Source organism: Dasypus novemcinctus (genome assembly GCF_030445035.2).
Source record: "Dasypus novemcinctus isolate mDasNov1 chromosome 12 unlocalized genomic scaffold, mDasNov1.1.hap2 SUPER_12_unloc_2, whole genome shotgun sequence".
Classification (NCBI taxonomy): Eukaryota; Metazoa; Chordata; class Mammalia; order Cingulata; family Dasypodidae; genus Dasypus; species Dasypus novemcinctus.
Window position 1 is genome coordinate 337,095 of NW_026688130.1, and position 144,179 is coordinate 481,273.

At 42.1% G+C, this 144,179-nt stretch overlaps 1 long non-coding RNA gene and 1 pseudogene across 3 annotated transcripts; one reads left to right on the forward strand and one right to left on the reverse strand.

Annotated features, from left to right (window-relative positions):
* The first annotated feature begins 25,400 nt into the window (after positions 1-25,400).
* Positions 25,401-105,604, forward strand: LOC131277410 (uncharacterized). 3 transcript variants are annotated; one of them, XR_009184579.1, is made up of 4 exons: positions 25,401-25,455; positions 31,679-31,774; positions 72,070-72,146; positions 105,550-105,604. It is a non-coding gene; the product is annotated as an uncharacterized lncRNA (long non-coding RNA). The 3 variants fall into 3 exon arrangements; XR_009184580.2 differs by lacking the exons at positions 25,401-25,455; positions 105,550-105,604 and adding exons at positions 31,036-31,239; positions 74,837-74,942; XR_011648143.1 differs by lacking the exon at positions 25,401-25,455 and adding an exon at positions 31,037-31,239.
* A 4,607-nt stretch (positions 105,605-110,211) lies between these two features.
* Positions 110,212-112,023, reverse strand: LOC131277408 (thyroid receptor-interacting protein 11 pseudogene; annotated as a pseudogene).
* Positions 112,024-144,179: the final 32,156 nt, after the last annotated feature.

Below are 144,179 nucleotides of genomic sequence, written 5' to 3' on the forward strand. Positions count from 1 at the left end.
CACAACAAGATGATGCAACAAAAAGAAACACAGATTCCCGTGGGGCTGACAACAACAGAAGCAGACAAAGAAGAACACACAGCAAAACAGACACAGAGGACAACTGGGGTGGGGGAGGGAGGGGAGATAAATAAATAAATAAATAAATAAATAAATAAATAAATAAATAAACCTTTAAAAAAAGAAGACACTAGTCACGAATTCCAAGAAGAGAGCAGAATACAAAGACATGGGACTCTTTCCTCCTCCAGAAAAGTATCTGCAGGACAGGCTGAAACAGACTGGAAAAAGATCTCTAGGCTTTAGGACAGCAGGTGAAGGCTGAACCCCACCCAGAACAGAGACGGACAAAGGAGGGGAATCGCGGCAGAAGAACTGTGACTGGAAAGCAGCAGCTACTGCTCCTGGCACCCTCCCCGACTCTAAGGACTTCACAATACTCAGGCCTCTCAGCCAACTTTAGACAAAGGGGTCTCCAGGGATCCACAGCCCCTGGAAAGCGGACGGAGAGGGACACCATCTAAGGCTGCACATTCTAACCCACAAATCTGGTCTGCTGTGTCCCCACCAGCCTTTCCAGGCCAGGTGGGACCCCTCAATCTCACTCTCTTATAGCCAGGACTGAGTGTGGAGGACTCGCCTCTGCAGCAAAGAGGAGAGAGAGGGACACAGCCTAAGGCTGAAAACTTTGAACCCACAAATTTGGTCTGCGGAGTCCCAGGAGCTCTACCGGGCTGGGCAGTACCAGCCCATTGTTTGCCTTGGGAGCCTGCAAAGGACTAAGGAGATCTGACCCTCTCAATCTCCTACTCTACTAACCTGGAATGACTGTGGAGGACACAGAGGGGAGTGGAACCATTTCCTACCCAGGAAAAGAGAGGGGGTTGCTGGAGAAGTCTGACGAATTCTTTCTGAGAAAGTTTAAATTACAAGGCTCTTCATCTCCAGGCAAGAACCTCTACCACACTGTTCCAGTCTGTGTCACAGCAAAAACGCTCCAGCCAGGCACTGACCTGAAAGGGCTGCCAAAGAGTACCTTCCAGGAGCAGAACTAGGTAGAACACATGAGTAAATTAAAAATAAATTGCAGAGGCTTCTGCTAGCCTATATGGCTTCCCTCCGAAGGCCCCAGGAAGCAAGTCTGCAACCCATTACTGGGCATAGCAGTTTGATATTACTGATGAATTCCAAAAAGAAATATTGGATTAGGCTCATAAATTGGTCTTTTCCTCAGGGTATAGTACATTATCTTGGATTCAGAGGTTTATGTGATTAAATAATGATCAAGGCTTTGATGGGGCCACATCAGCAGGACATTGTATCCCTGCCCTTGGTGGATGGGACTCACAGAGAAAACAACATGACAAAAGAGATGGCTGGAGTTTTTGAGCTGTAGCCCAGGAAGTGAACACACAGGAGATCATCGCCAGAGGAACAGAGAGAGCTCTTTAGACACAGCTGAAGCCCAAGGGAGAGGACAGATATATTTGCCTGATACTCTACAGCTGACTTCGTAGAGAGAGGCAAAGCCTAGAGAGCCTTCTAGTCTAGAGCTGAACTTGTGGTGAACAGACAGGAGCTGGACGTGGAGAGAATTGAACCCCAGGAAGAGAGGAACCCAGGAAGCCTGAACCCTGGCACACATCGGCAGCCATCTTCCTCCAAATTGTGGCAACAGACTTTGGTGAGGGAAGTAACTTGCACTTCAGAGCATGGTAAATAAGCTTCTACCCCAAATAAACACCTTGTATAAAGGCAACAGATTAATGATATTCTGCATCAGCACCCCTTTGGCTGACACTGGGTGCGGAGCCCTGTTTTGAGCAAAGAACAGGGACAAGACAAACCATCCAGGAGGAACACAGAATCAAAGAGCAGCAATAACACACAGCCTCCCACCACCAAAGCCCAACAACAGAGAAAGAAACTGAGCATCTGAGGAAACTGCATCCTAATCAGATGCCTAGCATCAGCAAAAATTTACAAGCCAGACTAAAAAAATGACAGACATGACCCAGGAAAAGGAATATAACAAAGCCTCAAAAGAGACACAGGATTTGAGAAAACTAATTAATGAGATGCATATACACAGTTCCAAAATCAAATTGAAAGAAAAATGAAAGAAAAATATGGCTAAAGAAATGAATGAGATCAAGAAGATACTGAACAAGCACACACAAAAAACGTGAAACCCGAAATAGAAAAGTAACAGAGCTAATGGGAAGGAAAGACACGATAGACATACAGCAAACTCGAAATGAAAGAAGAAAGAATAAGTGATACCAAAGACAGAAGAGCTAAATTACAGAGAGAAAAGACTGGGAAAAAATGAACATGGTTTCAGAGAGGTTGAATGACAACTCAAAAACCAACAACAAACATGTCATAAGATATCCAGAAGGAGAAGACAGGGGAAGGAGGGGAGGGGCTAGTATTTGAGGAAATAATAGTTGAAAATTTCCCAACTCCAGGGAAAGAAATTAACCTACATGTCTAAGAAGCCCACTGTATCCCAATCAGAATAAATCCAAATACACCTATTCCAAGACACATACTACTGAGAAAGTCAAACCTCAGAGATAAAGAGAAAATTCTGAGAGCAGTAAGAGAGAAGAGAACCATTACTTACAAGGGACACCCAGTAAGATTTAGTACAGATTCCTCATGAGAAACCATGGAGGCAAGCAGACTGCACTATGATAAAATTAGGAGACCAAAAGAGAAAAACTGCCAGCCGAGAATTCTGCATTCACCAAAATTGTCCTTCAAATACGAAGGTGGGTATATAATATTCACAAGCCAATACAAATAGAGTTCATAATAAAGAATCCATCTTGCAGGATATATTAAGGGAAGCCTTAGAACCTGAAAGAAAAAGGAGAGTGAAGCTTGGAGGAGAGAATAGGAGAATAGAAGGAGAACCAAAAAAGTAAAAAGACAGACCAAAATGTGATATGACATATGATAACCAAAGAAGAAAATGGAGGAAAGAACTAATGCATTTACAGTAATATCACTGAATATGAATAGATTAAACTGGCCAATTAAGAAATACAGGCTGACAGGATGTATTTAAAAAAAGCATGAGTCAGTCGTATGCTGCGTACCAGAGACCCACCTTAGACCCACGGATACAAACTGCCTGAAAGTGAAAGGCTGGAAAAAGATACTCCATGCAAATAGTAACCAAAAACAAGCAGGCTTAGCTATACTAATATTGGAGAAAACAGACAGTAAGTGCAAAAAGTTAAGAGAGATACAGAAGGCCATTAAATATTAATAAAAGGGACAAGCAACCAGGAAGGTATAACAGACATAAATATCTATGCACCTAACCAAGGTCTCCCAAATACATGGAACAAACTCTGGGAAAATTGAACAGAGAAACAGGCATCTCTACAATAAACAAGTGGAGATTTTAAAACACCTCTCACAACATTAGACAGAACTAGACAGAAGACCAACAAGGAAAGAGAGACCTGAAACAATATGATCAATAAGTTAGACCTAACACACATATACAGAACACAGCATCCAAACTCAGTGCATTAGACATTCTTTGAACATACCCATGCATCCTTCTCAAGACAGACCACATATCAGGGCACAATACAGCACTCAATAAATATAAACATAATCAATTTATACAAAGCATCTTCTCAGATCAGAAGGGAATCAAAATCACAATCAATGACAGAGAGAAAAAGTTAAATTCACAAAAGCCTATATTAAAAAAGAAGAAAGAGCTAAAATCCAAGAATTAACTGAACAACAGAAGAAACAAGAAAAAGAAAAGCAAACCATCCTCAAAACAAGCAGGAGATAAGAAAGATTAGAATAGAATTGAAGGAAATTGAGAAAGAAAAAAAAAAAACAGTCAAAACCAAAAGCCAGTTATTTGAGATGGAGATCAGTAAAATTCACAAACCCCTACCAAGATTAACAACGAAAAAAAAATCCTAATAAATACAATTGGAAATGAAAGAGGGAAGTTATGACTGATCCCACAGAACTCGAAAGGATCATAAGAGGATATTCTGAGAAACTGTCTGCCAACAAACTAAACAACCTAGAGGAAATGAGCAAACGCCAAGAAAAGCACAACCAGCCTACATTAACGCTACAAGAAATACAAGAACTTACCAAACCAATCACATTGAAGGACACTGAAACTGTCTTTAAAAATCACCAACAATGGAAAAATCTAGGACCATGTCACTTCACAGGTGAATTCTACCAAACATTTAAAAAAGAATTAACACCAATCCTGTTTAAACTCTTCCAGAAAGTTGAAAAGGAGGGAAAATAACCCACCATTTTTTAGAAAGCCAACATCACTGTAATACCAAACCCAAATAAAGACACAGTAAAGAAAAGAAATTACCGACCAATCTCTCTAATGAACATTGATGCAAAAATTCTTACCAAAATATTTATAAATCGAATCCAGCACCATATCAAAAGTCCTATACATCACAATCAAGTGGGATTTATTCCTGATGGGCATGCCTGGTTCAATATTCGAACATCAATCGTTGTGATACACAACATTAATAAATGGAAGGAAAAAAAGACACATGATCATCTCAATCAAGGAGAAAAGGCATTCGATTAAAACCAGTATCATTTCTTATAAAAACATTTCAAAACAGAAGAATAGAAGGATTATTCCTGAATATGATAAAAACCACACATGAAAAACCCACACCTGACATCGCACCAACTGGGGAAAGGTTGAAAGCTTTCCCTCTAATACTGGGAACTAAACAAGGATGCCCACCAGCACCATTGTTATTCAGCATTGTAACAGAAGCTCTAGGTAGAGCAATTAGAGAAGAAAAAATAATTGAAGACGTATAAAGAAGAAAGAGGAAGTCACCTTATATTATATTTAGAAAATTCTGAAATGTCTACAACAAAGCTATTTGAGCTAATAAATGAGTTCAGCACAATGGCAGGCAGCAGGATCAACACGGAGAAATTAGTTATATTTTTGTACACTAGTATTCCACATTTTGAGGAGAAAAAAAGGGGAAAATTTCATTTACAATAGCAACAAAAACACTCAATACCTAGTGATCAATTTAACAAAAGACGCACAGGACCTATAGGGAGAAGATTACAAAACAATGCTCAAAGAAATTTGAAAAGACCGAAACAATTGGAAAGACATTCCATGTTTGTGAACTGGAAGACCAAACACCATAAAGATGTGAATCCTACCCAGACTGATTTATAGATTCACTGCAAGACCAAGCAAAATTTCAACAGCCTACTTTAGAGAAACAGAAAAGACAATTACCAAACCACTTGGAAGGGAAGTGCATGTGAATAGCCAAAAGTATTCTAAAAAAGAACAACAACACAGAAGTAATTTCACTGGCTGACCTTGAAACATATTGCAATGCTACGCTGGACAAATTCACATGATACTGCAATAAAAAGAGAAAGAGCGATGAGTGGGATAGAACTGCGAGTACAGGAATTAACCGTCACCTCTATGGTCAAGTGGTTTTTGACAAGCCCTCCAAGCCTGTGTTAATGGGAAAAAAACAAGACTCTTCAGCAAATGCTGCTGGGAGAACAGGTTATCTGTAACCAAAAGAATGAAAGGCAACCCCTATCTCACTCTCTATATAAGAATCAACTCAAGGGAAGCAGATTTGGCTCAACTGATGGAGCATCCACCTACCAGATGGGAGGCCCAGGGTTCAGACCCAGGCTCACCTGACCCATGTGGTGAGCTAGCCAACACGGAGCGCTGATGCACGCAAAGAGTGCCGTGCCCCGCAGGGGTGTGCCCTCCGTAGGGAAACCCCGTGCCCAAGGAGCATGCCCCCACAAGGAGAGCCGCCCTGTGCGAAAAAGTTCAGCCTGCCCAGGAGTGGTGCCATGCACACGGAGAGCTGACACAGCAAGACGACACAACAAAAAGAGACACAGATTCCCGGTTCCAATGACAAGAATGCAAGCAAACTCAGAAGAACACACAATGAATGGACACAGAGAACAGACAATGGGTGTGGGGGGAAGGGAAGGGGAGAGAAGTAAAATTAAAAGCTTTCTAAAAAATTAATAAATAAATAAATGATAATAACACACACAAAAAAGAATCAACTCAAAATGGATACAAAGACCTAAATAGAAAAGCAAGTACCAAAAAACTACTAGAAGAAAACGTAGGGAAGCATCTTAAAAACCTTGTGGTAAGTGGTGGTTTCTTGGACCTTACACCCAAAGCACAAACATCAAAAGAGAAATTACATAAATTGGACCTCCTTAAAACTAAACACTTTTGCACCTCCCAGGACTTTGTCAAAAGGGGGAAAAGGCAGCCAATTCAATGGAAGAAGATACTTAGTAATCACATGTCCCATAAGGGTTTAATATCCCAGATATAGAGAGATGTTTCAACTCAACAATAAAAAGACAAATGACGCAAAAGACATGAATAGACATTTGTTGAAAGAAGAAATACAAATGTCAAAAAGCACATGAAAAAATATTCGACATCATTAATGATTAGGGAAATGCAAATCACGACGAGATATCACTTCACAGCTATCAGAAGGGCCACTATTAAAAAGTCAGAGAACTACAAGTGTTGCGGAGGATGTGGAAAGACAGGAACATTTATTCACTGTTGGTAGGAATGCAGAATGCTACATCCACTGTGCACGACTGTTTGGCAGTTCCTAGAGAAGTGGAATATAGATTCGCCACGTGATCCTGCACCACCACTACTGGGTACATTCCCGGAAGAACTGAGAACAGTGATATCAACAGGAATCTGCACACCTACATTCATAGTGGCGTTATTCACAATTGCCAAAACCTGGAAACAGCCCAGGTTTCCATCAGCCGGTGAACAGATAAACTGTGTTGTATTCACACGATGGAAGATCACGCAATGCTAAGAAGAAATAAAGTCATCAACCACACGACAACGGGAATGCACCTGGAGGACAGGATGGTGAGTGAAGCACATCCCAGGCACCAGCCAATAGATATTCGTATTTTTTTTCCAGTTGTGGCTGTCAGGCACTTGCCCTGATTAAAAAACCGTGATGTATTGACATGACGGAACATTATGCGGGCAGTAAAAAGAAATGACGTCATAAAGCATATGACAACGTGGATGAATCTACAGGACATTATATTGAGGGAAGCCAGCCAGACACAAAAGGACAAATACCATATGAGCAAGTTACCATGAACCAAATATATTGTGTAATATATTGTATGATTGAAAAAAAGTGTATATGTATGCAATATATTTTAGAAATGTATGATTTTATCCAACAGGGTTTTCTTTTTAAAATATTCTTTATATATTCAATTTTTAAATTTAAAAAATGAAGTGAAAAATAAAGTGAGGTTACACTAAAGACTTGAGCATTGGAGACTTTAAACTTTGTTACTTAAGAAAAAGATGTAACAAACAAGAGAGTGTAATCAAACGTTATTTTTCAGCATAGTAAAACCAAGGGTGGAATATGAATATAGATAAAACTGCATATATGACGGTTTTCTTTGAAATTGAACAAATGTATGTTAACACTACGAAATGTTAATATGTTAATATCACTTATGCTATCTGAAAGAAACCTGACACAAACTACAACCTACTGCATGCTTCTATTTATATAAAATGTAAATCAGTCTATAAAGATGAAGTTACATTTGTGGTTATGTAGGCATGGGGAAGGACTGCTAAGGGGTGTGGTTTTTTCTTAAAATACTAAAAATGTTCTAAAAATTTTTATGGTGATGGATGCACAACATTGTGATTATACTAAAAGTCACTGATTATAAACTTTGGATAGATTGTGTGGTATGTGAATATATCTCAATAAAATTCCTAAATACATAAATATAATTGTGCTTCTATTTCCAGCATGGAAATCCGTTAGAGTTTTGAAGAATTTTCTTATTACTTTATTTTTCTTCTTATTGAAATAATGAAAATATTCTGATGCCGACTGAGGTAACGAATGCACATCAATGCAATTACACCAAATACCATGGGTTGTACACTTTGAATCAACTGTATGCTTTCCTTAAAATATCAATAAAACACTGATTTCCTAAAAACCTATACATGGATCAAGAAAATCATTTAAAAAAAAAAAAAACGGGACTGCCAATCCTCATCCAAAGATTTCATTGCTAAGCTTTTCTTATAAAACCTTCCTGGATTTTCCCACTGAGAGCACACTATATCCTTCCTCATCACACTTAGGATCTGCTGAGTGACAGGGCACTAGGAGAACAGCGTGGTCATCTGCATGGAAGTGACAGGGCCCCAGCAGCCCTGCCTGGCTCCCCTTCCAGGAGGCAACCCTGTGAAAACCACCTTCAGAACTGCAGGGGGAAGTGTAGGGGACAAGAGAAGGGGGTGGGGTGAGAACGTCCAGCCATCTGTCCTGAGTGAGAGCAGCGGCTCCACAGCCCTGAGCTGCTTCCCTAGAACGGGACCAACTCTTCTAAGAGGCCGAGAACAGTAAGCACAGAGGTGTCCTCTGCAGCCAGCCTCCTTTAAGGTCAGCTGGGTGACTGCTCTTGGCAGACAAAGCAGGGCGACAATGGTGTCCCCAAGACACCCAGGTCACCCCCCTGCCAAGGAGAGGCTCCTGGGGCTCCTGGAAATGCTCAGCACACCCCTGGGCTCCCTCAGCAGCCTCGGGCACGTGGCCTGACCAGCAGGCACCCTTTCCCAGGCTGTGCAGAGGGTCCTAGCAGCCACCCAAATCCAGTGGCCCACTGGCCAGCTGCCCTTCTCAGGCCCTAGCAAGCTATCACCTTAGCAAGAGCTATCGAACCGTTTCCACCCGGCATTACTCCAGGAAATCACACTTCTAAGAAAACCTGTCACCACTAACACAAGGAAAGAGTGTCCTGGGACCAAGGGGAGCTCTGAGGGAAACCAAGGCTGAGGCTGTCCCGGGCAGTCTGTGGGGGGGAAGGGATGGCGGGGAGCGGGGGAGGGACCCTGAAGGGGAGCAGGGACCTTGGGGGAGGAAGGAAACTTGGGGCATAGAAGAGACAGTAGGGGAGGAAGTGGGGGCCACGGGGGGACAGAAGAAATTGTGGGGAAAGGAAGAGTGGGCAACTTTGTGATCATAGGGGGGACTGGAGGGGGAAGAAGAGACTTTGGAGGGGCAGGGACGGAGGGGGAGGAGGAGGGACCATGGGGGGTACTGTGGGGGGTGATGATGGGGGGAGAGACAAGTGGGGAAGTGACTTTGGGGGAGCAGGAGGAACCATGGGGACCGAGGGACCCTGTGCAGGAGGGAGATTAGGGCAGGGAAAGGGACCTTGCTGAGGCTGGAAGGGCAGTGGGGGTCAGGAGGGATGGGCGGGGGGGGGGAGGACAGGAGGAAGGTTGGGGAGGGCAGGGGCCTTGCAGGGGGAGGGACCGAGGGAGCAGGAGAGACTGTGTGGGAGGAGGGGGGGCTGGAGAAACCTGTGTGGGGGACGGCCAGAGCACAGGAGGGACCAAGAGGGGCAGGAGGGACTGTGAGGGGGCAGTAGGGACCATGAGGGGCAGGAGGGACCAAGGAGGGCAGGAGGGACCAAGGGGGACAGGAGGGACCGTGAGGGGAAGAATGCACCATGGTGGGGAAGACGGGCCGCCCTTCCCGTGAACCCCGGGACCCCTACTCCAACAGGGCCTCGCAGCGCAGGCCTGCCAGGTGGGCCGAGACCCCGACTAAATCTGCCCAGCCCCGACTGCACCCTGTGACCCCACGAAGTGCACCCCGAGCCCCCCCACTGCACCCTGCGACACCCCCGACTGCACCCTGAGACACCCCCCCCATGCACCGCCTCCCCCGCCCCGCGCCGCCCTGAAGCAGCGCCCCCGCCAGGCCCCGCCAGAGCCCCACCAGGCCCTGAGGGCGCGCAGGACCAGGGCCGCACACCACTTCCCGGGACCCGCGCCCCCCACGCGGCCAGAGCGGGGGGCTCCTCGCCCCCTTCTCCGCGCCCCCGGTGGTGCCTGCCCGCCTGCCTTGCCCCGACACCAAATCCATCCCAAACTTACCGCTACCCGAGGTGGGACACGGGCGGGGTCCCTGGGTGCGGGGCCGAGTGCTCCCGCAGCCCCCACGCCCGCCGACCACATGCCCTCCCGCCCTCGTGGTCCCGGGCGGCGTCCCCGGAGCACCCAGCAGGGCCTCCTGCGCCCCACACCACACGCTGCCAGCTCTTCAAGGCGCCACCGGCCGGGGACGGGGCGGGGCTTCAGGGGCGGAGCGTCTGCATCTGCGCCAGCGCCTGGGCCAATGAGCTCCCGCCCCGCTCCGGACACCACGCCCCTACGGGGGCCTGTCCTACCCTTGACGGACAGCCACAGGCACCCAATCACCTACTACCCGGCTTGATCCCCGGACACCTGTGCAAAAATCAAACACGTACAGCAATAATGATCAATATGCGGTGGAAATCAAGAAATAAATCATCATTTATAATAATAATATAAAAACATCACATACTTAGGAATAAATTTAAATAAAGATGTAAATGACAAACACAGAAAACTACACAACACTTTAATCAAAGATGACGTAAATAAATGGAAAAATAGTCCCTGTCCATCAATACGAAGAATAAACGTCATTACGGTGTCTATACTGCCCGAAATAATCTACAGGTTGAATGCAATCCTAATAAAAATCAACACAGCATTTTTTACTGATTTGGAAATACTCCCTATGAGATGTATTTGGAAGGGCAAGGGACCCTGAACAGTCACAGACATATTGAAAAAGGAAAATGAAATCAAGAAAGGGCACTACCTGACATTAAAACATATTACAAACCTACAGTGGTCAAAACTGCATTATACTGTCACAAGGACAGACATACTAACCAATGGAACTGGACTGAGAGTCGGGATATAGATCCTGATGTATAGAGTCACCTGATGTTCGACAGGGCACCAAGCCCAATCAACTGGGAGAGTATGGCCTCGGCAACAAGTGGTCCTTGGAGAACTGCATATCCATACGCAAAGGAATGAGAGATGAACACCTGATATAAAAATCAACATGAGGTGCATCAAAGATCCAAATATAAAAGCCAAGACCATAAAGACCTTGGAAGATAACCTAAGGAAGGATCTACAGGACCTTGTGATAGGAAATGGCTTCATGAACTTCACACTCAAACAGGAACAGAAAAAGAAAAAATAGATGAAAGGGACCTCCTCAAAATTAAAACCTTTTGTACCTCAAAGAAGTTTCTCAAGAAAGTGACAAGGCAGCCTCCCTAATGCAAGGAAATATTTGGTAACCATATACCTGAGGGAGCCTAATATCCAGCATATGGAAAGGAATCCTTTATCACAAAATAAAGAGACAAACAACCCATTTAAAAAATGGGCAAGAGATTTGAACAGACATTTCTCCAAAGAAGAAATACAAATGGCTAAGAAGCACATGAAAAGATCCTCAACATCAATAATTAGAAGGGAAATGCAAATCAAATCTATAATGATGTACCATCTTACACCCATTACACTGGCTACTATTAAAAACGAAAGGATTTCAAGTGTTGGAGAGGATGTGGAGGAAGAGGAACCCTCATTCCCTGCTGGTGGGAATGTAGAATGGCCAGGCATTGTGGAGGACAGATTGGCACTTCCTCCAAAAACTAACTATAGGTCTGCCACATGACCCAGAAATTTCACTACTGAGTATATACCCACAACTGAAAACAAGGATGCAAACAGAACTATGCACACCAATATGCATACTGGCATTATTCACTATTGCCAAACGGAATCACCCCAAATGCCCTTCGACAGATGAAGGGATACACAAAATGTGGTATACACGTACAATGGAATGCTACTCAGCTGTAAGAAGGAATACAGTGCGAACACACGGGTAACAAGGATGAATATTGAGAACCTTCTGTTGAGTGAGCAAGTCACGAGTTTGCGGACAAACATTACGTGACCTCTCAGATATGAGGTAAGCAAATCGAGCCGACTCAGAGAGCTACAGTCTGGAAGACAGGCTTACAGGAAAGAGAAGGTTGTGAGTAAGTACCCACACAGGCAAAATCTATGATAACGTGGAAATGAGTGTTTGCGCAGGGAAGGGATATGGTAGGGGTATAAGATTACCATTGGGTTGAGCAGTGCAAGCGTCACAGGTTCTAGGGTGGGATGTCCATGGAACTCAGGGGAATGTTGGGGGAAGGAGCAGATGAACACTGTGGATTCACAGGTATGTGGTTGAAACTACAGTGTTGAGTAAACACTCTGGCAATACGACAAGGAAGGATTACTAGTTTAAGGGGCTGAATAGGAGGCATCTGGCATAGAATGCACCTGGAGCAGGCTTCTAGGGAGTGTGTGAGTGCTCATCATGTCACAGTGTGTTATATTGCTGAGTGGAGAGCCATACGATGAGTGGGAAGGGGTTGTACCCACTTCCTGGGGAGGCCTGATGTTCTCAAACAGAGGGGAGGGTGTCTCTCGAGAGCATGGGTGACAGACACCTAATGGGGGAGGACAGACTAGCGTGTCAAGCCCTCAGCATTGTTGCAAGTTATAGACGAATCTTGTCCTTCAAGTAGTGAAGCTTCGTTGTCACTGTGGTCTCCGAGGGGAGGGGAACAGGGGAATAGGATAGATGGAAGAGGGAAACTGGGGGGGCAATGGAAGTATTCTCCATGATCGTGAAATTAAGGATACAGGTCACGTTAAATTTCACTAAAAACTTATAAACCTGTACGGTCTGAAATATAAACCAAAATGTAAACTACTGACCATAGTTGGTAGCCATGTTTCAATACTTATGCATCAGTATAGCAAATGTAATATCCACATGTAAAAAGATCATTGGTGGGGAAGGGGTAAAGGGAGGATGTTGGGGTATATGGGAGTCCCTTATGTTCTGTATGTGACTTTAATGCGACCTAAAACTTCTTTGAAGACATAAAGAAGAAAATAAAGAGGTAAGACCCTGAGGTAAAAATGGAAGAGATGGCCTTGACACTGTACAGTCAAGACAACACCTATTACAGTGATGAAAGGAAAAACGTCAAAAAAATTTTTGTAGTATTTTTCCTCTTTCAATACCCCAATTTTTTTAAGTTTTCTTACTTTTTTCTAAACTTATATGTATTTGCATTGTAATGCTTAAACAAATCAGTATTATTTCATTTTCCTCTTAACAAAATCTGGCAATATATTAGGCTTAATTTTTTAAGAAGTTTTGCATAGCAGAGGCGGTCAGCTATGGCAGGGGAGGAGCACTGGTGTGGGTGTCATTGATGGGGATGTATGGGAGGGAGCTCGCCTTGGCAAGCGTATGACTTAGATATGTTTGTATGTTCGTTGAGTATTGTCCTAGTGGGGAGAGTTTCACACTACAACTGAAGGAGGGCTGGGTTCCCATCTGCGGAACTCTGCCACATTCCCCATGGAACAGCAACAATCCCCCAAGTGCAAGGGCAATGACCAGCTAAGAAGGATGGTCCAAGGATGGGCCCTTGATACTGAGGACTATGCTTATGACCCTGTTGCGCTTCAAGTGTCAGCTGGCCTAGTGTTGCAGGGTGCCTAAGAGTTACCTCTGAAATACCTCCACGTTGCTCCAATATGGCCACTCTCTAAATAAACAGTATATAAATGCATTACATTCCCCCAAGCATAGGACATGACTCTCAGGGACGAGGCTCCCTGGCACCCAGGGATTACAACCAAGCACGAGCTGGTGATACAGCTGGAAAAAGACCTTGAATTAAAGGGGAATTGGTAAAAACAAATGAGTTTATATGGCTAAGAGACTTCAAAATGAGTCAGGAGGTCATCAGAGGGATTGTGCTTATGCACTTCTCAGCAGGATCTCATAGACAGCCAAAGATGACACAACACAACCCCAGGTAGTGGTGCTCCCAGGGGCTATGGGGACACCCTCGTCCTATGGTCATGGCAGATACATGCAGGGTTCAGTGCCTTAACGGTAGGCCCTAATTAGCAATTTGTCCTCCTGTGATGGAGTTAGACTCAGATATGACTTTCTACAATGCCTCTTCTGTCCCTTTTTATTGAACTTCTGGTGGATGCTGGGTTTGCTGTATGCCCAGGAGACTTCAATCTCTGGGCTGTCCAGGTTCCACCTGAGCCCTAAGTCTCAGTGGTGTTGCTGCACCACCTACGCTCCACTTCATTGGACTTACCCAGGTCAGCTGAGAGGGAGATGAGGATGGACAACAACCACACCAGGGAACCAAGACAGTCTACGGCTGTGGGCACGAGAGTCACATCCACCAGCCATGTGGGAAAGAAGCCCCTTCTCAATCGAGAGAAGGAGTGAGCATCGCCATCCCAGGGTCCTAATATGGACTAGAGTGGACTTAATGGTATTCTACAACAGAATTATTTTTACTCTAGCAATAGGAGCAATTGTATCATTGATGTGGACACAGTGGCCTCTGGAGTTGCTAAACGCAGGGAAAGGGAAAAGGAGGTGTGATGCAGAGGCATTTTCAGGACTTGGAGATGTGCTGATTGATATTGCAGGGACAGATGCAGGACATGACATATCCTACCAGAATCCACTGGATGGACTGAAGAGAGTTTAAACTACACTGTAAGTAATAGCCCATGCTGTGTAGCGGTGCTTCAAAATGTATTCATCAAATGCAATGCAAGTACCACACTAATGAAAGAAGTTCTTGATGTGGGATAAGTGTGGGGTGCGGGGTGGGGCATCGGGACCTCCTACCGCTTTTAATGTCACATTTTGTGTGATCTACGTATCTTTTGAAAGTAAATAAAAATATATATCTAGGCAAATTATGTTCAGATAGTATTAGTTTTGAAAGGATTGAAAGAAGTCAGTTAAATTAAAAAAAAGATTACCTATATAAAAACAATGAGGGCGGCGGACTTGGCCCAGTGGTTAGGGCGTCTGTCTACCACACGGGAGGTCCGCGATTCAAACCCCGGGCCTCCTTGACCCGTGTGGAGATGGCCCATGTGCAGTGCTGACACGCGCAAGGACCACCATGCTACGCAGGGGTTTCCCCGCATAGGGGAGCCCAACCCGCAAGGAGTACGCCCCGGAAGGAGAGCTGCACAGCGCAAAAGAAAGTGCAGCCTGCCCACGAATGGCACAGCACACACAGAGCACTGACACAACAAGATGATGCAACAAAAAGAAACACAGATTCCCGTGGGGCTGACAACAACAGAAGCAGACAAAGAAGAACACACAGCAAAACAGACACAGAGGACAACTGGGGTGGGGGAGGGAGGGGAGATAAATAAATAAATAAATAAATAAATAAATAAATAAATAAATAAATAAACCTTTAAAAAAAGAAGACACCAGTCACGAATTCCAAGAAGAGAGCAGAATACAAAGACATGGGACTCTTTCCTCCTCCAGAAAAGTATCTGCAGGACAGGCTGAAACAGACTGGAAAAAGATCTCTAGGCTTTAGGACAGCAGGTGAAGGCTGAACCCCACCCAGAACAGAGACGGACAAAGGAGGGGAATCGCGGCAGAAGAACTGTGACTGGAAAGCAGCAGCTACTGCTCCTGGCACCCTCCCCGACTCTAAGGACTTCACAATACTCAGGCCTCTCAGCCAACTTTAGACAAAGGGGTCTCCAGGGATCCACAGCCCCTGGAAAGCGGACGGAGAGGGACACCATCTAAGGCTGCACATTCTAACCCACAAATCTGGTCTGCTGTGTCCCCACCAGCCTTTCCAGGCCAGGTGGGACCCCTCAATCTCACTCTCTTATAGCCAGGACTGAGTGTGGAGGACTCGCCTCTGCAGCAAAGAGGAGAGAGAGGGACACAGCCTAAGGCTGAAAACTTTGAACCCACAAATTTGGTCTGCGGAGTCCCAGGAGCTCTACCGGGCTGGGCAGTACCAGCCCATTGTTTGCCTTGGGAGCCTGCAAAGGACTAAGGAGACCTGACCCTCTCAATCTCCTACTCTACTAACCTGGAATGACTGTGGAGGACACAGAGGGGAGTGGAACCATTTCCTACCCAGGAAAAGAGAGGGGGTTGCTGGAGAAGTCTGACGAATTCTTTCTGAGAAAGTTTAAATTACAAGGCTCTTCATCTCCAGGCAAGAACCTCTACCACACTGTTCCAGTCTGTGTCACAGCAAAAACGCTCCAGCCAGGCACTGACCTGAAAGGGCTGCCAAAGAGTACCTTCCAGGAGCAGAACTAGGTAGAACACATGAGTAAATTAAAAATAAATTGCAGAGGCTTCTGCTAGCCTATATGGCTTCCCTCCGAAGGCCCCAGGAAGCAAGTCTGCAACCCATTACTGGGCATAGCAGTTTGATATTACTGATGAATTCCAAAAAGAAATATTGGATTAGGCTCATAAATTGGTCTTTTCCTCAGGGTATAGTACATTATCTTGGATTCAGAGGTTTATGTGATTAAATAATGATCAAGGCTTTGATGGGGCCACATCAGCAGGATGTTGTATCCCTGCCCCTTGGTGGATGGGACTCACAGAGAAAACAACATGACAAAAGAGATGGCTGGAGTTTTTGAGCTGTAGCCCAGGAAGTGAACACACAGGAGATCATCGCCAGAGGAACAGAGAGAGCTCTTTAGACACAGCTGAAGCCCAAGGGAGAGGACAGATATATTTGCCTGATACTCTACAGCTGACTTCGTAGAGAGAGGCAAAGCCTAGAGAGCCTTCTAGTCTAGAGCTGAACTTGTGGTGAACAGACAGGAGCTGGACGTGGAGAGAAATGAACCCCAGGAAGAGAGGAACCCAGGAAGCCTGAACCCTGGCACACATCGGCAGCCATCTTCCTCCAAATTGTGGCAACAGACTTTGGTGAGGGAAGTAACTTGCACTTCAGAGCGAGGTAAATAAGCTTCTACCCCAAATAAACACCTTGTATAAAGGCAACAGAATAATGATGTTTTGCATCAGCACCCCTTTGGCTGACACTGGGTGCGGAGCCCTGTTTTGAGCAAAGAACAGGGACAAGACAAACCATCCAGGAGGAACACAGAATCAAAGAGCAGCAATAGCACACAGCCTCCCACCACCAAAGCCCAACAAAAAAGAAAGAAACTGAGCATCTTAGTTAACTGCATCCTAATCAGATGCCTAGCATCAGCAAAAATTTACAAGCCAGACTAAAAAAAATGGCAGACATGACCCAGGAAAAGGAATATAACAAAGCCTCAAAAGAGACACAGGATTTGAGAAAACTAATTAATGAGATGCATACACAGTTCCAAAATCAAATTGAAAGAAAAATATTGCTAAAGAAATTAATGAGATCAAGAAGATACTAAACAAGCACACAAAAAAATGTGAAACCCGAAATAGAAAAGTAACGGAGCTAATGGGAAGGAAAGACACAGTAGCAAGATTAAAAACACATTAAAGACATACAGCAAACTCGAAATGAAGGAAGAAAGAATAAGTGATACCAAAGACAGAAGAGCTAAAATTATAGAGAGAAAGGAGTAGGAAAAAATGAACATGGGCTCAGAGAGGTTAAATGACAACTCAAAAACCAACAACAATCATGTCATAAAAGATCTGGAAGGAGAAGAGAGGAGAGTGGGGAGGGGCTAGTATTTGAGGAAATAATAGTTGAAAATTTCCCTACTCCGAGGAAAGATATTAAGCTACATGTCTAAGAGGCCCACTGTATCTCAATCAGAATAAATCCAAATAGACCTATTCCAAGACACATACTACTGAGAAAATCAAACGTCAGAGATAAAGAGAAAATTCTGAGAGCAGTAAGAGAGAAGAGAACCATTACTTACAAGGGACACCCAGTAAGATTTAGTACAGATTCCTCATGAGAAACCATGGAGGCAAGCACACAGCACTATGATAAAATTAGGAGACCAAAAGCGAAAATCTGCCAGCCGAGAATTCTGCATTCACCAAAATTGTCCTTCAAATATGAAGGCAGGTATATAATATTCACAAGCCAATGCAAATATAGTTCATAATAAAGAATCCGTCTTGCAGGATATATTAAGGGAAGGCTTAGAACCTGAAAGAAAAAGGAGAGTGAAGCTTGGAGGAGAGAATAGAAGAATAGAAGGAGAACTAAAAAAGTAAAAAGACAGACCAAAATGTGATATGACATATGATAACCAAAGAAGAAAATGGTGGAAAGAAATAACCCATTTGCAGTAATATCACTGAATAAGAATAGATTAAACTCACCAATTAAGAAATATAGGCTGACAGGATGTATGAAAAAAAAGCATGAGTCAGTCATATGCTGCGTACAAGAGACCCACCTTAGACCCACGGATACAAACTGCCTGAAAGTGAAAGGCTGGAAAAAGATACTCCATGCAAATAGTAACCAAAGACAAGCAGGCTTAGCTATACTAATACTGGAGAAAACTGACTGTAAGTGCAAAAAGTTAAGAGACATACAGAAGGCCATTAAATATTAATAAAAGGGACAAGCAACCAGGAAGGTATAACAGACATAAATATCTACGCACCTAACCAAGGTCTCCCAAATACATGGAACAAACTCTGGGAAAATTGAACAGAGAAACAGGCCTCTCTACAATAATCAGTGGAGACTTTAAAACACCTCTCACAACATTAGATAGAACTAGACAGAAGACCAACAAGGAAATAGAGGCCTGAAACAATCTGATCAGTCAGTTAGACCTAACACAGATATACAGAACACAGCATCCAAACTCCGTGCATTAGATATTCTTTGAACGTACCCCTCCCTGCATCCTTCTCAAGGACAGACCACATATCAGGGCACAATACAGCACTCAATAAATATAAACATCATCAATTTATACAAAGCATCTTCTCAGACCAGAAGGGAATCAAAATCAAAATCAATATCAATGACAGAGAGAAAAAGGTAAATTCACAAATGTATGTAGTCTGAACAACACACTCCTAAGTAATCAGCGGGTCAAATAAGAAATTGCAAGTGAAATCAGTAAAGGTATTCAGACAAATGAAAGCGAGATCACAACTTATCAAAATTTACAGGATACAGGAAATGCAGTCCTGAGAGGGAAATTTAAAGACATAAAAGCCTATATTAAAAAAGAAGAAAGAGCTAAAATCCAAGAATTAACTGAACAACAGAAGAAACAAGAAAAAGAACAGCAAACCATCCTCAAAGCAAGCAGAAGAGATAAGAAAGATTAGAATAGAATTGAAGGAAATTGAGAAAGAAAATAAAAAGAAACAGACAAAACCAAAAGCCAGTTATTTGAGAAGAAGATCGGTAAAATTCACAAACCCCTGCCAAGATTAACAACGAAAAAAAAAGATCCTAATAAATACAATTGGAAATGAAAGAGGGGAAGTTATGACTGATCCCACAGAACTAAAAAGGATCATAAGAGGATATTCTGAGAAACTGTCTGCCAACACACTAAACAACCTAGAGGAAATGAGCAAACGCCAAGAAAAGCACAACCAGCCTACATTAACGCTACAAGAAATACAAGAACTTACCAAACCAATCACATTGAAGGACACTGAAACTGTCTTTAAAAATCACCAACAATGGAAAAATCTAGGACCATGTCACTTCACAGGTGAATTCTACCAAACATTTAAAAAAGAATTAACACCAATCCTGTTTAAACTCTTCCAGAAAGTTGAAAAGGAGGGAAAATAACCCACCATTTTTTAGAAAGCCAACATCACTGTAATACCAAACCCAAATAAAGACACAGTAAAGAAAAGAAATTACCGACCAATCTCTCTAATGAACATTGATGCAAAAATTCTTACCAAAATATTTATAAATCGAATCCAGCACCATATCAAAAGTCCTATACATCACAATCAAGTGGGATTTATTCCTGATGGGCATGCCTGGTTCAATATTCGAACATCAATCGTTGTGATACACAACATTAATAAATGGAAGGAAAAAAAGACACATGATCATCTCAATCAAGGAGAAAAGGCATTCGATTAAAACCAGTATCATTTCTTATAAAAACATTTCAAAACAGAAGAGTAGAAGGATTATTCCTGAATATGATAAAAACCACACATGAAAAACCCACACCTGACATCGCACCAACTGGGGAAAGGTTGAAAGCTTTCCCTCTAATACTGGGAACTAAACAAGGATGCCCACCAGCACCATTGTTATTCAGCATTGTAACAGAAGCTCTAGGTAGAGCAATTAGAGAAGAAAAAATAATTGAAGACGTATAAATAAGAAAAGAGGAAGTCACCTTACATTATGTTTAGAAAATTCTGAAATGTCTACAACAAAGCTATTTGAGCTAATAAATGAGTTCAGCACAATGGCAGGCAGCAGGATCAACACTGAGAAATTAGTCATATTTTTGTACACTAGTATTCCACATTCTGAGGAGAAAAAAAGGGGAAAATTCTATTTACAATAGCAACAAGAAGACTCAAATACCTAGCAATCAATTTAACAAAAGACGTACAGGACCTATAGGGAGAAGATTACAAAACAATGCTCAAAGAAATTTGAAAAGACCGAAAACAATTGGAAAGACATTCCATGTTTGTGAACTGGAAGACCAAACACCATAAAGATGTGAATCCTACCCAAACTGATTTATAGATTCACTGCAAGACCAAGCAAAATTTCAACAGCCTACTTTAGAGAAACAGAAAAGACAATTACCAAACCACTTGGAAGGGAAGTGCATGTGAATAGCCAAAAGTATTCTAAAAAAGAACAACAACACAGAAGTAATTTCACTGGCTGACCTTGAAACATATTACAAAGCTACGCTGGACAAATTCGCATGATACTGCAATAAAAAGATACAGAGGGAGCGATGTGTGGGATAGAACTGCGAGTACAGGAATTAACCGTCACCTCTATGGTCAAGTGGTTTTTGACAAGCCCTCCAAGCCTGTGTTAATGGGGAAAAAACAAGACTCTTCAGCAAATGCTGCTGGGAGAACAGGTTATCTGTAACCAAAAGAATGAAAGGCAACCCCTATCTCACTCTCTATATAAGAATCAACTCAAGGGAAGCAGATGTGGCTCAACTGATGGAGCATCCACCTACCAGATGGGAGGCCCAGGGTTCAGACCCAGGCTCACCTGACCCATGTGGTGAGCTAGCCAACACGGAGCGCTGATGCACGCAAAGAGTGCCGTGCCCCGCAGGGGTGTGCCCTCCATAGGGAAACCCCGTGCCCAAGGAGCACGCCCCCACAAGGAGAGCCGCCCTGTGCGAAAAAGTTCAGCCTGCCCAGGAGTGGTGCCATGCACACGGAGAGCTGACACAGCAAGACGACACAACAAAAAGAGACACAGATTCCCGGTTCCAATGACAAGAATGCAAGCAAACTCAGAAGAACACACAATGAATGGACACAGAGAACAGACAATGGGTGTGGGGGGAAGGGAAGGGAAGAGAAGTATATTTAAAAGCTTTCTAAATATTAATAAATAAATAAATGATAATAACATTAAAAAAAAGAATCAACTCAAAATGGATACAAAGACCTAAATATAAAAGCAAGTACCAATAAACTACTAGAAGAAAATGTAGGGAAGCATCTTAAAAACCTTGTGTTATGTGGTGGTTTCTTGGACCTTACACCCAAAGCACAAACATCAAAAGAGAAATTACATAAATTGGACCTCCTTAAAACTAAACACTTTTGCACCTCCCAGGACTTTGTCAGAAGAAGGAAAAGGCAGCCAATTCAATGGAAGAAAATACTTAGTAATCACATGTCGGATAAGGGTTTAATATCCCAGATATAGAGAGAGATGTTTCAACTCAACAATAAAAAGACAAATGACGCAAAAGACATGAATAGACATTTGTTGAAAGAAGAAATACAAATGTCAAAAAGCACATGAAAAAATATTCAACATCATTAATGATTAGGGAAATGCAAATCACGACGAGATATCATTTCACAGCTATCAGAAAGGCCACTATTAAAAAGTCAGAGAACTACAAGTGTTGCGGAGGATGTGGAAAGACAGGAACATTTATTCACTGTTGGTAGGAATGCAGAATGCTACAGCCACTGTGCAGGACTGTTTGGCAGTTCCTAGAGAAGTGGAATATAGATTCGCCACGTGATCCTGCACCACCACTACTGGGTACATTCCCGGAAGAACTGAGAACAGTGATATCAACAGAAATCTGCACACCTACCTTCATAGCGGCGTTATTCACAATTGCCAAAACCTGGAAACAGCCCAGGTGTCCAACAGCTGATGAACAGATAAACTGTGTTGTATTCACACGACGGAAGATCATGCAGTGCTAAGAAGAAATAAAGTCATCAACCACACGACAACGGGAATGCACCTGGAGGACAGGATGGTGAGTGAAGCACATCCCAGGCACCAGCCAATAGATATTTGTATTTTTTTTCCAGTTGTGGCTGTCAGGCACTTGCCCTGATTAAAAAAACTGTGGTGTATTGACATGACGGAACATTATGCGGGCAGTAAGAAGAAAGGACGTCATAAAGCATATGACAACGTGGATGAATCTGGAGGACGTTATGTTGAGGGAAGCCAGCCAGACACAAAAGGACAAATACCATATGAGCAAGTTACCATTAACCAAATATATTGTGTAATATATTGTATGATTGAAAAAAAGTGTATATGTATGCAATATATTTTAGAAATGTATGATTTTATCCAACAGGGTTTTCTTTTTAAAATATTCTTTATATATTCAATTTTTAAATTTAAAAAATGAAGTGAAAAATAAAGTGAGGTTACACTAAAGACTTGAGCACTGGAGACTTTAAACTTTGTTACTTAAGAAAAAGATGTAACAAACAAGAGAGTGTAATCAAACGTTATTTTTCAGCATAGTAAAACCAAGTGTGAAATATGACTATGGATAAAACTGCAGATATGACTGTTCTCTTTGAAATTGAACAAATGTATGTTAACACTACAAAATGCTAATATTTTATTATCACTTCTGGTATCTGAAAGAAACCTGACAGAAACTACAACCTACTGCATGCTTCTATTTATATAAAATGTAAATCAGTCTATAAAGATGAAGTTACATTTGTGGTTATGTAGGGATGGGGAAGGACTGCTAAGGGGCGTGGTTTTTCCTTAAAGTACTAAAAATGTCCTAAAAATTTTTATGGTGATGAATGCACAACATTGTGATTATAATAAATGTCATTGATTATAAACTTTGGATAAATTGTGTGGTATGTGAATATATCTCAATAAAATTCCTGAATACATAAATTTAATTGTGCTCCTATTTCCAGCATGGAAATCCGTTAGAGTTTTGAAGAATTTTCTTATTAGTTTATTTTTCTTCTTATTGAAATAATGAAAATATTCTGATGCTGACTGAGGTAACGATTCACATCAACGCGATTACACCAAATACCATGGGTTGTACACTTTGAATGAACTGTATGCTTCTCTTAAAACATCAATAAAACACTGATTTCCTAAAAACATATACATGGATCAATAAAATCAATTTATTAAAATAAAAAAGAAAAGAAAAGGACTGCTAATCCTCATCCAAAGATTTCATTGCTAAGCTTTTCTTGTAAAACCTTCCTGGATTTTCCCACTGAGAGCGCATTGTATTCTTCCTCGTCACACTTAGGATCTGCTGAGTGACAGGGCTCTAGGAGAACAGCGTGGTCACCTGCGTGGAAGTGACAGGGCCCCAGCAGCCCTGCCTGGCTCCCCTTCCAGGAGGCAACCCTGTGAAAACCACCTTCAGAAGTGCAGGGACAAGAGAAGGGGGTGGGGTGAGAAGGTCCAGCCATCTGTCCTGAGTGAGAGCAGCGGCTCCACAGCCCTGAGCTGCTTCCCTAGAATGGGACCAACTCTTCTAAGAGGCCCAGAACAGTAAGCACAGAGGAACTGCCAATCTGTCCTCCACAATGCCTGGCCATTGTATATTCCCACGAGCAGGGAATGAGGGTTCCCCTTCCTCCACATCCTCTCCAACACTTGAAGTCCTTTCGTTTTTATAGTAGCCAGTCTAATGGGTGTAAGATGGTATCTCACTATAGATTTGATTTGCATTTCCCTTCTAATTATTGATGTTGAGGATCTTTTCATGTGCTTCTTAGCCATTTGTATTTCTTCTTTGGAAAAATGTCTATTCAAATCTCGTGCCCATTTTTTAAAATGGGTTGTTTGTCTCTTTATTTTGAGATAAAGGATTCCTTTCCATATGCTCGATATTAGGCTCCCTCAGGTATCTGGTTACCAAATATTTCCTTGCATTAGGGAGGCTGTCTTGTCACTTTCTTGAGAAACTTCTTTGAAGTACAAAAGGTTTTAATTTTGAGGAGGTCCCTTTCATCTATTTTTTCTTTTTCTGCTCCTGCTTTGAGTGTGAAGTTCATGAAGCCATTTCCTGTCACAAGGTCTTGTAGATTCTTCCTTAGGGTATATTCCTAAGTCTTGGCTTTTATATTTGGATCTTTGATGCACCTTGTGTTGATTTTTATATCAGGTGTTCATCTGTCATTCCTTTGCATATGGATATGCAGTACTCCAAGGACCATTTGTTGCCGAGGCCATACTCTCCCAGTTGATTGGGCTTGGTGCCCTGTCGAACATCAGGTGACTCTATACATCAGGATCTATATCCTGACTCTCAGTCCAGTTCCATTGGTTAGTATGTCTGTCCTTGTGACAGTACAATGCAGTTTTGACCACTGTAGGTTTGTAGTATGATTTAACGTCAGGTAGTGCCCTTCCTTGATTTCATTTTCCTTTTTCAATATGTCTGTGACTGTTCAGGGTACCTTGCCCTTCCAAATACATTTCACAGGGAGTATTTCCAAATCAGTAAAAAATGCTGTGTTTATTTTTATTAGGATTGCATTCACCCTGTAGATTATTTCGGGCAGTTTAGACACCTTAATGACGTTTATTCTTCCTATTGATGGACAGGGAATATTTTTCCATTTGTTTACGTCTTCTTTGATTAAAGTGTTGTGTAGATTTCTGTGTTTGTCATTTACATCTTTATTTAAATTTATTCCTAAGTATGTGATGTTTTTATATTATTATTATAAATGACGGTTTATTTCTTGATTTCCTCCTTCTATTGGTCATTATTGGTGTAGGTGTTTGGTTTTTGCACAGGTGTCCGGGGATCAAGCCGGGTAGTAGGTGATTGGGTGCCTTTGGCTGTCCATCAAGGGTAGGACAGGCCCCCGTAGGGGCGTGGCGTCCCCGAGCGGGGCGATAGCTCATTGGCTCAAGCTCTGGCGCAGACGCAGACGCTCCGCCCCTGAAGCCCCGCCCCGTCCCGGGCTGGCGGCGCTTTGAAGAGCTGGCGGCGTGTGGGGCGCACGAGGCCCTGCTGGGTGTTGCGGGGGCGCCGCCCGGGAGCCCGAGGGCGGGGGAGCGTGTGGTCCGCGGGCGTGGGGGCTGCGGGAGCTGTCGGCCCTTGCCCAGGGACCCCGCCCGTGTCCCGCCCGGGTAGCGGTAAGTTTGGGAAGGACTTGGCGTCGGGGCGGGGCAGGCGGGCGGGGACCCCCCGGGGCGCGGAGAAGGGGGCGAGGAGCTCCCCGCTGGTGGCGTCGGGGGCGCGGGTCCCGGGAAGTCGTGCGGGGCCCCGGTCCTGCGCGCCCTCAGGGCCTGGTGGGGCCCGGGCGGGGCCTGGCGGAGGCGCTGCAGGCGCTGCTTCCGGGGCGGCGCGGGGCTGGGGGCGGGGGTGCAGTCGAGAGGGCGCGGGGTGCAGTCGGGGTGGGGCGGGGTGCACTCGGGGGGGGGCGCAGGTTGCTGTCGGGGTCCTGGCCGTGCGGGACTCTGGTGCCGGGCCCGCGGCACAGTAAGGTCCCGGGGGTTCACGGGAAGGGTGGCCCGCCCTCATCCCCGCCCCTCCTGCGCCCCCCATGGTCCTGAACACCCCACCGTCCCCCGTGTCCCCCCCCAGGGCCCCTCTGGCCCCTGAATGTTGCCCCCAGGGTTCCTCCAGTCCCACAGCGCCTCCTCCTCCCACTTAGTCCCCCTCTTCCTCACAGTCCCCCTTCCTGCAAGGTCCTACCCCCCCCAACGATCCCTGTCTCCCCCACTCCCGCCTGTCCCCCCCCACTCCCTCCCCCTCACTCTCCCTCCTAACCCCCGCTGTCCCTCTCCACACCAGGTCCCTCCTTGGCTCCCATGGTCCTTCCTGCCCTCACCCCAAAGTCCCTCTTCCCCGTCTACTGTCCCTCCCCCCAAGACCACCCCTCTGTTGTCCCTCCCCGAACAGGCCGTGCAGCCCCCCCTTGGTCCCTGACCCTCCAAAGTCCCCTCCTTTATCCCCCCCATGAACCAGCCCCCATCCATGGTCCCTCCCCCACACAATGTTTTTTGCCCCCCCCCAAGGCTCCTGTCCCCCATGGCTCCTCCTGTCCCCCCACTCTCCTTCCTCCCCCCGCAGTCACTCCTGTCCCCTCCCAGGTCCCTCTTCTTCCCCGCACAGTACCTCCTGTTTCCTGATGGTTCGTCCTGGTGCCCCACGCTCCCTCCATCCTCATGGTTACTCCCACCTCACCAAGGTCCCTCACCCTCAAGGTCTCTCCTGCCCCTTCACAGTCCCTCCTGCACCCCTACCTTCCCTTCTCCCCCACAGTCCCTTCCCCCAAGGTCCCTTTAGCCCCCTGACGGCCTCTACTACCCCCCACGAACCCTCCTGCCCCCCCACAGTATCTCCTCCCCCGCCAAGGTTCCTCCTGTCCCCCCCAGGTCCCTCCTATCCCCATGGTCCCTCCTTCCCGCTTACTGTCCCCCCATTGTCCCTCCCCAAACAGGCCGTCCTGCCCCTCCCATGAATCACCCCCACACACAGTCCATCCTCCCCACAATCCTTCCTACCCCCACATGGCTCCTCCTGCCCCCCCTTCCTGCCTCCCCCATGGCCCCTCCTCTCCAGCCAAGGTCCCTCCTATCCCCCCCATGATCCCTCCTCCCCCACCAAGGTCCCTTCTATCCCCCCATGGTCCCTCTTATTCCTCCATGGTCCCTCCTGCTCCCCCCACGCACCTCCTGGTGTGCCATTCTCCCTCCACTCCCACGGCTCCTCCCTCCTCCCCAGGGTTCTTCCCCACCCCCATGGTCCTCCTTGCCCGCCCCTGCGATCCCTCCTACCACCTCCACACTCCCTCGTGCCCCCCACCGTATCACCTCCCCTCGCGGTCCCTGCCTCTGCCTCCCCACAGTTCCTCCCCCCCACGGTCCCTCCTGCCCTTCCACAGTTCCTCCTCCTCTCCTACGGTCCCTCCTCCCCGTGATTGTCCCCCCACCCACTGTGTCCCCCCCAAAGTCCATCCTCCTCCATGTTCCCTCCTTCCCATGATCCTCCCCAACCCTGGTCCCCCCACATGGTCCCTCCTGTCCCCCCACCATCTTCCCTTCCTCCAACTTTCCTTCCAGCACTCCCACGGTCCTCCTGTCACCCCACAGTTCCTCCTGTCCCCCCAAAGTCCCTCTTTCTCTCTCCCCCCATGATTCCCCGCCCTCAGTGTCCCCTCAAAGTTTGTCCTCCTCATTGATCCCTCCCACCTATGGTCTTCCCTGCCCATGGTCCCCTCCAAGGTCCTTTCTCCCCCCACTGTCCCAGCTGCCCACCCCCACATTCCCTCCTTCCCCCTCAGTCCCTCCTGCCTCCCCTTGGTCTCTCCTGCCCCCCACAGCCCTTCCTGCCCCCCATGATCCCTCCTGCACCCCTGTGGTCCCCCCTCCCCTACATGGTCCCTTCTCCCTCTCCACAGTTCCCCCTCCCTCCCTGCACTGCCCAGGGTCCCCCATGGTCCACCCCTTGGCCCTGCCCTGCACCCTCCTGGCCCTCCCAGGTCCCTGGGTGCTTCCCCTTTCAGCGCCCCCTTGCCAAGGCCCTACACTTTAGATGGCCCCTGGAGCCAGGTGGAGGCTGCTTCTCCCTCTTCTCCTCCCACCTGGAAAGGCCAGGCTCAGGGACTGGCCTGCAGCAGTGGCTCTTCCAGGGGTCACTGCTGAGGGGGAATTGGGGGCTCCTGGGGAAGGGCTCCTGGGAGGCCCAGGGGGAGCGTGAGTGACCCCCGGTGCCTGCAGGGAGCACAGTGAGTGGGGCCCTCGTGGGAGGGGCCTCTGGGTGCAGGTTTGTGCCCGGCCTGGGAGCTTTGCAGGGACCACCACAGTTTGCGTCTAAAAGTGTGTATCTGGCCCCAGAGGTCTGCAGGTGTGGTTCCTCCTGCTCTCAGGCATTTGTGTTCTTTGGGTCACAACCCTGGTGAGTTTCTTGAGCCTTTCCTTGTCTGTGTGTCCTGTTTAACTGCTTTCTGCTTTCTGGATTCCACAGGGCAGGTGAGGGCTGGGTTCTAGGGCCCACACCGCTGTGTCCCCTTCTGGCTGTGGCTGCACTGGAGCCCCTGGACAGCCTCAGGCTTGGCTTTCCTCAGGGCTCCCCTTGGTCCCAGGACACTCTTTCCTTTTGGTAGTGGTGACAAGTTTTCTTAGAAGTGTGGTTTCCTGGAGTAACGCTGAGTTCGTGAGCTCTTTCTAAGGTGATAGCTTGCTAGGGCCGGAGGAGGGCAGCTGGCCAGTGGGGGCCACTGGATTTGGGTGCCTGCTAGGACCCTCTGCACAGCCTGGGAAAGGGCGCCTGCTGGTCAGGCCGCCTGCCCGAGGCTGCTGTGGGAGCCCAGGGGTGTGCTGAGCATTTCCAGGAGCTCCAGGAGCCTCTCCTTGGCGGGGGGGGGGGGGGATGACCTGGGTGCCTTGGGGACACCATTGTCGCCCTGCTTTGTCTGCCAGGAGCAGTCAGCCAGCTGGCCTTAAAGGAGCCTGGCTGCAGAGGACGCCTCTGTGCTTACTGTTCTCGGCCTCTTAGAAGAGTTGGGCCCATTCTAGGGAAGCAGCTCAGGGCTGTGGAGCCGCTGCTCTCACTCAGGACAGATGGCTGGACCTTCTCAGCCCACCCCCTTCTCTTGTCCCCTGCACTTCCCCCTGCACTTCTGAAGGTGGTTTTCACAGGGTTGCCTCCTGGAAGGGGAGCCAGGCAGGGCTGCTGGGGCCCTGTCACTTCCATGCAGATGACCAGGCTGTTCTCCTAGTGCCCTGTCACTCAGCAGATGCTAAGTGTGACGAGGAAGAATACAGTGCTACTCTCAGTGGTTTTATAAGAAAACCGTAGCAATGAAATCTTTAGATGAGGATTAGCAGTCCTTTTTGTTTTTTTTTAACAAATTAATTTTATTTATACATGTATGTTTTTAACAATTCAGTTTTATTGATATTAATAAAGCATAGAATTCATTCAGAGTGTACAATGCATGGTATTTAGTATAATCACATGGATGTGCATTCATTGCCTCTGTCATCATTAGAATATTTTCGTTATTTCAGTAGTAAGAAATATAAACTAATGAGAAAATTCTTCACACCTCTCTATCTGTTTCCCTGCTGGATATAGCTTCCATTTTTGGCTGCTCTAGCACAATTATTTATGTATTAAGCAGTTTTATTGAGATATATTCACATACAAATATAAACCATCCAAAGTGTGTAATCAGTGGCTTTTAGTATAATCACATGGATGTGCATTCATTGCCTCTGTCATCATTAGAATATTTTCGTTATTTCAGTAGTAAGAAATATAAACTAATGAGAAAATTCTTCACACCTCTCTATCTGTTTCCCTGCTGGATATAGCTTCCATTTTTGGCTGCTCTAGCACAATTATTTATGTATTAAGCAGTTTTATTGAGATATATTCACATACAAATATAAACCATCCAAAGTGTGTAATCAGTGGCTTTTAGTATAATCACAGTGTTGTGCATTCATCATTATAAATTTTTTTAGAATCTTTTTCAGTACTTTAAAAAGAAAAACCTCAAGCCCATGATATATTAATATTTTGTAGTGTTAACATACATTTGTTCATTTTCAAACATTACAGTGATATATGCAGTTTTATCCACATTCATATTTCACACGTGATTTTTACTATGCTAAAAAATAACCTCTTGGTTACTCTATCTCTATTTTGTTACCTCTTTTTCTTGAGCAACAGATCACAGTTTAAAGTCCCCAAACTCAACTCTTCAGTGTAACCTCATCTATTTTCTTTTTCTTTTGTGCATTTAATAATTGAATATATAAACAACTTAAAGAGAAGAAAACACTTGAGTAAAAACAATACAATTATAAATTGAATATATTGGGTATATGATAAATTTTTTCCAATCATACATTCTATTACACGATAGATTTGGTTCATAGTAACACAACCATTTAGTATTTGATCTTTTGTGTCTGGCTTGCTTCCCTCAACATAATGTCTCCTAGATTCATCCATGGTGTCATGGGCTTTATGACTTCATTTCTTTTTACTGCTGCGTAATGTTCCTTCATGTGAATACACCGCAGTACGTTTATCCATTCATCAACGGATGGACACATGGGGTGTTCCCAACTTTCGGCAATAGCGAATGATACTGCTTTGAACATGGGTGTGCTGATGTCCGTTTGTGTCCCTGCTATCAGGGCTGTATACCCAGTAGTGATATTGCAGTGTCATGTGGCAAGTTTATCTTTAACTTCTTTAGTAACTGCCAAACAGTCCTCCACAGGGGCTGTACCACTCTGCTTTCCCACCCACAGTGAGTTAATGTTCCTGTCTCTCCACGTCCTCTCCAGCACTGTGGTTCTCTGTCTGTGGCAGGATCACGGGAGTGGGATGTCAGGGACGGGATAACATGGGAGGAAGCCCACCTCGCGTCCATATAAGGCACATAAATGTACGTTCGTGGGGCATCGCCACGGTGGATGGAGATTCAGACAGTAACCGAAGGAATGTCAAATTCCCATCCTGGGGAGCTCTGCCACATTCTCTAAGACGTCAGCAAGAATCCCCCTAGTACAGGGCCAATGACTAGTGGAGGAGGGTGGTCTACTGATGGACACTTGATTTCGATGACTGTGTGTGCTTATGAACTTTCACACTTGAAATTGAAACTTGGCCTTCTATTATAGGGTGCCTAAGATTTGCCTCGTGGAGCCTCCTTGTTCCTCAAATGTGGCCTCTCTCTAAGCCAAACTTAGCCTATAAATACATTATCTGTCCCCCAGTGTGGGACATGACTCCAGGGTATGAGACTCCCTGGCACGGAGGGATTACTGCCAAGCACTAACTAGCAATGCAACTGGAAAAAGACCTTGACCAAAATGAGGAAACAATAAAGACAAATCAATTATGCGGCTAAGAGACTTCAAAGGGAGGTGAGCCCAGAGGTCATCCCAGAGGTAATGCTTCTGCATGTCCCAGCAGGGTCTCTTTCACTGCCAGAGTCTATACTACCCCATGTAGCTGGTCTCCTGAGTGTTCCAGAAGCATCCAGACACTTGAGTCAGGGCAGACAGCTCAGGAGTTTGGTGCCTGTCCAGTGGTCCCTACTTTGGAATTTATGGTCCCCTAGAGTGACTGAATTGGGCTCAGTTGTTGTTTCCCCACACATGGCTCTTCTGACCTTCTATTTATATCTGTAATTGGCACTGAAGTTAGTCCTGTAGAGGCCTGCGTGTCCTCCAGGTAGGTTGTAGACAGGCCTGGTGGGCTGCTTCCAAGGGCAGCGTGGTGGGGAGGTGCCTGAGATTAGATAGGTAGAGGTGCGGATCTATTTATGAATGCACCGCCTTTTGTTATCCATGCTCCAGCTCATAGATGTGTATTTTTTTTTTCCAGTTTTGGCTGCCGTACACTTGCTCTAGGAATTATTGAACGGAAACAATTTCATTTGTTTTGGAAAGACTTTTTGGAGCGGAGTCAGGATGAATTATGGTAAGTTTACATTTTTAAGAAACTGACAAAATGTTTCCCAAAGTGGCAGCACCATTTTGCATTGTCACCAGAAATGTGTGAGGGCTCCAGTTTTTCCACCTTTTCTTTAATGGTTGGTATTATGTCTCTTGATTTTAACCATTTTATTATGTATAGCAGATTTTAGCATGTATTTCCCTAGTGATGAAAAGAATCATACGTTTCTTCTTTGGTAAATGTGTATTCTCATATTTCTCCCATTTTTAAGTGCTGTTTTGTTGCACCATAACCTGAAATCTGCCCACTTCCCTAGCAACAGCTAACAGCACAAAACCACAAGTCCGCCCACAAGTTTCTGCCAATCCCCTGCCGCCCCGTAGCCCTCCCTCCTCCTGCTCTACCCCGCCCTCCTCATTCTCTATATAACCCACTGCACTTCCTTAATAAAACGGACTTGCGCACAGACCTGGTCTCCACGGCATTCTTCCTCCCCTCGCCGTGCATCCTCCACGCCTGAGAGCCCCTCTGATGCTGTCTGCCCTAGCATCAGACGCCACTGCGGTCTAGTCTGACCCCTCCAAACCCCCCTGTCAGCATCGGGGTGCAAGCCGCCCCAGCCGCACTATTTGCCTTTTTTTTAAAAAAGCATACAGTTCATCCACAGTGCGCAGTCAGTGGTATTTGGCACAATCGCAAAGTCGTGGGTTGATCACCTCAGTCATCATTAGAGCATTTTCATTATTTCAATAATAATAATAAATGAAAAAACAACTAATTAAAAACATCACCTCTTGATCTCTCTTTGCTTCCCCTGCTGTCCGCAGATCCCATTTCTAGGTATTTTTGCACAAATACTTTTTTTTTCCTGCATAAATTGATTTATATTTACATTTTGTATAAATGGAAACATACATTATGTTACACAATGCAATTAGGTGAGAGTAGTGCAAGCCTCCTGTATTTGTCCCGTTGTGTCTGGCTTGCTTCACTCACCATCCTGTCCTCCAGTTCATCCATGTTGTCATCGGGTTCACGACTTGACTTCTTCACACCCCGGCACGATGTTCCTCCGTGTGAATACAGCACAGTGTGTTTATCCAGTCACCGGCTGATGGACACCCGGGCTGTTTCCGGCTTCTGGCGGTTGGGATAATGCCACTAAGAATGTAGGTGTGCAGGTGTGCAGGACATGTCAGTGCTCTCAGTTCTCCTGGGAATATGCTCAGGAGTGCTGTTGCAGGGTCCCGTGGCAAGTCTATATTCAGCTTCTTTAGGAACTGCCCAACAGTCCCCCACCGCGGCTGTAGCCTTCTGCATTCCCATCAACAGTGAATAAGTGTTCCTGTCTTTCCACATCCTCTCAAACACTTGTAGTCCTCTGACTTTTTCATAGTGGCCATTCTGATAGCCGTGAAATCATATCTCTTTTGATTTGCATTTCTCTAATCATTAATGATGTTGAATATTTTTTCATGTGTTTTTTTGCCTTTTGTATTTCTTCTTTGGACAAATGTCTCTTCATGTCTTTTCCCATTTTGTAATTGGGTCGTTTGTCTTTTTATTGTTGAGTTGTTACATCTCTCTATATATCCTCTATATTAATCCCTAATTCGACATGTGATGTCTAAGTGTTTTCTCCCATTGAATTGGCTGCCTTTTCCCCCTTTTGACAAAGTCCTGGGACGTGCAAAAGTGTTTAATTTTCAGGAGGTCCCATTTATCTAATTTTTCTTTTGTTGTTTGTGCTTTGGGTGTAAGGTCCAAGAAACCACCACATACTACAAGGTCTTTGAGGCATTTCTCTACATTTTCTTCTAGTAGTTTTATGGTACTTGGTTTGTTTTTTTTTTACATAGACAATAAATGTATAATAGTTGTGAACTTAAAAAACAAACATATACCATCTCACTCTACCACCTATAACTTGCACTGTTTTTAAACCTTTTAAACTAATGATTAAAGAACATTGTCAAAATATTACTGCTATACAAAGTATTTTTCCTCTAACCAATCCAATTATTATCTTTATATCATTTATATATGAACATACATAAACAAGTGTATAGTAAAAGTTGTGAACTTACAAAGCAAAGATGCATAACGTCATACAGGGGTCCCAAACATCAACCCTCCACCAAAACCTTGTATTGTCATGACACGTTTGTTGCAAACTGTGAAAGAACACTATCAAAATCTTACTACTAATCATAGTTCTTATCTTAAGTTTGGTGTGTTTTTTGCCCAGACCACCCTATTATTTTTTAAATATGTATATTTTTATGACAAAAGTTGTAAACTTAGAAAACAATTATGCACATGTGCAGAAATCTGATTATTGCCATGTCCATAGCGTACATTTGGCTCACTTTTTCCATACTGCCGCAGTATCAACATAGTACATCTTTTGCATAGATGTAAGAATATTATATTATTACTACTAATCACAGTCCATAGGTCCCTCCAGCTGTATTTTTCCCATGCTTCTCCACATTCCCAACACCCTGCAGTGGTAATATACATTTGTTGCAGCTCACAAGGCACTCTTGCATCTGTACCATCAACCACAATTCTCACCCACCTCTTGGTTTACTGTGCTATCCAGTTCCTAGATTATTCTCAAGCATTCTGTCAGGTGGCATTTACATAACTAGACTATCATTTTCAGTCACATCCCCATTTATAAAGCAGCTGTTACTCACTGTGTGTTACCATCCACTCTATACATTTCCACACTTTTACAGCAAAGCTAAATAAAACTTCTACATACATTAAACATCAATAGTCCACTCAGTTCCTCTCTTTTCTCCTTCAAGAATCCACCAGCTACCACTAGGTCTTGAAGATATTTTCCAATAATTTCTTCTAGAAGTTTTATGGTTCTTGTTTTTATTTTTAGTTTTTTGATCCATTTTGAGTAAATTTTTGGATAAGGTATGAGATAGGTGTCCTCTTTCCTTCTTTAAGCTATAGATGTCCAATTCTTTCAACACCATTTGCTGAATGGATTGTTCTGCCCGAGGTGTGTGATTTGACAGGCTAGTCAACAATCACTTGACCATACCTGTGAGGGTCTGTTTCTGAACCAGAAATTTGGTTCCATTGGTCTATTGTGTCTGTCTTTAGGGCAGTACCATGCTGTTTTTACTACGATAGGTAGGTATTATGATTTAAAGTCTGGAGATGAGGGTTCACTTTTCCTTTTTATGGTGTTTCTGGCTATTCAAGACTCCTTTCCCTTCCATATAAATTGAATGATTGTGTTTTCAATTTTTCCTTTAATGCTGGTGGAATCATTATTGGGATTGCATTAACTCTGTATATCAATTTGAGTAGAACTGATATCTTAATGATATTTAGCCTTCTAATCCATGAGCATGGAGTATGCTTTCAGTTATTTAGGGCTTTTTTGCTTTGTTTTAACTTTGAGTTGCAGTTTTCTGAATACAAGTGCTTTTCATCATTGGCTAAGTTTATTCCTATTTTAGTTTTATCTGTCGTAGATTATTTTCCCTATTTTTTTTGACACTCTTGGTTACTTTTTTTGATATAATCTTCATTTCTAGTCTCTCTTCCAGGCCTCTGTCTCCTGTCTTTCCTTTTGCACACCCTTTAGTATTTCCTGAAATTCTAGTCTCTTGCTTAGACATTCACTCAGTTTCTGTTTATCTGTGAATATTCTAATTTCACCTTCCATTTTGAAAGACAGTCTTGCTGGATATAAGATTCTTGGCTGGAAGTTTTTCTCTTGTAGTATCTTAAATATATCGGACCACTGTCTTCTTGCCTCCGTGGTTTCTGGTGAGAAATTCGTACTTAATCTTATTGACTATCCCTTATATGTTATGCATTGCTTTTCTTTTGCTGCTCTCAGCATTCTCTCCTTGTCTTTGGCCTTTTACATTCTGATGAGTATGTGTCTGAGTTGGTCTATTTGGATTTTTTGGGATGGGAGTATGTTGTACTTCTTGGACAGGGTTACCGATGTTCTTCAATAGGGTTGGGGAATTTTCTACTATTATTTGTTTAAATAGTCCTTCTGCCCCTTTTCCCTTCCCTTCTCCTTCTGGGATACCCATGACACATATGTTTGCATGCCTTTTGCTGTAATTCAGTTCCCTGAGACCTTGTTCAATTTTTTCCATTGTTTTCAACTCTTCTTTTTTATGTTCACTTTCAGAGGCCATATCTTCAAGCTCACCAGTCCTTTCTTCTGCCTCCTCAAACCTGCTATTATATGATTCCAATGTTTTTTTAATGTCACTGATTGCACCTTTCATTCCCAGCAGATCTGGTATTTTTCTGTGTATGCATTCAAAGTCTTCTTTGTGCTCCTCCAATGTCGTCTTAATAGCCTTAATCTCTTTAGCTATCTCATTGAATTTATTAAGGAGATTTGTTGGAACATGTATAATTATTTGTCTCAACTCCTTTATGTCATCTGGAGGCTTATCTTGTTCTTTTAACTGGGCCGTAGCTTCCTGTTTGTTGGTGTGGATTGTAATTTTTTGTTGGTATCTTCACATCTGGCTTCCTAGAGTATTATTCTGGGTGCAGTCTTTCTCTTTAGTTTAGGGCTTCCTATCCTTCCTCCCTTGCTGATTGTGCAGTACGAGCCAAGCATGTAATTGGTGCTGTATGCTATAGAGGGTTAAGTCCCCTTTATTGCGCCAGGGACCAATGAAGCTTCTTCCAACTTTCTCCTTTGCCAGGGGTAGGGACAGAGCCACAGCTATGTGGAATAATCCACGTGCAGGCCTAGACTGTAGTTTCCCAGAGAGACTGATGGAGCCTCACATCCCTTTCTCCCCTTCCTGGGGCAGGGATGGAGCTGCAGGTGTGGGCAGCAGTCTTTGCAGTGCGGGTCCAAGGTGACCGCAGTGGCCCTGGTAGACTTCTGATTTTCAGTCTGTGCCAGCCAAAGTTCCCTGCAGTTACCTGTACAGGCTGGTGCAGGGCTCCTCAGTGTCCTCCCTGCCAGAGGCAGGGCTGAAGCCTAGGCAGGCTGCATCTGCGGGAAAGAAACTGGTTCCTGCCCACACTGAGAGTTTCAATCAGCCCGGCTTCCCTCAGGCTGGGGGTGGAGTCAGAATGGCACCTACTGGCCTGTTTCTGACTTGGGCTGGTTCTCAAACCCCTGTTGCCAGGGTTATCTCTTAGCCAGCCAAGTCCCCCATCAGTAGCTGAAATAGGCAGCCAACTGTCTTCTCCTTCCATGATTCTGGGAAATGGAGCTTCCAATTCCTATCACAGAGCAGCTCCTGGGGCGGCTTGGGCCGCCAGAGTAGGATGATCACCGGCCTCCCTGGCTTTGCCGGTAATTTCCCAGAGAGCTGGCTCAGGTCCCCGCAGCTTCCTCCCTGCTGGCTGTTGGTGGCACTGGGGCCTAGACTGGAGCTGCAATGTGATCTTGGTGGGAAGAAGTCGGTCCCCGCCAGCACTGGGATCCTCAGTCCACCCCGCTTCCTCTCGTGAAAGGTGTGGAGTTAAGATGGCAGCTCCCGGCCTCTTTCTGACTTGGACAGGCTCAAACTTCTTCTCAGGATTATACTGTAGCCCGCTGAATTTCCTCTTCAGCAGCTGAAGTTGGTGCCCATCCATCTCTTCCTCACCGGTTTTGGGAAGTGGAGCTTTGAATCCAGCCTCAGAGCAGCTCCCGAGGTGGCTTGTGCCTCCAGTGGAGGATGGGCACCGGCCTCCAGGGCGTGGAGCCTTTACTTACGAGTCTTCTCTGCAGATAGTCATCTCCTTCCACTCTCCCAAGGATGTTGCAGGAAGCTCTTCTGGCGTCCTGGAGCCCCCAAACGATGCTTCAGCTGGCTCAGAGAGCTCTGGGTGTTTGCTACCTGCCCTGCAGCAGGAGTGGACTGTAGGAGCTCCTTACTCCTCTGCCATCTTCCTGGTTCTCTGGTACTTATTTGATATTTGGGTGTTTGATCCATTTTGAGTTGATTCTTGTATAGAGAGTGAGATAGGGGTCTTCTTTAATTCTTTTGGTTATTTATAACCTGTTCTGTAGGAATTCGTTGAAGAGTTTGTTTTTTTCCCATTAACACAGACTTGGTAGGCTTGTCAAAAACTAGTTAACCATAGAGGTGAGGGTTTATTTCTGTACTCTCAGTCCTTTTCCACTGATTGATGTGTCTCTCTTCATGGGAGTATCATGCTGATTTGTCCACTGTAGCTTTGTAATATGTTTCAAGGTCAGTGAAATTTTTCCTTTGTTGCTCTTCTTTTTTAGAATACTTTTGGCTCCTCGTGTGCACTTTCCCTTCCAAATGATTTGGCAATTGTCTTTCCTATTTCTGTAAAGTAGACTGTTGGGATTCTCAGTGGTATGGCAGTGAATATATCAATCAATCTGGGTACGATTCACCTTTTTATGGTATTTGGTATTCTAGTCCATGAACACGGAATGTCTTTTCAATTGTTTCGGTCTTTTTAAATTTCTTTTAGCATTGTTTTGTAATTTTCTCCTTATAGGTCCTGTGCTGCTTTTGTTAAATCGATTGCTAGGTATTGGAGTCTTTTTGTTGCTATTGTACATGGAATTTCCCCGATTTCCTCCTCAGGTTGTGCAGTGCTAGTGTACCTAAACATTACTGATTTCTCCATGTCGATCTTGCTGCCTGTCACTGTGCTGAACTCAGTTATTAGCTCAAGTAGCTTCGGTGTAGACATTTCAGAATTTCCTAAATATAAGATCATGCCTTCCGAAAACAGAGTTTTCCTTCCTCTTTTCTTATTTGGATGCCTTTATTTTTTCTCTAGCTGCTCTACCTAGAGCTTCTATTGCAATGTGGAAGATCAATGGTGCTAGTGGACATCCTTGTCTTGTTCCCGGTCTCAGAGAAAAAGCTTTCAGCCATTCCCCCTGGGTACGATGTTAGCTGTGGGTTTTTTCTTATGTGCCTGTTACCATATTCAGGAATTTCCCTTCTACTCATCTGTTTTGAAATGTTTTTATAAGAAACAGTGTTGGATTTTGTCAAATGCTTTTTCTGCCTTGATTGAGACGATCATTTGGTTTTATTTCATTCACTTTGTTAATGTGGTGTATTACACTGATTGATTTTCTTATGTTGAACCAGCTTTGCCTACCAGGAATAAATCCCATTTGGTTTTGATAGATAAGTCTTTTGATGTGCTGCTGGATTCGATTTATAAATATTTTGTTGATAATTTTTGCATCGATCTTAATTATATAGATTGGTCTGTAATTTTCTTTTCCTTCCAGTGTCTTTGTTTGCTTTGGTATTACGGTGATATTGGCTTCCTATAATGTGTTGGGTTATTTTCCCTCCTCTTGAATTTTGGGAGGAGTTTAAACAGGATTGGTGTTAATTCTTTTGAAATGTTTGGGAGAATTCACCTGTGAAGCCATATGGTCCTGGAGTTTCCTCTGTTGGAAGATTTTTGAAGACAGATTCAGTGCCTTTAATTGTAATTGGTTTGTTAAGTTCTTATGTTTCTTGTAGTGTCAATGTAGGTTAGGTGCATTTCTAGAACTTTCCCCATTTCATCTAGGTTGTTTAGTTTATTGGCATACAGTTTCTGAGAATATCTTCTTAGGATCCTTTCTAGTTCTTGGGTTGCCCCTTTTCATTTCAAATTGTGTTTATTAGTTTTTTTTTTTTCTTTGTTAATCTTGCTAGGAGTTTGTGAATTTTACTAATCTTCTCAAAGAATCTGCTTTTGGTTTTTATTTTCTCTATTTTTGTTCTTCTCAATTTCATTTATTTCTTCTCTAATTGTTATTATTTCTTCTCTTTGAGGATTGGTTTGCTGTTCTTTTTCTAATTTCTCTTTTTGTTCACTTAATTCTTTGAGTTTAGTTCTTTCTTCTTTTTTAATACAGGCTTTTAGGTGTATAAATTTCCCTCTCAAGACTGCCTTTGCTGTATCCCATAAGTTTTGATAAATTGTGATCTCATTTTCATTTGTCTGATTTCACTTGCAATTTCTTCTTTCACCCACTAATTATCTTGGAGTGTGTTGTTAATCCTCCACACATTTGCCAAGTTCCCTTATTCCTGTCTGTTATTTATTTTGTTTCATTCCCCTATGATCTGAGATGATCCTTTATATAATTTCAATCTTTTTATATTCATTGAGAGCTGTATTATGCCCTACCATGTGGTCTATCCTGGAGAAGGATCCTTGGGCACGCGTAAAGAATGTATATCCCAGTGAATTTGAATGCTGCCTTCTTTCTATGTGTGTTAGGTCTAACTCATTGATCGTATTGTTTCAGTTCCCCATTTCCTTATTGGTCTTCTGTCTAGTTCCATCTAATGATGTGAGAAGTGTTTTGAAGTCACCAATGATTATTGTAGAGATGTCTATTTCTCCCTTCAGTTTTCCCAGTGTTTCTTTCATGTATTTTGGGGACCTTGGTTAGGTGCGTAGATATTTATGCCTGTGACATCTTGCTGGTTGATTGTCCCTTTGTTAGTATTTAATGGCCGTGTGTATCTCTTCTAACTTTTTTGCATTTATAGTCTGTTTTGTCCAATATTAGGATAGCTACCCCTGCTCTTTCTGGGTTACTATTTGGATGGAGTATCTTTTTCCAACCTTTCACTTTCAGGTAGTTTGTATCCCAGCATCTAAGGTGGGTCTCTGTTTTGGCATACAGTGTGTTTACGTATTGCTAGGCTGAGCAGCCTTCGTATAAATTTCCCTTGAAGAGTGACACTGATGGAGCACTGAGGGGAGGGTCTAGGACTCTGGGGTGGCAGACGTAATACCACATTTAGCACATGTGATGAGTGGGAGCTGTGAAGGAAAGAGGCTGACATAATGATTTTATGATATTATATGATTTAATGATTCATTATGACCCCTACCCTCAACACAACCAGTACCGACAGCTGCTTATGAAGAAATGGACGGCTTTCTGGTGCTCTTCCTTTTTTCTCTCTAATAACCTTTTTTTAAAAAACATTTATTTTATTTCTTTCTCTCCCCTTCCCTCCCCCCCCCCATTGTCTCCTGTCTGTGTCCATTCGCTGTGTGTTCTTATGCAGCGGCACTGGCAAACTGCGTCTCTTTTTGTTGCATCATCTTGCTGCGTCAGCTGTCTGTGTGTGTGGTGCCACTTCTTGGTGGGATGCACTTTATTCACGCGGGGTGGCTCTCCTTGCGGGGCACACTCCTTGTGTGTGGGGCACCCCTACATGTGGCCCCCCTGCATGCCACAGCACTCTTTGCACGCGGCGGCACTGTGTGTGGGCCAGCTTACCACACTGCTCAGGATGCTCTGGTGATTGAACCCTGGACTCTCCATATGGTAGACGGATGCTCTGTCAGTTGAGACACGTCTGCTTCTTGCCATTATTTTTTCTTAAAGCCACCAGCAACCTTTACCTTTGACTTTAAATTTAAAAAATTTAAGTTTGATTTAAAAAACATACATTTTTTTTGAGTATATTTTGACATGAAACAGTTATAAAAAATACTCCTTCTAAAAATATAATAAAACCAGTTATATTTAATTTTAATATTATAAAATAAAAAAAGGAACTTATCCATTCACTCATCCCAAGTGATCACTGCAAGTACATTTTCCTTCAGGCTTTGTTTTTATTGGTATTTTACATACATATTATTACAGAATTTTATATAACCTCAGTTTGGGACAAGGTGCCATGGGGTGACCTGGGCCCTGAACAGGCCTCCACTGGGGCAGAGGGCCCTCAGCGCTTGGGCAGCTCCCAGTCGCGCCTGCTGAGTACCCACTAGATAGAAAGCTGGACCAGAGGAGCTCCCCTGCTTGCATGGGGGGGCACCCCAGAGCGTCTCAGTCTTTATTATGAGTTGCATCGTGGCCTCCACAATGACATGTCAGGTCCTGATCTCCTACACTATGGCTGTGAACTCATTTATGAACATGACCTTCAACGATCCCATTCACGGCAGTGAAGCCAGTCTGCATGAGGGTGGACCTTAACCCAATACGACTGGAGTGCTTATAAGTAGAGGAAATTGGAACCCACTCAGCAGTGGGAGACAGAGAAGAGATGGCCAGGTGGTGGAGGCAGGGATGCAGTTGTGCGTTGCTGGCAACCTGCCACCAGAATGCTGTTGACCGTAAAAGTGATCCTGCTGACATGCCGATTTTGGACATCTAGCCTCTCACCCTGCAAGACCATAAATTCCTGTTGTTTAAGGCAGTGAGGCAGTGGTATTTGTTAGAGCAGCCCAGCAAGTGAAGAGTGTTAATGTAACCTTTCCCCTGGAAAGCTTACCCTGAGGCAGTCAAGGCCACCCCAAACTCTCCACCCCTCTCAGTACTTAACTGGTGAAACTCCTTGTTGACCTTAAGGTGATTGGGAGGGCAGGGATCAGTCCTGCAGGACTGATGTTGAACAGTTCCAAGCACACACTTCACCAGAATGCATTGGGAATGGACACGTGGCCTTACAAGCACTAGAGCCCTCTCCTCATCTCTGTTGGCTGAAAGTGACTCTAGTGGCCTGGAGAGTCTGGTACAAGTCCCCAGCTTCCTCCATGTTGGAGTCGTGGCTTGAGCCCAGCCTAGGTCAGCAGTCGCACCTGCATGGAAAGAAGCCTGTCCCTACCTTCACTGTGACTTTAAAGTAGCTCTGCTTCTCTTCCGCTGGAGGCATTGTTTAAATGAAGGCTACCAGTCTCTTTCTGAGTTGTACAGGTCCAATCTTCAGCTGTACTTCATCCAGCCAAATTTACTCATCAGTGACTGAAGTAGGCACCCAATCATTTCTTCCTCCCCTGTTTATTGGAAATGAAGCTTCCAACTCCATCCAGAAAATAGTTCCCAAAGCATCTTGCCCTGCCAGTGGGGAATGGGCACCAGGCTCTGCAGCATGTAGTGCTTTCCTCATGAATCTTCAGTGCAGATATGCAGTCTCCTCCTCCTTTTCTTCCAAGGATCTTGTAGAATGCTCTTCAGGTCTCCTGAGTCCCATAAATAGGTTAAATCACCAGGTAGCTCTGGATGATTCTTAACTGCCCTGAAGGGAACTCCCTACTCTGCCAACATCTTACCCTTCCTACAGTACACGTATTCTCCAGGTTCCCTATTAAGGAAACTAATTAGTACATTTCATGCAACCACTGATTCAGTGATTCCATGAGTGGACATAACTAATAATAGTCTGGTGGAGCATTGGAAACCATCACAATTGCTCTTTTGTCCACAATATTTTCCTCTACCCGAGGATGGAGGGGTCAAGGGAGTTGACTTCTGCCCAGTAGCTTATCAAAAATTGGGAATGAAGCTCACTGAGTGCAGTCCGAAATGGGAGGTGAAACTTCATCATGAGGAGATTGTTGTTTTAGCCTCATCCAAGTTTAGTACTAATTTGGAGCCAGCATTGATTCAAGTATTCAGCTGAGTTTTAGGAGGTTGTCAAGGCTGGAAATACTAGAGCATCTACCCAGGTATTAGGTGCATCCTATTCATCAGACTGTGCAGATTTTTTTGTTTTTTATTTATTCATTCATTTTTACTTTTTAAAAAGATACTTTGATTACATGAATGTTACATAAAATTATAGGGGTTTCTCACATACCCCAGTCACTACACCTCCCACATTTTGGATATTAACAATATCCGTCATTTATGTGGTCTATATCTATCATTGCGATGTCATTCAGGACAATTCCCAAGTCCCAAAATTACCCCGGTATTACTCCTGATTTTCACTCTCCCTTCCCTCAGAACCTCCTGTGACCCCTGCCTCCACATCAGTCATATAAATTCTTACACTGCTAGAATCACAATAAGTCTATAGTAGATTCCCAGTAATTCTATTTTAGTCCATAGTTCACTCCCGAATCCTGAGTATTCTGGGATGGTGATGCCCAATCCACGTCTAATTGAGAGGGAGCTTTGATTCCATAGGGCAGATGTATGGGACTTCCTTGCTTGCAGTTAGTTGTAGACTCTCAGTTCCTTGGGATATTTGTTGTCCATCATCATCTCCTTCTTTGTTGTCCTAGGTGAGTCCAATGAACTAGAGAGTAGGTGTTGCAACTCTGATGAGATTCAGGACCCAGCTGATACAGAGGCACGGAAAGATTGAAGTCTCTTGGACATATGCTATACTAATGATAGGTTCAAATAGAAGGGTCAGAAAAGCCATGTGTAGCGGAACCAAATTCTAGTCCAACTCTTTCACACTGGGGAGCATAAGCTCTAAAGTACGGCCCACTGTCAAGGCAACAAATTCCTCAGGTATCTGCCCCAAATATAGTGTCTGGTAGTATTTACTTTGGCAGTCAATGAGATCCTGCTGAAATTTGCATTAGCATAATCTCTAGAATGACCTTTGACTCACTTTGAAGTCTTTAGCCACATAAACTCATTTTTCTTTAACTTTTCCCCCTTTCGATCATGGTCTTTCTCCAGTTGCATTGCCAGTTGGTGCTTGGTAGTACAGTGCCAGGGATACTCATCCCTGGAGTCATGTCCCATACTGGGGGAAGTTATCTAAGGTGTTTTATTTTTATTTTAACAATTTTTATTTATTTCTCTCCCTTTCCCCCTATCCCCCAGTTGTCTGCTCTCTGTGTCCATTCACTGTGTGTTCTTCGATGTCCAGGCTAAGGGCACTGTCTAAAATCATGGAGATTTTGGTTGGGAGCAATCAAAAAGAGACCTTTCGTAGGATTACAGTAATAAGGGAAAAGGCAGACTCACTAGAAATTTAACAGTCACAAACAAAGAAGGAAACATACATGAAGAGCACTCCATGCAATCCTCAGATATTGTCCTCAAAAATTACCACTGCAGTGGGGCCTGACATCAATTGGATAATATTGTGGAGCATTCTGTGACCCAGAATATTGTTAAAGATGATAGGGGAGCAGATATAGCTCAGAGGTTTGAGCACCTGCTTCCCATGTACGAGGGTCTTGGTTCCTGGGTCTTTTCCCTAGTACCTCCTTCATAAAACAGCAATAAGCTAGAAATTAGTGGAGTCTAACTGCAGCGCAGGAATATGAGCTATCTGATACTGATAGAAGACAAGCTAGCAGCTTAACAGAGAAATCAGGGACAGACACAGTCAAAGAAGATATGGGCTCAAACCACTGTCAGTGGTGGAGTAAGGAGACTCGGGGTGACTGAGTACCTGTAGAAGGCCCCTTAGAAGAAATATAAGGGGCTACATGCTTGAGGGAAACTCACCAGCAAGGTCACTTAGAAAATAAGCATGCAAAGGAGCAAATGCTTGTCTTCAGTGACCTAGGCCTTCAAGGCCACTTAAGAAATAAACAAGCAAACTAGTAAAGAATAGTGACAGCCTTGGGGGGAAAGGCAGGAACAATATAAGAGTTTCCACAATAAATTAAATAAAATGTCTAGATTTCAACAAAATATATGGGCAAGCAAATAAACAAGAAGGTGTAGCTCATACACAGGGAGAAAAAAAGAACAGGCAACAGAAACTGCTATTGAGAAGGCCCAGATTTTGTATTCAGCAGACAAAAAGTTAGAAGAAGCTATTGTAAATGTGTTCCCAGAGGTAAAAGAAGCCATGCTTAAAGAATTAAATGAACTTATGGTATTGATGTCCCATATAACAAAGAAGAATATCAATAAAGAAATAGAAAGTATAAAAAGAACAAATGGAAATTCTGTAGAGCAAAAGTCCAGTAAATATAATAAAGAAGTTTCTTAGAAGTTCTTTTGTTTTCTTTTTGTCTTTATTTTTTTAATGTTACATTCAAAAAATATGAGGTACCCATAAACCATCCACCCTCCTCCCCCCATAACAACAACCTCCTCAATCATCATGAAACATTCATTACATTTGGTGAATACATCTCTGAGCACCCCTGCACCTCATGGTCAATGGTCCACATCATAGCCCACACTCTCCCACAGTCCACCCAGTGTGCCATGGGAGAACATACAATGTCCGGTCAGTGTTCCTGCAGCACCACCCAGTACAACTCCAAGTCCTGGAAACACCCCCACATCACATCTCTTCCTCCCACTCCCTAACCCAGCAGCCACCATGACCACTTTCTCCACACCAATGCCACATTTTCTTCGATTACTAATCACAATAGTTCATGAATAGAGTATCTGTAATTCCACTCTAATCCATACTCTATTCCTCCATCCTGTGGACCTTAGAATGGTTGTGTCCACTTCACATCTATATTAAGAGGGGGCTTAGATTCCGCATGATGCTGGATGCAATTCTGCTTTCGGTTGTAGTCCCTCTTGGCAACCTGGTGTGGTGGTTGACCTTCTTCAACTCCATATTAGCTGAGTGGGGTATATCCAATAAACCAGAGTGTGGGAGTTGCAAGTCTTTTGAGACTCAGGGCCTAACAATCACATGGTCAGTCCAGAGATTCAGGTCCCCTGGGTATACATGAAACGCCAGCACCAACTACAGTTCCGGTAAAAGTAACAGGAGAGCCTTGTGGACAAAGATCACATCTGCATCCAGCTCCATCTATCAGAAACACAAACTCCAAAGTAGGGCCAACTGACATGGCACTGAACTCCATCTGCCATGACCATAGAATCTGTGAGTCTGTGTAGCCCTCAGCAGAACCATTACCCAGGGTTGTATCTACTTTATCTGTCTCTGGGACTCTGTTCAGGTGTGCATAAGGGCAACCGCTCTGATAACCTTCCGGCTCTTTTTGGAGACTCATAGCCATATAAACTCATTTGTCCTTTCCATTTCCCCCTTTTATTCTGGTCAGAAGCATTTTTAACTCCTGGTATTACATGTAGACCGAGATGTTCTCCTGGTCCGAGTTGACCCTTTTATTCAAGGTCATTTTCTAGTTACATCATCAGCTGATATTTGGTAGTAATCCCTTGGCACCGGTGAGGCTCATCCCTGGGAGTCATGTCCCACGCTGGGGGCAAGGCAGCACATTTACATACTGAGTTTGGCTTTGAGACCGGCCACATTTGAGCAACACGGAACCTCTCAGGAGGTAACTCTTAGACACCCTGCAGCTCTAGGCCTTTTTCTTTTTTCAGGTGCACAGGCTCATAATCATAGTCATTAGTATCAAGGGCTCATTTTTGGACCTTCCTTCCTTTTTGGTCTTTGGACTTGCACTTGGGGGATTGTTGCTGTTCCTTTAGGGACCGTGATAGAGCTCCCCTGACTAGGAAGTCAGCACTCCCTCAGTTGTTGCTTTTATTTATTTATTTATTTTAGTTGTTGCTTTTAATTGTAATCACTATGAAAATATTCAAACATTTTTATGTACCCTGGATATATGCCCTGGAGAACTCCCTGCCAACCATGTGTCCCCTGTCAATAACATCCCACACCAGTATTCCTCCCCTGCCATTGTTGAACCTCTCTGTGATCCAAAACTTCTTCAAAAGCGAAGCCCAATATATTGCCAGGTTCCATTAATAGGAAAATGGAATATAGTGATGAGTTTAAAGGTTAGATATAGAATACATATTAATTTAAAAAAATTACGGTAAAAATAAGTTGGGGTATCAAAAAATTTAAAAATGCAAAAGCTTTGTGTTTGATGTTTTGCCTTCCATCACTACAATAAGTGTTGCCCTGTATGCAAATTGGCAAAGCAACTTCTTCCATCTTTTCCTCAGTGTCTACGTCCTATCTTTTTCTTTTTTTTCCTGATTATTAAGCTTATCTTCACAAAAGTTTTGCATCACAGTATTTCATATATACAATATACAGTACTCTCACGTATCCAACATAAAACCCTTTTCCCTTCCACAGCAATAATCTTTTTACATATTCATACTGTTTTTACTGAAATTAATGTACAGATATTGAGACAACAGCTTCCAAAGAAGGTAACATTTGTGTTTACATTGTGGTTTATATTTTAGAGTATGCAGTATTCTAAAGTTTTAGCTAACTTATGTTTTACATTATGATTTACATTTTATCCTATCAGCCCCTATATATTTTTGGTGTAATTTAGCATGTCTTACATCCATCCTTGCATAATCTTGTGGAACACTTCTATTGCCTACACAGGTACATTGGTTCCATCTCTTCAAGACCTCTTCCCCCCTCCCCTTAGGGCCCACAGTGACAGTGAATCTTCATTGCTTGAAGGGCCATGTTCAGAGATACTTTCAAGTAAACTCATGCTCAATTTCAAAAGACAGTTTTTTCAGATATAAGGTCCTTGTCTGGACATTTTTCTCTTGCAGTATCTTAAATATATCATAGCACTGTCTTTTTGTTTCCATGGTTTCTGATGAGAAATTGGCACGTAATCTTATTGGGTGTCCCTTATATGTTATGCATTGCTTTTCTCTTGCTTCTCTTGAAGACAGAGAATTCTTTGTCATTTGTCATTCCGATTAATATGTGTTTTCAGGCTTGGTCTATTCAGATTCAATCAGATGACAGTACATTATGCTTCCTGAACATGGATATCCTTGTCCTTCAGTAGGGTTGGGAAATTTTCTACCATTATTTCTTCCAATATTCCTTGTGCCCCTTTTCCCTTCCCTTCCATTCTCCTGGGACACCCATGACACGTATGTTTGCACATCACTTGTTTTCATTTACTTCCCCAGTACCTTGTCCAAAATTTTCCATGCCTTTTTCCATATGTTTTTTGTATGTTTCCTTTCATAGGGCATTTCTTCAAGCTCACCAGTCCTTTTTTCTGCCTTCTCAAATATGCTCTGATATGACTCAAGTGTATTTTAAATTTCATTTATTGTGCCTTTCATTCCCATAACATCTGCTATTTTTCTATAGATGCTTTCAAATTCTTCTCTGTGTTCATCCAATGTCTTCTTAATATCCTGAATCTCTTTAGCCATCTTATTGAATTTGTTAAGGATATTTGTTGGAACATCTATGATTAGTTGTCTAAACTCCTTTATATCATCTGGAGGTTTATCTAGTTCCTGTAACTGGGCCCTATCTTCCTGTTTCTTGGGATGGATTGCAGTTTTTGCTGGTGTCTTGGCATCTTACGTGATTTATTTATTCTGGTTGCAGTTTCGCTCTTTACTTTAGGGCTTTCTTGCCGTTTCTCCCTTGCTGGTTTGAGTAGGACCCAAGGATGTAGTTGGTGCTGGAAGCTGTGGGGTCTCAAGCTGCCCTCATTACCGCAGGGACTGAAGCTCCTCCCATCTTTCTCCTTTGATTGGGTAGAGATAGTGCCACAGCTGTGTGTAATAATTGAAGGCGTGCAGACCTAGTCTGTGGTCCCCCAGAGAGACTGATAAAGCTTCAATCCCTTTCTCCCCTGCCTGGGGTGGGGATGGAGCTGCAGGTGTGGGTAACAAGCTTTCCTGCGCCTGTGCAAAGTGATAGTAGTTGCCGCGGTAGACTTCCCACGATTCAGGCTGCCAGCTGAATGTACCTGCGGCTACCTGGAGAGGTGGTGCAGGGCTCACCAGCTTCCTCTCTGCTAGAGATGGTGCTGAAGCCTCGGCTAGGGCTGCAGGCCAATCTCACTGAAGAATGCGGTCCCCACCATTACTATGATTTTCAGCCAGCCCAGCTTCCCTCACGCTGGGGCAGAGTCAAAAATGGTGTCTACTGGCCTCGCTCAGATTTGGACGGGTTCAAACTTCAGCTGTTCTTAAGGGTATAGTTTAGGCCATGAAATGTTCAAATTAGTGGCTCAAATCGATGCCAACTATCTCTTCCTTCCCTGTTTTTGGAAATGCAGCTTCCAATTCCAGAATAGCTCCTGAGGCAGCCAGAGTAGGATCATCACTGGCCTCCATGGCATGGCCTGTGTTTCCAGGAGAGGCTGGTGCAGGCCCCCCAGCTTCCTCCCTGCTGGAGGGGGGCTGGGGCTTAGGCTAGAGCTGCAGTCCAGTCTGGATGGAAGGAAGCCTGTCCCTACCACCACTGTGAATTTCCCCTCGTACCAGGGGCAGAGTTAAAATGATGGCTACCAGCCTCTTTCTGACTAGGACAGGTTCAAATTTTAGCCGTTCTAGGGATTATTCTTTAGCCCACTGAATTTACTAATCAGTGGCTGAAGCTGGTGCCCCATCTTTTCTTCCTCCCCCTTTTTTGGGAAGTGGAGCTTCCAATTCTTGCTGCAGAATAGCTCCTGAGACAGCTTGTGCTGCCAGTGGAGGATGGGCGCCCACCTCCAGGACATGGAGAGCTTTACTTAGGAATCTTCTCTGCAGATGGGCAGTGGCCTCCTTCCATGCTTTCAGGGGTGTTGCAGGATGCTCTTCTGGTCTCCCGGAGCCCCCACACGGGTGCTGTAGATAGCTCTATGGGATTACTAGCTGTCCTGCAGCGTGAGCTGACTTTAGCAGCTCCTTACTCTGCCACCGTCTTGCTGGTTGTCCTTGAATTTGAGATGTTTTATATGTAGGTCTAAAGTTTCTTTTTATGTCTTTTCATTGTTTATGTTTCTTTGTTCAGAACTATCTTTTCTTTCCTTCCAAGAGGACTGACCTTTCTCATTGAGCAGACACTTAATAACTGCTTTGGCTAAGAATTCCTCCTGTGGTTCATTTGGGGCCGAATCTGCTGATTGTTTTCTCCCCTGGAGAACAGATCAGGTTTTTCTAGTTCTTTATATGTTATGCTGTATAACATGTGATGATATCCTGATTTCGTGTGCTTGTTATAGAGTTGTTCGACTTCTGAAAGATTGATTTTGCTATTTGGGGCCTCCTGCTATTCCATATGAATGTGAGGATCAACTCTTCCCATTTCTACAAAAAACAAAACAAAACCAGAAAACAGACTGCAGAGATTTTGATAGGCATTGCATTTAATCTGCAGATCACTTGGTGTTAATTCTTTTGGAAATGTTTGGTAGAATTCACCTGTGAAATGACTTGGTCCTGGATTTTTTCATTGTTGGGAGATTTTTAAAGACCGTTTCAGTGTCCTTAAATGAGATTGGTTTGGTAAGTTCTTCTATTTCTTGTAGTGTTAATGGAGGTTAGTTGTGCTTTTCTTGGAGTTTGCTCATTTCATCTAGGTTGTTTATATTGTTGGCATACAGTTTCTGAGAATATCCTCTCATGATCCTTTTTGGTTCTGTGGGATCAGTCATAACTTCCCCTCTTTCATTTCCAATTGTATTTATTAGGTTCTTTTTTTTTCATTGTTAATCTTGGTAGGGGTTTGTGAGTTTTCCTGATCTCCATCTTAAATAACTGGCTTTTGGTTTTGTCTATTTTTTTTTCTTAATTTCCTTCAATTCTTTTCTAATCTTTCTTACCTCTTCTGCTTGCTTTGCGGATGGTTTGCTCTTCTTTTTCTAGTTTCTTCTGTTGTTCAGTTAATTCTTGGATTTCAGCTCTTTCTTCTTTTTTTAATATAGGCTTTCAAGTCTTCAGATTTCCATATCAGGACTGCCTTTCCCATATCCCATAAGTTCTTATAAGTTGTGATCTCGCTTTCATTTGTCTGAATACCTTTACTGATTTCACTTGCAATTTCTTATTTGACCCGCTGATTATTTAGGCCTGTGTTGTTTAGAGTACATACATTTATGTATTTACCATTTTCTCTCTGTCATTGAGTTTGATTTTGACGCTTATGATCTGAGAAGATGCTTTCCATAAATTGATTATGTTTATATTTATTGAGTGCTGTATTGTGCCCTGATATGTGGTCTATCCTTGAGAAGGATGCATGGGTATGTTCAAAGAATGTATAATGCACTGTGTTTGGATGCTGTGTTCTGTATATGTGTGTTAGGTCTAACTTATTGATCATACTGTTTCAGATCTCTATTTCCTTGTTGGTCTTCTCTCTAGTTCTATTTAATGATGTGAGAGATTTATTAAATTCTCCAGTGATTATTGTAGAGATGCCTGTTTCTCTGTTCAATTTTCTGAGAGTTTGTTGCATGTGTTTTGGGGGACCTTGGTTAGGTGCATAGATATTTATGTCTGTTATACCTTCCCGATTGCTTGTCCCTTTTATTAATATTTAATGGCCTTCTGCATCTCTCTTAACTTTTTTGCACTTATAGTCTGTTTTCTCCAATATTAGCGTAGCTAATCCTGCTTGTTTTTGGTTACTATTTGCATGGAGTATCTTTTTCCAACCTTTCACTTTCAGGCAGTTTGTATGCCTGAGTCTAAGGTGGGTCTCTGTTACGCAGCATACGACTGACTCATTTTTTTTTTTAATACATCCTGTCACCCTATATCTCTTAATTGGTGAGTTTAACCTATTCATATTCAGTGATATTACTGTAAGTGCATTATTTCTTTCCACCATTTTCTTCTTTGGTTATCATATGTCATATAACATTTTGGTCTGTCTTTTTAGTTTTTTCATTCTCCTTCTCTTCTTCCCTTCCCTCCTCCAAGCTTCACTCTCCATTTTCTTTCAAGTTCTAAAGCTTCCCTTAATATATCCTGCAAGATGGATTCTTTATTGTGAACTGTATTTTTCTTGGCTTGTGAATATTATATACCCACCTTCATATTTGAAGGACAGTTTTGCTGAATGCAGAATTCTTGGCTGGCAGTTTTTCTCTTTTGGTCTCCTAATTTTATCATAGTGCTGTCTGCTTGCCTCCATGGTTTCTTATGAGGAATCTGTACTAAATCTTACTGGGTGTCCCTTGTAAATAATGGTTCCCTTCTGTCTTACTGCTCTCAGAATTTTCTCTTTATCTCTTACGTTTGACTTTCTCAGTAGTATGTGTCTGGAATAAGTCAATTTGGATTTATTATGATTGAGATACACTGGGGTTCTTAGACATGTAGGTTAATTTCTTTCAACAGAGTTGGGAAAGTTTCAACTAGTATTTTCTCAAATATTCCTTCCCCCCCCCTCCCCTCTCTTCTCCTTCTGGATCTCTTATGAGATGTTTGTTGTTACTTTTTGAGTTGTCATTCAACTTCTCTGAACCCGTGTTCATTTTTCCCCATTCTTTTCTCTCTGCAATTTCAGCTCTTCTGTCTTTTGGTATCACTTATTCTTTCTGGTTTATTTCAAGTTTGCTGTATGTCTTTAATGTGATTTTGATCTTACCTATTGTGTCTTTAATTCCTATTAGCTCTGTGACTTTTCTATTTCGGGTTTCATATTTTCATTTGTGCTTGTTCAGTTTCTTCTTGATCTCGTTCATTTCTTTCACCATATTTTTCTTTCATCTCAATTTGATTTTGGAACTGTGTATGCATCTCATTAATTAGTTTTCTCAAATCCTGTGTTTCTTTTGAGGTTTTATTATATTCCTTTTCCTGGGCCATGTGTTACATTTTTTTTTTGCTGTCTTGTAAATTTTTGCTGATGTTAGGCAACTGATTAGGATGCAGTTTCCTCAGATGCTCAGTTTGTTTCTTTTTGTTGGACTTTGGTGGTGGGAGGCTGTGTGTTATTTCTCCTCTTTGATCCTGTGTTAATCCTGGATTGTTAGTCTTTTCCCTGTTGTTGTTTAAAAACTGGGCTCTGAACCCAGTGTCAGCCAAAGGGGTGCTGGTGCAAAATACCGTAAATCTGTTGGTCTTTATAAAAGCTATTTATTTGGGGTAGAAGTTTATTTACCACACTCTAAAGTGCAAGTTACTTCCCTCACCAAAGTCTGTTGCCACAAGCTGGAGGAAGATCGCTGCCGATGTGTGCCTGGGTTCAGGCTTCCTGGGTTCCTCTCTTCCCGGGGTTCATTTCTCTCCACGTCCAGCCCCTGTGTGTTCACCAGAAGGTCAGCTCTAGACTAGAAGGCTCTCTAGGCTTTGCCTCTCTCTACGAGGTCAGCTGTAGAGTATCAGGCAAACATCTCTGTCCTCTCCCTCGGGCTTCTGCTGTGTCTACGGAGCTCTCTCTGTTCCTCTGGCGATGATCTCCTGTGTGTTCACTTCCTGGGCTCCAGCTCAAAAATTCTAACCATGTCTTTTGTCATGTTGTTTTCTCTGTGAGTCCCACCCACCAAGGGGCAGGGATGCAACGTCCTGCTGATGTGGCCCCATCCAAGTCTTGATCATTATTTAATCATGTAAACTTCTGAATCCTAGATAATGTAATATACCCTGAGGAAAAGACCAATTTATGAGCATAATCCAATATTTCTTTTTGGAATTGATCAGTAATAGCAAACTGCTATAAGCAGAGTCATGTGGGCTTTCTTTTAGTTTTGGACGTCAGGAACTAATGCCAGAGTCTGAAGTTGTGTGCATAGCTAGCTTCCCTAGGCCCTGAGATCTGGAGGCCACCTCATAAAGGTGGATAGTTTGATCTCTCTGTAGACTCAGGTAATTGTAAACACATGCACAGAGGGAGGAACTCCCTTGTGGTTTCTTTTTTTGTTCTTGTGGTGGATGTTTTTCTTTCCTTTTTGTTGTTTTTTTAAAGACTTATTTTCATTGCCTTTTTTCTCTCTATGCCCTCATTGTTTAAACGTGCTGTGTCTGCTCTTATTTCTACAGGAGGCACTGGGAACTGAACTCGGGACCTCTGACGTGAGAGGGATTTGCCTAATCACTTAAGCCACCTCTGTTTCCGGTCTTTGTTGTTTCTGTCATCATAGTTTTCCTCTCGTGTCTCTTGTTGCATTATCTTGTTGTGTCAGCTTGCTGTGGCTGCCCACTGTGCCAGCTTGCTGACGTCTTCAGGAGGCACCGGGAAGCTCTTATCCCTGCTTTGTTGTGTATCTTGTTACGTATTTTCCTCTTGTGTCTCATTGCATCATCTTGTCATGTCAGTTTTCCAAGCCTGCCTTTCATGCAAGCTTCCTGGAACTAAACCAGGAACCTCACATATGGTAGGCAGGAGCTGAATCTCTTGAGGCACATCTGCTTCCCTGCATGGTTTCTAATGTTCCCATGACTGAGTGATGCCTGCAGGTCTGTAGTGCAGAGCTTTGGAGCCACACGCCTGGGGTCACATTAAGGCCCTGCCCCTTGGAGCACTAGAGCCTGAGCAGTCCATCTCACCTGGGGAAATGCACACAGAGACCCCCACAAGCTCACACATAGTCTCACAGTCACACCACAGAGACTCACATGATTCCCTTAAGCCTCCCCACAGCATATCCCGTAACCCTGAAAGCAGACAGATCCATTCCTGGAGACTCTGCAAAGAAGGACAGTTCCTGAATGGGAAGTCTTTCATCATGTCCACATCCTCCTTTGAGGCTGTGACCAGGCTAGGTCTCCAGCCTACAGCTTGCAGGAAGCCCCCTATTTTATCTCAGTTATTCTCAGCATACTTTGATGAGCCAGAATAGCTGCCATTTTCATTTGCTTTCTTTCCTTTTTGAGGTTTTTATTTCTTTATTTAAGAGTATGCACTTTGTCAGTAATACCACAGAAAGAACATTATGTCCTTCTTAGATGCTTCACATTAGGGGGCACCTCATGTCAGTCTGTGTAGTTGCTGATGAAGTGGATTTTGAGCACTTGGTTCAGGTGGAGTGTGCCAAGTTTCTCCATTGCAAACTCACCAATTTTCTTTCTGTAATTTATAAGTCACCTATGGAAAGATTTTTTGAGACAATACATAACTTTGTCTTTATAAACCATTTATTTCAAGGTTTTTACATAAATGATTTCATTAGCTTTCAAGGTCACCTGCAATGGCAGAAAAGAAAACATGAGGAGGAGAGGACCATGTTGTGTTGTATTTGCTCATGGCTTGGTGATTTTAAAACACAGAAGGGAAACAGTGGTAAAGTGAAAGACCCCCTGAGGAAGCAGGGCAGACACCTTAGGGTAGTCTTGATATTAGAACCGTATGAGTTTTACCATCCATGAAAAGTAGATGTATTGGTATATATTTAGGTCTTGCTAAAATTTTATTGGGCTATGTTTGCTAGTTGTTCAACTGCTTCACCCTTTCATTAAATTCATCCTTAGGTATTTTATTTGTTAGAGAGCAAATGAATGGATTTTCTTTAAAAAATTCATATTATTTTCTGCTATATACACAAAACTGGCTTTTGAGTGTATATCTCATACAATGCAAGTTTACTTAATGTCTTTATTTGTTGCAGTAGTGTTGTGGGATTGTGTTTTAAAACACTGTGTCATTTGTGTATGAGGAGAGTTATTTTTTCCATTCCAATTTGGATGATTTTATGTATTTTCTTGCCCATTTTCTCTGGCTGTAACTTCCATTACGATGTTGAATAGCAGTGATGAACGTGAGCTGACAGATCTTGTTCCGGCCCTCATGGGAAGACTTTCAGGCTTTCCCTTTTGAGTATAATGTTAGCAGTGGGTCATGTCGATGCAGCTGTGCACAGAGTGGAATGAGTTCCACCAGTGACCGTCCCCTCAGAGAGCAGCAAAAAGTCCCCAGGATGTGGGGTGCCTGTGAGTGCATTTCTGAAATCCGAGGATATGAGCTAATATTTGAAGAAATCCGTTTTTATGGTTTTGAATTACTTATTTCTTACTAAGGTACATGTGTTCAAGTTTTAATAATAAGATCATGACCATATACCTGGCATGTTTATGTGTTCTTAAACTTTAAAAATTGAGAAAACCCCATTAAATGAATATTTCTTCCTAGAGGTTATTTATAAAATAGTACTTTTAACTTTAACAATGAGAGTATTAACCATTATCCTTGAGGACCATGGGAAACAGAAAGATTATTTTGAACATATTGGTTTATATTCCTGAAGACAGATGTAATGCCATATGGTGGTAATTGTATAGTCCAGATATAAATGATACTGAACCTATGTGATTGTGAATCTAAAGCAATAGACAGTTTTTTAAAATTTGCTGAATATGAACTGCCATTGCTAACACCCAGTATGTTTGAGCAAAAAAAAACGTATGACAAGATTGATACAAAATTGTAGAGAAGGAAAGCCGACTTGACCCAGTGGATAGGGCATCCACCTACCACATGGGAGGTCCATGGTTCAAACCCTGGGCCTCCTGGACCCGTGTGGAGCTGACCCCTGCGCAGTGCTGATGTGCACAAGCAGTGCCATGCCATGCAGGCGTGTCTCCGGCATAGGGGAGCCCCTCACTCAAGGAGTGCACCCTGTAAGGAGAGCTGCCCAGCACGAAAGAAAGTGCAGCCTGCCCAAGAATGGCACCGCCCACATGGAGAGCTGGCACAACAGGATGATGCAACAAAAAGAAACACAGATTCCCGGTGCGGTTGATAAGGATAGAAGCAGTCACAGAAGAACACACAGTGAATGGACACAGAGAGCAGACAGCTGGAAGGGAGGGGAATAAGTAAAAAATAAATCTTAAAAAAAAGCTGAAGAGAAAATTAATAATTGGCCAAATGACTCAAACATAAAGTATAAAGAGAAAAAATTTCATTATAACATAAATAGAAACTAAAAGCTAATGATTATAGGAATACAGTCCATTTACACATAAAACATAAGACATGAAATCCAGTGTAACTCATTTAAATAACTTACAAATAACTGATTTTCAAAATGTGCAAACATGTTTAGAAAATGACTATATTTGGCAATGTGTTAATGTTTCTCTTCAAGAGAGGAGTACATGTAAGAGGAATATTCAGTAGTCAGTGGGAGAAAGAAAATAGGTAACACAAGGTACAATAGAAGTAATGAGAGTGAGGACCCGTTTATAAGAGTGGTAGAAGTACAGAATGCAGAAATACAATGAAGAAAGCTTTCATCCTTTAAAAAATCCTATTAAAAATCTAGAAAGAAAAGTAGACCCATGTGATTAGAAAAGTTGTTTTGAATCTCACTATCATCCATAATTTTAAAAAATTCTATGAATAAAAACAAAAGAATTCATGTTATATTCAAATACGAAAGAAATAAGTGCAGTATATCCCACCACAAACGAATGAAAACTCTTCATCATGACCTACATGATGTACTGAAATATACTTTCTGAAAAGAATATGAAAGGCATTAAGAAAATGAAATAATATATGACAATACATCATAAGTGGAAAAAAAAAACCCCAAAATAAATGAATGAGAAGAAGAAAATAAGAACAATGGGAAAAGAGTTCAAGATTGAAATGTAATCTCCACGAAGTAAGGTGACAAGATAATGCTTAAGTCTAAAGAGAAGGATAAAAAAGTAGAAAGGACTGAAAGTCTTAAATGGAGAATGGTAAACATGAAAAACAAGGCACAGGCTGAGGAATGGTGCAGCTGGTCCAGCGTCTGTTCCCTGGGGTGCCTGAGCCAGGAGGTGGGCGGGGCCATCGCAGTCCCTCGGCCCTGGCTGTCCCTGGGTCTGGGGGGGCCTCATGTGGGTGGTCCTGGAAGCTGCCCCCTCCTCCCATGATGCTCAGCTCCGGGCTGCAGGCCTTGGCAGTTGGTGGTGTCCAGGCTTCAGCGCCAGGCCTTGGGCGACGGCTGTGGCTCCTCAGGTCTAGGCCGCCTTGAGCTCGCACCTGGGAGGATTGTGGTAGGTGTGAGTCCTGTGCACTGAGGGAGCCCCCCTTCATCTGCGCTCCTTGTCCTTTACTCCACTGGGTGTCCCGGCGGCTGGAGTGGGAGGTGGCGCGTGTGTCTGCCGTGGACCCGAGGGGACTCCAGAGCCCGGATTTGTACCTTAACGTGGTGTGTTCCCACCTGTCCAGGGCAGTCCTGGGTTATGTCTGTTGTCCTCCCTTTTCATGTCACCCGTTCCACTAAGGCTATTCTGATGTGACTTTATGTTATATTGTCCCGTTATTAGGTCTGTTATGGAAATTTACTTAAGGAAGTTTGACTTAATGCCTGAATAACTTAGTTATTTGGGTAGAAATTTTAAAATGCGCAAAAAATGGAATGTCCAGTCAACCACAGATATATATGCTTATACCTGGCTGATCTGTTCATGGAAGGAGGTGAGAGAAATTGGTAAGTGGCGTCTGGGAGCAGGGGCTGGATGAGAGAGAGGATTACCTTTAGTTGTGTACTCACTTCAGCATTTGATTTTTTGTTAATATGAGCATGTATTTTTTTCCCACCAAATACAAAATAATAAGAAAGATTGATAATAATAATAAAGATAGGTATGTACTGTCATGTGAATTTTCCTTCCAGGGACCTCTAGTCAGCCGGACATTGCCAGACAATGGGAGAAAATTTGTTTTTATGTTCATGAGACATATTGGTATGCAATTTTCCACTTTAAAAATATCTTTATGTGGTTTTAGGATTAGGGTAATGTTGGCCTCCTAGAGCGAGTTAGGAAATGTTCCCTTTGTTTTCTGAAAGAGATTGTGGAGAACTGTTTTCATTTATCCTTAAATGATTGATAGAATGAATCATCTGAACCTGGTCCTTTCTTTTTTCAAATGTCATAGATTTTTTTATTCAAAATTTTACTGGCTATAGGTCTATTCTGATTATACATTTGTTCTTGTATTAGTTTTGATGATTTGTATCTCTCAAGGAGTTTTGGGCCATTGCATCTAACTTATCAAACTATTGGATGTAGGGATGTTCATAGTCGTCTTTGAATACCCTTTTTTTTTCTCTCCCCTCTCCCCCACCCCCCAGGTGTCTGCTCTCTGTGTCCATTCGCCGTGTGTTCTTCTATGTCCACTTGCATTCTTGTCAGCAGCATCGGGAATCTGTGTCTCTTTTTTGTTGTGTCATCTTGCTGTGTTAGCTCTCCATGTGTGCGGTGCCACTCCTGGGCAGCTCTCCTTACAGGGCACACTCCTTGTGTGTGGGGCTCCCCTACGTGGTGGACAGCCCTGCATGGCACGGCACTCCTTGTGTGCATCAGCACTGCACGTGGGCCAGCTCCCCATGGGTAAGGACCCCCCATGTGGTAGGCAGACGCCCTATCCGTTGGACCAGATCCACTTTCTAGGGTATCCTTTTAATGTCCGTGGAACCAGGAGGGATGACCTCTCTTCCATTCCTGGTATTGGTAATTTGTGTCTTCTCTATTTTATGTTTGGTTAGCGTAGAGGTTTATCAGTTTGATTAATCTTTTCAAAGAAGAAAGTCATGCTTTAGTTGGGCTTAGTTTTCATTTCTATGTGATTAACGTGCAGGAGTGCCCTTGCCAGGCTGTATGATAAGTGTATATTTAGTTTTACAAGGAACTGCTAACTAGTTTTCAGAGCGACTATACCACTTTACATCCCTTCGAGCAATACATGAGAGATCTAGCTTCTCTGCCTTCTAACCAGCATTTGGTATTGTCAGTTTATTTTTGTCTTGATTACATGTGGTTATACCTCATAATGGTGTAGTTTTCATTTTCCTGATTGCCAATTATATTGCGCATCTCTTCATGTACTTATTTTCCATCCATATATCTACTGTGGAGAAATATTTGTTCATATATTTTGTCCTTTCTAATACTAATGTTTTTATGATTGAATTTTGGAAATTCTTTTAATATATTCTAGATATGAGGGTTTTTTTAAATTTCCTAGAACAATGTCCAGGCATTGAAGCCAGGATCTCATAAGTGGGAAGGCAGCCCTCAACCCCTGAGCCAAATTGGCTCCCTTGAGTTGTCTATTTGTTTTTTTGCTGGTTCTCTGTTGTTTGTTTTTTTGTCTTAAGAGGTATCGGCATTGAAACTGTAACCTCCCATATGGGAAACAGGCTTTCTACCGCGTGAGCCACATCCACTCCCAATTTTCTACATACCTGTTTCATATATCAGCTCCAGATTTTCTAGATATCTGTTCTTTCTTTGTCATAGTTAGGGTTGTAAATATTTTTTCTGGTCAGTAGTTTGCCTTTATAGTTTATCTTTTGTGGATCAGTATTTTAAAGTTTGTTGAAGACTGATGTGTCCTCTTTGTTTTTTATGGATCTCATTCAGCGCACTCTCCCTTAGGATTCTGTGTCCATGTTTTCAAATATGAAATGGGTTTGATGATGCCTCAGTATTTCTATTGCCTATCCTGACCACTCCACTGATTCTTCTGCTTCCATGTCAGAATCAAAAAAAAAAATGTTTTTTAATTTACAAAGTAGCTTTAGATGACATATATGTTCCATCAGAAATAGAGGGGACTGACATATACCCCACCCTTCCCCCTAGCACACTTTCCCTCAGGAACAACATCTTTCATTAGTGTGGTCCATTTGTTACACAGCTAGTGCTCTGTCTAATCCACCATGTCTCTTACCTGGAATACTGTGATAGCTCCTACCTGGTCTGCATTTTGGCCTGCTTCCCTCTGTGGCCCATTCTTATCTTGTAGCTAGAGTGATCCTGTGAAAGCCTAAGGCAGGTCTTGTCCCTTGTTACTCTTTACTGAACCCCATATATTCCCAGTTTACAGTAAAATCAAAAGTTCTTATACTGAACTACAAGGACCTCACAATGTGTGCACCAAGTTTTAGGAGCAGTTTTCTTGAGATATATTCACATACCAGACAATCTATGCAAAGTGTCCACAGTGACTTTTAGTATATTCAAAGAGTTGTGCATTCATCACCACAACCAAGTTTAGAACATTATCTCACTCCAGGAAGGAAAGCCCCATACCTCTTAACAGTCACGTCTCAATCCCTCTATTATTCCCCAGCCTTGGCTAACAATTAATCTATTTCCATCTCTATAAATTTCTTTATCCTTACATTTTACAGTAATGAAATAATAGAATATGTAGTACTTCATGTCTGGTTTCTTTCAGTTAGCCTAATGCTTTCTTAAATTTTTGCAATTTTTAAATAATTAGCGAGGTTGTATGTTTATAGTAAAGTCATATGAAAAATACATTGTTCTCATGTATCCCTGTATTGATACTTTGCATTAGTGTGCTACCTTTGTTAGGACTGATGAAGGAAAATAAGATATTACTGATACCTAAATCCATAGTTTACATTAGGTTTTTTTTCCCATATACCATCCTATTATTAACAACATGTCATAGTGTCATATATTTGCTAGGATTCATGAAAGAACAGTCTTGTATTTGTATTGTTAACCCAGTCCATCATCCACAACAGCGTTCAGTAAACAACCCTGTTTTGACTTCTAACTTTCCTTCTAGTAACGCATATTACCTTAAACTCCTCCTCTCAACCATATTCATAAACATAATTCTGCACAGTTAACTACATTTGCAACAATGTGCTACCACCATCACTGTCCATTTCCAAACATTTACAATCACCTGAAATAGAAATTCTGTGCAATTTAAGCATGAGCTCTCCATTCTCTACCCCCATTCTATCCCTTGGTAAAGTAGTCTAGAGTCTAAATGCATGAGTTTGCTTAGTATCATTAGTTGCTATCAGTGAGAGCATACGATGATTTTCCTTTTGTGTCTGGCTTTTTTCACTGAATATAATGTCCTCAGTGTTCATCCATGTTGTCACATGCATCTGGACTTCCTTCTTTCTTATACCTGTATAATATTCTGTCTTACGTATTTACCACATTTTGTTCATCCATTTATGTGTTGGTGGAGTTGTTTTTCTTTTTATCGTAGTTGTTACATATATATATATGTATATATGTTACATATATATAGTTGGATCAATTTCTTCTATCAAGATTGTGTCACTTAGCTACAAGGTTCCAAGTAGTTGGGCCGTTGCCTTTTACAAAGTGGTTTTCTGTGTTCTCCTAACAAGGTAACAATCACTACAACAGTTTGTGCGAATTCCATCAGAACATCACACTGTATTTTAATTACCTGTTTACCAGCCTGCGATTAGTCTGAGAAGTCTGTGGGTGCAGGGACTGGCTCACCTCCCCTTGTAGAATGCCTGGTACACATAGTTACTAGATTATTAGCTAAATGAGTAATGAATAATATTTTTATTTAAATGGTCTAAGTACATTTATCATTAAAAACCTCCAAATTTCCTAGTCTATAGTATGATTTTAAATTCTCAAGTTTAAACAATTACAACAAGGCTTTGTCCCAACTCATTTCTTACAAATTACAACTTTGAGGTATTTTATCATAAAAAGTTGGTAATCATACGCATAAATTGGTATGAAGTTAAAATTCGTCCTACATTTACTTCATTTCTTAGCCTGACCTTGTAGTAAATCTTTAGCTGCATCGATTTTGGCTGCTAAATAAGGAGATCCTCCCTTGCCTGGGTGATGTAAGAGCATAATTCGTCTATGAGCATCCCTTAGTTTTCCTTTATTGGCAGTAGGGCTTCCACCTGGTATGAATGCTGCCTCTGGTTTTGTCATTTTGGGCTGAAACCCACCTCTGTAATAGCCACCACTGAAGGCAGATGTTGGGAGACTTTGAAAAATTCGTTTTACTTGAGGCTCCATATGCTTCATGGCTTGCAAAACCTAACGGCCTGCAAATCCTGCAGCAGCAATGGTCAGTCCAGCTGCTACCGCTGTGCTGGCCTTAGCTGCAGCTTGGCTGTGCTGCCTCCAGCGGGAGCGCGGTTCATCCCAGCCCAGAGGCCGCGGCCACCCACGCCTCTACCAGACAGCGAGGCTCACCCCTCCCGCAGCTACAACCTCGGCAGCCCTTGTTGGAGGATATTTGCTTCTACCTTTTGTCTATTGTGCGGTGACCATTGGTATACAAATACTTGTCTGAATCCCTGCTTTTCCATTTGTTTTGGAAATATATGTAGAAGTGGAATTGCCAGGTCATATGTTAATTCTAAGTCTAACTTTTCAAGTTACTGCCAAACTGTTTTCCACACTGGGTGCATTTTTATATTCCTACCACCCGTGGATAAGGTTTGCTATTTATATACTTCCTCACTAGCACTTGCTCTTTTCCAATTTTTAAAATAATAGCCCTTTGAGTGGATGTGAAGTGATGAGTCATCATGCTTTTCAACTGCCTTTCCCTAATGGCTAATGGACTTGAGCATCTTTCCATATGCGTATTGGCCCTTTGTATATCTTCTTTCTAAGAAATGTCTGTTTAAATATTTGCCGGTTTACGTGTGTTTGTTTGCCATGCCCCCTCCCTTGGAGGTTAGCCAGTGACTCTTCTGCAATTGTCACTGGCTATTTCTTGGTTGTGTAAATTCCCCCTCAGGACTTGGCTGCTTCCTCCGCCTTCTTCTTTTTTTTTAAAGATTTATTTATTTTATTTATTTCTCTCTCCTCCCCCGCCATTGTCTGCTCTATGTGTGTATCTGCTGAGTGTTCCTCTTTGTCCACTTCTGTTGTCAGCGGCACAGGGATCTGTGTTTCTCTTTGTTGCGTCATCTTGTGTCAGCTCTCCGTGTGTGCGGCGCCATTCCTGGGCAGCTGCACTTTCCTTCATGCTGGGCAGCTGCACTTTCCTTCATGCTGGGCAGCTCTCCTTACGGGGCACACTGGTTGCACATGGGGTTCCCCTACACGGGGACACCCCTGTGTCGCAGGGCACCCCTTGCACGCATCACCACTGCGCATGGGCCAGCTCTACGCGGGTCAAGGAGGCCTGGGGTTTCAACCGCGGACCTCCCATGTGGTAGTTGGACGCCCTAACCACTAGGCCAATTCCGCTTCCCATCCTCCTTCTCTTTTGATCCCTATCTCCAGTCTTGTCTCCGCTGACTTAGGTAAATTTTTCTTTTCTCTTTTTGTGGTTGCAGGGCTGGACAGTGATCCTGGGACCTTATTGTGAGAAGCTGGCACTGATTCGCTGAGTCATATACTCAACGCCCTTGAGTTGGTTTATTCACTCGTTTTGCTAGTTTGTTTTTAGGAGCATTTGGCATGAATGTTAACTGTCCTACATGTCTCTAAGGCTCCATTAACTTTAGTTCAATCCTTTTTTCCCCATGTTCCTCATTAACTCATTTTACTCATCTAACTTCCATCTCACTGACTCTTGCCTGTTTTACCTCCATTTTCTTATTGATCGTACCCAGGGAACTTTTGAATTGTGTATTTTCTTTTCATTTTTGTTCATTTATTGAAGTATATCATTCATACCTAAAAATACATAAACTATAAGTTTATAGTAATAGTTGTGAACTTACAAAACAAACATACTTAACGTCATCCAGGGCTCTCATACCTCACCCTCCCACCAATGCCTTACATGGTTGTGAAATATTTTTAACTTGTCATTAAAGAGTATCCTCAAAATATTACTACTAACTAAAGTATCTTATGTTTGGTGTATTTTTCCCCCAACCCACCATAATAGTAGTATTTTGTATGATTCATACGTGAACATAGGTAAACAATGTGTGTAGTAAAAGGTGTGAACTTACAATGTGAACATGCATACAGTCATACAGGGGTCCCATACAGAAATGCTCCTGCAATACCTTGCACTGTTTTGCAACATTTGTTACAAATTATGAAAGAATGTCATCAAAATCTTACTACCAGCGATAGTCCTTATCTTACATTTGTGTGTTTTTCCTCCAATTATGCTATTGTTATTTTTTAAATATATTTTTATGATGGTAGTTATAAACCTACAAACCAATCATGCAGATATGCAGCATTCTGATTCAACACCCCTCTGTCAACACTCCACAACGTGGTAGTATATATGTTACAGGTTATGAGACGATATCATCAGGTTATTACTGCGGCCATAGTTTACAGTTGGCACACTTTTTCCGTCCTCTCACATTATGAACACAGTACATCTTTGGCATTGATTCATGAATATTACATTATTATCATTAACCATAGTCCATAGGTCACTCCCTTTGTGTTTTTCCCATGCTTCTCCACATTCCCACCACCCTGCAATAGTGATCTATATTTGCACTTGATCACAAAGGACACTCTTGCATCTGTATAGTCAACCACATTTCTCATTCTCCTCTGGTTTTACTGTGCTATTCAGTTCCTAGATGATTCTCCAGCTTTCTGTTAATTGACATTTACATCCCTAGAGTACACTTTTCAGCCATATTCCCGTCCATATACCGTCTGTTACTCACTATAATGTGTTACCATCAATTCTGTACATTTCCACACTTTTTACAGTAAGGTTACTTAAAACTTCCACGTACATTAAACATCAGTAGTCCACCTCAGTCCTTCTCTAATCTCCTTTAAGAATCTACGACCCATCACCAGCTCTTGAAGATATTTTCCTACATTTTCTTTTAGAACCTTTATGGTTCTTTCTGTTATGTTTAGGTTTTTGTTCCATTTTGAGTTAATTTTTGTACAAGGTGTGAGGGAGGGGTCTGTAATAGCCAAATGCGTGCTGATGCAAAATAACAGAAATGGTTTGGTGTATTGGTCAGCCAATGGAGTGCTGCTTCAAAAAGCCAGAAATTGGTTGTTTTTTATAAAGGGTATTTATTTGGGGTAGGAGCTTACAGATACCAGGCCATGAAGCATAAGTTACTTCCCTCACCAAAGTCTATTTGGAGAGCAAATGTCTGCCAATGTCTGCTAGGGCTCAGGTTTCCTGGGTTCCTACCTTCATGGGGCTTGCTTTTCTCTGGGTTAAGGTTCCTTTCTTCCTGGGCCTGGCTTCTCTTTCCTCTGTGAGCTTACTTTCCAGGGTTCCAGCTTATGTCTTGACCATCGAACTTCAGCATCAGAAACCCTCGCATCCAAAGCTCCAACTCTGTCCTTTGTTTGGCCTTTTATCTGTTAGTCCCCACCCACCATGGTGTGGGGAATCAATGCCCCAATCAGGTGGCCTAGTCAAAGCCCTAATCATAACTCTGTCATGCCCAGATACAGATCAGATTAGAAGCATACTCCAGTATTTCTGTTTAGAATTCATCAATTATATCAAACTGCCAGAGTAAGTTTCTATAAAGGGTATTTATTTGTGGTAGGAGCTTACGGATACCAGGGCATCAAGCATAAGTTGCTTCCCTCACAAAAGTGTGTTTTCAGTTGTTGGATCAAGACGGCTGCTGACATCTGTGAGGGTTCAGGGTTCCTGAGTTCCTCCCTTATTGGGGCTTGCTTCTCTGACCTCTGTGTGCTTACTTCTTGGGCCTCCAGCATAAGGCTTCAGCATCAAGTTCCATCATCAAAACTCTAACATCAAAACCCCTCAACTCTGTCCTTTGCCATGCCTTTTATCTGTCAATCCCCACCCACCAAGGTCAGGTACTCAGTGCCCAAGTGACATAAGAGGTTTACTTGATTAACTACTCAAGTATACTGAGTGCAGTATAATCTCATATGTCCAGGGGAAAAGACCAGTTTACAAACATCATCCAATATTTCTTTTTAGAATTCATGAATAATTGCAAACTGGGGAAACGGACTTTTGGCCCAGTGGTTAGGGCGTCCGTCTACCATATGGGAGGTCCGCGCTTCAAACCCCGGGCCTCCTTGACCCGTGTGGAGCTGGCCATGCGCAGCGCTGATGCGCGCAAGGAGTGCCATGCCACGCAAGGGTGTCCCCCGCGTGGGGGAGCCCCACGCGCAAGGAGTGCGCCCGTGAGGAGAGCCGCCCAGCGTGAAAAGAGAGAGCAGCCTGCCCAGGAATGGCACCGCCCACACTTCCCGTGCCGCTGACGACAACAGAAGCGGACAAAGAAACAAGACGCAGCAAACAGACACCAAGAACAGACAACCAGGGGAGGGGGTGGGAATTAAATAAATAAATAAATCTTAAAAAATAATAATAATAATTGCAAACTGCTACACCCCACCCTCTAAATTATAAAAAGGCATTACCAATAAAAAAAAATTTAAGTCAGTTACAATGCAAGTAGTAAATCACGTGGCAATCAATATAAAGAAATACAGTTTGTGCTGGGGCAAAGTTTTCTATAGATCTCTGAAACTTACAAAATAATTCATCTAATTCCAATACAGAAATGGACAAAGGGTAAACATTTTCCTTATATTGTAGAGAAACTGGGAGGGAAACATGAGTCATGGGTCCTCAACATTTCAGTAAAGCTGCAGGGCATCCTCCATTCAATTTCAGTCTTAGAGTTATTCTTAAGGTGATGGTTTCTTCTTCTTGGGTCCATGTGTGGAACCGCCCTTTCCACTGAATTGTCCAAAGGTTATTTTCTTGTTTCTACCCTCATCAAGCATCGTGTCGTTGACCAAGCTCCAGATCTCTCCCTCCAGGAATGTTGGGGTGATTGCCACACCTTACCCAATCTTTGGGTTAGAGTCTTCACCCCCCCTAGTAGAGTGATGTGAAAACAACATTCTCCCTAACCTATGGCATACAACCTCAGCTCTCTCAGAGTAGTGACTTGACCACCTGGTCTTCTCTAACCTTTGGGGGAGGGGTCCACCTCTCTCATACCTGTGGAGTGCTGACTTTAACTGCCCTATTCCTTGGGGAATGTGTTCTACCCTCTCTGTACCATGGGGCAGCAAAAGTCTCCCAGAACATTGGTCAGGAACATCCACCCTCTTCAACTGCTAGCAAAATCACCCTTTGTCCATATGGGTGGGGTTCCTCTCTTGTCCCAGGGTGATGTCCTAATTCCAGATCTCTGCTTCCATGACTTTTCTCTTAAAGCTGTTTCTCCTTCAATCTCTCCTTCCCCTGTCCTTTTTATTACAGGCTGAGAGTTGTTTTTTTTTTTTGTTCATACAGCTCTCTCATAAACCTTGTTGTTTTAGCATGTAGGAAGCAGGGGTACATGCCTACAGACAGTAAGTCTTCCCACAAGTCTTTCCTAGATAAGTATATCTTCAATCTTGATTTACCAGTTCCTAGTTTAGTTAAGTCCTCCAGTGGGGCACTTTCATCAGGGATCTTCATCTCCAGAAGCTTGGAAGTTCCGGAATCCGTTTCTGTTTTCTTTATTCCTGACAGTTCAGTCCTCAGCGTATCTCTCTCATCTAGCATTTTGCTGTAAACTGGATGCAGACGCCAAGCTGCGTTCTCCAGCTCCATTTGGAATTTTCTTCAGCTAAATGCCCAGGCTTGCATTTTCAAATTCTGCCTTCCATAAAATACCAGGAGTTAATCTTGCTAAGTGCTCTGCAACTTTAAAACATGGATTGCCTTTCCTCCAGTTTCCAATAATAATTTCATCATTTACTTTTAAGGCATCATCAAAAGTCTCTTTAGCCTCCATATTGCTATCAGTAGTCTCTTCAAGCACTATAGGTCTTTTCTTCCAAATATCTCACAATTCCTTAAAAAAATACCCCTTGCCCTTTTTTAAAACCATTCCAGCATTTTGGTAATTACCAAAGAACTTCCCCACACCTCAGGAACAAATTCTTTATTAGTCAGCCAAGGGGGTGCTGATGCAAAATAGCAGAAATTGGTTAGTTTTTAGAAAGTGTATTTATTTGGGGTAGGAGGTTACAGATAGCAGGCCCTAAAGGTTAAGGTGCTTCCCTCACCAAAGTGTATTTTCACTTGTTTGGAGCAAGGTGGCTGCCGACATCTGCTAGGGCTCAGGCTTCCTGAGTTCCTCCCTTCCTGGGGCTTGCTTCTCTTCCCTCTCTGTGCTTCCTTCTTGTGGCTCCACCTTAAGACTTCAGCATCAAACTCCAGCATCAAAACTGCAACATCAAAAACCCTCAATTCTGTCCTTGCCATACTTTTTATTGGAGAGTCCCATCCCACCATGGGGCTGGTGCTCAAGGCCCTACTGACATAAGTAGGTTAAGTTTACTGAATCAAGTAAACCTGGGAATCCAGTGTAATCTATATACCCAGAGGAAAAGACAAGTTTACAAACATAATCCAATATTTCTTTTTGAAATTTATGAATAATATCAAACTGCAACAGGGTCCTTTTTATTTCTTTTGGGTGTGGCTCTACAGATCTCCCATGTAGATTTATTGAATGGACAGTTGTGCCTGAGCTGGGTGTGTTTGACAGGTTTGTAAAAAATCTCTTGACCCTAGGTGTGGTGGTCTGTTTCTGAAACCATCGTGTTGTTTCCATTGGTCTATGTGTCTTTTTTTATGCCAGCACCATGCTGTTTTTTTTCCCCTGCAGATAGGTAATATGAGTTAAAATCCAGAGTGAGAGTGCATGGAAGTGAGAGTCGTCCAACTTTGCTTATCGTTTTTAAGATGTGATGACTATTCAAGACCCCTCCCCATTTCAAATAAATTTTGTAATCCTGCTTTCCATTTATTTTTTAAATGCTGGTGGAATTTTTATCAGATTGCACTGAATCTGTGTATCGACTAGAGTAGAATTGGCATTTAATAACATTAATGTTCCAGTCTGTGAGCATGGAATGTCCTTCCAATTATTTACATCTTTTTGAAATTAACAGTGAGTTGTAGTTTTCTTTATACACGTGCTTTGCAATGTTGGTTATGTTCATTCCTAAATATTGTGGTTTTATCTATCATCCTTTATTTTCACCACTCTTTTGATACTCTGTTACTTTTACTGATACAATTTCATTTGTAGACTCTCTTCCAAGCCTCTCTCTCTTGTTTGTTTTTGTTTTTTTCCGCAGGAGCACACCCTTTAGTATTTCCTGCAAAGCTAGTCTCTTTGTTATAAACTCTCTCAATTTCTGTTTATCTGTGAATATTTTATATTCATCCCAATTTTGAAATACAGTCTTGCCAGATGTGAAATTCTTATTTTGAAGTTTTTCTCTTACAGTGTCTTACATACATCATTGCACTCTGTTCTTTTCTGCATGGTTTCTGATGAGAAATCTGCATTTAATCTTACTGGATATCCCTCATGTGTCACGCATTGCTTGTCTCTTGCTGCTCTCAAACAGAGCACTGAATGAGAATGATTATAATGGCAATATATATTCTAGTCAAATAGATGGACTTTAAAGAAAAATAGAAATCCTTTGTGCATTTAGAAAAAACCAAGTGGCATAATAGTAAGAACATTAGAATCTCATCAAGGTTTTGAAAACCGTGCATCGTGTGAATGGAAAATGGAGTCATTAATTTTATACCCATGACAACTCATGTCCACGTGTAAAAGGCATGGAAGACCAAGTATTACACTTAGACCATGGGTCATGGGTCATAATGTTCCCTTGTTCCCTTCCATGTGAGTGAGCAGAGTTCAATAAAGGAAGTGTTTAGAAAGACATTGGCCTGAGGACAGATGCTAAGTATTAAATTTACCATTGCTTGTTCAGCTATGACTAAATGAGGGTTCTATGAGAGAGGGAGTGTCCTTGGTGGAAGCCACCAGGAAGACAGACTTCAGATAATCCAGGGAACTCTGTCTCTCTTTAGGGTGCTTATCTGTATATGTGTTTGTTTTATTGATCAATATTAAGAAAAAAACTAGTGAGGGTTAAATATTGTTTAATATAATACCTAATATTAAAAGTAAATCCTTATTCTAAAACTCACTTTAAATCTATTGTAGTAAAAACTTGACTTTCACTGAATTGGTTGATTAGAGAAAGTGTATAAGGGGTCCAGTCCTGAGGCATCTCCATTTGTTTGGTTTTATGTCTTCTTTCAGTCTCCAAACACCAGCTCCTCTGAGGTTCCAGCTAAGACCCTCAGTTCATGCGTGGTCTTTGTAGCTGTCAGTACTAGGATCTGCAACACAAACACTTGTTCTGGAATCTGGGAAGGCAGAGAGAGGAATGGAGGAGGAAGCTGTCCATGTTGACCCTAGAGACACCTGCCAGCCCACTTCTCCAAATTAAGGAGCCATTGGGTGGATGGCCAAGCACCCCAGGGGCTTGTATGGAAAGGGTCTCTGTTCCCTGTGTAGTTCTCAGGACACCCTTTACTTCCTGTGTCTGTTTTCATCAGCTAGTTCTTTTCTTCACTTGCATGGTCACATAAAATATTAATTGCAGCTTCCGTTGTGTTCCCTTCAGTATTCCTGAATTTCCTGAAATGCCAAAAAGAAAGCTAGGAAAGCCGTGGATTCCATGTGCACTTGTTTCCCTTCTTCTCTTCTTCTGATTTCCACATTTCCTCTTCTTTCTCTTCATCTCTTTTTACTTCCCAAATCTCTTTATTTGACCCTAGTACAGGAAAATTTGGAGAATCAGATTTGTTCTGGAACAGTGTTGACAGCTGGGGGAGGGAGGGGGGAAAAGATTTATGCGTGTCCACGTGGCCCAGTGCAGGAAAACCCACAGTGGCCTGAGGAACGTTGTCAGGGAGGGGCATGAGTAGAGCTTGGGGGACAGGGCAGCCGTGTCTGGCTGGAGCTGTGGGTTCTGAGAGGAGCAGGGAGCCCTGGGCCCTGTGGTCCAGAGACGCTGTGGTGGGCCTGGTTCATTCCAGGAGAGCAGGTCAGCAGAGGGGGAGAGCCAGGGTGTGAAACAGGCCAGTCAGTCGCCCCTTCCCCAAGTCCTGCAGAAACCCTGCCAGGCCTTGGGCAGTGCTGAGGGGCAGCTGGACAGCGCTTTCTCTGAAATGGGAGCCAGTTCAGTTTCATTCCTAATCCTGGAATTTTGGATTTGGGTGAAATGTGGAGGCTAGGAAGTGTATTCCAGGATATGCCACCCACTGCCCCTCTCACTCACACCCCCTGCCTTGACCCCACATTCACAAGCACCCCCACAGGCTTGCACATAGACAGTCCCCAGTCCCTGTACCCAGAATCCATGCCAGCTTACGGGACCACCAATGCTTATAAGAACGGTAGTTCTTTACCTGGAATATCAGTTTCTCTAACCAAACCCCAATTCTTGTTTCTTCTAGCATATGGAACCAGAATGATTCTTCAGACAAAGCCAGCAGTCAGTCTCTGATCTTCTTATACAGATTTTTCCTCAAAAGTGAGTGATTCCAGAATATGCACTGTTTTTGCTTGCTTTTAGAGTCATGCCCAATTACAGAAATGAAAACTCTGTATCAGATCATGCTGTGTAGTGTTTGCTCAGGTCCTGTGTTCTCTTGGTGCTTTAGAAGAATAGGTGGGAAATGGTGGTTAAGTCAAAGGCCCCATAAGGAAGTATCGGGACATCTGTGGAAGGGCACAGGCTTTGCTTGGACATACATCCCTCAAGCCCATTTTGCTTTGCAATTACAAAATTCTTAATAGATGGAGGGAAAATTGTTGCTGAGGTAATGACCCCTACCATATAGTTAATAATCTGCTGCTGCCTCTTGAGAATCTCATTTTCAAAAGGGGTCAGTTTGAATAGGACCCCATTCGACACTTTCTTCTCCTACAAACTTGTTAATATCAAATACAGGTATATGCTTAGGTCTCTTTATATGAAATCACTGGAAAGATAAAGAAACAAGGTAAAATTTGTATCGTAAAATGGAATAGCAGCACCACCGCAACATTAGATGGTGCCACCTCATCTTCTTAGTCATTGAGAACCTCAACCATCATTTATTCCTTGGGAGCTGGGAGGACACAGAGTATCTCCGAGCACATTGGCATTTTAACCATGTATTACTTGGAATATTCTGGCTTTGGACAGATGGGTAGAGTGTTTGGAGTTTGTGGATTAACAAGTTCAGTGTGAGCTGCTGGTCTGGCCATCTTTCTTACTATAAGAAGAATAGCAAAGACAGTAGGAGGAAGGAAATGTGAATTAGAGTGCTTGTTTTTGTAGTTAATGGCAACGTAAACTAACTTGTGATAATTAGTGTAGAAATGGAATTAAAATTCAATGAGAACTATACAGCAAGTTGGCGGTGTAAGAAGAAGCTCCTAATGGCAGCTGCTACTACAGGGCAGTTAGCAAACACCCAGAGCTCTCTGGAGCTAGATGAAGCACGTGTTGGAAGGCTCCAGGAGGCCAGAAGAGTATCCTGCATCATCCTTGAAGGAGTGGAAGCAGGAGATGCCCATCTGCAGAGAAGACTCGTAAGTAGAGGCTCCACGCCCAGGAGACCGGGGCCCATCCTCCTCTGGTGGCACAGCCCGCCTGAGGAGCTGTCCCGAGGCTGGAATTGAAAGCACCACTTCCCCAAAATGGGAAAATATCTTCAAGACCTGGTGGAAGGTGGTGGATTCTTAAATGAGATAAGAGAAGGACTGAGTGGAGTACTGATGTTTAATGTATGTAGATGTTTTAATTAGCTTTACTGTAATATTGTGGAAATGTATAGAGTTGATGGTAACACACAGTGAGTAACAGCTAGTTTATAAAATGGGATGTGACTGAAAATGGTAGTCCAATTATGTGGAATTGTGGTTGATGGTACAGATGCACGAGTGTCCTTTGTGAGCTCGAACAAATGTAAGTCAGTACTGCAGGGTTTTGGGAATGTGGAGAAGCATGGGAAAAATACAGCTGCAGTGACCTCTGGACTGTGGCAATAGTATATTATTCTTGAATCTATGCAAAAGATGTACTATGTTGATACTGAGGCAGTATGGAAAATGTGAGGCAAATGTACACTATGGACATGGCAATAATCAGATGATATTATTTTACCTGTAGCAGATGACACAGCACATTGTGGTGTGTTGATGGAGGAGTGTTGTTTGGGAGTTTTGCGCATGTACGTGATTGTTTTATAAGTATAACTTTTGTTATTAAAAATATATATACATATTTAAAAAATGATAGGGTGGGTTGGAGGAAAAACAGACCAAATGCAAGAGAAGAACTATGATTAGTAGTAAGATTTTTGACAGTGTTCTTTCATAGTTTGTAAGAAACGTCTTAAGGTGGAGGGTCGATGTATGGGACCCCTGTAGGATGTTATGCGTGTTTGGTTTGTAGGTTCACAACTTTATCTATATACTTAATTGTTTATGTATGTTCATATATAAATGATATAAAGATGATAATCATTGGATGGTTAGGGGAAAAATACTTTGTTTATTAGTAATATTTTGACAATGCTCTTTAATCATTAGTCAAAAAGGTTTAAAAACAATGCTAGTTATTGGTGGTAGGGTGAGATGATATATATGTTTATTTGATGTTATGTATGTTTGTTTCCTAAGTTCAGAACTATTACACATTTTTCTTTTTATTTCTCTACCCTCCCCACCCCAGTTGTCGGCTCTCTGTGTCTATTCACTGTGTGTTCTTCTGTGACTGCTTCTATCCTTGTGAGCAGCAGCGGGAATCTGCATTTCTTTTTGTTGCGTTCGTGTGTGCTGCAACATTCTTGTGCAGTGTGCACTTTCTTTCGCGCTCAGTGGCTCTCCTTACAGGGCGCACTCCTCGCGCATGAGGCTCCCCTTCGCAGGGGACACCCCTGCGTGGCAGGGCACTCCTTGCACGCATCAGCACTGCACATGGGCCAGGTCCACACGGGTCAAGGAGGCCCTGGGTTTGAACTGCAGAGCCCCCATGTGGTAGGTGGATGCCCTATCTGTTGGGCCAAGTCCCCTTCCCCTATTATAAATTTATTGTTGATGTATGTTTATGTACGAATGTTATGTTTCTACTTTTTAAAAATTCAACAACAGTGTCCCGTGGTGCCTTCTGTGTGTTCTGTAAAATATCTCGTAAATTTCCAAAATTGCCATTGTTGTTTTTACATCTTCCAGATCTTTTCAACCACATGGATCCACATATGCTGACCATGCATTTGCCATATGTTCTCTAGGAATTTCTCCTTGATGAAAAGCAACCATTTTGGTGGATTGGATTCAATTCCAGGCAACTCAAATACTGTGGTTTTGAAATCATCTATCTACTTTTTTCCCCTCAAAGCTGAGTGATTCCATAATATGTACTCTCTTAGCTTGCTCTTGAAGCCCCCTGCAATTAGAGAAAATAAAACTCTGTGAGAGTCATGCTGTACAGTGTTTGCTCAGATCTTGGTGAATTTAGAAAACCAAATCTTGGTGATTTTAGATATAGCACTAAATTCAAAGACCGAAGAAAATTTTGGAGGGTACCTACATGAGCTGTTCCTGTCCATTTGGTGGCAATTACGAGTGCCTTAATTCAAAGAGGAAAAATTGCTTCATAGGAAAAGGCTCCCTACCATACAGCTTATAAGCTGAGGCTGCTTGTTTTATCAGGTGTCCTTTATTAGGAATCCCCTCTTCGATATGTCTCCTCCCCCAGAATGGCAGCTGGCATCTGTAGTGTACATGGTCGTGTTTTCTTGTCTGTACTCAATTGAACAAGAATGAATGCAAGAAAGGAACATATCTATTTTAGAGAAAAACAGGTGACTTTATCTTGGCATTAGATATGGCCCTTGATCTACCCTGTCAGTCAGAAGCTCCTCTAACATGTTCTCCAAGGGACCTGGGAGACAAAGATACTGTCACCTTGCTCAGGGAACTTGACTTGACTAGAACAAGGAAGGGGCTAGAGGGTATGGAAGCTCTTGGTTAACAAGCAATGTATCAGCGCTCTTATTTATTCACATTCTAGCACGTATTCTTTTCCTTTCATGGTTTTATTTTGGCTATTGTAGTATATAAGTTGTTTTCATTTGAATTTCCCTAATGAATAATGTCTTTGAATAGCTTTTCATGTCATCATTGGTAATTGTTATGTCCTCCGGAGACTTAACTATTCATGTCCTTTGCCCATTTTTAATTGTGTTGCTTTTCTTTCTTTTGTGTTCTGGGTGTTATTTTTAAGTCAGTGTCTTTTTTTTAAAGATTCAGAGATTACACAAAATGTTACATTAAAGAATAGAAGAGGTTCCCATATACCCCACTACCTACCCCCCAACTCCTCCCATATCAACAACGTCTTTCATCAGTGTGGCATATTCATTGCATTTGATGAATACATGTTCAAGCGCTGCTACACAGCATGGATTATCGTTTACATTGTAGTTTACACTGTCTCTCCATCCATTCATTGGGTTATGACAGGATATATAATGTCCCGCATCTGTTCATGCAGTTTCATTCAAGACACATCCAAGTCCTGAAAATGTCCCCCCATCACACGTCTTTTTCCCTCTTCCTTCCTTCAGCAACTCCCATGTCCACCGTCTCCACATCAATGACATAGTTTCTTCCATTGCTAGAGTCACAATAATTTTATAGTAGAATACCAGTAAGTCCATCCTAATTCATATTTTATTCCTCCATCCTGAGGACTCTGGGATGGCGATGTCCATTCCACCTATAAATCGAGATGGGGCTTAGATCCCCCGTGACCAATGGATGGGATTCTCCTGCTTGCAGTTGAAGACTTTCTCAATTCCCTGGTGTGGTGTTTGACCATCCTCACCTCCCTGTTAATTAACCTGGGTAAGTCCAATGAACCAGAGAGTAGGTATTGCAATTCTACTTAGGTTCTGGGCCCAGCTGGCACACGGACAGCCCGGAAATTCAAGTCTCCTGAGCATACACCTATCCCAGCACCAACCTCAGGTTCAGTAAAAGTGACAGAAGAGGGATATGTAGCGAGATCACATCTGAGTCCAACTCCATCACAAGTTCCAGAGTAGGGCCCACTGGCAAGGCAGTGAACTCCAGAGCCATCTGTCATAACTGTAGGACCTAAGTGAGCAAACACTAGTGAGGAAGGATGGCCCAATGATGGGCCCTTGATACTGAGGACTATGATAATGAGCCTGTGTGCATGAAGTTTCAACTGGGCATAGAACTGCAGGGTGCCTAAGAGTTACCTCTGAGAGCCTCCATGTTCCTCAGATTGTTTATGTATGTTCATATATATATGACATGAAGATAATAATAGGGAGGCTTGGGGGAAAACACTTTGGTTAATAGTAATATTTTGACTATGCTCTTGAATCATTAGTTTAAAAGGTTTGACAAGAATATGTTATTGGTGGTAGGTGAGTCATGGAAGTCCTGTCTGATGTTATATATGTTTATTCCTTTCTTTCACAACTATTACAATACACTTACTGTTCATGTGTGTTTGTGTGTGGGTGATGTATTTCAATAAATCAGTTTTTTAAAAAAAGTGCATTGCAGGGAAGGAGCTGTGGCTCAATCAGTTGGGCTCCCACCTGCCATATGGGGGACCCTGGGTTCATGTCCTGGGCCTCCTTGGTAAGGGAGGTTTCCCTGCACATCGCGGAGAGCTGACACAGCAAGATGACACAACAAAGGGAGACAAGCAAATATAGAAAAGTTGCGCAGCAAATAGAAACAGAGAACACATAGCCAAAAACACGTCAAAAGGGGGGGGTAGGAATTAATAAATAAGTAAGTCTTTTTTTTTAAAAAGTTCAATGTCTTGCCTGACATCTCACTGTTGGCCTATCTCCTCAGACAGTTGCCCTAGTAGCTCAGATAGCAGACTCCCACCTCTGATTGCTACCCACTTCCTTCGCCAACCGTCCAGAGCTAACCTGGTATCTGCCCCCGTCCCTAGTAACTGCTTACAGCAGCCAACCACAAGTCCGCCCATGCTTCCGCCAATCCCCTACCGACCCGTTCACCCCCCCCACCCTCCTCACCTCCTATATAACCCACTGTACTTCTTCAATAAATCGGACTTGCGCACAGACCTGGTCTCCGCGGCTCCTTCCTTCCCCCCGCCGTGCGTCCTCCACACCTGAGAGCCCCCGAGGTTGTCTGCCGCGACCTCGAACCCCGCTGAAGTGCGGCTCTCCTGACCCCTCCAGCTGCCCCCGTCAGGAAGAGATTCCCCCGCACACTGGCGCCCAACGTGGGGCCAAAGCAACCCCACCACAGCACAACGTGGGGCCAAAGCAACCCCACCACTGCACCGCTCCGAGGGTAAGGGCCCCGAGAACCTCCGCCGCCTCACTCCATAACCTGGCGCCCCCCCCTCCTCTCTTCTCACCCCTATCTTTTCACTCTGCATTGCTGCTCCTGAACCTTGGCGACCTCATACGATCCACGGCGGTCTGGGAGAATCGCTGGATGGCTTTCTCCTTCCATGTCGGGGGATTATACCGACCCGCTATGATCAAGAGGCACCAATAAAACTCTCAGGAGCGCGTGCCTGAGCACCTCCACCCTTGCCTTCACCTCTGCTCCTCCCCCCCCAACATTGAGAGCCCCGGTATATTAAAAACAAAGGGGGAGATGTGGGAGGAGGGGCACCCGGCTTGCCTCAGTGGCAAACAGTGCGGCAAGAGGTGACACCGCCTCTGCCCACTGGGCCTAGACAAGGTGACCACACCTGACTAGGCCTTTGCTGCTAACGGCTAGCCGGCACCGCCCTCCCCCTTCCTATCTCCTGCCTAGCCCAGCTCTCACTTCCCCTCCCCCTCCCTTAAACCTAATCTCTTAGTACGCTGTTTGCCCAGCAACAGCTTACAACCACCTATCAGCTTAGTAACAGTGTCAGCCTATCAAGAGTTAGCACATACTCTACTGGCCAATCACTAGCCCAATGCCAGAACATTGCCTTATATGGAAACAGCATTTGCCCTAGCCAATCAGAACCCACCACACCACTCCCCAATCCTATAAATCTGCATCCCCTTCCGCAATGGACCAGACTTGTGCCATCAGCCTGTCTCTGCGACTCCTTCCTGGGTCGTGCGCCCTCCACGCCTTCGGAGCCCCCGAGAGAAGCCTCAGTGGCCGTACGAGGCTTTCTTCCCCATGCCAGGGACCCCTCAGTCCCACAACGGGACCCCACTCGTCCCTTAACAGGGACCCCGCTCGTCCCACAACAGGACCCCACTCGTCCCGCAACAGGGACCCCACTCGTCCCACAACGGGACCCCACTCGTCCCGCAACAGGGGCCCCGCTCGTCCCATAACAGGGACCCCGTTTCGTCCCTCATCTCACAAATTAATAACTTAGAGCTGGATTCACACCTGGGAGGGGAAACTCCAAGGTCAGTGTCCTGTCCATGAAACACAGCTGTTTTGTCAATAAACATCCACTTTATTTTAATCCTTTCCCAATTTTGAATGAATCAGACAAGGGTGTCTAATTTAAGTGTCTCTCAGAAATTGCATAAAGGGCTGTGAGCCAATGTCCATGTCGGCAAAATCTGTGGTAAGTAGACGGGTGTAGTTGTGCACTGGATGGACATGACAGTGATGTAGTGATGGTATTGGGATGGGTGGTGGTCGTCTGTGAGGGCGGTAGGGTGGGGGGTTGCACTGTCCATGGAACTGGGGGGAGTTTTGGGGGAGGGAGTAGATGATCGCTGGGGTTTTGCAGTAGAAACTAGAACATTAGGTATGTTCTTTTGGCCTTTGCAGCAGTGGAGTTGTACTGGTTTAGGGTGTTTGATGAGGGAGCGATGCAGGAGCAGGTGCACCTTGGCAGGCTTGTGGGGAGTGTGTGAGTGCTCATCCTGTCATCGTGGGCTGTTTCAGTGTGTGGAGACCCACAATGAATGGGAAGGTGATGGACTCCCATCCTAGGGAGTGCTGCTATGTTCTTAAATAGAAGGGTGGGAGTCTTTAGAGAGAGAAGACAGAGCCTAATAGGTGAGGACAGGCCAGTATGTCAAGCCTTCAATGTTACCATAAGTAATTATGAATCTTGTTCTTCAAGGAGTGAAGCTTGGTGGTTCCCGTGACTCCTGAGGAAAGCGGGAGGAAGAATACAATAGATGGAACATGGGGCATTGGAATATTTTTACTTTATCTTACAATGATGGGTCAGGATGTGTAAGAATTCATCAAAATTTTAAAAAGTGCGTGGTCCAACTTGTAAGCATAATGTGAATCATTGACCACTGTTAGCAGGAATGCTTCAATATTTGTACCTCATCTGTAAGAAATTCACCATCTACATGTAAAATGTAATTAATAGGGGAAACAGGAAAAGGAAGAGGATGTTGGATATATGGGAATGCACTGTATTCTCTACATGACTTTACTATAACCTAAAACTTCTTTAAGAAGAAAAAATAATACACTGGGGAAAGCAATGGAAGAAATGTCACTTTGCTTACAGGACAGTAAATCTTATAGTGATGAAAGACATAATGGAATTTTTTAAATTTAATTTTTTATTTCAAAATGTAAAAAATTTTTTAACTTTCTTAGTTTTAATAGTTTGATTACTTCATTTTCTTATTAAATGTATTTGGTTATTTTGTTGACTTCGTTTTGAAGAAATTCTGGATCCCAGACAGGTTACAGCTGTGGAAGGGGGGGATCATTGGTGTGGGGTGTCAGTGTTGGGGGATGCATGGGAAGAAGTTCACCTGGGGCATACGTATAAGGCATTTGCATGAGGTGAAATATTCATGGGGTGTTGTCACGGTGTGTGGAGATTGACACAATAAACAATAGAATATAGAATTCCCATCCTGGGGAGCTCTGCCACATTCCCTAATGGATAGCAAGAATCCCCCAAGTACAGGGACAGTGACTATTGATGGAGGATGGACCATTGATGGACCCTTGATATTGATGACTATACTTAGCAATCTTTACTTTTGAAATTGAAACTTATCCTAGTATTATAGGCTGCCTAAGGGATATCACCTGAGAACCTCCTTGTTGCTCAAGTGTGTCCTCTAAGCCATGTCAGCATAGAAATGCACTATGTTGCCCCTGGCATGGGACATGACTCCCAGGGATGAGGCTCCCTGGCAAGAAGGGGCTGCTACCAGGCACCTAGTAGTTCAACTTGAAAAAGTCATTGAAGAAAAGGCGGAAAGGGTAAATGCAAATGAGTTTATGTGGATAAGAGTTCAAAGTGTGCCTGGAAAGGGTGTTGGAGGAAATAATGGCTGAAAACTTCCCAAATCTACTGAGAGAGATGGATGGTACATGTCCAGGAAGCACAAGGCACCCCAAACACCATAAATCCCAACAGGCCCACCAAGACATATACTTGTCAAATTATCCAATGCTCATGAGAAAGAGAAAATTCTAAAAGCAGCAAGAGAAAAGAGAACCATCACATACAAGGGAGGCTCCATAAGATGAAGTGCTGATTTCTCCTCTTAAACCATGGAGGCAAGAAGGCAGTGGTATGATATAGTCAAGGTACTACAATAAATTTCCAACCAAGAATTCTCTACCCAACTAAGCTAGCATTCAAAAATGATGGAGAGTTCAAAATATTCACAGATAAACAGAAATTAAAAGAGTATGGCAATAAGAACTCTGTCCTTCAAGAAATACTAAAGGGAGTTGTGCAGGACGAGAGAAAAAAACAGGAGAGGCAGAGTTGGAGGAGGGTATAAGACAAAAAGAGACGGAAATAAATCAACAAAATATGACAAACACAAGTCCAAACAAAATATGGCTAACATAAAAATAGTTCCTTGCAAGTACTGACACTGAATGTCAGTGGATTAAACACACCTGTCAAAAGATTCAGACTGGAAGATTGGATAAGGAAATATGACCCACGTATGTGCTGTCTACAAGAAACACATCTTAGACCCAGGAATTCAAGGAGTTTTAAAGTAAATGGCTGGAAAACAATCTTACATGCAAACAATAACCAAAAAAAGGCAGGAGTTGCCACCTTAATATCAGACAAAATAGGCTTGAAAGGTGAAACATTTTGAGAGACAAAGATGGATACTACATATTAGTGAAAGGAACAGTCTGTCAAGAAGAACGAACAATCATAAATATTTATGCTCCTAATAAGGGTGCCTCCAAATATGTGAGGCCAACACTGGTAAAACTAAGTGAAAGAATAGATGCCTCTCAAATCATAATGGGAGACTTTAATACCACTATCACCTTAGGACAGAATATCTCAAAAGAGAATCAATAAAGAAAGAAAAAATTTGGACAGTATATTAGAGGAGCTGGACCTATTAGACATATACAGATCATTACACCCAAATACAGCAGTATATACATTTTTCTCAAGTGCATGTGGATCATTCTCCAAGATAGACCATACGCTAGCCCACAAAGAAAGGCTCAATAAATTCAGAAAGATTGAAATCATACAAAATAATGTCTCTGACCACAGTGGAGCGAAGCTGGAAATCTGCAAGGGCCAGAGGCCCAGATTTCACACCAAGATATGGAAATTAAACAGCACACTCTTAGAAAAACAGTGGGTCAAAGAGGAAATCTCATAAGAACTTACTAAGTACCTTGAAACTAATGAAAATGATAACAGAACATACCAAAACTTATGGGACGCAGCAAAAGCAGTACTGAGAGGGAAATTTATAGCCATAAATTCATACATTAAAAAAAAAAAAACAAAAATTGAAGAACCAACGGTACATTTAGAGGAATTAGTTAAAAAAAACAACAAAGTAACCCCACAGGAAGAAGAAAGAAAGAAAGAAAAAAAGATAAGAGAAGAACTAAATGAAATAGAAAATAAAATGCATTTGAAAAGATAAATAAAACCAAGAGCTGGTTCTTTGCGATCAATAAAATTGACAAACCCTTAGACCAACAAAGAAAAAAAGAGAGAAGATGCAAATACACAAAATAAGAAATGAGAAACGAGATATAACCACTGACCCCACAGAAATTATGACTATCATAAGAGGATACTTGGAAAAACTATATTTCTACAAAAATGACAATTCAAAGGAAATGGACAAATTCCTAGAAAGAAATAAGCAGCCTGTATTGATGAAAGAAGAAATTGACGATCTCAACAAACCAATCACAAGTAAAGAGATAGAATCAGTCATTAAAAATCTCCCAACTAAGAAGGGTCCAGGGACATATGGCTTTACAGGTGAATTCTACAAAACATTCCAGAAAGAACTAACCCAGTCTTGCTGAAACTCTTCCAAAAAATTGAAACAGAAGGAACATTACCTAACTCATTCTATAATGCCAACATTACCCTAGTACCTAAGCTAAACAAAGACACTACAAGAAAGGAAAATTACAGATCAATTTCTCTAATGAACCTAGACGCAAAAATTCTCAACAAAATACTTGCTAACCGTATTCAACAACACATTAAACGAATTATACACCGTGACCAAGTAGGATTTATTCCAGGTATGCAAGGATGGTTCAACATAAGAAAATCAATCAATGTAATATACCATAAAAACAGATTGAAGGAAAAAATCACATGATTATATCTATAGATGCAGAAAAAGCATTTGACAAAATACAGTACACTTTCTTGATGAAAACACTGCAAGGAAATTTTCTGGAAATGATAAAGAATATATATGAAAAACCCACAGCCAACTCATTTACAATGGTGAAATCCTAAAATCTGTCCTTTTAAGATAGGAACAAGACAAGGATGCCCACTATCCTCTCTTCTATTTACATTGTTTTAGAAGTACTTGCTTGAGCACTGAGTCAAGAACCAGATATAAAAAGCATTAAAATTGGAAAGGAAAAAGTCAAAATTTCATTATTTGTGGATGACATGATCCTATACATAGAAAACCCTGAGAGGTCTACAACAAAGCTTCTAGAACTCATAAATGAGTTTAGTAAAGTCCCAGGTTATGAGATCAATGCAAAAACATCCATAGCATTTCTGTACACCAATAACGAACATGCTTAGGAGGAAATCAAGAAACAAATACCATTGACAATAGTCAATTAAAAAATCAAACACCTAGGAATAAATTTAACTAAAGATGTAAAAAACTTATACACAGAGAACTACACAAGACTGTTCAGGGAATTCAAAGAAGACCTAAATAAATGGAATAATATTCCCTGTTCATGGATAGGAAGACTAAATATTATTATGATGTCTATCCTATGAAAACTGATCTACACATTCAAGGCAATCCCAATAAAAATGAACACAGCATTCTTTAAGGAACTAGAAAAACTAGCTATGAAATTTATTTGGAAAGGAAAGAGGGCCTGAATTGCCAATGACATATTGAAAAAGAAAAACGAAATTGGAAGAATCACATTACCTGACTTCAAAACATACTACAAAGCTACAGTAGTGAAAACAGCATGGTATTGGCACAAGGAGAAACACACAGATCAATGGAACCGAATTGAGAGTTCTAATATAGATCCTCATATATATAGTCATATAATATTCGATAAAGTTACCAAACCCTCTCAAGCTGGAGAGAATGGCCTATTCAACAAATGGTGCCTGGAGAACTGGATATCCATATGCAAAAGAATGAAAAAGGATTACCAACTCACACCTTATACAAAAATCAATTCAAGATGGATCAAAGACCTAGATATGAGACCCAAGACCATAAAGACTTTGGAAAGCAGTTTTGGGAAGCATCTCCTGGACCTTGTAATAGGAAATGGCTTCATGAACTTCACAACGAAAGCACGAGCAGCAAAAGAACAAATAGATAAACGGGACTTCCTCAAAATTGAAGCCTTCTGCCCCTCAAAGGAGTTTGTCAAGAAAGTGAAGAAGGACAACCACCACACCATGGAGCCTAGAGTGCCTACAACTGAAAGCAGGAGGATTGCATCCAGTAACCATGTGAAATCTGAGCCTCCTCTTGACATAGAGGTGCAACGGACACAACCAATCCAAGGACCTCAGAGAAAAGGTGGCATTGGAGTGGGAAAAGTGGACATGGTGGCTGATGGGTATGGGGAATGGCCGGAAGAGATGAGATGTGGAGGCGCCTTTGGGACTTGGAGTTGCCCTGGATGGTGCTTCAGGGGCAGTCACTGGACATTGTTAATCCTCCCAGGGCTCACTGGATGGAATGGGGGAGAGTGTGGGCCATGATGTGGACCAATGACCATGAGGTGCAGAGATACCCAGAGATGTACTTACCAATGCAATGGAAGTGTCATGATGATGGGAGTGAGTGTTGCTGGGGGGGGGAGGGGTGCGGTGGGGGTGGTGGGGTCGAATGGGACCTCATATTTCTTTAATGTAATATTTTTACAAAATCAATTAAAAAAAAAAAAGAAAGTGAAAAGAGGGCCTACAGAATAGGAGAAAATTTTTGGTAACCATATATCTGATTAGGAGACTTATAACCTGCATATTTAAAGAACTCCTATATCTTGAAAATAGAAAGACAAAGAACCCATTTTAAAAATGGGAAAAAGATTAAAGAGACATTTCTTCAAAAATATATACAAATGGATAAAAAGCACATGAAAAAATGCTCCAAATCTCTAGGTATTACAGAAATGAAAATCTAACTACAATGAGATACCATTTTCCCATAAGATTGGCAGCTATGAAAAAAACAGAAGACTACAAGTGCTGGAGAGGATATGGAGGAATGGGAACACTCATCCACTGCTCCCGGGAATGCACAAGGATCCAGCCATTCTGGAGAACAGTTTGGCGGTTTCTCAAAAAACTAGATATAGACTTGCCATATGACCCATCAATTCCACTGCTGGGTATATACCCAGTAGGACTGAAAACAAGGACACAAACCAATATATGCATACCAATGTTCATAGCAGCATTGTTCACTATTGCCAGAAGTTGGAATCAACCCAAATGCCCATCAACAGATGAATGGATAAATAAAATGTGGTATATACATACAATGGACTCATCTTTAACAACGAATACACTACAAAAACACGTGATAATATGGATGAATCTCGAGAACCTCATGTTGAGTGAAGCAACCCAGGCATTGAAGGACAAATACTACCTGACCTCAATGATATGAAAGAAGTAAACCAAGCTGCCTCAGAGAGGTAAAGACTGGATGATAAGCTGAAAGGAAATGGGGGGAAGAGGGGTTGGTAGAGGAAAGATGTAAGCTGACACTTACATGGGTGAAATCTATGATAAGCTGGAGGTACAAGGAAGGGATAAAATAGGGGGAAAGGTTTACCTTTGCGTGGGGCTGTGCAGGCTTGAAGGGGGCTAGGGATGGGAGGATTGGTAATATTGCCTAAGAAATTGAGGGGAGGGTTGGGGACATAAGAACATAGGAGATTGTCAGGTATGTGGCTGAGAGTATAATGCTGTGAAACCTGTTTAGGATGCTTAAACAGGATAATCCGACATAGGACAGGCTCCTAGGGAATGTGAGTGCTCATTTTGCCATAGGGGGTTATATCATTGGATAGAGACCCATATAATGAGAGTGAAGGTATACCCACATCCTGGGGAGGACTGATGTTCTCAAATAGAGGGAATTGTATCTCTCGAGAGAAATGGTGGCTCCCAATGTATTAAGGGCAGTTGTGCATGTCAAGCCCTCAACACTGTTGCAAATATCTCTGAACATGGCCCTTGGAACAATGAAGATTGACCTTCACTGTGGGCCCTAAGGGGAGCGGGAGAGAGGTATTGAATAGATGGAATCAATGTAACTGTGCGGGCAATAGATGTGTTCCACAGGAGTACGTAAGGATGGATATAAGACATGTGAAATTACACCAAAAATATATAGTGGCTGATCGGGTAAAATGTAAATCATAATGTAAAACATAAGATAACTAAAAATTTAGAAAATTGTATAGTCTAAAACATAAACCACAATGTAAACCCAAACGTTACCTTGTTTGAAAGCTGTTGTCTCAATATCTGTACATCAGTTTAAATAAATATAGGATGAATATGTAAAAAGATTATTGCTGTGGAAGGAAAAAGGTTTTTAAGTTGGTGTGTGGGAGTACTGTATATTGTATATATGAATTACTGTGATCTAAAACTTTTGTGAAGATAAGCTCAATAATTAGGGTGAAAGAAAAAAAGAAGGACATAGACTCTGAGGAAAAGGCAGAAGAAGTTCCCTTGCCAATTTGCATACAGGGGAGCACTTACTGCAGTGATGGAAGGGAAAACACCAAAAACAAAGCTTTTGCTTGTTTAAATTTTTTGATACTCCAATTTATTTTTACTGTAATTTTTCCAAATTAATATGTATTCTATATCTAACCTTTAAACTCTTCACTATATTCCATTTTAGTATTAATAGAACCTGGAAATATATTGGGCTTCATTTTTGAAGAAGTTTTGGATCACAGAGAGGTTCAACAATGGCAGGAGAGGAATACTGGTGTGGCATGTTATTGACAGGAGATACATGGTTGGCAGGGAGTTCCCCAGGGCATATATCCAGGGTACATAAAACTGTTTGGATCTTTTCATAGTGATTACAATTAAAAACAGCAACTGAGGGAGTGGTGAGTTCCTCGCCAGGGGAGCTCTGTCACAGTCCCTAAAGGAATAGCAACAATCCCCCAAGTGAAACGGCAAAGACCAAAAAAGGACAGTCCAACAATGAGCCCTTGATACTAATGACTATGCTTGTGAGCCTGTGCACCTAAATTAAGAACAAGGCCTAGAGCTGCAGGGTGCCTAAGAGTTCCCTCCTGAGAGCCTCCGTGTTGCTCAAATGTGGCCAGTCTCAAAGCCAAACTCAGCATGTAAATGTATTGCCTCCCCCTCAGCATGGGACATGACCCCCAGGGATGAGCCTCCCTGCTGCCGAGGGATTACTACCAAGTACCAGCTGATGATGTAACTAGAAAATGACCTTGAATAAAAGGGTCAACAAGGACCAGCAGAATATCTCAGTCTACATGTAATACCAGGAGTTAAAAAGGCTTTTTTTTTTTTGAACTGAACAAAAGGGGGAAATGGAAAGGGCAAATGAGTTTATATGCCTATGAGTCTCCAAAAAGAGCCTGGAGGTTATCAGACAGATTGCCCTAATGCACACCTGAGCAGAGCCCTAGAGACAGATAAAGTAGATACAACCTCAGGTATTGCTTTTTCTGAGGGCTGCAGAGACCCACGGGTTCTATGGTCATGGCAGATGGAGTTCAATGCCATGTCAGTTGGCTCTACTTTGGAGATCGTGTTTCTGTGTGATGGAGCTGGACTCAGATGTGACCTTTGTCCACAAGTCTCTCCTGTTACTTTTACCAGAACTGTAGTTGGTGGCGGGGTTTAATATATACCCAGGGGACCTGAATCTCTGGAATGACCATGTGATAGCCAGGCTCTGACCCTCATCAGACTTGGAACTCCTACACTCTGGTTTATTGGACTTATGCCACTCAGCTAACATGGAGGTGAAGAAGTCAACCACCACACCAGGGAGCCGAGAGTGCCTACAACTGAAAGCAGGAGAATTGCATCCAGCATCTATGTGGAATCTAAGCCACCTCTTGATATAGATGTGGAGTGGACACAACCATTCTATGGTCCACAGTATGGAGGAATAAAGTATGGTTAGAGCGGACTTACTGATATTCTGTTCATGAACTATTGTGATTAATAATCGAAGAAAATGTGGCATGGTGTGGAGAAAGTAACCATGGTGGCTGCTGGGGGTAGGGAGTGGGAGGAAGAGATGTGATGTGCGGGCATTTTTGGGGTTTGGAGTTGTCCTGGGTGGTGCTGCAGGGACACTTATCGTAGATTGTATGTCCTTCCATGGCCCACTGGTTGGACTCTGGGAGAGTGTGGGCTGTGGTGTGGACCATTGACCATGAGGTGCAGCGGTGCTCAGAGATGCATTCACCAAATGCAATGAATGTCTCATGATGGAGTAGGTTGTTGTTATGGGGGGAGTAGGGGGTTGGGGTATATATGGGGACCTTATATATTTTTATTGTAGCATTAAAAAATCAAATAAAGACAGAAACATAAAAAACATAAAAAATTTTTTGAAGTAAAAAGTAAAGTTAGCCTGGAGGTCATTTTAGAGGTTATGAATATGCACGTCTCAACAGGATCACATTCACTCCCACAGTAAATATTCCCTCAATTAGCAGGTCTCCTGAGGCCTCTGGAGACATCCACACCCTGCAGGGAGGGCAGTCATCTCAGGAGTTTGGCTCCTTGCCAGTGGGCCCTCTTTTCTCCTTTGGAATTCATGCTCCCCAGTGTGACAGAGATGGAACTCAGTTGTGATTTCCCTACACAAAGCTGTTTTGCCAATTTTATTTGAACCCACAGTTGGGACTAGAGTTGATAGGTTTATTTCCAAGAGACTTAAACTTCTGGGCTTTCCATTTCCCATTTGAGCCCTAAATCTCAACAGAGTTGCAACACCTACTTTCCAGATCTTAGGACCAAGGACAACTGACAAGGAGATGATACTGGACAACAACTATTCCAAGGAACAGGGAGAGTGTACAACTACAAGAAGATAGTCTCATCCATCTGCCCCATGGGAACTAAGCCATCTTAATTAGAGTCAGAGTTGGCATCACCATCCCAGAATCCTCATGCTTGGTGAATGAATGCTCCACCAGCATAGGCTTATTGCTATTCTACCATAAACTTATTGTGATTCTAATGATGGAATAACTTTTATCATTTATGTGTTAGCAGTGGCCACCAAAAGTTCTGAGAGGAAGGAGAAGCGAAAATAGGTATTATATGTGGGCATTTTCAGGACATTCCCTTTCACAAAACAGGCCATTATATGTCTTCTCATAGCTTACAGATTTGTCTGGAAGAGAATTTAAAATATAATATAAAGTATAATCCACAATTAGTGGCAGTTTTCCTATAAGTGTTCATCAATTGTAACAAATGTACTGCACAAATGAGGGATGTTATTAATGTGGGCAAGTGTGGGAAGGGGAGAGAGAGGGGCATATGGGAATTGGGAAGGGGAAAGATTTTCCTGAGCCCTTTAATGTACCCAACTGCCAGGGCTTTCTCTTTCTTTCTAAAAGTTCTGAGGAGGGGCTTCCTATGGCAGATTAAAACTGTTTTCTAGGCTGGGGAATGAAGAACCAGTTTGACCTGTAGTTTTCCAATTTAAACCTTTTAACGCATTAAAATAAGGGTGGTTATTAATCCTCGTAACAAATTTCATGAAGTAAGGGGAATATCCTTGAAAGCTTCTATGGAAAGATCTTTTCTAAATTATAATTAAAACAAGTTAAATGGATTGTGATATATTCCCGAACCTCGCATTCAGTATGTTCTTAAAATGATTCACAGTTTTACAATTTTATTAAGAAAATGTTATAAGCCCCTTGTAAATGAAATAAAAGAACATTCTTGGAATCCAGTATAATGGCTTCAATTTTCTTTAACTTTGGTATGCTCTCCTTGTGTTTATATAATACCAACTAAATTAATTAATATTTATTGAATCTTTAAGAGAATGAAAGTTGTAAGTTCATGTTTAATGAAATTAAGTTAAAAGAAGGAAATATAGATCTGCCCTCCCTTCAATGAACAAAGTAAACTTCAGTGGTTACTAATTATAATATTTTTACAAGATTTGTTTTATTTATTTATTCCCCCCACTCTGTTGTTTTTGCACTCATACATTCTTCTCATGTCTTCTTTTTTCTTCAAGAGGCACTGGGTACTGATCCCTGGACCTCGGGTGTGGGAAAGACACGCTCAATCACATGAGCTGTCTCATCTCCCCTGCCTGCTGCATCTCTCACCGTCTCTCCTCCGCATCTCACTTTGTTGCATCATCTTGCTGCGCCAGCTGCCCACAGCATGGGTTGCCAGGTCTCTGTGGCGCGGGCCATCCGCTGTCCCCCATTCAGGCCATCAGCTCTCCCTGGCACAGGCTGACAGAGCTCTGTGATATGCAGGCCAGCTGGTCTTCATCAGGAGGCCCTGGAAATCAAGCGTGGGACCTCCTATATGGTAGGCGGGAGCCCAGTTGCTTGACCCATATCTGCTCCCCTGATGTACTATAGGAAAATTATTAGTAATTGTGAATTCATAAGCTTTCAAATCAATAGTGTCTTCTGTTTTAGCCTACACTTGTGAATGATTAACTTGTGCACTGTCCTTTAGAATGTTGTAATACTGTTATGCAGACAACCCCTTTACCTAGTAAGCAAAAAAACAAATGTTTAACAGGAACAAGTTATCAGAGGTGGCACTTACACCTCCCGTTTGTATCCTCTGTAAAACTAAAAGCTGAATATCTTCATGTTCCTGCTCAGAGTTCCATGTGTAGAACAGAGCTCTTTGGGGCACAGTGTCCCTCCTCAGGGGAACTGGCCATTGCCCTGGAGATGGGCATTGTTGTTCTAGGGGGAGCTGACAATTCACAAGTTGCATGATCACCCTGAAATCATAGATTTGGTCTCGTATAAATTGGGGCACATTTTGGCTTCTGATTCAAGTCTCACCAAGGCGGCGCTGCTCTGCCTGGGACTGTTTTTCCAACTGGGACTCTGATTGTCCACTAAAGGGACTTCCTGGCCTTGTAAAGGATCAGATGTTATTTTCCCCCAGTTTGGTGAGTGTTTATACATACTTTGTTTCTTTGCTATACCTCTAACTAATTATTTTCTATTGTGATTTCCCAGTTATTATCATTTGATATCACCTGAAACTCATTTAATTGAATAAAGCTGTTTTATATAGCATTTAGGCTTTTTGCCTTTTTCTTAGCAAAACATTCCCTAATTGTAATTTAATAAAATTATTTCAATGAAAACTATCCAGTCTATGTGGTTATGCTTCATTATGAGTTCGTAAAAGCATCTTCTAAACTGAAGCATATAAATGGCTAGTTCCAGGAAGCCATTATTAATTAAGAATGTAAATTGATATTAATAACAAAAAGTAGCTTCATTGCAAGAAATCCTGTGAGAGGCCACCTCAATCTGCATATTAAAGAAGTAAAGGGAAGCGGATTTGGCCCAGAGGATAGGACGTCCACCTACCACATGGGAGAAATAAAGAAATCTACAACTGAAAGTAGTGGTAAAGAAAGGTAATCTTGATTGTATTGGGACCAGTAGTTTTCACAAAATAATGAAGAAAGTACTTTCTACTGTAGTGCTCAAGTATAATATCCATTAATTTACATAATCACATCAAAAGTAATATCATTTAGTATGTTATATATTGCCTTGGAAATATTTATAAAGTTATAAAGATTAACAATACTGAAGTCTATCTCATTTACACTCTCTTGTGCATCCCACCCTGGCTGAAGTTCCCTGCATGTTGCCTCTCCATTTGAGTTCTTGGCTGAGGTGGTCACTGATCTCTTCAAAATTATCTACCGCATCTCTGGTTACGTTCCTGAGGTGGATGGAGAGGACGTTGCAGTTTCAGACTCCTGGAGCAGCTGGCGAGGGCTTGATATGGCCAGTTGTCCAATGAACACTGCCTTCAGATTGGTTCAGTTTCTTAGTGCTGAAGGCCTCTATGCACAAGGCAGATGAAACCCTGGAGCCTTACCTTCCTAGTCTCTCTCTAGGATCAACTGTGCTCCAGCATGCTGGCTATGTGAAGGACATAATAAGTAGAGCAAAAATTACCGGAGTACTGTGAGTAGAACTTAAAACACAATTGGCGTTATGACCTGCTCCTGTGGAGAGAGAACATGTATGGTATTGCAAAACTGGATCTGAGATGTATTCACTGCAGCTGAAAGAGAAACTTATGCATTGATTAGTGCACTGATTGGAATTAAGTACTGTACCTATACACCTGATGAATGTAATTTCTCTTCTACATCATATGCAGAATGGTATCGAATGTGTCAAAAATCTTGATAAGTTCATTCATTTCATAAGGAGTTAATGAATGTGGCTAAAAGAGAAAGAAATGGCTCTCTTAAGTACCACCTTTATTTTGTTTGCAATAAGCTCATCTTGTTGTTGCGTATACTATCTTTGTTAGGTTATGTCTAAGGCAGTGCCTATCTCACACCTCTCCTGCTGTCGTAAGCATAACCACTACTGTGGGAACCTCGGTTGGCCATTTATACCCACACTCATCAGGTTCACCACAGTCTGCCCCTAGGGTTGACCAGGAGCATAAAGAAGTCAAGGAAGATTGCTGTTTCCATCAACTTTGGAGGAAGTGGCCTCTGAAGGCCCCTGGCCTTTCCCACGCTTGGGTTCCAGGACATCGTGACTGGCCCCCTTTTTGGGTCTGTTTACCACCATCTTCTTTATTCTTTTAGTCGGACCATTTACCTTCAAAAGTCTAATTAAGATTATTTCTTTCATAATCAATGCTCTACTAGTCATGTGGGGATTTCATCCTGTTCCCGTCAGGGTGCTGGACCCATCTTCCCTGAAACACAGAATTGCCAAGTAGGTTCATTCCCTGTCAGGCAGGGACTACCACCCTAACCAGCAGGAATTAACTGCAGAAGAATGACCTTTGCCCCTCAGCAGCCCTTAAGAATAATGGCATGAACTCTCTGAGGGGGGAGTTGAGGCTGTTTAGCATAGGGAAATGAGAAGATGAGCCACAACATGGCCAGTAGACACCATGGCCATGAATCCCCACCGAGTCCTTGACCTTGAGGTTCCAGTTGAGACTCTTTCCTGGGTTGAGGAGAGGTGCTGGATATCCGGATCAGACTCAACATTGGCTCCCACCATTGGTAGGGTAGCCAATAACAGCTTCGGCCCCTCTTATTAGCATTGCTAATGGGAGGAATACTTAATAATTTTAAAAGTGTCACACAAGCCAGTACTCATTTACTCTGCCTATAAAAGCTCACACCAAATTTTTGTGATTATTTCCATCCATCTCTCCATTTCTCTGCAAGCTCTGTCCTTTCCCCCATTTCTTAATAAATTCTTTTTCCTGGCCTAACTAAAAAAGAAAGGAAAAAAAAAGAAAAAAGAGAGATGCTACAAGCAGGTGGTATAGATGCTGCTGTGAACATGATTCAGTGACTTCCACAACTGACAGTTCCCTCACTGAGCAGCAGAATGTCCCCAGGTTTCAGGGAAGCCTGCATGTGCATTTCTGAAATCTTAGAATGTTACCCCATTGGTAGGAGAGCAACATTTTCATGGTTTCAATCCACACGGTTATTAATACTGCATATATTTTCAAGGTGCTTAGTAAGAGAATCACAGTAAAATGCGGCTTGCAGAATTTTTATGTTCATAAAAATCTAAGATCAGTACACAAAATGAAATCATTTCTTTCTTGCTAGAGGTTATTTGTAAAATAAAGTGTTGACATATAGTATGTGTAAAAGTTACTGATGAGTCCTTGGACCATGTGATGTGCACAATTCATAAAATGTGGTATATGCAAAATGTGATATATCCATACAATGGAATACTACTCAGCTGTAAGAAGGAACAGAGAACTAATACGTGAGATAAGATAGGTGAATCTTGTGTACCTTATTTTGAGAGGACCAAGCCAGGCATTGAATGATAAGTACTACATGACTTCTCTGATATGAATTAAGCAAATCAAGCTGTCTCAGAGAGTTAAGAGATGGGAGGTTAGGCTTATAGGAAATTGTGGGAGCTAGGACAGTTGTCAATTGACATCTACATGGGCGAAATCTATGATAGAATGGAAGTAAGTAGTTGTGCACAGAAGGGATAAGACGGGGACATAGACATACTATTGGGTGGGGCTTTGAATGCTAGAGGTCAACTAGGTTTGGGAGGATAGGACAGATGGTCTGTGAAGTTGGGGGAGTTTTTTGGGGGAGAGGGTGAACATGGGAGATTGTCAGGTGTATGGTTGAAAGTATAATGTTGAGAAAAATCTTTAGAAAATAGAATAAGGAAGTGTTATTTGTTTAAGGAGTCTGGTGGTGGCACCTGGCACAGGGTGCACGTGGGAGAGGCTGCTAGGGAGTGTGTGAGTGCTCATCTCGTCCTAGAGTGTTATATCATTGCGTGGAGACCAATGCAATGAGCAGGAAGGTGCTGTACTGCCGTCCTGGGGAGGCCTGATATTCTCAAACAGAGGGTAGGGTGTCTCTTGAGAGCATTGGTGTCTCCCAATTGGGGAGGACAGTCTAGTGTCTCAGTCCTTCAGCATTGTTGCAAGAATGTGGAATCTGGTTCTTCAAGCAGTGAAGCTTGGTTGTCCCTGGGGGTCCTGAGGAGAGGTGGAGAGAAGAGGTGAATAGATGGAAGAGGGGTAACTGGGGTAGGGGAAGTGGTCCACAAGGTCATGCAATGATCGACAAAGGGCATGTTAAATTTTACCAAAAATTTGTGAAAGTGTGTAGTCTAAAATGTAAATCATAATGTAAAAAATAATGAAGCTAAAGATTTTAAACTGTGTGCAGTAAAATATAAGCTATAATGTAAACCATAATGAAACCATGGTTAGTAGGTATGTTTCAATATCTGTACATCAGCTGTGGCAAATATAGCATCCACATATAAAAAGTCATTGCTGGGGAAGGGGGAGAAGGGTTTGATATTGGGTATATAGGAGTGCCCTGTATTGTATATGTGATTTTACTTTGATATAAAACTTCTTTGAGAACAAAATTAAAAATTAAAGAGGATGTGGACACTGAGGAGTGGACGTGGTTGCCTTGCCACTACATACATTTCAACACGTATTACTGTGATGAAAGGCAAAAAGTAAAAAACAACTTTAATATTTTTCATTTTTAATACCCCAATTTATTTTTTATTTTTACTTTTTCTAAAGTAGTGTTATTCTATATTTAATCTTAAAACCTATCAGTACTATTTTATTTTCCTACTAATTGAATTTGGCAATATGTTAGTCTTCTTTTTTGAAGAAGTTTTGGATCACAGAGGGGTTCAGCTATGACAAGGGAGGAGCACCCGTGTGGAGTGTCATTGATGGTGGACACATGGTTCGGAGGGAGTTTTCCAGGGCATATGTATAGGGTATATAAAAATGTTTGGATATTTGTTGGATATTGTCATAGTAGGTTGAGTTACACATGAAAACTGAGGGAGTGCTGAGTTCCTTGTCAACGGAACTCTGTCACATTCCCCAATGGAACAGCAACAATCCCCCAAGGGCAGGGGTAAAGAGCAGTGGTGAAGGATGGTCCAGTGATAGGCCCTTGATACTGATGAGTTTGGTTTTGAGCGTGTGTGCTTGAAATTTGAACTAGGTGTAGAGCTGCCGGGTGCCTAAGAGTTACCTCCTAAGAGCTTCTATGTGGCTCAAATGTGGAAACTCTCTAAGCTAGGCTCAGTATGTAAATACATAACCTCCCCCCCAGCATGGGACATGACTCCCGGGGTTGAGCCTCCCTGGTGCCTAGGTATTACTACCAATCACCAGCTGTTGATGCAACCAGAAAAAAACCGTGAATACAAGGTGGAAATGGTAAAGACAAATGAGTTTATAAGGCTAAGAGGCTTCAAAATGAGTTATGTGGTCATCAGAGGGTCTCATGCCCATGTCTGCAGGATTCCTGAGACAGCCAAAGTAGATACAAGCCCAGATAGTGGTACTCCTGAGGCCTACTGAGACCCACAGTCATTGCAGGGGGCCCTGGAGTTGAGTGCCATGCCACTGGGACCTACTATGCAATTTGTGCTCCTGAGTGTGATGGAGTTGGATTGAGATGTGACCTTTCTATGTCTGCCTCTTCTGTCACTTTTAGTGTACTTACGGTTTGCATTCAGGTTTGTGTATACTCAGGAGACTTGAATCTCTGGACTGTCCATGTGCCAGCTGGAACCTTAGTCTCAGTAGAGTGGCAACACCTACTCTCCTGTTCATTGGACTTACCCTGGTCTTACCCTATTACCCATGTCAGCTAACAGGGAGGTGAAATGTTCAACCACCACATCCGTTCCCTCAATGAGCAGCATGTAAATGCATTACCTTCCCCCCAGCATGGGACCTGACTCCCGAGGATGATCCTCCCTGGCGCCAAGATATTCCTACCAGTCACCACCTATTGATGTAAGCAGAAAATAATCCTTGAATACAAGGGAGAAATGGTAAAGACAGGTGAGTTTATAAGGCTAAGAGACTTCAAAATGAGTTATGAGGTTTTCAGAGGGGTCGTGCTCATCCTATGTCTGCAGGATTCCTGAGACAGCCAAAGTAGATACAACCCCAGGTGGTGGTATTCCTGAGGACTCCTGAGACCCACAGTCATTGCAGGTGGCCCTGGAGTTCAATGCCTTGGCAGTGGGACCTACTTTGGAATTTGTGCTCCTGAGTGTGATTGAGTTGGACTGAGATGGCACCTTTCTATGCATGCCTCTTCTGTCACTTTTAGTGAACTTATGGTATACATTCAGGTTTATATATATTCAGAAGCCTTGAATCTCTGGACTCTCCATGTACTAGCTGGACCCTGATCCTCAGTAGAGTGGCAACACCTACTCTCCAGTTCATTGGATTTACCCCGGTCTTATTCTGGTACCCATGTCAGCTAACAGGAAGATGAAATGTTCATCCACCACATCAGCTAACCGAGAGTTTCTACAACTGCATGCAGGAGAATTCCATCCATCAACCATGTGGGATGTACGCCCCTTCTCTATTTAGAGGTAGAGTGTACATTTCCGTCCCAGGCTCCAGAAGATGAAAGAATATAATGTGCATTGGAGTGGAGTTGCTGGCATTCTACTATAGAACTATTGTGACTCTAGCAATGGAAGAAATTGTATCATTGATGTGGAGTTGTTGGCCACGGAAGATGCTGAGGGCTCTGAGAGGGAAAAAGAGGTATGATAGTGGGCCTTTTTGGGACTTGGAGTTGTCCAGAATGATATTGCAGGGTCCGATGGAGGACATCATATATCCTTCCTTAACCCCCTGAATGGACTGGGGGAGAGTGTGCACTACAATGTAATCCACAGTCGATGTGGTATATCAGTGCTCCAGGATGTATTCACCAAATGCAGTGAATGTGCTTCACTGATGAAAGCGGATGTTGATATGGGACATGTGGGTTGGTGATTGAAGATTGGGGTAAACGGGAACCTCATGTTTTTTAACGTATTTTGTGCGATCTACTTATCTTTTTTAAAAAGGCAATAAAAAATTAAGAAATTTAAATCAATCAAATGCCTCACATGAATGATAAAAATCAATGAAATCACAGTACTTAAATACAATAAAAAACTAAAATTTAATAATCATAAGAACAAAATACTCATAAATATCCATAAGCCCAAATTCAGAAATAAAATGCATTTGAAGACATGTAATTGAAAACACCTTTCAAGGTAATTGATACTGCAAACATGCAGATGTAAAGATAATGTCCAGTCTTTTACCTTGGGACTTGAAAGTTGGTGGCTAGCATATATAGATGCAAACCAAAGTTGCAGAGTGCAGAAGAATATTCGATGAAAATTTGTAAAGACATGACATTTTTGAAAGCATCTTTGGGGTTGATTGAAGTCTAGTGAGGATCCTGATGTTCCTAAAGAGAAGCCTCATTTTGAAGGAGGCATAGCTGTCTTTTGAGAGGCAAGTTGGCTGTGAAATTCCTTCCTGAGAGCTCATACCATCAGGTTAATTTTGAAAAACCGGCAAAAAAAAAAAATCAATGAGAAAAAGCCCTTCATTTTACAGACAACGAAAGGAAACATACACATGTCGTCTGTTTTTATTTAGACATTGATTTTAATTTTGAAAATGGATAATGAAACAACCTTATGTGGGTTAATATGTAAAGAAAATTCTAACATTTTCTGTGAACACTAACCTAGAGTCCCAAGCTCTTAACAATATACTAAAGGTGAGAACCTGTTAAAAGTAATGGCACGCTAAATTCTTGTTTGAATAAATTGAAAAGATGCATGTAAAAAAATGAAAATTAAGATCATATCTAGATTTATTGTAGTTGTTCCCTTTGAAAATGTTAAGTAAGGGGCCATAATCAAATGGAAAAACAAAATAGAGAATGGAGGTAAGGAGTGTGAAGATCCATACTTAAGAGTGGATGAAATTTGGAAGCAGGAAATAGGGAAGCAAGCTCCTGTAGGTTTTAGTATCCAACTGCCTGATGGGACCTAAACGCCCACTGAACTAGAAACAGAGTGTGCATCAGCATCCCCAAATCTTCAGTATTGTGGAATGAAAAGTGGACTAAGGTAGACTTATTATTTTACTGGACTTATTATTATTCCAGCAATGGAATTACTTTTATCATTGGTATAAATGCCGTGGCCACTGGAGGTTCTGTGGGTGGGGAGAGGTAAGAACAGGAGTAATACGAGTGCATTTTTGGAACACTGGAGGTGTCCTGCATGATACTGCAATGATAGATAAAGCCAATGATCTATTTTGTCACAACATATAAAATTATGTGGGGCAACTTTATAATGTAAACTATGGTCATAGTAGCAATGCTTCAGTATGTGTTCATCAGGTGCAACAAATGTACCACACTAATGGAAGGTATTGTTCACATGGAAAAGTGTGTGAGGGGGTGGGGCATATGGGAATCTCTTCTATTTTTTATATAGCATTTATGTAATCTAAAGCTTTTTGAAAAATTGAAAAATAGAAAGAATCACGCTTCCATAGTTTTAGCATTGCAGTGAAATAACAGCGAGAGAGATAGGTTTGTGAAGTTGAGAAAGCTATCCTGAATCATACTAAGGTCCAGAATTTCAAGAAAAAAGTTCGTATATAATGACAACTAGAAAACATATTCAAGCCTATTCCCGTGGAAAAGTAATATAGGGGAAGAGTAATGAGTAATATCACTGCTAATAAATGAAAGCTCTTGATCTTGATACATTTTGTATACTGGAATATACTTTTTCAAAAGTAATGTAAATAAAACTAGATATAAAAGGTTATAATAAACCAGATAAGAAACCTTAAAATTCTGCATGATCTTGCAGTAATGGATTAAGGCCATGTTAAATTTTATCAGATTTTATAAAAATATATAGTCCAAAATGTAAACCATAAGGTGAATCATTGATGGTGGTTAGATATTTGTGTATCGGTTGATGAAGTGTACTTTCCACACATAAATTCCTATCATTGTGGGAAAGAGGAAAAGGGGAAGAATGTTGGTTATATGGGAATCCCCTATATTCTGTATGTGACTCTACTATGACCTAAAATTTCTTTGAAGAATAAATGAAAAAAAAAATATGACACTGGGTGCATAAATTGAAGAAAATGTCACTGTACATACAGAATAACTGTCTTACCGTGATGAAAGGCAAAATGCAAAAAAACGTTACTTTTTCTTCAAATGTTTTTTCATTATTTTTTAATATCCCAATTTTTAAAAATATTTTTACTTTAAAATTTTTCTCTTTTATACTTATGTATAAAACGACTTCACTTTCTTAATGATTTTGTTGTAGGAATAATATAGGCCCTTTTTTCCTGAGTATCAGACTTCTTTCTAACAGCTAGAAACTAGAAACAGTCCTAATATAAGCAGGTGAGTAGATGAATGCACTGGGGGGGGGTATATGCATTTATTATGATACTAGAAATACTACTCAGTAGTAGAGTCATGATTACTTCGGATTCACAATATGGATGGATTACCAAATTGCACCGAGTGAAGAAGGTGAAGAAATAAAGCACGTACATTATGATTCAATTTTTATAAATTCTGGAAGATGCATCGTAATACAGTGTTACATAAAGATTTGTCCTAGCTGGGCACGTTTTGGGAGTTGGAAGAAGTAGGATGGAGGAATTAGAAACGGAGAAGAGAACACTTGTAGGGTTGTTGGATTTGCTCACATTCTTGATTGTGGTGCTGGTTGCGTGAGTGTATGCATATCAAAGTACATAAAGAATTTTATAATTTAAATGTATGTCATTTTTGAGATGTCAGATATCCCTCAAGAATCTATTTTTAAAAAGTAGATATATTGGTAAGGAAGGTGATATGGAGACATAAATGAGGATCCATGATGTGACAGAGACGCCTGAAGAAAAATTCCTGAACCCTGGTCCTCTGCCTGTTACTCAGGTAAACACTAGAATGCATTCACAACACAATTGATTCCTACTACAGAACGGCATCTGTCCAGGGTGTAAACGTCAGTAAGTTTGTGAAACTGTGTCTTGTTCACGTAGGAATTCCAGTCTAGTGATGTAGATTTGGGCTCACATTTACCAAATATGTGTTCATAGGCATGTCACTTAATTGTCTTTTATTCTTTTTGTAGTTTTATGTCTTTTGTAGTTTTACATCCATGAAGTGGAGATATATTGATACTTATTTCCATGTTTCATGTTCTTTTGTTAAAATGAAATGATTGGTATCAGTTTTAGTTTAGCACAATCATATAATGTGAAATCCCATTTTCCTGAATGCTACCTCTTCTAAGGCCACTAGGACACTCATATCTGCTCTAGGCACTGTCCGGTATCCAACACTAGACCTTGCTTTATGGTGCGAGGAAATGACAACTGGGTCCCTAACCCAGCTGATTGAAACCAGCTCAGTCCTGAACCTACAACTCTGGGAGAGGAGAGCCCCAGCCCTGGGATTCTGAGGTCTTCACATTCATTGAGTAGAACTGAAAAGCAGCAATTTATCATGGGGTTTTAGCTTAGCTAGGTTCATAATATGGAAGTTTAATAGAATTTTTTTTTGTAGAAAAATAAATATATTGGCTTTGTGAGTGAATGTGAGTGAGAGGAAGATTGACATTGTGGGAGCATTTTCTCAAGGTGTTGAATGTTGGGTGCAGATGGTGGAGTCTGGGGGAGAGTTGGGTAATGAGTGGGGAGTCTCTGAGACTCTCCTGTATCCTTTGAGTTCACCCTCAGTAACTAGTAGATGGGCTGTTTCCAGCAGACCCCCTGCTGGGGTGTCTGCTGATTGATTGGGGTTCAGGATTGATGGAATGAAGAAGCACTACACAGACTATGAAGGGCAAGTCCATCATGTCCAAGAAAAATGCCTAGAACCTACCATGTCCTCCAGTGGATAGTCTGAAAGCCAAGAGTATGTTGGTGTATTACTGCGTGAGATAAAATGAAGAGAGGTAGTGTGAGCCCAGATTCAACTCTCCCCTGCAGAGGGGCTTTCAGGGGTTGCTCATGGCCCCACAATGCCAGAGTTGTGCAAAGGCAGGAGAGGTTGATTTTGTCATCTGGAATATTCCCTAAGGGTCTGTGTTTCTCCTGTACCCTGGACAGCTCTTCTTTGAAGTAATGAGTAGCTCTGTGGACACCTGTAGGGTCCAGCAGCTGAGAGCAGAGTGTGTAGCTTTGCTGACCAAGGACTGCGTTTTAACCAGAGGAGCCTGCCAAGGGCTGCAAAACTTGGCTAGCGATAGTAGCCATACTGACTCACAGCTATAGCTCAGCCATCCCAGTCCAAGATGCCTGCCAAGGACAGTTCTACCTGTCATCTACATCCATCAGCCTGTATGCTCAAAACCAATGAAGATATGCTGTGTGGACACATATTAGAGAGAAGAATATAGGACATCAGACCTACAGCTGTACAGGAACAGCAGGACTAACTGTAAGGTTGTCTCAGTAACACCAAGCCCATAGTTCAAGGCCAGGGTTTGTGCTTGTGGAAGTCAAGAAGATGCACCTCAGGGATAATGTCAAAGAGAAGGTGAGGGGAAGGTCACGATCACTGAATCAAAGTGCAGGTGCAGGGCAGGTGCAAGGGACCTCAAGATTTTCGAGTCCAGGAATGTGAACTATGGTGAGGTGGAGACCAAGGACCCAAGGATAAGTGCAGGGGACCTCAACATTACTGAGTGCCAGGGCAGGACCTGCTGCAGGTGGAGGGAGCGTTTGGAACCATGGAGTCCAGCTTCTCTAGTCAAGCAGGTGAAAGGGGGACCCAGCCACATGGATTCCAGGGGCCAGGATTTTATCAGTGCCAGGGGAGTTTAGGAAGACTGAGTCCAAGGCAAGATTCAGGAGAAACTGAGGTCGATGGAACCAAGGGCTCAGAAACAAAGTAGTCGGAAACCAGAAGCATTCATGCCAGGGATGAAATTTTGAAAATCCAGTCGGGAGATGTCATCAAATCACAACTTACAGATTTTTAGGCATACTTGTGCAGCATCTGAATTTTTCTGGAAATTTAGGAATTATCATGAAATATATGGTCCTGTCCTTTAGTCAAATCATCCAATTAGAAATGGGATAAAAGACACAAAACCATAATCACACTTACATATATACCAATGTACTGCCACATAAACACGTAAGAATGTAGACATTAGGATCCATAAATGATATATGTTCATTGCCATAAACCACTAACACAATCACATGCTAACCCACACTCAGCCATTCGAGCCACCCCAGGCTAACACGTATACTAAGATTCATGTACACTACTACACCCAAGTTAATCCACACTCTTTCCCACTTAAACACACACAGACACAAAGACATCATTTCCCAGAGTAAAACATAGCTACCCACATGCTAATGCAAACACATGAACCCATGAAAATGTGCATAGCATAACCTGTGTTACGTACACATTATCACATATACTTAGGTTAGCACCTGCAAACATACCCGCACATATTAGAAAGGTAGACGCTATTGGTAAGTTGTTTTCTCTCTAAGGAGAAGAAATAATCAGGCTAATTCAAGAAGGTCCTACTTAAGCTCTCTCTGCCCTGGTTCATCAGATGGGCATCAGTGATTCATGGATCCTTCACTCCACCTAGTGGCCATCCCCATTGTGCCAGCTGTGGGGGGGCATTGGTGCCTGGAATCCCACTACATTTCTCTCACAGTGATTCTTAAACAGTGATACACTGCTCTTTCCAAGACAGTCCTGGAGCTCAGCTGAAACAGGAGCTGGTTCTTTGGCGTATCTCTGGCATCGATATTCTGCTCTGGTAGAAAGGTTTGGAGTAGGCAGTAGAAGTGAATGCAGTGCCACTCTTCCACCGTGATGGTATTCTCAGGACTGAAGGATCCAGACTTAGTTGGAACACTGGGCTGTGATGAAGAACCTACCAAAATATGAGGTGACAAAAGGGTCTTCGAGGGTTTCACCTGATGTGGGCCTGACACCCCCTGCTGTACCTGACATAGGACACATGAGGACACGGTTAACCACAGTAAGTGAGATGAAACCTCACCATTCATCCATCCCCACCAATCCCTAAGACACTTGTGAACTCCAAGATTTCCAAGTCCATGAGGTGATCTCCCTGAGGACACACCCAGTTCACAGAGAAGAGAGTCATAAACTTTCCAATTCTGAATCTGTCCTTACCCTGGAAGCAGGGGTCCTCGTGTGCATGTGGGAGAGCCCTTCTTCTAAGCTATGGGGAAGCTCAGTAGGGACATTGTTCCCCATGGGCTGACAAGGATATGTACCCACAGTGGGCATACACCAGACTAACAGAGGCCTTCTGCTTCAGAAGGTGCCCTTCCTGTAAGTTCTTAATTATATACTTCCAGGTTACAAACAAAGAACAGCAGTACACTCATTTTGAGAGGCCCAGATGGATCACATGTGTGCCTATGAAAAATGATTTAAACATCAAAGACAAACACACATAGAATAACACATATTTACTGTACACTAGAAAATAAAATGACCACTGAGAAGGTAACACCTGAGGATTGGTCCACCAGGGCAATGTATTAGGCTGAATATGTAGCACCAAATATATCTAGGTTCTTAAACAAGACACTTGCAAATGATGGCTGATATGCATGAGGGTCTTTGCAGGTATGATTCAAGATTTTGAGATGAGAATTCCTGGAGTTTTCAGTGGGCCCTATACACATTGACAGGTGTCCTTGAGGACGAGAGGGATATTAGGTAGCAGGACAATAACAAGACTATATAACTACTGAAGTAGACTGATCACATCAGTTTTCAACATGGCCAAGAGGCCATGAGTGAGCGAGTTCAAGAAACCCTACTCTAGAATCTGAAACTAGATTCTCTCCTAGGGTCTGTAGAGGAGATGCATTCCTATAAATACCATGATTTGGCACAATGAATCCTATTTCAGACTTAAATACGAGAATTCTAAGGATGGTAATACATGTTGCTTTGATTCCCAAATTTATCCTCTTCAAAACAGCCATAGGAATCTCATGCCTCCAAGGAGGTGTATGTCCATCAGGACAACCCTAGTAACAGATCTGTGGCCCATGGATATGTCTGTGTTCAGGTATTTCTGTCAAGGAAAGGACTGAAGGAGGGGTTGCTGATCAGGACTGTGCTTGAACCGAGCCCGCCTGTGAGCCCCTGGCTGGGAGGCCAGTTACTAATGATTTCCCTGTCAGAGCCTTAGGGCTTTGGAGATTGGAAATGAGCTGGAAACAGAAAAACTGTCTTGGTTTTAATAATGGCTAGCTTCCCTTCTAGTTCATTTATTTAAAATTCACATACAAAAGTTGTGAGGAGGATTGGCTGCCCTTATTGGGGAATGGTGAAAACAAGACTGAGATGCATTGTTTGTAGCAGAGCACACTGACTGCAGAGCTCTGGAGAAAAGGTGGGTTTCCCTTGCAAACAGATGTGTAAAACACAAGATGGAATTTGAGGGGTACTAGTAGATTCATCCCCATGTTGATTATTGATGACCATGCTTTCCAGCACATGATATTTTCCAGATACATGAAAATTCTATTTTTAACACATTGGGAAGAGCCAAAATATTCTGAAATACAGTTGGCCAGTTAACAACACCACCAGTTATTTCCGAGTATTCTCATTTTTCACACTCTCACTAATCCATATTTTGTTAATACGAAAAAAAAATAAAGACTTATAGCTGTATTAGTCAGCCAACGGGGTGCTGATGCAAAGTGCCAGAACTCTGTTGGCTTTAAAATGTATTCATTTGGGTAAAAGTTTACAGTTACAAGGCCCTAAGAGTCCTACTCATTGTTTTCTCAGGAGAGTCAGTTGCCCGGAGTGGAAGCCGTAGGGAGGAGACCTCTGCCTGGGCTCCTAGGGCTTCCTGCCTCAGTCTCTGTCATAGGGCTGGTTCCTTCCAGGCCTGCTCAGCTGCTCAGCTGCTCTGTTGTCTTCAGCTGCAAAGTGACAGGTGAGTGACTCTTCTCTCCCCATGGCCACAGGATGAAACAAAACAGAGCTCTCTCCTCTTCTGTGTATCTTCTTAAGTAAAGACTTTTGTATCAGTCCACCAAGGGGACAGCTCTCAGCATAACCTACCTGTCTGCCTCTCCCATTTCCCCTAGAATACTTTCTTCCATTTGTATGTTACATTTATTAGAATTGATGAATATTGGCGCACTGCTACTTCTATGCTCTATAGTTTTCATTTTAGTTTACACTTTTCCGCATACAATTTTATAGATATTGGCAGAATGTATAATGGCCCATAACCATCATAACAATGTCATGCAGAAAAATTCAGTTGCCCTAAAAATATTCTGATTTCTACCTTCTTTTCTCTCCCCCTCCCAAAAGAAAGTCTGGTAACCACTTCCTTTAAATCAGCATTAAAATGTTTTCTGTTATTTGAATGATACAAGATCTACTTTGGTCCCTGGTTGCATCCTTACTTATGTTTATTCATTCCTCTATCTTGAGTGTGAAATTGTGATGCTTGCTCTCCTTCAGATAGCATGGAGACTTAGATCTTATAGGGCAGATGAAGGAAATGTTTTGTTTGCAGTTGTAGATACTCCTTGTCTTTTGGGATCATTTTATTAGTTGCTCTGGGCAAATACAATGATCTGGAGAGTAGGTGTTCTTGCACCTCTGCTGAGATTCAGGGCTCAAGCAGGATACGAAAAGCCTGAAGATTTAAGTCTCTACCTTGCCCATTTTCAGTTGGTGTAATGGGTAGACTTTGTCAACTCAATCAGGTGAAGTGTGCATTTGTTTGGTCAAGAAAGCACTGAGCTGGGAAATGGACTTTGGCCCAGTGGTTAGGGCGTCCGTCTACCATATGGGAGGTCCGCGGTTCAAACCCTGGGCCTCCTTGACCCGTGTGGAGCTGGCCATGCGCAGTGCTGATGCGCGCAAGGAGTGCCATGCCACGCAAGGGTGTCCCCCGCGTGGGGGAGCCCCACGCGCAAGGAGTGCGCCCGTGAGGAGAGCCGCCCAGCGTGAAAAGAAAGAGCAGCCTGCCCAGGAATGGCGCCGCCCACACTTCCCGTGCCGCTGACGACAACAGAAGTGGACAAAGAAACAAGAGGCAGCAAATAGACACCAAGAACAGACAACCAGGGGAGGGGGGAAATTAAATAAATAAATAAATCTTTAAAAAAAAAAGAAAAAAAAAAAAAAAGAAAGCACTGAGCTAATTTCTATACAAGGGTCTTTCCTGGACTTTAATCAGTGAGTTGATGGCATAGATGGCAGAATTCTTCTACAATCAATGAGGAGATTGCTGTCAGCAATGAGTGACCTCTCATCCTTTTGTTTGAAATTCTTAAAAGGAGAATGATCTCATCATTCAGAAAGAGAATCCCCATCTCTATATAAGATAGCTAGCTTCTCCAGTGGGAGTTGTAAAGCTGACTCTGCCCTCTGATTATTTTCAAGGACCTTAAGAACCCTCTGTTTCCACTAATCAAGAGGCTACTGACAGTTCATGGCATTGTTACCAGATTTTGTCTAGGTTCTTGACTGAGCTGCAGAAGTGAATTTCAAGAGCACATCGAGGGGAAAAAAGAAGAGCACATCTGTTGAGTTAGGCCAGTAATTTATTCAGGTCGGGTGGGAAGAGAAATGGGAGAAAATGACGGATCACAGGTCCCAGGTAGAGAGAAAGATGCTGAGAAGTGATCAAGCAGGCTGAGTTACAGACTACAATTTCCCATTATAGTTTATAAGTGTCCAGGTTTGACTTGCATGTTGATCCATGTGGTAGAACTCAGCGGGAGAAGGGTGCAGAAGGCAGAAGCAGGGCAACCCAGCACTGGGACTGAGACAGGGTGAAGGCAAGAGCGCAGGAGAGCTTGGCGCTTGCGTTCAAACTATAAATTATTCCACACTTTGCTAACGGCAGGGTATGTGTTGCAGCTGTTTGTTGTTTTGATTGATTTCCTCTCCCATCAATCCCCCAGGAGGGCCCAATTATTAAGTCCTTGTGGAATATCCTGGGCTTCTCCTGGCTTGTGGAGGAAATTGTCTTCTGGATGCCAGAACTGTTTGAGGGGTCCCACAGCCATCTTGAGGTTACTGATGTCCCTCTGGACTCTTTGCCAGGTTCCAGATCTGACTCTTGACTTCCTGTCTTACTAGCTGGCTTCAGCATGTGTTGGCAATAGTGATCCAGAATATCACCCCATGGTATGACTCTTTCAATGTTCATAAGAGGCAGGGATCTGGACTAGCATGTTTTTAACCCCTTACGTATTTTGTGGAGAAAGAAGGTTTTGTTCTTGAAGCTACAGTTTTGAGATGTCTGAAAAGAAATTTGGGTCAGGATGAATTTATTGATTTGGGCCTGTTTGAGAAAAAAGTGGCATTCACTTGGGCTCAGAAACTGAGGCTTGCAGGTAGGCAGAAGGGGCTCCCAGGGCCCATAGCAAAGGCAAAAGGGAAAGTCATGATGTCTTCCACCTTCCTCAGTGTCAGTCTAGGTTCTGCCCACATCTGATGGGCGTGTCTCTAAGAATATAGCTTTTGATTTTCAGAGTAGGGAGGGAGCCAGAAACTTGAAGCTGGAGGTGAGATGAGAGAGGGAGCCCAGGATGCTGGCTGGAAGGCCCTTCCCTGCCTCCACTCCCTGGTCCTGGGAAGAGCTTCAGCTCGTTGGTCCTGATCCCACTCAGTCCAGCCCCCTCCTGGGCTCCCTGAAGGGCAGAACTCGTTCTGGCCTCATATTATCTCCCTCACTGCCTTTGCCTTCTCTCCGTAGGACTACTGAGCTCTCAATCTCAGGTTTTTCTGTCATAGAGTCACATTCATTAGGTTTTCTTGGGAAGGGCACTCAGCTTTCAACTGTCCCATTGAGTACCCATGACTCTTGATGAAACACTTTGTGCTTCACTTCTGTATGTGATTTCAGCATTTTCCAAGAGAGAGGAACTCACTTGGCCTGCGTCCATGCAAATGCACAGACCGCAGGACCCTGGGACCCATTCTCTATTTCCATATCTCTGTGTGTACATATAAAATATGGCTTGAAGAGCTACAGATCAATACCAACAAGAAATTCCAAGGCATTCAGATTAGTTGGTCTTTTGTGCATTAGTGATATTACTCCATGATAAAACATAATTTATTTTAATATTGTTATCACTTAGAGTTACTACTTACACAGATAATAATGATATTAATGAGAAAAACCCATTTGGTACAATGAAGGACAGGAATGGAGTAGTTTCTGTATGTCAATCCCATCATTTTGCATGTGAGTATCAGTGTGTGAGACAGGCAGGTCTTAGAGGCTTTGAAGTTGGGTGAGCTGAAACTCCTGAATCCAGCATAGATTTCCAACAAGTAGATGGGGTGGAGACAGAGGAAAAGGTTGAGTCATAAAGCCAATTTATAAAGCAGATGCTAGTGTGTTAGCAGTGGGCTTTTAGAATGGACTTTCTGGATAGGGGAAGCTGGGTGAGATGACCTGGGTGGACTGCAAGGGGGTGGCACATGGAATGGGGAAGGGGATTGAGAGGCTATGACAGAAACAAGGCAGGCGTGTTTTCCTGGAGCCAAGACAGAATTTGTCTTAGTCGAGAGGGTGGTGGCAGTGGCCATGCAGTCACTGGGAAGGGGCCCAGGGGGAGGGGAGCCCAGGAGTGAGAGTCGAGAGAGGAAGGACCATGGGTTTGGGGATCCCTGTGCTAATTCTGGGGGGAGCAGTTTCAGAAGCAGGTTCTTACATCCACTTGCCTGGGTGTCATGAAGTTACTGAGTATTATCGATCAGAGTGAGAAAGGTGATGTGGGGTGTTCCTCGGAGAGGAAACAGGGCCCTGCCAGTAACCCCTCCTCCTCATCCCACTCTTCCATCTGTCCTCCCTGACCTGTAGCCCGGATGTCAGCACCCTTGTCCTGCACTGGGAGCCAGGCCCAATGCATAGAATTCTCAGGAATTCTTCCTCCGACTTATATTTAAACCAAGTAAGTCATAATAGAGATTTATGTAGCATAAAAGTTACATTTCTGAGGATATGAACTGCCCAATTTGGTGCACCAGCAGAGATGCTTTCTCACATTGTCAACCCCTGGTGATCCTCAGGTCCTGCCCGATGGCACAGCCAGCTGCCTGTCTCTTCCGAGAGCCCTGCCTTCCCCTCTAGAATCTACTGTGTCCTGGAGATGTGCTGTGGGCAACCAGTCACAGGGCTTGTCTCATAAAATAATCAGAGAAGGAAATGAAGAGCTGCTTTATGGCTATTTGCATTTCTTTCTTTTTTGTCAATTATGGTAAAATATACATGATTTAGTTTAAAAGGGTTTGAATCAGAGGGAAAAAAGGGAAATTATATGGCACACTTGTTCTATGACACCTGCAATTTCTAAAAGTATAAAGATAGTTTTATTAAATATAAGGACAGTACATGTACAAATGAACTCCTGACTTCTTCTAAAAGGTGACATTGTGATAAAATATATACATATATACACATAATGGTTAAGGGTGGCTTGCTTGTTTCACCGTGGTACAGTCGTTTCTGGCTTGATTGCTCGTTGCTTTAGAGTCTTTCAGTTCAACTGCAGCGGTGTTGTCAGGTGGCATGGCAGAGCTGTAAATGTGGGCAACACATCTGAGTTGGGTTTCAAAAGAAGATTTCAGGCCCACCAGTTCCGAGTCTAGGAAGGCTGATTAGAGGCACCGCTGCAGAGCAGGGAGCTAAGAATGAATTCTCAGGTGCTCTTGTACTGGTTCTGTATGCTGCTGTATAATTAAAATGTGGTGGCACATTTGTGGCTCGTTGTTTCCTTCCTGGTGGATCTTGGAGATTCATATCATGAGAAGAAATTTTGGTGGTGGCACAGATGGATGAGACTCTGTTTGTAGAAATTTCAGAAAATGTTCTGAGAAAGAACTATGAAGTACACGCTGTCGACTAGGTTTCAGAGATGTATTGGGAACACTCTTTGATCTTCCTCCAAGCCACCCACTCATCCACCTGGTAACTGCACCCTGGCCATCAGTGAACAACTCTTCCGTTTCCTCCTTTTTCATACCCAGACTGCTTCCCATTAATCTTAATACCTCACGACACTTGGTTTTTGATGTCTGAAAGTATCTAATAAAGAGCTTTCTCATTAGGACTTTGTCCACTTTTCCTTCTGTGCTCTGTAGTACATTCATCAGTTTCTTTTGTACCTCATCCAGCATTTGTTGTTGGCATGCATTTTGTTTTTTAAGATTTTTAACTTGTTCCTCCTTCCCATCTACTTGTTCTCTCAGTCTCGATGCTGAGTCTAATGCAGCATTCGCCTCATCCAAACGTTCCTGTAGTGATGAAAGTTTTCCTGCCAGATTTTCTGCCTTTGTCTTCCATTCCCTTACAAGGTGGTTTTGCTTTGGTAGTTCGGCAGAATACATAGCTTTTTCCTCTTGCTGGAAACGGTCTAGTACCCCCTGCAGGTTGACTAGGGAGAGAGCATACTGCTTTACTTGTTCTTGTGAGATGGAAAGCTGTTGTGCAGTTTCATCCCTCTGTGTGGAGACTGCATTCAGTTGGACCTGCAATGATGCTACCTGCAAACTGGCTTGACACTTTGCGTCCCTCATTGCATCAGGGGATGAAAGTAGCTTGTCTTCCAGTGCTGTGACTTTCTTTCTTAGGCTGTTCTCCCTGTCTTCTGCAGCCAAAGCTTCACGAGTAGAAGAGTCTTCTGATTGTAAAACATGCTTATGCAGGCTCTCTAGCTCCCGGTTTAAGTGTAATTCCTTGTTATGTAAATGTTGTAGCTCATTCTGCAGGGCACAGTTTTCCATTTGTTTCTATTTCAGGGCCAACAGGACTTGATCTCTCTCCTGTTGAAACACAGCTGCCTTCTGCATGGATTTCACTGCATTTAAAAGCTGATCTAACTCCCCAGTCTTGTCCTGTTCCTTTCCTTTGAGTAGTTGTTCCAAAACAAGAGCCTTCTCCTTCATTGCCTGGCACTCAAACTCCCTTTCTTACTGCATCATCGACATCATGGTATTAGCCTCTTTTAATGCTTGATGTTCTGTTTCTTTTACCCTAGATGTTTCTGCTATTTTTTCATTTTCCTCTTTCAGTTTAGAAATGTCCGTTTCTAAAATTGATATTCTCTCCTTCAGGTTTGTTACTGCCTGCCTTAAAAGTTCATTTTCATTCACTTTATTAGTGAAATTTTCATTTAACAAAAGTTACTTGGCACTTTTTGCTTCGATTAAGAGGTCTTTTTCCTTACGTAACTTTTTAAAAACATCTCGTTTGTCCTTTATCTCCTTAACTTCTGGATCATTTAGTTCATGCCGAGTGCCTGTGTGGTGAAGAAGTGCCCACGCAAGTGAGTCATGCAGCAAGATGATGATGCAACAACAATGAAAAGTGAGTGAATCCAGAATCTGTACTGTTCTGGTTTCTCTTAGAGTAATGCCCAGTTGCCCAAATGAAAACTCTCTGAGAATTGGACCCTGCTGTGCACTCTGCTCAGATGCTTTTCTCTTGGTGCTTTAGAAGAACAGATGGGATATGGTGGTCAAATCAAAGCTCTCTAAGCAAGTGTGGGGACACTTGTGGAAGGGCACATGCTTTGCTTGTGCATACATCTCTCAAGCCCATTTTGCTTTGTGATTCCAAAATTCTTAATTGGTGGAGGAAAAATGTTGCTGGGATAAAGACCCCTGCAAGGTAGTTTATAATCTGCTGCTGCTTTTTGTGGATGTCCTTTTCAAAAAGGGGTCAGTTTGAAGATGCCCCCACTTGACACTCTCCTCTTCTAGGAAATTATATATGTCAAATATACTGTACACATTTAGATAACCTTATCTGAAGTCAATGGAAAGAGAAAGAAACAAAAAAGGTAACATTTATATCTTAGACACAGAATAGCAACCCGACCGCAGCATCAGATGGGTCCAGCTCATCTTCCTGGTCATGAGGAAGCTACACCATCATTTACTATTTGGGAGCTTGGAGGACACAGAGTATCTCTGATGCATTAGTGTTTAACCATGAATTGCTCAGGGAATATTCAACCTTGGACAAAAGGGTAGACTGTTTGGAGTTTTCAGAATAATTCTGTGCTAAGTCATTTCCCTCATATCTCTTTAGAGTCAGATGAGGAAAGGCACTGGGGGCCGTGCTGGGGCTCCCAGGGCACAGAACAAAGGCAAAAGGGAAAGTCATGGTGTCTTCCACCTTCCTCAGTGTCACTCTAGGCTCTGCCATCATCTGATAGGCATTTTCTCTAAGAATATAACTTATGATTTTGAAAGCCAGGAAAGGAACCAGAAAGTTGAAGCTGGAGGTGAGATGAGAGAGGAAGTCCAGGAACCTGGCAGTAAGGCCCTTCCCTGCCTCCACTCCCCGCTCCTGGGAAGAGCTTCAGCTCGTTGGTCCTGATCCCACTCAGTCCAGCCCCCTCCTGGGCTCCCTGAAGGGCAGACCTGGTTCTGGCCTCACAGTCCCTCCCTCATTGCCTTTGCCTTCTTTCCTTATGACTACTGACCCTCAGGTCTTAGGTGTTTCTGTCATAGAGTCACGTTCATTAGGTTTTCTTGGGAAGGGCACTCAATTTCTTGGGAAGAGTACCCATGACTCTTGATGGAACACTTTGTGCTCCACTTGTTTATGTGATGTCAGCATTTTCCAAGGGAGAGGAACCACTTGGGCTGTATATCAGCACATGCACAGACACAGGACCCTGGGACTCATTCTCTATCTCCATATCTCTGTGTGTACATATAAAATGTGGTCAGAGGAAAAAAATATGGTCAGAGGAGATATAGATCAATACCAAGCAAAAATTCCAAAACATTCAAATTAATTCATCGTTGTAGGTCATTGATATTACTCCATGGTAGAACACATGATTTATTTTAATGTTCTCATCACTTAGAATTTCTACTTACACAAACAGTAAAAATATTAATAATAAATGACAGAAGCCGATTCTGTGCAGTGTGAAGGGTAGGAATGGCATAGTTTAAGTATGTCAGTCCCGTAATTTTGCATGTGAGTATACTGTGTGAGACAGGAAGCTCTTAGAGGCTATCAAGTTGGGTGAATTGAAACTCCTGAATCAGGCATAGGTTTCCCACAAGCAGATCGGGTGTAGAGGGATGAACAGCTGGAGACATGAACCCAATTTATTAAGCAGGTCCTAGTGTGTCAGCATTGGACTTTCGGAATGGGTTTTCTGGATTCGGGGAAATGGGTGAGATGACCATAGGTGGACTTCAAGGGTCTGGCACATGGAATGGGAAAGGGGATTGAGAGACTCTGGAGGCACTGATGAGGAGACAGGAGATATGATGTCCACAAGACAGTCATGTCTTCCTGGAGCCAAAGTAAACAATGTCTTGGTGGTCAGGGTGGTGGCAGAGGCCGTGCAGTCACTGGAAAGGGGCCCGGGGGAGGGAGCATGGGACAGAGAGGAAGGATTATGGGTTTGGGGATCCCTGTGCTAATTCTGGAAGGAGCAGTTCAGGAAGCACATTCTTACAGCCACTTGCCTGGACTTCATGAAGGCCCTGTACATATATCGATCAGCAGAGTGAAGAAAGTGATGTGGGGTGTTCCTAGGAGAGGAAATACTGGGCCCTGTCAGGAGCCCCTCCTTCTCATCTCACTCTCCCCATCTGTATTCCCTGACCTGTAGCCTGGATATCAGCGCCTTGTCCTGCACTGGGAGCCAGTCCCAATGCATAGATGCAGGAATTCTCCCTCACACATTAAGTTAAATCAAGTAAATCATAATGGAGATTTATTTAGTGTGAAAACTTACAGCGCTGAGGCTGTGAAGTGTGCAAATGAAAGCACCAGCAGAGATGCTTTCTCACCAGGGTCAGCACTGGTGATCCTCAGGTCCTGCCCCGTGGCACAGCTGGCTGCCTGTCCCTGCCGAGATCCCTGCCTTACCCCCCCAGAGTCCACTCTCTCCTGAGGCTCAGCTCTGGGTAACTAGCCACAGGTTTCATCTCTTAACAAAATCAGAGAAGGAAATAAAGAACCGTTACATGGCTATTTGCATTTCTTTCTTTTTCCCTTTTATATATTATGATAAAAGATCAATGTTTTTAGTTTAAATGGGTTCAATTCAGAGAAGAAAAAGCATATTATATAGCAAACACTTTTCCTATATCATCTGTAATTTCTAAAAGTACTTTAAGGATGTTTTTATTGAACATAAGGAAAGTACAACTACAAACAAATACGTGACTTCTTCCAAAAGGCCACATTGTGATAAAACATAAACACCTAATGTTCAAGGTTGGTTTGCTTGTTTCAAAGTGCTATATTTTTTCTAGCTTGAGAATCACCTCTTGCTTTAAAAAGTCTTTCAGTGTAGCTCCAACATTGTTGTCAGTTAACATGGCAAAGGGGTATATATGGGCAACTCATCTGAAATGGCTTTTAAAAGAAGATTCCCAGGCCCACCACTTCCAAGTCCAGCTAGGTTGATAAGAGGCACAGCTGCAGACCCTAGGTAACACTGGACTCCCATCTGCTCTTCTGGTTCTGGTCTCTGCTCTATCTTTAAAACATGGTGCTACATTTATGGCTAGTTTTGTCTTTCCTGGTGAATCTAGAGGTTTCATGGCATGAACAGAAAGTTTTGGTGCTGGGACAGATGTGTGAGATTGTTTCTAGAAATTTAAGAAAAAGTTCTGAAAAAGAACTGTTAAGTACACTCTGTTGATTCAGTTTCAGATGTGTGGTGGGGACACTTTTTGATCCCCCTGCAAGCCAACCATTCACCCACCTAGTATCTCTGCCCATGTCTTCAGTGAAAAATAGATCCTATTCTTCCTTTTTGATACCCAGGATGCTTCCCAAAAATCTTAACACCTCATGACATTTGTTTTTTGGTGTATGAAAATGTCCAATGAAGAGGTTTCTCATTAGAACTTTGTCCACTTTTCCTTCTGTGCAGTTTACTAAATTCATCAATATCTTTTGTACATCATCCAGCACTTCCTGTCGGAGCTCATTTTCTCTTTTAAGTTCTTCAATTTGTTCCTTCTTCAGATCTAACTGTTCTGTAAGTCTCAATGCTGCGTCCAAGGCAGCATTCACCTCATCCAGACGTTCCTGTAATGACACCAGTTTTACATCCAGATTTTCAGCAATTTTCTTCCATTTACCTACGATCTGATTTTGGTTTGAAATCTGTTGGAAACTGAGGCACAGTGGCCTCTCCAGGAGAGGCGTGCTGTCTCCATGCTAGTGCTGTCTCCATGGCTACGCTTGCACCCTAAGGAATGTGGTAATTAAGAGTTCCAGGCAAATGGGATGAAGCTGTTAAAGGCTGAAAGAAAAGATGAGCACATACCTTTTGTAGTGAATAGAACACTTAGACTTTGTACCTTGAGATAAGATTTTTTAAAATTCCTTAGACTATAGGTAATGCTGATAGTTAATACATGTTGCTGCTTGATGTCATGTATGCTACGTGTTCCTGCTTATTGGCACATAGGCTACACATTCCTGCTCTTTGTCACGTACACTGGGGTATATAGAGAGCCCCTTGTAAACAATAAAGTTCTCTGAGAAGTTATTACTCGCAGATCCCCTGGTCCCAGTTCTCCTGTTCTTTCTTTTACACTCTTTCTTTTTCTTTGTTTCCTTCTCCCTTTTCTCTTTCTTTCATTCCCGATACTGGTTGGGTCCCAGTCTCCAACATCTGGCGCCCAACGTGGGGCCTGAAGAAGTGTCTTCCAAATCAGTATCAGGAACCACGGAAAAGACCTCATTGAGGGTCATGTGACATCCAAAGCAGAGTGACTCGAGTCTTCTTTTAAGTAACATTTTCCATGAAGTGATCAGGGTAGTGGGTAATTAAATGGGACGTGTGGAAGCATATTCGCATTAGTAACTTTACTGAAAGTTAATGGGATGCCTGTAAAAAGCTATGAATTACTAGAATTGTTAGCTTTAACACAAAAGCATTGTTGCTGGCTTCAGCCTCAGTGGCTAATGTTTTAAATTTGAAACAGTGGAGATGTGTAATGAAAGCTTTATGAAGAGCATATGAAAAAAAGGAATTCATTCCATTATCAGTATGGACCTTACACCACCAGATAGCGGCAGCTTTAAATCCTTTACAGTCTGAAGAAAGTTGAGAAAGATGAAATTATTTCCTAAGCCCATAAGTAAATTTGAAATGAAAGAAAGTAAATTGGAACAAGACTGGGAGATTGAGGTGAATGGGGAATATTAACCCTTTCATCATCAAAAGCTCAGTGAAATGTCCTAATGAAATATCTTCTGTGTATCCAGTACAACCCTCTGCACCTACCTAATTGCCTTCCCTTGTGTTTTGTTTCCATGCTAATTCTGATTGGGCCTCTTTAACCAAAATAATAAAATTAGTACAAAATTTTTATCAAGGTGTTAAAAGGAATTTTCAGTTTTAAATCAGTAGTTTACTACTGAACTTCAAGTCTCAGTATAGTCTTACAGAGTAGTAATAAAAAATGTGTGTTAACGGTCTGTCTAAACTCCTAAATAAGAGCTTAGCTACATTTATGCTGCTCAAGTTATCTTAACTAATTGCTAATAACGAATAAAAATGTTTCCAAGCACAAGCTTGCATGTTACAGGCAACATGGATTCCAGAAGAAATTTTAAAAAGTACAATCTAACATATGCTATAACAGAGAACTTAAAAGCAACTATACCAAGAAAGTAAGATTTATGAGTCAATTGTAAACTGTATGTTTCTGTTAGTGTGTTGTAATTGTTTTGTGTTTGTCTGTTTGTTCAATGTCAGTGTACATTTTGATACCTCCGGATGGTGATATAAATTAATAAATATAAAGAGTTCTATTCAAATGGCCAAAAATTATTAAATAATTGCTTATATAATACATAAGTTTAAATGTTAATAAGATATCTACAATGATAAAAAATTGTCTTTTTTTTACTTTTTAAAAATTTATTCATTATTTTTAATACATAAGTTTAAATGTTAATAAGATATCTACAATGATAAAAAATTGTAAGTCTTGATTAACAAAATTACTATAAGTCTTTTCATAAAAAATAGTTCTTGCCTAGATTGAAATGAATAGTTTATTTTTCCTCACAGGATAAAATGAAGGATGTAAAACTTAAATGAATATTAAAGAAGGTTAAAAGTTTGTGGGAATGCTGACTGAAAATAAGTTTTTTCTAAAAGCTGTGTTTCGTCCTAAGGATGGCTAATTTTCATAAACTCTTGGAACTTAAATGCATGTGGCAAGTTGTAGAAGGTATTGTGGTAACTTTAAGTAAGGGAATGTGTTCTGTGAAGGTAATATTTGTCTTAAAGTAATATAATTATAGTCTGTATGGTTATAAATAATTATAAGAGGAGTGAACTTGCCTTGCAATTTCTCCTGGGAAGAAACGGCTGGGCGCGGCTGGAGGTTCTCCCAGGCGGGGCTTTTTCAGGATTTTTGCAGGGCAGGAAGTGTCTGGACATCGATTTGGTGGAAAGGTAACGGAGAGGATCAGTCTATAAGATATAATTTGGGTTCTATTGACCGGAGGTGAGACCCGCACACGGGTTCCTCCCTCTTGGGGGTGGGTGGAGCCGTGGTGCCGCGCAGCAGCTCAGCTTTTTGGTGGCTCTGCGGTGCTAGGCAGTTCGCGAGTCCTGGGTGAGCTGTTAGCGGGTTGATGCGACGGGTTGCCTTTTCGGATCGATTTGGGGAGATAGACGGTGTTCTGTTGTGAAGCAGAGGAAAATTTTTGATGGCGGACACAAATAATAGCACTTCCGCCTGAAGCCCCACCGCCACACCCCAGCTGCCAATCTGCAACCGAATTAGGCTGTAGGCAATAAAGGAACATAATTGGAAGTTGTCTCAGGGTGCGGTGAGGGAGGGGGACACGTGTAGAAGCCAATTAGGGAATATTTTGCGAAGCTTGGGAATTCCGGTTTTGGAATCTGTTTTCAGCGTCACGGGCCAGGCTTCAGATCTGTGCCAGTAAAATGGCTGCGGTGTAAAGACGCCCTCAAGTGGCAGTGTTATGGAAGCCCAGGGCGGGAGCTGTCCAAAAGCTGAAGTGGCGATATACTCACATTAATGAGCCCTACTAAGTAAGTGAATTGCAGGGTTCAGACATAATATAGAGTTTGCAGATCTGACTTCCCCCATAGGGCTGGCGCCCAGCTGTGGGGATCCCTGAGGGCTGTGTTACACTACGGGGCTCCTAGGCTTCCTGTTGACCAGATTGGAGGTTGCCTGGTCTGAATCCCCTAAACTCTGGTGGCCCACACCCCAGAGAATCACACCTCTTGAGTCTTTAATATCTCAGACTTTCCACCCCTGAATCCATCACGCCCTGAGGTCCATCTGAGGTCCTTGAAAGCCCTAGCCTTCAACATTGGCGATTTTTATCGTTTCATTTTGTTTTGTTTTTATTTTCATTTTGTCTTATTTTTTACTTTTTTTTAAATGTCCTGATTGCTAACACCACATTATCCCCTAGTCTGTTCTCACAGCATATCCCCCAAATATTCAGTTAGTTAGGGGTTTTTTTGTGGTGGTTGTTGTTTAGCTGGTGTTTTTAATAGTGGATCGTGTATATCTGTGTTTTTTTTCTTTCCCCTACCTGTTCCCCACCCTTAGCCCACCCCCTTTTCCTTTCTTCCTTTCTTCTCTTCCCCCTTTTTTTAAATTTTTATTTTTTATTTTTTTATTTGTTTTCTTTTTCTGTTTTCTCTCCCCCTCGTGTCCCTCATCTTCTACTTATTTTATTTTAACTCAGTTATACAATAGGTGTGCCAGGAAACACCTCACATTTGCTGAGGTTTTCTCATCCTCCACTGCCTCATTTCTATGTGAACTGATTTAGGCGACCTACACTATCCTCTTTCCCCTACATCTTGATATCTGCCATCATCTACTGTCTCTCCTATATTCCACCTCCCACCTCCCTTTCTTTGATCAAGGAAGTGTCTAAGTCTTAATTTCTAATACTTTTGTTTTGTTTTCTGTCTGTTATCCACTCTTGAAACTATTACCTTTCTTTTCTTTTTTTCCTCTCTCACGAAAACAACAGCTTTTTAGCTCATACCACATTCCTCCCATATTCAATCATCTACCTCATAATAGGTACTCTACCTACTGCTATAACTCTACACAATTTCCATGAATCTAACCTCCATCCTCCCACATCTCATATTCTTGTTTTGTTAACCTATATCACCAATACTACTTTACACTTTTCCCTTGCTTACACAATTGCCTTTCCCTGGCACTAATACTTTCCTTTAAAGTGAACTTAACCAACAGCAAGAAATTAGAATAAAAAGAACAAAGTGACAAACAGAAGATATAACACTTACGCAAAAACAACAGCTAATTCATCCCCAAGAGTAGACAAAGAAGCTAAGGAACTGATTAAATCCGTCAAGATTAAATAATGACCAGAAAGCAACAAAAATCTACAAACCAAACCAGTAATCAGGAAAACCTGGCTGAATCCAATCAACAAATCAGAAATCAGGAAGGGGAGCAGAACTTAGCACAAGCAGTGAGAGATCTCAGAACATTTGTCACCGACAAATTTGATGAAGTAATGAAAGAGGTTAACAACATGAAGACATCAATTGGAGGGGAAATTGCACACATATGCAAAAAGATAACAGATATGATGGAAATGAACACCAGAGTTCAAGAAATCAAAAATACACTTGCAGCAAATATCAGCAGACTAGAAGAGGCAGAGCAGAGAATTAGTGATGTGGAAGACAGTACATCAGAAATCAAACAGATAGTAGAAGGGGTCGATAAAAAGATAGAAAAAATCCAGCTAGGACTTAGGGACCTGAATGGCAATGCAAAATGCTCAAACATATGTATTATATGCATTCCAGAAGGAGAAGAGAAGGGAAAGGGGTCAGAAGGAGTGTTGCAGGAAATAATGGCTGAAAACTTCCCAAATCTACTGAAAGAGACAGATGTACATATCCAAGAAGCACAGCGCACTCCACTGGTCATAAACCCCAACAAGCCCACCCCAAGACATATACTTGTCAAATTATCCAATGCTCAAGACAAAGAGAAAATTCTAAAAGCAGCAAGAGAAAAGAAAACCATCACATACAAGGGAAGCTCCATTAGATTAAGTGCTGATTTCGCATCTGAAACCATGGAGGCAAGAAGGCAGTGGTATGAAATAGTCAAGGGACTAAAGGAAAAAAATTTCCAACCAAGAATACTCTATCTAGCTAAACTAGCATTCAAACATGATGGAGAGTTCAAAATATTCACAGACAAACAGAAACTGAAAGAGTATACTAACAAGAAACCTCCCCTTCAAGAAATTCTAAAGGGAGTTCTGCAGAAAGAAAGGAAAAAACAGGACAGGCAAAGTAGGAGGAGAGTATAAGAGCAACAACAACAACAACAACCAAAAAAAAAAAAGACAAAAAGAGAAGGGAAAAAAAAATGCAAACAAAATATGACAAACACAAATCCAAACAAAATATAGCTAACACAAATAATTCCTTGAAAGTAATAACACTGAATGTCAACGGATTAAACTCGCCTATCAAAAGATTCAGACTGGGACATTGGATAAGGAAATATGACCCATCCGTGTGCTGTCTACAAGAGACACATCTTAGACCCAGAGACGCATGGAGATTGAAAGTGAATGGCTGGAAAACAATCATACAAGCAAACAATAACCAAATAAAGGCAGGAGTAGCTATATTAATATCAGACAAAATAGACTTTAAATGTGAAACAATTGTGAGAGACAAAGAAGGATACTACATTTCAGTGAAAGGGAAAATCTGTCAAGAAGATCGAACAAACATAAATATTTATGCTCCTAACAAGGGCGCCTCTAAATACGTAAAAACGCTGGAAAAACTAAGTGAAACAATAGATGCATCTACAATGATAGTGGGGGATTTTAATACACCACTATCAACTCTGGACAGAGCATCTCAAAAGAGAATCACTAAAGAAACAAAACATTTGAACAGTATATTAGAGGAGCTGGGTCTAATAGACATATATAGGTCATTACACCCAAACGCAGCAGGATATACATTTTTCTCAAGGGCACATGGATCATTCTCCAAGATAGATCATATGCTAGGCCACAAAGAAAGGCTGAATGAATTCAGAAAGATTGAAATCATACAAAACAATATCTCTGAACACAGTGGAGTCAAGCTGGAAATTTGCAAGGGACAGAAGCCTAGGTTTCACACCATGATTTGGAAATTAAACAGCACACTCTTAGAAAAACAGTGGGTCAAAGAGGAAATCTCAAAAGGAATCAATGACTACCTTGAAACAAATGATAATGAGAACACAACATACCAAAATTTATGGGATGCAGCAAAAGCAGTACTGAGAGGGAAATTTATAGCCATAAACTCATATATCAAAAAAGAAGAAAGAGCAAAAATTGAAGAGCTAACTGCACATTTGAAAGAATTAGAAAAACAACAACAAATAACCCAACAGGAAAAAGAAGGAAGGAAATAACAAAGATAAGAGCAGAACTAAATGAAATAAAAAATAAGAAAGCATTTGAAAAGATGAACAAGACCAAGAGTTGGTTTTTTGAGAAGATCAACAAAATTGACAAACCTTTAGCGAGACTAACAAAGAAAAAAAGAGAGAAGATGATTCAAATACACAAAATAAGAAATGAGAAAGGCAATATCACCACTGTCCCCACAGAAATAAAGACTATCATAAGAGGATATTTTGAAAAACTATATTCCAACAAAAATGACAATTTAGAGGAAATGGACAAATTCCTAGAAACACATAAGCAGCCTATATTGATGAAAGAAGAAATTGATGATCTTAACAAACCAATCACAAGCAGAGAGATAGAATCAGTTATTAAAAATCTCCCAACTAAGAAGAGCCCAGGGCCAGATGGCTTCACAGGTGAATTTTACAAAACATTCCGGAAAGAACTAACACCAATCCTGCTGAAACTTCCAAAAAATCGAAACAGAAAGAACATTGCCGAACTCCTTCTATGATGCCAACATTACCCTAGTACCAAAGCCAAACAAAGACACCACAAGAAAGGAAAATTACAGACCAATTTCTCTAATGAACCTAGATGCAAAAATACTTAACAAAATACTTGCTAATCGTATTCAACAACACATTAAACGAATTATACACCACGACCAAGTGGGATTCATCCCAGGTATGCAAGGATGGTTCAGCATAAGAAAATCAATCAATGTAATATACCATATAAATAGATCGAAGGAAAAAAATCACATGATTATATCTATAGATTCAAAAAAAGCATTTGAGAAAATACAGCACCCTTTCTTGATAAAAACACTCCAAAAGATTGGAATACAAGGAAATTTTTTGAACATGATAAAGAGTATATACGAAAAACCTAAAGCCAACATTGTTTACAATGGAGAAATCCTAGAATCCTTCCCTCTAAACTCAGGAACAAGACAAGGATGCCCATTGTCTCCGCTCCTATTTAACATTGTCTTAGACGTACTTGCTCGAGCACTGAGGCAAGAACCAGATATAAAAGGCATTCAAATTGGAAAGGAAGAAGTCAAAATTTCATTATTTACAGATGACATGATCCTATACATAGAAAACCCTGAGAGATCTACAACAAAGCTTCTAGAACTCATAAATGAGTTTAGTAAAGTCGCAGGTTATAAGATCAATGCACAAAAATCAGTAGCATTTCTGTACACCAATAATGAGCAAGATCAGGAGGAAATCAAGAAACAAGTTCCATTCACAATAGTAAATAAAAAAATCAAATACTTAGGAATAAATTTAACTAAAGATGTAAAAAAAACTTATACACCGAGAACTATACAAGACTGTTCAAGGAAATCAAAGACCTAAATAAATGGAAGAATATTCCTTGTTCATGGATAGGAAGACTGAATATTATTAAGATGTCTATCCTACCAAAACTGATCTACACATTCAATGCAATCCCAATAAAAACACAGCCTTCTTTAAGGAACTAGAAAAACTAACTATGAAATTTATTTGGAAAGCAAAGAGACCCCGAATAGCCAAAGACATACTGAAAAAGAAAAATGAAATTGGAGGAATCACGCTACCTGACTTCAAAACATACTACAAAGCTATGGTGGTGAAAACAGCATGGTATTGGCATAAGGAGAGACACACAGACCAATGGAATCGAATTGAAAGCTCTGATATAGAACATCATATATATAGCCACATAATATTTGATAAAGCCACCAAACCCTCTCAACTGGGAGAGAATGGCCTATTCAACAAATGGTGCCTGGAGAACTGGATATCCATATGTAGAAGAATGAAAGAGGATTACCATCTCACACCTTATACAAAGATCAACTCAAGATGGATCAAAGACCTAAATATAAGAGCCAAGACCATAAAGATCTTGGAAAGCTGTGTGGGGAAACATCTACAGGACCTTGTAATAGGAAATGGCTTCATGAATATCACACCAAAAGCACGAGCAGCAAAAGAACTAATAGATAAATGGGACTTCCTCAAAATTAAAGCCTTCTGCACCTCAAAGGAGTTTGTCAAGAAAGTAAAAAGGGAGCCCACACAGTGGGAGAAAATATTTGGCAACCATATATCTGATAAGAAACTTATAACTTGCATATATAAAGAACTCCTATATCTTGAAAATAAAAAGATAAACAACCCATTTAAAAAATGGGAAAAAGATTTAAAGAGACACTTCTCCAAAGAAGAAATACAAATGGCTAAAAAGCACATGAAAAAATGCTCCAAATCTCTAGCTATCAGGGAAATGCAAATCAAAACTACAATGAGATACCATCTTATACCCATAAGATTGGCATCTATGAAAAAAACAGAAGAATACAAATGCTGGAGAGGATGTGAAGAAAGGGGAACACTCATCCACTGCTGGTGGGAATGCAGAAGGATCCAACCATTCTGGAGGACAGTATGGCGGTTTCTCAAAAAACTAGCCATAGATTTGCCATATGACCCAGCAATACCACTGCTGCGTATATACCCAGCAGAACTGAAAACAAGGACGCAAACCGATATACGTACACCAATGTTCATAGCAGCATTATTCACTATCGCCAAAAGTTGGAATCAACCCAAATGCCCATCAGCAGATGAGTGGATCAATAAAATGTGGTATATACACACAATGGAATACTACTCGGCTGTAAGAACAATACAAACACACGTGATAACATGGGTGAATCTTGAGAACCTTATGTTGAGTGAAGCAACCCAGGCATTGAAGGACAAATACTACATGACCTCAATGATATGATATAAGCAAGCTGCCTCAGAGAGCAAGAGACTGAACGATAGGCTTACAGGAAGTCGGGGGGTGGAGGAAGGATGTGAGCCGACGTCTGCAGGGGTGGAATTTATGACGAGCTGGTGGTAAGTATGAACACAAAGAAGAGATAAAATGGGGGCAAGGTGTTTCCTTTGGGAGGGGGATTGCGGGGGGCTGGGGCTGGGCGGATAGGTAATGTTGCCCAAAAGTGGGGGGAGGGAGGGGTAGCATACGTACATAGGAGAGTGTCAGGTGTTGGTGGAGAGTAAAATGCTGAGAAAATCATATCAAAATATAATTAAGAAGGTTACCTGTTTAGAATGCTCTGAGGGGATGGTCCAATGCAGGACGGGCTCCTGAGGAATGTATGAATGCTCATTTTGCCAGAGTGGGTGGCACCATTGGGTAGAGACCCAAGGAGTGAGAGTGGGGGTGGACCCACATCCTGGGGAGGACTAATGCCATCAAATAGAGGGAACTGTATCTCTCAAGAGAAAGGGTGGCTCCCAGGGCATTGGGGCAGTTGAGCAAGTTAGGCCCTGAACACTATTCCAACTATCTCTAGACGTAGCTCCTCGGGAAACGGAGGTTCGCTGTCATTGTGGGTACCAAGGTGGATGGGAAAGTGGATGTTAAATGTGTGGAACCAAGGTAAATGGGGGGTAAGAGAGGAGTTTTGTGAGAGTACACAAGGATGGATATAAAACATGTTATATTACACCATAACATATAGGAGACGACAGACTGATAACGTAAACCATAATGTAAAACATAGGGTAACTAAAAAATTAGAAAACAGTGTATCCTAAAGTAAGCACCACAATGTAAGCACAGATGTCACCTTGTTTGAAAGCTATTGTCTCAGACTCTGTACATCACTTTAAGTAAATATGATATGAATAGGGTGTAAGAGTATCGCTGTGGAAGGGAAAAGGTTTTGTGGTGGATGTGTGGGAGTGCTGTATATTGTATATATGAATTGCTGTGGTCTAGGGCTCTTGTTAAGAGAAGTTCAATAATTAGGGGAAAAAAAGAAAAGGAAAAAGATAGGATGTAAATTTTTTTCCAAGTCAACATGTATTCTATATCTAACCTTTAAACCCATCGCTATATGCCATTTTGCTAGTAAGGGATCCTGACGTTATATTGGGCTTCAATTTTCAGGAAGTTCTGGATCACAGAGTGGTTCAACAATGGCAACAGAGGAATACGGTATAGGATACTATTGACAGGTGATATATGGCTGACAGGGAGCTATACAGGACATATGTCCAGGGTCCATGGTAATGTTTGGATATACTCATAGTGGCAACAATTAAAAACTACAGCTGGTGGGGTACTGGGTTCCTGGCCGGTGGTGCTCTGTCGTGGTCCCTAGGGGAACAGCGACAGTCCCCCAAGTGCAGCATCAAGGACTGGGAAGGAAAGAGGGTCCAACAGTGAGCCCCTGACGCTAATGACTATGCTTGTGAGCTGATATGCCTGAAATAAGAACAAGGCCTAGAGCAGCATTGTGCCTGGGAGTTTCCTCCTGACAGCCTTCATGTTGCTCAAATGTGGCCAGTCTCGAAGCCAAACTCAGCATGTAAATGCAATGCCTTACCCCCAGCGTGGGACATGACACCCGGGGATCAGCCTCCCTGGCACCGAGGGATCACTATCAACTACCAACGGATGATGCAACTGGACAATGACCTTGAATGGAAGGTTCAATGCAGATCAGCAGAATATCCCTGTCTACATAAAATAACATGACTTTAAAATGCTGTTTGACCTAATCTAAGGGGGAAATGGAAAGGAGAAATGAGTTTATATGGCTACGAGTCTCTAAAAAAGAGTCTGGAGGCTGTCAGAAGGATTGCCCTTATGCACAACTGAGCAGAGTCTAAGAGACAGATAAAGTAGATACAATCCCCAGATATTGGTTCCTTTGAGGGCTAAAGAGGCCCATGGGTGCTATGGTCATGGCAGATGGGATTAACTGCCATGTCAGATGGCCCTTCTTTGGAGCTGATGTTTATGCGTGATGAATCTGGACTCAGATGGGATCTCTCTTCTTAAGACTTTCATGCTACTGTGCTGGAGTTGTAGTTGGTGTCGGGGCTTAAGATATATTTAGGGGATCTGAATCTCTGGACTGACAATGTGATAGCCAGGCCCTGAGCCTCAACAGACTCCAGCACCTACAATCTGATTTATTGGACTCACCTCACTCAGCTAAGATGGAGTTGAAGAAGGACAACCACCACACCATGGAGCCTAGAGTGCCTACAACTGAAAGCGAGAGGATTGCATCCAGTATCCATAAGGAATCTGAGCCTCCTCTTGACATAGAGGTGCAATGGACACAACCAATCCAATGTCCACAGAGAAAAGGTGGCATTGGAGTGGGAAAAGTGGACATGGTGGCTAATGGGTATGGGGAATGGCAGGAAGAGACGATATGTGGAGGTGTCTTAGGGACTTGGAGCTGCCCTGGATGGTGCTTCAGGGGCAATCACCGGACATGATAAATCCTCACAGGGCCCACTGGATGGAATGGGGGAGAGTATGGGCCATGATGTGGACCATTGACCATGAGGTGCAGAGGTGCCCAGAGACATACTTACCAAATGCAATGGATGTGTCATGATGATGGGAATGAGTGTTGCTGGGGGGGGAGTGGTGGGGTGGGGGTGGTGGGGTTGAAGGGGTCCTCATATATTTTTTTGTAATGTAATGTTTTTACAAAATCAATTAAAAATTTTTAAGAAAAAATTATAAGAAGTTTAATGAAGCATTGTTTAAATTAAGGTATTTAAATAGCTAATTCCAAAAAGTCATTATTAAACAAAACCTGAATTGATAATACTACTAATAAAAGGTAATTTTATGATAGGAAAACTTGTTGGTGGCCATCCTCCCCTGCCAATTTGCTTCTTGGGGACTGTTTCTAGTATTGCATGCTACCAAGTATTTAAAGTGAAGAAAAGTTCATTATTTTAACAAGCTTGTTTACTGTTCATGGCAATTATATGTTGTACGAAGTTTGTCTGGTAAGTTAGTATGTGGAATATATAGAATGTGTTTTTATTATTAAAAATAATAGTAATAATTTTGTCCTAATGTAAGGGTAAGGCCCCATTGGGAAAACAGGAATAGAATTACATTAGGAAATCAGAATTGCAAGTGCCTTCAGATAAATAAATAACTTAGGGCTACCTCCAAGAAGAGTGTAAATAAGTAAGTTAGGGCTGCCTCCAAGGAGAGTGCCAATAAATAACATAGGGCTGTCTCCAAGGAGCATGCCAATAAATAACTTAGGGCTGTCCCCAAGAAAAGGGCGAATAAATAACATGGGGATGCTTACAGGAAGGGGCTTTTTAAAAAAGAAAAAAATAGATACGCTTTCTTCAGCTAACTGCAGTGTTCCGCTTCTGTGCCTGCTTGCTTGCTCGCAAATGCCCCCTTTCCTAAAAGGCTATAAAACCACCCCTTCCCTGAGACGCGGGGCTGTTCTCTCCTCTGCGTAGGATGAGGCAGTCGCCACGTGGCTAATAAAGCTCTCAACTGGAACCTTATTCAAAGTCTGAGTCTGGTCAATATCGCTGGTCTATAACACTAAAATAAAATAATTGGTTACTAAGAAAATATAAAATATGGGACTAAACCTGAATAAATATAGAAAGTGCAAAAGCTTTGTGGAAAAGAAAACTTTATGGTTAAATGTTAAGATTTGATGGGTCTGTCTATAAAGTTTTAAAAAGCTTTAGTATCAAATAGTATAGTAATGTAAAGTTAAACATTTTGTCCTTTTTCAAAGTCTCTCAAATCATTAGTCTGTTTTGTTAGAAGTTTGTGAAAAGTATTTATCCTGAATAATCAGTATACAAAGAAAGCCTGTTTTATCAAAACAGCTTTTTGTGCTTTAATCTCATCATTTCCTGTGTTTGAAGAAGAAAGGGTCTTATCTCTTTTAAAGGAAAATAAGTTTAAACCTGCTTTCTAAAAATCAAATCCTGAAAAGTAGCTTTTTATTCTGAACTAATTACAAGAGATTTGTTCTTTTACCTTGAAAGAAAAATTAACGTAATAAAATAGTTAAGTTCATTTAATACATTATAAGTTAAGTAGAGAGTGCTTAAAAGTGTTATAAAATTAACAGGATTTTTTAACCCTCTGTTAATTAAAGTTGTATGAGTAAAAGTTTCAGATGAGTACTTAAGAGTGTATAAATTTACCAATATTTCAGCATAATATTAAACAGAAGTGCAATGTGGTTAATTTATGGTTTTGATTATTATAAAAAGGTTATGTGTCACAGAAACAACCTCATCATAAATTAAAATAACACTGTAGTATGCAACAGTCCCAAATATTCCTAGTTTGTTGCAAGAAGTTAATGTCCAGCCATGTCGCTATCACTTTGTTTTAAACATCCTAACACTTTCTTTAGTATTTCCTTCAGCAAGTCAGGCCAGCCCGCATTCTCCTACCTGTAGAAAAGTCAGCAATGGACTTTTGCAGTGCTTCCCCAAGGCTGTGTGCATAGCCTAGCCATCAGTCCTTCCATGGTGATGATAATCTACCTGCATAGAAAAAAACTCAGTGGCTGAAACTCTACTGATGACATTGTTAACCAGTAATCCTTTTTTCAGAATGAAAAGAAACATCAGAGACAATACTGTCTTATCTTAAGAGCCTGAACTAGGCAAACAATTGGGACAGGCTGCAGGGTCCCTGCTGCTCTATCAAATTCTTCAATGTTGTTTAGTTCGGTAAAACAAAACTATAACCTGCTGTAATTGATAAAGTGCAATGTTTTCTCTCACTTAGTCTCAAATATTAAAACCATTGTATGTATTAATTGGGAAAGGTCCTTCATGGAAGTAGGAAAACCTCCAGCAAGCTGCTTTAAATAGTAAAAAAAGGAAGGTAAATTGTGGACATTAGCTTAGCCTATGAATTGGATGTAGCAAGCACCCATATTGGCTTTGGGTAGATTCATGGCAAAAGCAAAATTCTAAAGTACCCCTTGGGTTTTAATCACAATTGTGGAAGGAGGCCAAAAGCAAAATATAAAAAAGCAATTGTGTGCAGCATAGGAGGTCCTGCTAAAAGTGAAAGACTTAACCCAATAGTGTCTGGTCATTATAAAGATTCCCATCCCTATCCAGGGGTGGATTGCAAATACTAAAAGCAAGACAGAAATGATGGACTGCTGTAAATCATCCTCAGATTATGAAAAAACATCCAGGAACCTGCTAGTAGTAACAGGTGCCTGTCATGTCCCTGCCCACTCCACTATCATCCCTTTTAGAACTGTTGACGCAGATGCCTTTGTGAAGATCCAGGGCCCTACCACTGAAACCTGAGAAAAGGCAAAAGTGGCTCCACTGAAAAGGTGAACATCAATGAGCCATGGCCAGAAGAAGAAAATGCATCTGGATACCGGTTAGAATGATGCAGATTTGGCAGTCATCTTCTGAAAGTCAATTATTGCTACATAAGAATTCTTGAAATGGACTAAGTGCTTTATTGGACTGCTTATTGTAAACATTTTGGGACTAACTGGAATCATTACAGCTGCTGGTACTCCTGTGGTAACTTTACGTGAAAGTACAGACTCAACAATACATGCATGATTGGCATAAAAATGCTAGTGGTTTGTGGCCTAGCCAAGAACACATTGATGAACAGTTAAATAATCCGTTTAATGAGTTAGAATCTGCTGTTTTGCATATTGGAGATAATTGTATAATTTAAACTTGTTAAGGGGATTGAGATGTGATTGGAATGAAAGCAACTTTTGTATTACTCCTCTTGCCTATAATTCATCTGATATAGAATGGGGGAAAATTAAGAATCATTTGCCAGGCCATAAAAGTAATATCTCTGGAAATAATGGAATTACAAAGAAAAATATTAGAAATGTCTCAAAATCAAATTCATGTAGCCAATGATAAGGATATTTTCTCAGATATGATTTCACATATTACAAAATTTAACCCAGTTAATTGGTGGAAATCACAGCATTTCCTGTCAGCTCTAGGAATAGGGCTAATCATATTTGTTCTATTGCTCATGATTCTTGCTTGTGCCGGACAGTGCTATTGAAGAAAATTACAAAGCGTAACAGCCATGGGACATGCAAATAATCTCGTGCTAGCAAAAGCACTTCAATAATTTCCCCAAGTCGAAGAGCTTGGCCGGTAGTCAATGACGGGTAAGACTCTCAGAGGAGGGCAACCTAAGACAGGCACGGTCACCTCGACTAAAACAAAAAGGGGGGATGTTGGAAACTGAGGCACGGTGGCCTCTCAAGGAGAGACGTGCTGTCTCCATGCTAGTGCTGTCTCTAAGGCTACATTTGCAACCTAAGGAATGCGGTAATTAAGAGTTCCTGGCAAAAGAGATGAAGCTGTTAAAGGCTGAATGAAAAGATGAGCACATACCTTTTGTAGTGAATAGAACACTTAGACTTTGTACCTTAAGATAAGATTTTTTTAAATCCCTTAGGCTACAGGTAATTCTGATAGTTAATACATGTTGCTGCTTGATGTCATGTACGCTATGTGTTAATGCTTATTGGTACGTAGGCTATGTATGCCTGCTTCTTGTCATGTACACTGGGGTATATAGAGAGCCCCTTGTAAACAATAAATTTGTCTGATGAGTTATTACAGACCCCCTGATACAAGCTCTCTCATTCTTTCTTTTTCTTTCTTTCGCTTTCTTTCATTCCCGATACCCTTTGGGTCCAGATCTGCAACAGAAATCCAATGTATCTATTTTTTTCTTTGATTACTTGTGCTTTTGGATGTTATATTTATGTACTTGATCCATTTTGAGTTAATTTTTTATATGGTATGTAGTTCATACTCATTCTTTTGGCATGTTAAATAACATCCAGTTGTCCCAGCACCATTTGTTGAAGACACACTCTTTCCCCTATTGAAGGTACTTGGTATCCTTGTTGAAAATTATTTGACAATAAAGATAAATGTATGGGTTAATTTCCAGACTACACAGTGAATTTTAACTTGAGGCTTAGTCTTTTTGAAATATTATAGCACTGGAGTTTATTGTTTTCTTAAAAACAAAAACAAGCATTCAATGCCCCATACCTCACTTATCCCCACCTCCCACTCCCTGAGTAGATGGCCACTGTAATTACACAGTACCTTTACATTTATTAAGAAGTATATAGCATGACACGTTTGCCCAATCACAGGGAGTCTAAAAATTGTAAGATGCAAAGGAGCTGCTGTTCCTAACATTAACAGGGTTCAAACACTTTTTTTAAACAGAAATAATCAGCTATTTTGGAGCAGGAAAAAAAACTGAGTAAGCACCTAAATCTTCAATGCCACCCAGAACCTCCAGAGTTATAAGTGAAATAAATACCCTATGAACTGCTTGAGTATTCATATAAACATGAATTTTATTTAGCATGTAATAAAAATGTCTGCTAAGTGGGGTTATTAATATTAAAAGCAGAACATAAGTGAAAGCTATTTTTCCAGGAACCAGGATGTGGTGAAATCATTGTAAAGAGGTATTTATTATTTTTTACATTATTCCTTTTTTATCAAGAGTGTTTGGATGTGGATGTGCTTGCGTGTTTACATAGTATAAATGCAGACTTAAAAATCAATGTAAAGGTCCAAAGTCCCTTTTCTGGGTAGTTTCCAGTTTCCAAAGAAAACAAAAAAACTGGTTAATATGGTCCTTGAAGTCAAACTCAGTGTCATATAATATCAAAACTCTCAAGAGCTCTGTGTTATCATGTGTACCAATAAAAACTGCTTAATGGCAAAAACAGAATATCAGACACCCTAATCACAAACTGGAGGACCGGCTCTGTTCTCATTTTTCTTCCACCTCATCAATGTGCTTCTCCTCTAACAGCAAGAGCAACTTATAACTTGAAACTCCAGTGTCTGTCAAAAAGAAATCACTGGAGAACCAACAAGATGGTAGCAGAGTAAGGAACTTCTAGAGTCAGTTCCTGCTACAGGGCAGTTAGTTAACACCTTGAGTTCTCTGGAGCTATCTGAAGCACCTATTTGGGGTCTTCAGGAGGCCAGAAGGGCATCCTACAATATACTTGGAGGAATGGAAGGAGACTGCCCATCTGCAGAGAAGATTCATAAGTAGAGCTCCACTGGAGGCACAAACTGCCTCGGGAGCTGTTCCGCACCTGGTATTGAAAACTCCACTTCCAAAAAATGGGGGAGGAAGAGATGGTTGGGCACCAACTTCAGCTATTGATGAGTGAATTCAGCAGGCTGAAGTATAACCATAAGAAAAGCTGAAGGTTGAGCCTATCAAAGTCACAAAGAGGCCAAGAGCCACCATCTTAACTCCACGCCTGGCACGAGGGGATGTGGACCAGAGTGAAAATGCCAGTGCCAGTGGGGACCGGCTTCTTTCCATCCAGATCACATTGTACTCTAGCCTAAGCCCCAGCCCCTCCTCCAGCAGGGAGGAAGCTGCTGTGACCTGTGCCGGGCTTTCCAGGAAATTACCAGCCAAGCCATGGAGGCTGGTGATTACCTTACTTTGGCAGTGCAAGTCACCCCAGGAGCTGTTTTGTGCCTTGTATTGGAAGCTCCGTTTACCAAAAACAGGGGAGGAGGAGACCACCAATTCGGCTACTGATTTCGGCTACTGATTAGTAAACTCAGTTGGCTAAGGCAAAACCCTAGGAACAGCTGAAGTGTGAATCTGCCCAAGTCAGAAAGAGTTGAGTAGCCACCATTTTTTTATTAAAGATTTAATTTATTTATTTCTCTCCCCTTTCCCCCCCACTGCAGTTGTCTGTTCTCTGTGTCTTCTTGCTGCGTCGTCTTCTTTGTCCGCTTCTGTTGTTGTCAGCGGCACAGGAATCTGTGTTTCTTTTTGTTGCATCATCTTGTGTCAGCTGTCCATTCCTGGGCAGGCTGCACTTTCTTTCGCACTGGACGGCTCTCCTCATGGGGTGCACTCCTTGTGTGGGGGGCTCCCCTATGCGGGGGATACCCCTACATGGCACAGCACTCCTTGTGTCCATCAGCATGGTGCATGGGCCAGCTGCACAAGGGTCAAGGAGGCCCAGGGATTGAACTGCAGACCTCCCATGTGGTAGACGGATGCCCAAACCACTGGCCCAAGTCTGCCACCAGTAGCTGCCATTTTTATTCCATCCCCAGCATGAGGGAAAATTGGGCTGACCAAAAATCACAGTGATGGTAGGAACCAGTTTCTTTCACCTAGATAGGCCTGCAACCCTACACTAGGATTCGACGCCACCCTTGTCAGGGATGAGGCTAGTGGGCCCTGCACCAGCCTATCCAGAGAACTGCAGGTACCTTTGGCTGGCACAGAGTGAATAATCGGAGGTATACCAGGGCAACTGTGGTCATCTTGGACCTGCACTGCACAGATTGCTGCCCACACCTGGAGCTCCATCCCTGCCCCAGGCAGGGGAGAAAGGGCCATGAATATTCATTAGTCTCTCTGTGGGAACTACAGTGTAGGCCTGCATGACCTGGATTATTCCACATAGCTGTGACTCTGTCTCTACCCCGGCAAAGGAGAAAGTTGAGAGAAGCCTCATGGGTTGCTGAAAAAATGAGGGCAGCTTGAGCCTCCAGAGGTTGTAGTACCATCTCCATCCTTGGCTCCTCCTGCACAACCAGCAAGGAAGACAGAGCAGGAAGCCTTAAAATAAGAGAAAAACTGCACCCAGAATAAATACACTAGTAAGCCAGATGCCAAGACACCAAAAAGAAATTAAAATCCACACCAAGAAACAGGAAGATATGCCCCAGTTAAATAAACAAGATAAGCCTCCAGGGAAGCAGACTTGGCCCAGTGGTTAGGGCATCCGTCTACCACATGGGAGGTCTGTGGTTCAAACCCCAGGCCTCCTTGACCTGTGTGGAGCTGGCCCACACACAGTGCTGATGCACACAAGGAGTGCCCTGCCACGCAGGGGTGTCCCTGCATAGGGGAGCCCCATGCACAAGGAATACGTGCCATAAGGAGAGCTGCCCAGCACGAAAGGAAGTGCAGCCTGCCCAGGAATGGCGCCACACACACGGAGAGCTGACACAGCAAGATGACACAACAAAAAGAAATACAGATTCCCATGCCGCTGACAACAACCGAAGCGGACAAAAAGAATATGCAGCAAATGGACACAGAGAATAGACAACTGGGGGGGGGGGGGGAAGGGGAGAGAAATAAAATAAATGAATAAATCTTTGGGGGAAAAAAAAGATAAGCCTCCAGATGACAAAAAGGAGTTGAGACAACTAATCATAGATGTTCAAATCTCCCTAGTAGATTCAGTGAGATGGCTAAAGTGATGAAGGATAGTAAGAAGCTACTGGATGAGCACAAAGAAGAACATGAAAGCATACATAAAAAATAGCCGATCTTATGGGAATGAAGGTGCAAAAAATGAAATTAAAAAAAATTGAAATCATATAGCAGGTTTGAGGCAGCAGCAGAACAGGTAAGTGAGCTTGAAGAAATGGTCTCTGAAAGGGAACCTACAAAAGAATCGATGAAGAAAAGAATGAAAAAAAAAAACGAGCAAGGTCTCAGGGAAATAAATGACAGCAAAAGTCATGCAAGCATACATGTCATGGGTGTCCCAGAAGGAGAAGACAAGGGAAAAGGGGCAGAAGGAATAATGAAAGAAGTAATGGTAGAAAATTTCCCAACCCTATTGAAGGACAGGGATATCCCTGTCCAAGAAGTACAATATAGTCCAATCCGAAAAAATCCAAATAGAACAACTCCAAGACACATCCTCATCAGAACATCAAGTGCCAACGACAGAATTCTAAGAACAGCAAGAGAAAAGCAATGCATAATATATAAGGGATACCCAATAAGAGTAAGTACTGATTTCTCACCAGAAACCATGGAGGCAAGAAGACAGTGGTCTGATATATTTACGATACTACAAGAGAAAAACGTCAAGCCAAGGATATTATATCCAGAAAAGCTGTCTTTCAAAAAATGAGGGTGAGATTAGAATATTCACAGATAAACAGAAGCTGAGAGAATTTCTAAGCAAGGGACTTTCAGGAAATACTAAAGTGTGTGCTAGAGCCCGAAAAGACAAGACAGGGGAGAGAGGCCTGGAAGAGCGTCTAGAAATGAAGATTTTATCAATACAAGTAACTAAAAGTGTGAAAACAGCGGTGAAAATAAAATATAAAGGATAAAACACAAATAGTCAAGATTAAACTTAACAATGTAAAGCATTTGTATTCAAAAAACTGCAACTCGATGTTAAAAGAAGTCAAAATAGGCCTAAACTGGAGGAACAGTCCACGCTCATGGATCATAAAACTAAATATCATTAAGATGTCAATTCTACTCAAATTGATATGCATATTCAATGCAATCGAGATCAAAATTCCACCAGCATTTTAAAAAGAATTGAAAACACTTATCAAATTTATTTGGAAGGGTAAGGGATACTGAATAGCCAGAAACAGCATAAAAAGGAAAAGTGAACCCTCATCTCCAGACTTTAAATCATATTACCTAGCTATATTGGTAAAAACAGCATGCTATTGGCATAAAGAGAGACACATAGACCAATGGAACCAAATTGATGGTTCAGAAACATGTATGGTCAAATGATTTTGGACCAACCTGTCAAACCCACACAGCTTGGGCAGAACAGTCCATTCAACAAATGGTGGTGAAAGAAATGGATACCCATAGGCAAAAGAAGGAAAAGGGACTCCTATCTCATACCTTATCCAAAAATTAACTTGAAGTGGATCAAAAATCTGAAAATAAAATTTAAAAATGTAAAGTTTCTCAAAGAAATTATAGGAAACTATCTTCAAGACCTGGTGGTACATGGTAGATTCTTTTTTTTCTAGGTTTATTTTTTTATTTCTCTCCCCTTTCCCACCCGCCCCTCCCCCCATTTGTTTGCTGTCTGTGTCCATTTGCTGTGTGTTCTTCTTTGCCCACTTGTATTCTTATCAGCAGCACTGGAAATTTGTGTCTCTTTTTGTTGTGTCATCTAGCTGTGTCAGCTCTCTGTGTGTGCAGCACCATTTTGGGCAGGTTGCACTTTTTTCATGTGATGCAGCTCTCCTTATGGGGCACACTACTTGCATGTGGGGCTCCCCTATGCTGCAGATAACCCTGCATGGCATGGCACTCCTTGTGTGCATCAGCACTGTCTATTGGTCATCACATCACATGGGTCAGGAGGTCCTGGGTTTGAACCCTGGGCCTCCCATGTGGTAGGCAGATGCTTTATCAGTCGAGCCAAATCCACTTCCCACCATGCCGTTTTAACCACTGTAGGTTTGTAGTATGTTTTAAAGTCGATTTCATTTTTCTTTTTCATTATGTCTTTGGCTCTTTCGGCCTCTTTCCCTTCCAAATAAATTTCATAGTTTTTCAAGTTCAATAAAAAATGCTGTGTTGCTTTTTATTGGGATGACATTAAATCTTTAGATCAGTTTGGGTAGGATAGATACCTTGATGATATTTAGTCTTCCTTTCCATTTACTGGAAATATTTCTTCATTTATTTAAGTCTTTAATTTTTTTTAACAGTGTTGTGTAGTTTTCTGTGTATGAGTCCTTTACATCTTTAGTTAGATTTATTCCTAGGTATTTGAAGTTTTTATTTACTATTGTAACTGGTAATTTCTTCTTGATTTCCTCCTGAGATCCCTCATTATTGGTGTACAGAAATGCTGCTGATTTTTGTACATTGATCTTATAATCTGTGACTTTACTGAACTCATTTATAAGTTCTAGAAGCTTTTTTTGTAGGTATTTCAGGGCTGTGTATAGGATCATATCTTCTACAAAATGTGAAATTTTGACATTTTACTTTCCAATTTGGATGCCTTTTCTATCTGGTTCTTGCCTCAGTGCTCAAGCAAGTACTTCTAATACAGTGTTAAATAGGAGGGGTGATAGTGGGCATCCTTTTCTTATTCCTGATCTTAGAGGGAAAGATTTTAAGATTTCACCATTCTAAATGATGTTAGCTATGGGTCTTTCATATATGCCCTTTATCATGTTCAGAAAGTTTCCTTCTCTTCTTACCTTTTGCAGTGTTTTTATCAGGAAATTGTGCTGCATTTTGTCAAATGATTTTTCTGCATCTGTATATATGATCATGATTTTTTTACTTACATCTATTTAGTGGTATATTACATTGATTGATTTTTATATGTTGAACCAACTTTGCATCCCAGAGATGAAGCCCACTTGGTCATGGTATATAATTCCTTTAATGTTTTGTTGCTTTTGTTTTTCAGGTGTTTTGTTGAGGATTTTAGCATCTAGGTTCACTAGAGAAATTGGTCTGTAATTTTCCCTTCTTGTGGTGTCTTTGTTTGACTTTGTTATCAGGGTGATGTTGGTATCATAGAATGAGTTAGGCAATGTTCCTTCTATTTTAATTTTTTGAAAGAATTTAAGCAAGATTGGTGTTTGTTCTTTCCAGAATGCTTGATAGAATTCACCTGTGAAGGCATTTGGCCAGGGCTCTGCATAGATGGGAGGTTTTTAATGACTGATTCCATCTCTTTATTTGTGATTGGTTTGTTACGCTCATCGATTTCTTCTTTCGACCTTGTAGGCTCTTTATGTGTTTCTAGAAGTTGATCCATTTCCTCTAAATTGTCCTTCTAGTTTGCATATAGTGTTTCAAAGTATCCTCTTATGATAGTCTTTATTTCTGTGGGGTCACTGGTGATATTCCCTTTCTCATTTTGTATTTTATATATTTGATCTCTCTTTTTTCTTTATTAACCTAGCTAAGCATTTGTCAATTTTATTGATCCTGCCCAAGAACCAGTTATTTGTTTTGTTTAATTTTCTTAGTGCTTTCTTATTTTCTATTTCATTTAGTTTTGCTCTGATCTTTATTTCTTTCTTTCTTCTTGCTTTGATGTTAATTTGTTGTTTTTTCACTAATTGCTCTAAGTGTGCAGTTATGTCTTCGATTTTAGCTCTTATTTTTTTGATGTTTGAATTTATGACTGTGAATTTCCCTCTCAGTACAGCTTTTGCTGCATCCCATAAGTTTCGATATGTAGTGTTGTCATTTTAGTTGGTTTCTAGGTAGGTTTTGATCTCTTTTGAAATTTCCTCCTTGACCCACTGTTTACCTAAGAGTGTGTTGCATAACTTCCATATCTTTGTGCCTGATCTGGTTCTCTGGCCCTTGTAGATTTCCAGCTTCATTCCACTGTGGTCAGAGAAATTATTTTGTAGGATTTCAGTCCTTCTGAATTGAGACTTTTTTCTGTGGCCTAAACTGTGGTCTGTCTTGGAGAATGTTCCATGTGTGCTTGAGAAGAATATCTATCCTGCTATGTTGGGTGTAATGTTCTGTATATGCCTATTAGTTATAGAACCTCTTATATGTTATTGAAAGTCTTTGTTTCTTATTGATTCTCTGTTGAGATGTTTTGTCTAATTGTGATAATGGTATATTAAAGACCCCCGGGATAAGTGTAGAGGCATGTATTACTGCACTTAATTTTTCTGATGTTTGCCTCATGTATTTGGAGGTACACTGGTTTGGTACATACATGTTTATGATTGTTCTTTCTTCTTGAAAGATTACCATTTTACTAATATGTAGTGTGTATCTTTGTCTTTCACAATTGTTTTGCAATTAAAGTCCATTTTGTCTGACATTACTATAGCTACTCTTGCCCTTTTTTGGTTATTGTTTGCTTGTAAGGTTGTTTTGCAGCCATTCACTTTCAACCTCCTTGTATCCCTGTGTGTACGGTGGGTTTCTTATTGACAGCATATAGATGGGTCATATTTCCTTATCCATTCTGCCAATCTGTCTCTTCACAGGTGAATTTAATCCTTTAACATTTAGTGTTATTACTCTCAAGGGATTATTTACATTAGCGATATTTTCTTTAGGTTTATTTTACTTGTTTTTATTTCTCTTTTTGTCTTTCTAGTTGGTCTTACACTCTCCTGCAACTCTGTCTTTCCTGTTCTTTCCTTTTCTCCTGCAGAACTCCCTTTAATATTTCTTGAAGAGCAGGTTTCTTACTGACATGCTCTCTTAGTCTATGTTTATCTGTGAATATTTTGAACTTTCTGTCAATTTTGAATGCTAGCTTTACTGGGTAGAGTATTCTTGGCTGGAATTTTTTTTCTTTTAGTGCATTATGTCATTCCACTGCCTTCTTCCCTTCATGGTTTCAGATGAGAAATCAGTACTTGGTCTTATTGAGCATCCCTTGTATGTGATGGCTTTCTTTTCTCCTGCTGCCTTCAGTATTTTCTCTTTGTCTTGAGCATTGGATAATCTGACAAGTATATTTCTTGGGGTCGGCCTCTTGGGATTTACGCTGTTTGGGGTGTGTTGCGCTTCCTTGACTTGTACATCCATCTTCCTCAATATCACTGGGATGATATAACCATTAAATAGGTGGGGACTTTTGGAAGTGAGACATTGTTCGAGGACATAGCAGTGAGAGTCTGTTTTTGGGTTGAGGAGAACTGGTCTTTCTAAAATTAAATATGGATATGCGGTCACCCCTCGGGCTGAAGTGTGGTTTGCTGGCCTGGCGGGGGAGCAGCCGCGGCAGGCCAAGCCGCTGCCCCCATAATAGGGTGGCTGGTCGGACTCACTGCCACCCCTGAAGGGAGCTCGGCATGGGCGCAGAGTGCCCTTGGGTCTCCCCTTCTCGGCAGCCATGCTTCCGCGGCCGCCCCTCCTCCCGGGTGGCGCCACACGATGCCTGTGGGGCAGTACCCTTCTTCTTCCTTCTCCCTGCGCAGGTGCAGGGCGGAAAAATCCAGTCTGCCCTTTTCCCTTCCCCCGACAGCAGCAACAGCCAGGCGTGGGCGGGAAACTCAAGTCTGCCCTCCACCCCAGCAACAGCAGCCACCAATCCCTAAACCCTGCCCCTTCCCCCAGCAACAGCGACAGCCAATCCCTAACCACCACCCCTCCCCCATCCAGTACTGCCCACTGACCTTTCACCGGCAACCAATCAGAACAGGGCGTGGCTTCGACCAATCAGCCTTCCCCAGCCCCTATAAAACTGTTGCCTCTACCTCAATAAAGTTGGACTTGCGTGTTTACCTTGTCTCCGCGGTAGTTCTGCCGTGCGCCCTCCAGTCCTGAGAGCCCCCGACAAGGGCCTGGCCTCCCTTGTCCCCAGTTCGTTGCCTGCTTCTCCGGGTGACCCCTTCGTCGCCGGCTTCTCCGGGCGACCCCTTCGTCGCCGGCTTTGCCGGGCGACCCCGTCAGCCGAACCGCGCAACCCCTTGTGAGACCGATCCCTCGTCTGCTGCCGGACCGACCCCTCGTCCCAAGTGGGACTGACCCCTCATCCCAAGCGGGACCGACCCCTCGTCCAGAGCTGGACCGACCCCTCGTCCGCAGCCAGACCCCACCTCTACCGACCGAGCAAGCCGTCGCATGGATAGTTGCACAGAGCTTATTATACAGAGTGATTATTGCAAACAGGACATTACAGAGAAATGCTAAGAATTTGTTCTACTTGTGATATAGATTTATTTGTAACCAAACTTTTAACTTCTTATTAAGAATTCATTTTAATTAATAGCCTTGGAAAACAAAACAACTTTGATATACTTGATCATATCTAAGCATAGATATTTTAGAGTTAACATATATTTTTTAGGAGGTTCTAAGGATTTAACTGGGGACCTCATACAAGAGAAGCAGCCACTCAACCACCTTGTTACACCCAGTCCCATCATATTCTTCTTTCTCTACTCTGTTAGTAATCATCTAATGTACTTTTGCCTTGAACACACCTCTCACCTCTTCCAGGTATTGGATGCCTATTCTATGTACAGTGGAACATTGTTTATAAGTGTTTTAAAGATGACTCCTGAATAAATATATATCCAAATACATATTTATAAGGTACAAAATACAGTATTCAAGTAATAATATAAATTCATTGCTTTTTATGTATCTTATTTTCATTCTGCGTACTTCTTGTGTCCTCTAAATTCTGTATTTTAAGTGGGATTTGCGTGAATTGAAAATGCTGGATTATAGCAGGAGGGATTGTAATAACTGTACCCTGCCTTCACTAGGAAAAGTGAGATTTGTTTTCCCCTAAAAGAGCTAAGCCTGAGCAAATCCCATTTGAGTCTCTGGATTTTCAGATTTGTGTCCTGAGAAGGTTTCCATGTATTTTGAAGTAATTCTAACAGATTGCTGATAATCATGTGCTGTCCTCCCTTTTGTTGGCAGGACCTTGTTCACCATGGATCACAATATGATTAAATAAAAATAACAATAAGGAGCACCTGGGGATGGGACAATCCCATCAATCTTGGTTTAAGGATTTTGCTTTTTCAGAAAAAACAAAAAGGCTCCAAGGCTTGTACCTTGGATCAATATGACTGAGCTAATGTGGACTTTCTTTGACGAGAAATTTGTCCATAGTAGAGTCACTTTGAGTAAATTGCATTTCATGATTCAGTTTTTTTATATTTAATTTCTTATTATATATTTTTCAAATACATAAATCACAGAAAATGTTACATTTAAAAATATAAGAGGTTCCCAAATACCCCACTCCCGCTTCCCCCACTCCTCTCCATCAACAACATCTTTCATTAGTGTGGTATATTCATTGCATTTGATGAATACATTTTGGAGCACTGCTACACAGCATGGATTATAGTTTACATTTTAGTTTACACTCTCTCCCAGTCCATTCAGTGTTATGACAGGATATATAATGTCATGCCTCTGTCCCTGCAATATCATTCAGGACAACTCCCAAGTCCTGAAAATGACCCCATATTATACCTCTTTTTCCCTCTCCCTGCCTTTGGCAACTCCTGTGGTCACTGGCTCCACATTAATAGTACAATTTCTTCCATTGCTACAGTCACAATAATTCTATACTAGAATACTCGTAAGTTCACTCTTATCCATATTTTATTCCTCCATCCTGAGGTCCCTGGGATTACGATGCCCTCTCCACCTCTAATTTGAGAAGGAGCTTAGATCCCACATGACTGATGGATGGGAGTCTCGTGCTTTCAATTGTAGACTTTCTTGGTGTGGGGTTAACCATCCTCCCCTCCTTGTTAGTTGACCTGGGTATGTCCAACAAACTGGCCAGTAGGTGTTTCAACTCTGCTCAGGCTTGGTACCAGGCTGACACATGGACAGTCCAGAGATTCAAGTCTCCTGTGTATACACCAACCCCAATGCCAACCACAGGTTCAGTAACAGTGACAGAAGAGTCAGGTGTAGAAAAGTCATATCTGAGTCCAACTCCATCACACTCAGGAGCACAAATTTCAATGTAGGGCCCACTGGCAAGGCACTGAACTCCAGAGCCATCTGTCATGGCCAATGGCCCTGGGTGTCTCCATAGCCCTCAGGAGCACCACTACTTTGGGTTGTATCTACTTTGGCTGTCTCTGAGATTCTGCTGAAATGTGCATAAGTGCGACCCTTCTGATGATCTCCTGACTCATTTTGAAGTCTCTTAGCTTTATAAACTCATTTCTCTTCACCATTTCCCCCTTTCAGTCAATGTCTATTTCTTGTTGCATCGCCAGGCAGTGCTTGGTAAAAATACCCTCACTACCATGAAGGTTCATCCCTGGGAGTCATATCCTGCTCTGGGGGAAGGTAATGCATTTACATGCCTAGTTTGACTTAGAGCATGGCCACATTTGAGCAACATGGAGGCTTTCAGTAGTTAACTCTTAGGTTCCCTACAGCTCAGGCTCATAAGCATAGTCATCAGTATCAAGGGCCCATCATTGGACCATCCTTCTCCACTGGTCTTTGCCTTTGCTCTTGGTGGATTGTTCCTCTTCCATTGGGGGATGTGACAGAGCTCCCCAGGATGTGAACTCAGCACTCCCTCAGTTGTCATGTGAAATTCTACCTACTATGTCAATACACGATTAACATCTGAACGTATATATACACACACACACACACACACCATACATGTATGCCCTGGAGAACTCCCTCCCACCCATGCATCTGCTGTCAATGACACCCCATAACAGTGCTCCTCCCCTGCCATAGTTGAACCCCTCTGTGATCCAAAACCTCTTCAAAAATGGAGCCTAATACATTGCCAAATTCAATTAATAGGAAAATTGAATAGTAATGATAGATTTAAAGATAAGAA